The sequence below is a fragment of the Cricetulus griseus genome, chromosome X (assembly GCF_003668045.3).
Source record: "Cricetulus griseus strain 17A/GY chromosome X, alternate assembly CriGri-PICRH-1.0, whole genome shotgun sequence".
NCBI classification, from domain to species: Eukaryota; Metazoa; Chordata; class Mammalia; order Rodentia; family Cricetidae; genus Cricetulus; species Cricetulus griseus.
In genome coordinates, this window is record NC_048604.1 from 99,187,109 (window position 1) to 99,309,004 (window position 121,896).

At 40.2% G+C, this 121,896-nt stretch overlaps 2 protein-coding genes across 2 annotated transcripts; one reads left to right on the forward strand and one right to left on the reverse strand.

Moving 5' to 3' along the window:
* Positions 1 to 20,323: 20,323 nt before the first annotated feature.
* Positions 20,324 to 70,704, forward strand: Ace2 (angiotensin I converting enzyme 2). The gene is made up of 18 exons (XM_027432806.2): positions 20,324 to 20,509; positions 33,011 to 33,169; positions 37,429 to 37,522; positions 38,758 to 38,901; positions 40,130 to 40,242; positions 41,565 to 41,670; positions 44,360 to 44,457; positions 48,388 to 48,557; positions 51,042 to 51,268; positions 53,679 to 53,823; positions 55,530 to 55,628; positions 56,817 to 56,939; positions 57,366 to 57,538; positions 59,048 to 59,106; positions 62,291 to 62,391; positions 64,119 to 64,235; positions 67,266 to 67,460; positions 69,506 to 70,704. The coding sequence occupies exons 1-18, from the start codon at positions 20,324 to 20,326 to the stop codon at positions 69,612 to 69,614; spliced, it is 2,418 nt and encodes an 805-aa protein (XP_027288607.1). The 3' UTR covers positions 69,615 to 70,704.
* Positions 70,705 to 74,669: 3,965 nt separating this feature from the next.
* On the reverse strand, positions 74,670 to 121,447 carry Bmx (BMX non-receptor tyrosine kinase). The gene is made up of 18 exons (XM_035450177.1): positions 121,307 to 121,447; positions 120,346 to 120,450; positions 117,312 to 117,393; positions 113,012 to 113,131; positions 111,504 to 111,568; positions 106,408 to 106,583; positions 102,390 to 102,461; positions 101,429 to 101,482; positions 97,319 to 97,373; positions 95,166 to 95,245; positions 91,473 to 91,600; positions 88,517 to 88,591; positions 87,677 to 87,848; positions 84,798 to 85,014; positions 83,894 to 83,958; positions 81,818 to 81,936; positions 78,151 to 78,308; positions 74,670 to 74,781 (listed from the first exon to the last, which is right to left on the reverse strand). The coding sequence occupies exons 1-18, from the start codon at positions 121,442 to 121,444 to the stop codon at positions 74,707 to 74,709; spliced, it is 1,956 nt and encodes a 651-aa protein (XP_035306068.1). The 5' UTR covers positions 121,445 to 121,447; the 3' UTR covers positions 74,670 to 74,706.
* Positions 121,448 to 121,896: the final 449 nt, after the last annotated feature.

A 121,896-nucleotide genomic window follows, 5' to 3' on the forward strand; every position in this document is an offset into this window, starting at 1 on the left:
TGCTCTTTTAACAACAGCTAAATAAATTTTAAATGAATGAATAGAGGGCCTAGATTCTACTGGCTCAAAAGTGGCAAAAAGTGGCCAATGTCAATACCTTTTCCATCATTTTGAGTGACTGGGTCTTTCATTTAATTCCATCACCCATTTTGTTTGATTGCTGGGTTATCATATGGGAGAATAGCAAGGCTTATGTAAGTACCACAATTGCAGAAGGGAATGATTGGACATGGACAATCTACTAAACTAGTCCATTAAATACTGCATAGGAAACTTTGTTGAGGAATAGAACACAGTTTTGCTAACTGTGGTGGGAGGAGGATTATGAAGGGCCAGGAATCATTGTATTGGCAATTTTTCTGAGTTTTGTTAATTTTTTTGCATCAGGGAAATGAAAATCTCAATGACTCTGAGATTCCATCTTACATCTGTTAGAGTGGCTAAGATAAAAAACACAAGCAACAGTCTTGCTAGAGAGGATGCGGAGTAAGAAGAACATTCTTCCACTGATGATAGTGCTGCAAACTTGTAGAGCCGCTTTAGAAGTCATTGTGGTGGTTTGTCAGAAAACAGGGAATCCATCTATCACAAGACCAAGCTATATGACTCCTTGGCACATACCCAAAGGATGTTCAATCATATCACAAGGACTATGTTCAACTGTGTTCGTATCAGCTTTATTTGTAATGGCCAAAACCTGGAAACAACCTAGATGTTATGGATAAAGGAAATGTGATACATTTACACAATTGAGTATTTTTCAGCTATAAAAAAACAATGACATCATGAAATTTGCAGGTGAATGGATGGAACTAGAAAAAAAATCATCCCGAGTGAGGTAACCCAGACTGATAAAGACCAACATGGTGTATACTCACTCATACGTGGATATTAGCTATAAAATACAGGATAGCTATGCTATAGCCCACAGACCCAGAGAGACTAGGTAACAAGGAGGGATCTGGGGAGAGGGACGACACCCAGATCTCCCTGGAAAGGAGAAATAGAAGAGATTTTGTGAATGGACGGAGATCAGATGAAGATAGAAACATGAGTAATCAGATGGGGGAATAAAGGGGGAGAGTACTGGAATAGACTACTGGAAAGGGGGGCATTTCAGGGTCAGGTAAAAACATGGCACAAGGGAATCTCCCAGGAATCTACAAGGATGACTCCAGATAAGACTCCTAGCAATAGTAGATACCTAGCCTGAACTGGCCATCGCTTGTGACCAGATTGGTGCCTAGCCCAATTGTCATCAGAGAGGCTTCATCTGGCAACTGATGGAAATAGATATAGACCCACAGCCAAACATTAGGCAGAGTATGGGGAATCCTGAAGAAGAGGTAGAGAAAGGACCATAGGAGCCAGAGGGGTCAAGGACACCACAAGAAAATTCATAGAACCAACTAACCTGGGCTCATAGGGGTTCACAGAAATTGAACTGACAACCAGGGAGCCTGCATGGAGACTGAAGTGGGCACTGTGCATGCGTATTATAGTTGTGTAGCTTGGTCCTCTTGTAGGACTCCCAACAGTGGGAGCACTGGCTGTCTCTGACTCTTTTACTGACTCTTGGGACCCTGCTCTTCATACTGGGTTACCTTGCCCAGTCTTAATACATGGGGAGGTGCTTAGTCTTACTGAAACTTGATAGGACATGGTTTGTTGATACTCATAGGAGACCTGTCCTTTCCTGAACAGAAATGGAGGAGGAGTGGGTTGAGGTGAGTGATAACAAAGGGGATGTTGGGGGAGGGCCTAGGGGAAGAGGAGGGAGAGGAAACTGTGGCCAGGATGTAAAACAAACAAACAAATAAATAAATTTATATAACAAGATTTACTCATTGTGGATATGAATACTAACCCATATAATACAACTTTCCTTAAACAGGCACCCATTTTCTTTGCTTAGTGGATTCAAATTGGGCAGTTTCCATGTCACTTTTATACAGCATATAAAAATGTTATTCGCTGGTCTTATTCTATTCACTCAGTTTTACTGTTCTTTTGTTTGTTTGCTTGCTTTGAGACGGGGTCTCACTATGTTGCTGACTGTCCGGGAACTCACTATGTAGACCAGGATGACCTTTATTGGTCTTTTTAAAATTAATAATATTTATTTATTCTTGCTGGGTATGGTGGTGCACACCTTTAATCCCAGCACTTGGAAGCAGAGGCAGGCAGATCTCTGTAAATTTGAGGCCAGCCTGGTCTATGCAGTAAGTTCCAGGCTAGTCAGAGCTGCATAGTGAGACTTTGTTTCAAAAAAAAATATTGTTTGAAAATTCCACACATTTATATGTGTTTTGATTATATCCATCCAATATTACTTTCCTCCAACTAATTTTCCCGCCTCCCAACTTCATGTATTTTTTAAAAATTTGTCACTAATGACCTCCTGAGCCCAATTAATGCTGCCCATAAGGATATGGGTACGTTGATATCTAGTAAGTACTTACCAGTAGACTCATCCCTAAAGATGAGTGGCTCTCCCTCCCTCGGCAACCATCAGACGCTAGTAAACCTCTCTGCTAAGAGTGAAGCTTCAGGACCCCCTCATGTTTTACTGTTGCTACTTATTTCTTTTGCTCAATTAACAAAAGAGCCCCTTGGGTGGATAAGCAAAATATTACTCATTTTGTTAACTAAAGGGAGAAATGGAGGCTAATGGATCTTGCCCCAAATCACACAGCACAAAAACACATTCATAGGTTATGGTGGAGGATTAATAATGATTGATTGTGTGTGGGTTATATATGTAAATGTACATGTGTGTTCAGGTGCTTGTGCCTCTATGCCCACATGTGGAGGCCAGGGGAGGACATAGGGTGTCCTATTCTATTACTCTCCACCTTATTCCCTTCAGACTGGGTCTCCCACTGGACCTGGAGCTCAACACTGTAATGCTAGGCTGCCTGGTCAGTAAGCTCCAAGGATCCTTGTCTCTGCCCTCAGCATTGGGAATACAGGTGCATATGGCTTCACATGGCTTTTTTGTGGGTTCTGGGCATCTGAACTCAGGTCCTCATGCTTATGAAGCAAGCACTTTATCCACTTCTCCGTCTCTCAAGGCCCCCCTCCACTTTTAATTTAAAAATTGCATCCATTAGGGCTGGAGAGATGGCTCAGAAGTTAAAAGTGCTTACTCTTGCAGAGGACCTGGATTTAGTTTCCAGCACCCACACGGTAGCTCACAACTATCTGTAACTCCAGTTCTAGGCAATATACTCAGACATATAATTATACACGGACAATTCAATAAATATTTAAAATTGCATTTATTTATTTGTGTGTGTGTGTGTGTGTGTGTGTGTGTGTGTGTGTGTGTGTGTGTGTATGATGTTGCATAATTATCAGAGGACAATTTTCAGAAGGAGGTTCTCTCTTACCACAGTGAGGGTCTCAGGGATTGAACTGGGGTCATCACGATTGGCAGCAACTGCCTTTATTGCCTTTATCTGCTGAGCCATCTCAACAACTATCATTTTGAGATTTTGAGACAGGATTCCCTATAGTCCAAACTAGCCTTGAACTTGCTATATAGTTGAGGCTAGCCTTGAACTCCTGATTTTCCTGCTTCTGTCTCCCAAGAGTTAACATTGCAAACATAAGTCACCTTGTCCGGTCTCGTTTCTGTTTTGATTACTTTTGTTCTACCTTTATCTTTCTCCATTTAAAAATGCTTCATCATCAGCTTCTCTTCCTGGAATAATTGGAGCATATCATGCCAGGTGTGCACTCTAGACAGGGCAGGAACTGGGAGGGGGTGACTGGAGAATGTTTGGGGTGGTTGCCAGGATGACTGCTGATGTAAGCTGAGTACAGCACAGAGCACAGCAGTGAGTGCCATGGGCAGTGATGCAGAGCAGAAGCAGAATCTTCGACAGTTGGTGTGTATTTCACAACTGGAGAAGCTGAAAGGGTGGGTTGTTGTTTTGCTCGAGAATTTAGATAGCCTTGTGGATAACTGCCTGCTTCGAATTACTGCTCTATGAATTGAGCAGAGTCGTGCCCCCCCCCCTTGGGCTTTTCTTGTCCATGTTGCAGAGCGTGTCTCCTATAACTCTCCTCATCCTGGTACCAAGACCAGTTGAGAGGAAGAAAACCCTAGTGTTTCCTTTTTTTTTTTTTTTTGATTTTTCGAGACAGGGTTTCTCTGTGTAGCTTTGGAGTCTATCCTGGCACTGGCTCTGGAGAACAGGCCAGCCTTGAACTCACAGAGATCTGCCTGCCTCTGCCTCCCGAGTGCTGGGATTAAAGGTGGGCGCCACCAAAGCCTGGCTTAGTGTTTCCTCTTAAAACAGAAAATTAGACCATGTCATACCCCTTTCTCAAACATGCCTCACTTATTTCACCCAGGGAGGAAACCCAAGTTCCTCAAAGTGAGAAGGCCCCACACGTTCTGTTCCCAGCCCTATAAACCGCCCCACCTCTTTATAGCACAAACATGGTCATACATGAGGTAAAGGTAGAAAATCAGTACAACACGTGCCGTCTCCTATCTTTGCTGAATCACTCCTAAGTGTCCTGATAAAGAATTAAGGGGAGCCTACCTTCTGGGAGGGATGTGAGCCAAGGACAGAGGTTTCACTGTTCTCATGTTATAGATAAAATGGAGGAGGGCTTGGTTTTCTCAGGAACTAGTGTACTTATACTAGCAATAGAAGTGGCAGGGAGAAGGCCAGAGCGGGCTCTAGTCAGGGCTTATATTAGAGCATTGTTTATCTGGAACTCTGGCCCTCCATACTCTCTCACTCTAGTCAGGGCTACATTCAAACCCTCGGAGCCAAGGGGCAACCCAATGGAACCTTCGAGAGATGCAGTTTCTACAGCTTCCTTCAGTAATGTGTATCAGTGTTTACAGCTGTCAAGCCAGTCTCCCTTAGGGCTCAGCATGAGTTTGTGCAGTGTTCTCTCAGTCACTTCCTCCTGTTCCTGTCTCAAGAGATGCTTTGGGATCTGGTCAATGTCTTTTGTGTGTTGACGTCAACAAGCTCTGAAGCAAATGTACTCTGCTATTTCCTTCTGTTTTGTTTTTAATCATAGTTATTTTCTCCTTCAAAAATCATATTAATTTTTCTGAGTCTCTTACCACCTCCCACAGAGAGAGGTGGGGGTTGAATTATAAAACATGTTCATTGTTTGACATACACTGATACAGCCTACCCAGCAAGCACTCATTGTCTTTTGGATATTACCACTCTCAGCCCTAGCAGTAGCAGATTTTGGGAGTCAGCTCTTTGTCTTCCTCAGAAAATCTACTTGACTCCTTCAGCTTCTACTGACACCCTGTTAGAGAAGGTCTTGTAACTATACAGATTGGAGTTCATCCATGTCATATTTTATCTATATCATCTGAAAACAATTTTCCAACCACAGAAGCACTATGTTCTGTATGCTTTGCATTCTGTCATCTGCCTCCAGTATTAGTGTTGGTTAACACTAAGGGGGGGCTTGCACACCTGGGAAACAGTTTGATAGTGCATCGAGGAACTGTCTTCGCTGTCTAGCCAGAGCTTTGTCTTACTGTGCATTCTTTACTGATTAAGTCAGATTCAGATAGTATGCAAAGGCTTTAGGGTAACATTGATGAAAAGGTGGAAGAGACCCAGGACAGAGTTGAAAAGTCACAGACATGATCTTGCAAGTTTTGCCTTCTGTGTCTGAAGTTCTCAAGAACACTAACATCAAACTTGGAATGAAGTCTCTATAGAAGCTGTCACTCAGAACAGTGGGTGGAATACGTAAATTACTTGTACTGATTTGTATGAAAGACAGCCTTTTTTATTTCCTTAAGATGAAACCAAGGCTGTGGCTGGAGAGATGACTCAGTGGTTAAGAGCATTTACTGCTCTTGAAGATGTGAGTTCAATTCCCAGAGCCCATCTGGCAGTTCACAACTGCCTGTAACTCCTTCAGTTCCAGGGGATTGGACACCTCTTGGTTTCCATCCAGACCCTCATGCCCATGGTACACATAAATTTACCTATGCACACAAACACACTTTTTTCTTTTTTATGGTTTTGGATTTCTCTGTATAGCCTTGTAGACCAGACTGGCCTTGAACTCACAAGAGATCGGCCTGCCTCTGCCTCCCTAGTGCTGGGATCAAAGGCGTGCGCCACCACCTCCCAGGTACAAACACACTTTTTTTTAAAGCCTTAAAAAAGGAGAACTAAAGAAAAAAGAACTACTCTCATCCGCAATCAAGACACTACTACTACACTACACAAAACAAACTCAGTGGTGCATTTGTAGACTTTTTGTGTTTTTATGTGTTTTCTTTTTGTGTGTCTGTGTGTTTATTATGTATTTTTTAAATAAAATTCTGGCTTGCTTGTTTGTTTTCTAAAGAGAAAGAGAAGAAAGGACATGGAGTTGGGTTGGTGGGATGTGGGAAGGGGATCTGGGAAGAGAGTTGATCAGAGTATATTGTATGAAAAAATTTCAATGAAAATATAAAAGACAGAACCAAATCTAGTTATATACCTACCATACTTCATCATGAATCAAATAGAAATCTTGGTTAATCTCATCAAATATTTTTAGTACCCTGAAAATGCTTCCTTTACTCTCAAAAATTTCATGAAAGGACAAGAAGCTTTGTGGGGAAGAAGTGGTTTCTCTTCTGTACTGTCATTATGTATTCGACACCTAAACTCAGTGTAGCCGTCTTGTGACCATAATAGGAGCTTTTCCGTCTGAGCCAAAGTCCACATGTGGAAGGTGGTACAGCAGAAACATGGAAGATTATTGAGTCTTTGGTAACACAGAACCACTATATTAACTTTTGATTTAATTTATCATGGTATCTTCTTTGTATGAACTGATTGCAATTTTTATAGCACAGTTCAGTCAATTATGACTTTTTCTTTAGTTGTAGTTCAAAAGCATTCTGACTGAATAGATTCATTAAATAGGGCTTGGAGAGCCAGATGAGGGTCATGCCTTAAATCCCAGCACTCGGGAGGCAGAGGCAGACAGATTTCTGTAGGTCAGCCTGGTCTACAGAGTGAGTTCCAGAACAGCCAGGGCTACGTAGCGAGATCCTGTTTCCTCTCTTGAACTCCCCTTTCTTTTCACATCTGTTAAATAATAATTAATGAATTTGTTAGTCATTTGGCACTGCACACCCCTCCACCTCTCTTGAACAGCTTGGCAGTTTGTACACAGATTCTCCCTCACTATCAGAGGTCCTGTGACCCCAGTGGAGCTTTCCAGGATGCTGGGCCTTAACGGCCCAATTCCTTGTTGGTTAGCTTGGAACCTGATTTAATCTTGCCTTATGACCCCTCTTTTTTAATTTTTTAGTGGGGCAGATTATGTATCCCATAATGTCAGGACTACTTCTGTTTTTTTTTTCTTCCCAGCAGCTTTCTCTTTAAAGAAAATGTGGAAATCCCTCACTGCTGATAGAGTTCTTTGTAATGGACGATTGTAATAGAGTCCACAAAAGCCCGTATAAAGGGAAGTCAGATATTTATTGGGGAATCTCTCACGAATGACAAATCAAGGTAAAGAAACTGCCAAGGTCTCCTGCACTTAGGCGCTGGACACTGCCATCCTCTCTGCCACCACCTCCCAAGCAGAGCCAGCTTGCTTCCACATAGCACCTGAGATAAGGCCCCAAAGGGGCCAGTATCTCAAAGAGTATTGGCTGAATGAGTTTCCACAACAGTTTTTCCCTCCCTCACTGTTTCTACCATTTTCTAAGAAGTGAGTTCCTTTCTTTTAAAAACATTTATTTTTATTTGTGTGTGTTTGCTGTCGATATGTGCACTATGTGCATGCAATGCCTGCAGCGGCCAGAAGAGGGTATTTATTGGATCCCATGGAAGTGAAGTTACAGGCATTTGTGAACCACAGTTTAGATGCTAGGAACAGAACCTGGATTTTTTGCAAGGGCAAGCAAGGGCTCTTACGTACTGAGCCAACTCTCCTGCCCCGAGAGAAATATATTTCTTTTTTTTTCAGATTTTTTTATTTGTATTAGAAACAGGATTGTTTTACATGACAATCCCAGTTCCCTTCTCCCTCCCATCCTCCTCTACCACTCCCGCTAAAACACTATCTATCAGATATCCTTTCTGTTCCCTCTGGAGGGTGAGGCCTTCCATAGGGTGTCATCAGAGTCTATCCTATCCTTTGGGATAGGGCCTAGGCCCACCTCCGTGTGTCTTCGCTCAGGGAGTATTCCTCTATATGGAATGGGCTCCCAAAATCCACACCTATGCTAGGGATAAGTACCGAACTACTACAGGTAGATTTCTAAGGTTTCCTCACTGAAACCCATGTTCCTGGGGTCTGGATCAGTCCCATGCTGGTATTCCAGCTATCAGTCTGGGGAGCATGAGTTCCCCGATGTTCAGGTCAGCTGTTTCTGTGGGTTTCACCAGCCTGGTCTGGACCCCTGTGCTCTTCACTTGGTCTTCTCTGCAACTGAATTGCAGTTCAGTTCAGTGATCAATTGTGGGGTGTCGGCTTCTACTTCCACCAGCTGCTGGATGAGGGCTATTGGGTGGCATATAAGTCAGTCATCAATCTCATTATCAGGGGAGGGCATTTAATGTAGCCTCTCCTCCGTTGCTTAGATTGTTAGCTGGTGTCATCTTTGTAGATCTCCAGACATTTCCCAAGTGCCTGATTTCTCTGTAAACCTAAAATCTCTCTCTCTATTATGGTATCTCCATTCTTGTTATCTTCTATTCTTCCCCTGATTCAACTTTCCTGCTCCCTCATGTCCTCTGCATCCCTCCTCTTCTCTTCTCATTCTCCTAGCTCCCTCCCCTTCTTCCCTGGACCATGTATGTCTCTCTTAGGGTCCTCCTTGTTTTCTAACTTCTCTGGAGGTGTGGATTGTAGGCTGGTAATCCTTTACTCTATGTCTAAAATCCGCATATGAGTGAGTACATACCATGTTTGTCTTTTTGTAATTGGGAAGTATATTTCTTTTCGGTACCTATACTGCCTCTAGAGTACTCTAAGTTCTCAAATATCACAGATCATCCAGAAACATCTTATGAAAATAATCCTCAACTTTTAAATTCATAAAGATTAGGGTGGAACTTGAGCCTAAAGGCTTTTTGAACAAAAGAACAGATAGGATTACTGAGTCAGCTCGCAAAAATTATCAAGCTTTCCAGTGACTTGTAACTTATTCTGGCTCCTCTGATAATTTGGAGTGAGAGTTAATGTTGATCTAGAGAAGACCAAAATTAAATAAATAATGATAAATAAAATAAAGCTTTAGATAATAGCACTACTAGTGAAAAGGCTTAGCTAAGAGAATTTCCTAGGAGAATTCTCCTAAGTGTGTTTTAAAATATCTAATTTTCACAGTTGCTTAGTGGCTTCATCTTGGTAACAATTGTAGTGACCTTGTTTGCATTCCAACCGACAATGAAACATTAAGAATCACTGAGATATAAAAATGGCATCTTGTTGCATAATGTCATTATCCAAATTCTAAACCAGTATGGTCTGATTCCTTTCTGGGAAGCATAAAAATTAAAGTTATTAATGTCTATAATATTATTTTATTATTTCCAGAAAATGTAGAGCACTGCCTTGGAAAAAATGTTGTGTGATTTCTAGGTATTAATCCTGTTTCTTAATAAAATATAATTCCTGGTAAGGTTGAAGACAGATTAGCATATCTTACAATAGAAAGCTTTGGGTATTAAATTGAATGCTAAACCTCTTACCCAACTTACTTCCAGTTTTTATTGTACATATTTATAGTGACAACCCATCTCCATTACTTCAAAAGCCAAGAGATATTGGCTTAAAACATAAGATTCTGAGGCATCAGCAGCTTCTTATAACTCCAACTTCATGTATTTATGTGGGCATTGAAGTCCATACCTTTAACTTATCACTTTTATTTATCTATCTACCTATTTTTTTTAACTTAAGACTTTTAGAATAGTCTTCTTTGAAGTTAGGATATTTTGATTGTGAAGAGTCAGAAAGTAACTTATCCACTCCCCATCCCTTTGATTTTGAGGAATGGAGTGATTCTAGGTGATCCTATAATCATTCTTACTTTTCCCCACTTCTCTCTCATTTGCCTGGGATGGGAAAAGCCTGCAGGTGAATAGCCATTAGCATCCTTGGACACAGCACTAGTTTTCCAGCATAGTCTAGGCTGTAGCTTTCTTTTAGACTCTAGAAGAAAATTTTGGAGCTCTGATTAAGTTTCTTTCTCTAGCACTATAGACAAGATGGGCAAGTTTCACTCAGAACCTTACCCTAGTTGTGTTAGATCTTCAGAAGTCGCGTATCCTTGAAGCTTATAATTGTTACAGCCCCATTGATGTTATCTGAGATATTGTGTGTGACAGGGACACAAATGGAGAGAATTCTATACATTGTCAAGTCATTTTCACATACTGTGTCTTCTCAACAACCATTTTCTTCTCTTTTTGAACTAGTACTAAACTATGATTTCATCAAGTATTTTGACTTTATTTGGGAGTTTTCCACCATATTAACCATATATTATACTTTAAATCAACTGCTCAACCACATAAAAAAGCTGTGGTTACATAATTATCCCATGAAGTGCAGAAACGCAACTTCAAAGGAGGAGAAGAATTCTGGGTCATACGTGTCAGAGAATCCTAAATATCTTATGATTCATAGGGTTACCTAGGCTTCTATAATTGATGTCAGCTATTTATTGTGAAGTTAATACACCCATTCCAGTACTGAACTTGTTGTTACCAGGTGTGGCACCTCTCACAGCTGCAGGTCATAACTATCACATCCTTGTTCTTCTCACACAAGGTGACTGTAGGAACAAGTGCATCCACTATGGCTGCTAGAGAAACTTTTCTGTTTAGCCAGTACAGCTATCTCATCTTATAGATTTCTTGTAGAGCCAGAATAGTTGTACATCTTTGTAGGGTGCATTATGCCAATCCAATACATATATGCAGTGTATAATATTCAAATCATGCTGAGAAGCACTTTTTTCTATTCCTGTGGCCAAGTTTGGGTTTACGAGCCATGCTGTCGCTGGGTCCATACTGATCTGGGTGGTTTTTGCCATCAGTTGGGGCCATGGTGACAGCCAAGCCTAGGCTGCTGCTGAGGACCATGTCTGTGACTGTGGTCCTACCACACCTGAGGTTAAGGTTGATGTCCATGTCCCCACGGTGCCACCAAAGGCCACATGAAGCCTGAGGTCTGAGCCACATCCTGTGGCCTTGTTGGTATCCAGGGGCCATGCCACAGCAGGGGCCATACAGATATGGGTGGCCTGTGCTATCACCTGGTGCCAGGGTATCACCTGGGCCCAGGCTGCAGCCTAGGGTCATGTCTGGGTCTGTGGCCCTGTAGTGCCCAGAGACTGAATTGACTTAAGGGCTCCGGTTAGCACTGAGCACCATGAAGAACCCCAGGGTCAGGTCAGCCGCCTGAGTCCAGGTTGATGTTCAAGGACCAGGATGCATCCAGATCTGAGTGACCAGTGCTGCTACTCAATGACATGGCGACATCTGGGCCCGAGCTGCAGCTGAGGGCCATGTCAGGGTCCATGGACCCCACTGCATCCAGGGGCTGTGATGATGTCCAATGCTCCTGTTATCATTGAAGTCCGTGAAGACACCCAATATGGAGGACCAAGTTAGTGTCTCAGGGCCATACTGTCGCTGGGGGCAGTGGTGACATCCAGACACAGCTGCTACTAAGGACGATCTTGGGGTCCATGGTCCTACTGTGGCTGGGGTCTGAGCTCAAGTCTGGGTCCTGCACTGCCACCAATGGTCACATAGAGGTCCAGGGTTGGGGCCACAACCTGAGGCCTTGGTGGTGTCCAGCAGCTACACAGCTGCCAGAACCATTCTTGCCTGAGTGGCCATTCCTTCCACCCAGAGCCAGGATGTTGTCCTGGCCCAAGATGCTGCCAAGGGCCATGTCTGGGTCTGTAATCCAGCCTCAGCTGGGGTCTCTGTTGATGTCTGTGGCCACTGTCACCTCAGGAGGCCTTGAACATTCCAGATGAAATCAGAGGGCTATGCTGTACTGGCCCCACCCTTCACTGCCCTGGGAAAACTGTCCTTACCTCTCTCTGGCCACTACAGCAAGAGGTCCCTGCACTCAGCAGAGATGGCCCCCACCCCTCACCACAGGCATGATGAACCTACCTGAAGGCATGCATGTAGGGGAGCTGACCCCACCCTGGCACCCAGTACTGGAGGTGGGTGACCTTAGTGGCTCCATCTAACCTGCCTGGCCCACAACTGGGCCTTGGGTTGACCACTCTAACATCTAGCCCATCTGGGTCCTGCAGGAGCTCATGAAGGGACTGGTACTGTGGAACAATACCTGCAGGATCTCCATGACTCAGGGTAGCCACAAGGATACCCAAGAGCTCTGGTGAGGATCCAGTAAGGATGGTGTCCCAAAACCAGAGGCCTTGAACCAGACCAGTGACTCATTGCAAAGAACATTTGCAAGTCAAGCTGATGGGACAAAGGGGTATACAATATGACACACCGAAGCCTCCAATGCCATCAGGACAGATGAAGAGGTGATGGAGAGGCAGGAGAGGAAGAGAAGCAGAGATTTTTCTGTTCCCGGTGTGGTTTTGTTCTGTTTTGGTTTATTAGGGTTTTTTTTTGTTTTTTTTTTTGTTTTGTTTTGTTTTTTGCTCTTGCTTGTTTGTTTGCTTACTTTGTTTTGCTTTCTTTCATGGGGGGGTCTGTAAGTGCATGATGAGAAACCCTGAAAGATTCAATAAAGAAGTTAAAAAAGATAAATTAGTAGAATCAACACATGGTGGTGGTGGTAAGTGCTGTGGAGGACAATAAAGGATGGGGGTTGTCTAAATAGTGCTAATGTATGTGTATGTGGTGATTGTGAGCCTCAGTTTTAATAATGTCCTCATGTGATGATGGGACAGATTTAGTAGAATTCTTAGGGGAGCAGATGGGAGGCAGGCTGGGGGAGGTGGGGGGAGCAGGAGGAGAGAAGGGAGGGGGAACTGGGATTGGAATGTAAAAAATAAATTAATAAATAAAAAGTCCTCATGTAGGTTGAGTTCTATTCTTGGACTCATTAAAAAAGAAGACCATAGTATTCAAAAAATTTGAATTATCAGAGTGGTAAATTGCTAAAAATAAAATTGAGTCAGTATAGCTTTTATCAGCATTTCTTCTAGACAAACTTTGAAGTTAGTACAGTTGGCATAATCTAGGTATATTGGTTACTCGTCTCCTAATTGTGACAAAATACCTGATAAGAAGCCATTTAGGGAGGAAGGGTTTATTTTGGTTCACTGTTTTGGGGGATACAATCCATCATGGTGGGAAAGGCAAGGTAGTGGGAACATCGGGGAGCTGGTCACACTGCATTCACGGTCCAGAAGTAGAAAGAGATGAATGATAGCACCTAGGTCACACCCTCCTTTTATTAAGTTTGAGGTACCAGTCCATGGGATGGCATTAATTACAATCATTGTAGGTCTTCCCTCCACAGTCAAACTTTGTGTCTCTTAGGTGATTTCTAGTCAAGTTGACAGCGAGCTTTAGACCACCACACTGCATATTGTTTTATTGGCATTCATCTGATCTATGGTCATGACACCCTGAACTTCACACTGGATTTCATTGGATCTCAGATGCTAATCTGGGTTAGGGCCTGAATGGGAGATGCTTGGTATTAGTGTTGTAGGAGGTTTCATGTTACACTTTGATAAGAGAGACCCTGAATAAATGGAGATGGGGGAGAAAGTATCTGACCTTGACTGAAACCCATTGATGACCTAAACCAGACAAAGCCCTTAAATGAATGAGGAGGAGTACAATGAGGTCTCCAGACACAGTCTATCAAGAAGACAACTACCACTGAACATTTCCAGTTGGAGCAGAACGCATGATTCTTACGCTGGGATAGAAGCCAACAAAAGCGAAGGCTTTTCTAAGATATTTAGAGATGATTAGGAAGCACTGACCAACATGGAAAATTTTGTAGTCACCTTTAAACTTGAGCTGAGAGACAGGATCTGGCTCTAAAACGAGTCTTGTACCATCTTTTGAATGCCCACCAATGCTGAAGCCTTCCTTTGTATTGGGTCTAAGTCATTTAACATTGATTGTCTTTTATGTTAGTTGCCATTCTTGGATATGCATCTTTCATCAACACAGTATCCCTGTGCTCCTGAGACAGTTCTGATGTGGCTGAAAACCATTGAAAACAATTGCTACTCTGGTCATGTTTCTAGAATTCCCATGCATCATCACCATGCTTATTTCACAGATGACTCCTCTAGGGAAGGTTGTTTCAGTAACCCTTTTCTTATCTGTCCACCTTTTTTGTTGTCGTTTTGAGATAGGATTTCTCTGTGTAGCCCTGGCTGTCCTGGAACTTGCTCTGTAGATCAGGCTGGCCTCGAACTCATAGAAATCTGTCTGCCTCTGCCTCTGCCTCCAGAGTGCTGGGACTAAAGGTGGACACCACCATTTCCAGGCTCTTATTTGTGTATCTTATTTCTCTAAATCTGGACTAAGTAACAATTTTCAGCACACTAGGACCACCTAGTCTTAATTGAAAACATGTTTAGTCAACTGTCTGTAGTTGGCAATTATCAGATTTAAATTCCCATCCCTGATCTTCCTGTCAGACTTCAGGTTTGTCTTCTCAGCATCTTCACTTGGGTTTCCAACTGATCTCAGATGCCACTGAACTCTTAATCTTCCCTCCAAACCTGTTTACTAAAATTGACCTTAACCTTGACCCTTTTATTTGTTTAGTCTCTAAAGACTGGTATGATCTTTCAATTTGTGAGACTTTTTAAATATACAAAATACATTCACAATCTAACCATGCCTTATTAATATTGCCACCACCAAGCCCTTATCATATCTTTATTTCTTTTTGTTTTTTTGAGACAGGGTTTCTCTGTGTATCTGATTGTAGACCAGGCTGGCCTCAAACTCACAGAGATCCACCTGCCTCTGCCTCCCGAGTGCTGGGATTAAAGGCGTGCACCACCACTGCCTGGCTACCCTATCTTATCTTACTTGGATTAATGCATTTCTTGCTGATTTCTGCCTTATATAGAGTGTATTCTTGGAATAGCAGCCAAAGTGATTTCTCTCAAACACAAATGAGATCATGTCACATTTCTGTCTTAATTTTGTCATGGGCCCTATTTTGTGTAGGATAAAGCCTCAATTTGGGGGGAAGCTTGAAAATTTAGATACTTAGGATTGCTAAGGTGTTAGATAAAAATTGATATTAGTGCCCCCCCCCCGTTCCAGTACTATCTAATACATTGTAGTCCCAATGTGAAAATACAAAAGTGTTACTGCGGCAAGTAAGACAGAATCACAAATTTCAGGCACTCATAATCAGTGCAACTTCCAGGCAATACACAATGTATTCTTACAAATTAGACCTCTGTTGATAAGGTTTGTCAAGTTGGTTAGTGGAGGCTATCTGAAGGAGTAATGGTCTGCTATGCAACTGAATATGTGAAAAGGGAAGAACAGGCAGAAAGCTTGTTCTTTTTCTATAGAACTTATAAACTTACTGTAGGTGATCAATGTGTAGCCAAAGCCAATTGCACCAAATGTATATCATTCCTGGTCATGTAAACTTTAAATCTCTCTCTGTTTTATATTCCTAATATCTCCCATTTTGTTCCTGTCAGAAGCATTAGTCAATCAGTTTTAAGAGGTGTTATTGGAAACATCCCCTTTTCTTTAAAGTTTCCAGTGTGGAGAAGTAGAAGAGGGTTTTGCTCTAGTTGTGTGACAACCTTCCTGCTTGTGACTCAGTTGGAAGTACATAAAAAGTTGAGTAGTAAGGGAAACCTGGGTCTCAAAGTCTGCGTACTTTGTTCAAGCAAATTGAAGACCCACCCACAGGTAGGAACCTAAACAAAGGAAGCTTCGGGAAGGAACCTCCTGATTATCTAGTTTCCGATTAGGTCTTAGCAAGCAGCAGATCAAAAGCAGGGAGATTTGTGGTGGGCGGGGCTACTAAGAGCTGATACTCCAAGAAGCAATGTGAAATCAGAGTGTGCAGACACAGCAGAATTCTTGAGCAATAAAACCACCTGGAATCATTTAGTGTAGAGCCATGGAGTCCATGGTATGGACTAGCCAGTACATAATATTCATGAAAGAAAAAAAACAACAAAATAATATAACATAAAACAGTATCCAAGAAAAATCAGAATCAGTAAGGAATCTGCCCTAGGAATTGTTCCACTTTAAATAGGTGTAAAGCGTAAAACTGGTGTAGTCAAAACTCCACATTTCCGTTTTGCTTGTGTGGGCCTGCTTGTTCTCAGAAGATGCCAGACTGATGAGGACTTACTTAGTACATGAAGTCAGTAGGTGACCGAAGCTATGACTCAACAGAGAGAAGGCATCTATCTCCTAACAGCCTGGAATCAAATGCTGTCAGTTGTGGGAATTTAGATCAGTCACGAGATCACTAGGAAGTTGTTTCCTTAATCATAACAAGGGTCTCACAATTTCCATGTATAAATGTTCCAGTGAAGAGTTTATGTGCAGGGCCTGGTGCAAAGCACGTGTAACTACAAAGACAGTATCTGGAAAGATCAGGAGGGAACCATTTGTGTTTATGATTTATCTTTCTCCCTTAGGACAGCAGTATTCTTTCTGTGCTGGGGAAGCTTTGTACCTGGGCCTGACCATTAGGCAATCAGAAAACCAGGCTTGTTCTTCACGGCTAGGCACAGTGCGACTTTCTTTCTTTCTCTGACTTGTTTTCTTTCACAAATGAACCCGCTTGTTTCACAGATGGGCTCTTTCCTCCTATTTTAACACAGGCCAGTAAACATTAACAAATCAAGATCCTACAGTCGAAATGGACCCTGAAATCAAGCTCTCAGCCAGTCAACCACTGATGCAAGGAATGTCCCTGAAAGATTGACAGTTTTCTTAGATCTTTCAGTACAGAAGTTGATTAACTATCGCACTGCTCCTTTCATTGTGAGTAGCTTTTATTTCTACTCAAATATAAACTCAAACAATGCAACATCTCCATGAGACCACTAGCTTTGCAGGAAAGAAATTATGTGCAGGGTACTAGTACATTAAAGGCCTAAAGTCATGCAGTGCCACCCCCTCAGTATGTTTGCTGGGGAGCAGCCAGACAGCATTAAAAAAAAAAAAAAACTTTTGTCATATAACTTCCCCACTTGAAGGTTTCCATTGTCCTCGTGCATGCCTCAGGGTAAAAGCCACAGATGGAATTTTCTTTCAGGCCCTCCTGGTGTGAGAGCAAGCTTTCTCCTCAGCTTCATATCTAGTCACACAGGCCTCTGATGTTCTTGAGATCTGCCTACACCCTTTGTGCATGGCTGCTGCCCCTATCTGGAAAAGTCTCCCCGCCAGATGGCCTTCACATATCCTTCACATCCTTTCAGCTCTCTGCCCAGATGACACCTTTTCGAAAACACCCTTTTTTAAACAAAAGATATCTCTTTCTACTTCATCTTTCTGTTTTCTTCCTTTCTCCAAATTTCTGATTAATGCAAGTCATAGTGTTTATCCCAAACTACTCAATTATGCCCTATACCCTAGCATCATATAATATACCTATGGGAATCTTTACTGCCTTATACATTAATGCATGTATATAATATCTAGACTACCACAGAACCCATAGTAGATAGTCAATAAACATTAGCTGAACCAAGATTTCTGTTGGTTATGATATCAACAGACTGCCTAATCCTGTACTATGTGGTTCTTTCAGGAACATTTGGTTTTAGTGATAGCACTTAACCTTTTGCTAAATTCTTTATTGAAATGAAATCTATATTATGTCTTATAAGAAAAATGAATTGTATTCTTTCATTAGAGGAGAAATAAGGGAGGCAGCATCTGACTTTGTCTTAGAAAATTTCTTATGGATCAGATAGACATTTTCCAAGTGCTTATTTGTCACATACTAAAAATTCCATTTTACAATTTTGTCAAGTATCAAGGTCAAATTCTTCTCTATATCTTTAATCAAATACACCTCCAACTCCAATGTTTTCCAAAGTTAGAATCTTTCCTTAAAGATAATATGTTTCTTGAGGCCAAATGTTTTCCTGGGTCACATGCCCTCCATCTCTAGAGGATTCTTTCTAGTCTCAGATTGGGCTCAGAGATAATATTTCTAGGTAACAGAGCACCATTATGTTATCAATGAAGAGTGAACCAAAATCCTAGCAGTTCAGTGAGTACTTGCTGTGGACCATCAGAAGCTAGTTTCTGTAAAGCATCATTACATACAATTGCACCACTGCTAAGTTTCTTGGCTTCTAGCATTTCCTTGCCTCTTAGTCTTCTTGTCCGTCTGCTTTTAGATTGGATTTTATATTGTGCTTTCTACCTTTTAATTTGATTGTGTGAATATTATTTTCTGTCTCAGGAAACTGAATTTCTCCTCTAACTCCAAGTATTTCATTCAGGAGGTCATCTGAATAGACACATTCCTTTCAGCTTTTTCAGAGACTCACATGGTGCTCCCCGTTGTGTTGCCCATTTTTCTTCTTAAGCCTCTGAGAAGCAGTGAGATTTTCAGATTCCTTGTGTATAGAAGAGCCTTACTGCCACTTTTGCACCAACTTTTTCTCTCATGTCATTTTCTTTGAATGTTTTTGTTATTGTTTAAATTTGCCACCTACTTTGTCTTGATTCACATTTGCTAAAGTGGAGTCAAATCCACCATCTTTACTAAAGACACAAGTCCTTCTCCTTTAGCCACATACAGCTCCATTCCTGCTCAGACTGCAGCATACAACTGAGCTCAGCCTGTACTCTAGAGCCAGACAGCCTGGGTTCATGGCCCAGTTCCACACCTTATTAGCCTAGTGAGGTTTAGCTACTTAAGCTCAATTTCACAGTCCATAAAATGGTGGTGTAAATATTTGCCCACAGGTAGGTTGTGATGCTTAAATAAAGTGTTATAACACAAAACACTTGGAGCAATTACTGCTTTTGTTCTTTTTCTACAATTGTCTGCCGAAGTTTGGAATAAAGTGAAGTAGTGGAATTATTTTTCAGGCTTGGTTATTACCATTTAGTATAAACCTGGAAGACTTGTTTTTCTGGGTGGAGAAATGTTTTCTCTGCGTGAAGGTTTCATAATCACAATCAAGCAGGCCTAGGAGCCCTGGCATTTAAAGTGGCTCCTCTCTTTTATCTATGCCATGCTTATACCCTGGGAATGAGGACACGGAGCCAGCTGCTGAACTTGAACAGGATAACCAGTAGATTCTCTTTGACCTTCACTTTGCCATGATCCCATGCCTATTGATGCCCAGGACTTGACATGGATGTGCTTTGGATTTCATAATGCATTCAACATTATTACTTCCTTGTGATCTCAGCTAAGTTTTAAGCAGGTAAGCCAAAGGGAAAGAGGTACTTGATGAAGTCAGCCATGGAACTAGAGTTTAGCATGTCTCCTGAGAAACAGAAAATGACAGCTCAAAACTTTGCCAAAACCACAGTTGGGGTATTAAACCTATATAGTGGAGAATAGTCTTATAATTTTTTAAACTGAAAGAGAGATGATTATTTTTAAATAAAGTTCATAAAGACAAAGGCAAAGTTACTTATTTGGAAAGAAAATTGTGAAACAGTTAAACAAGGAAGTAAATTTTGTGAGCATTCTCTTGTAATTAAAAGAAAGAATGGGGATGGGCAATGGTGGTGCACACCTTTAGTCCTAGCACTCAGGAGGCAGAGGCAGGAGGATCTCTGTGAGTTCGAGACCAGCCTGGTCTACAGAGCAAGTTCCAGGACAGCCAGGACTATACAGAGAAACCCTGTCATGAAAAACAAACAAATAAATAAAAACAAAAAAAAGAAAGGATGGAAAACATATTGATAGAATTGTCAGAAACAGTTACAAGTTCCAATATGTCTCCCATGGTTTCTAATTCTAGCCTCTTTTTTGTTACTGTAAAATTATAGTAACCCACAGTGTATCTTTAACAGCTTTTAAGGAACATATTAACTGAATGTCCAAGTTTTGATTTGGCCATAAAATGTTAGCAGAGCTAAGGTTTTCTAGGATTAATGAATAACATGTCTTTATTTAGTTTACTTAAAAAAAATCATCCTAAAAAATCTGTTTACATATCTGTCCTCTCCAGGATTAACTTCATATTGGTTCAGCAGCTTGTTTACTGTTCTCTTCTGTTTCTTCTTCTGCTTTTTTTTTGTCTTCCCTTCTCAGTGCCCAACCCAAGTTCAAAGGCTGATGAGAGAGAAAATCTCATGAAGAGATTTTACTCTAGGGAAAGTTGCTCAGTGGATGGGATCTTGGCTCACGGGGAAAGATGTCAAGCTCCTCCTGGCTCCTTCTCAGCCTTGTTGCTGTAACTACTGCTCAGTCCATCATCGAGGAACAGGCCAAGACATTTTTAGACAAGTTTAACCAGGAAGCTGAAGACCTGTCTTATCAAAGTGCACTTGCTTCTTGGAATTATAACACCAATATTACTGAAGAGAATGCCCAAAAGATGGTGAGTTTTTGAGTATACCTAGGGGGTACTGATTGTTTATTAAAGATTAGAATTACAGCTTATAAGACTGGATAGGGAAATCATAGAAATCTCTGAAGTGTGAGATTGAATGATTGCCTCTGTAGTTCTGAGCCTACTATTCCACATGACTAAATTCAATTGACCTTAGAGTTCATTTGGAAAATTGTTATGAATGAATTCTCTGACCAGATTCCAGAGACGATTCCAGAGATGAGTGGAAATGTTTGATAAAGTTACCATCACTATTCTCATTATACTTGGCATGCAAATCATTCATGGAAATGTAAGTTACTGAGACATTAATTTTCTTTAGCCTATAATGCCAACAGGACGGTCTGAGGACTACAAATGACATTAACTTAAAAATGCAAGTGGAGGGTTAGTGAAGGCAGCAGCTTAGTAATTAAGGTAACCATGGCTTAGGTGAAACTGGACTCGGGAATTCCTTCTTTCATTGTCACAGAGCTCTGAGGAATTTCCAAAGGTCACAGAAGAAAAGCTATAATTAAACCAGTCTTGAAAACTCTCAGCCTACTCTGGGAAAGCAGCAAATTTTGCTTGACAAGTACAAGGACTTATGTTATTTTTTTCTCACAGATCCTGAAGTGCCTTTTAAGTATATTTAAGTGGTGGAAAATTGAGCAACTATTTAAGAAAATACTTTTGTGCCCCCTCATGATTTCCTCCAAAACTGTATCTTAGAAACCTCATTCCTTTCCAATGATCAGGGTGTTGTGTATTTAAATTACTGCCATTCAAAGAACAGCGGGAATCTGAGGATTAATGTCTCCTTTGAAATCCTAAACTATTTTTCCAAAGTTCAAGAAAATCAAGGAGATTTTTGACAATCTAATGTTGCAAAAATGAGTTGCTTTTATTTGATCTCACATTTTGGTATTACTCATGTTTTCTTTAGTATAACTTTTTTCGCAGTTTTTATTTGATTTTTGTTGGAGGTGACTGAACAGTACTGTAGATTTTCTCAGCTGAATGGTTCATGGTGAGACTAACATCCCGCTTGAAAAGAGGCTACGCTGGAGCGAGACTACTGACATCCAAATCCTGGCCCCACTTTTTAGCTGGGTGAACTTGAGTTAGTTAATTAGACAGTCTGGATCTTAGTTACTTTTTTGTTTTAAGACTTATTTTTATTATATTTAAATCATGCATGTGAGTGCAGGTGCACATGGAGGTCTGAGATGCTGGATACCCTAGGAGCCGAAGTTACAGGCTGTTGTATGCTACCAGGCATCGATGCTGGGTACCAAGCTTACATCTTCTACAAGGGAAGTGCATCCTATTAACCACAGAGCCATCTTCCTGCCCAAATTTTAGTTAATTCACCTGTGAAAAAAATAAATAATGCTCATATATGCTCATCAGATATACAAAAATACCAGAATTATACTTGATGCTTATGGGCTTAGGAGAAAAAGAAGACATTGTTTTTAGGAGAAAAAGAAGACACTGTGTAAGAGGGAGTTTGGGTATTTGAAGAGGTTCATAACAGTTCTTTTGAGGGCCTACATAGCAGAAGTCATATAGATTGAGATGTAATGGAATTTGTTGAAACCATCTTTGAGATTATTATGATGTTCGGGTTTGGCTCAGTGGCACAGTGCAAAAAAAAGGTGATATCATTTTTTTTAATTATACAGTTTGATTAGAGCAAAAAAGTAAAAATGGAAGACTATAAATTATCAGATGTTTTTAAACTGAAAAAAAATTGAGCACCCTTTAAAGGGAAAAGAACATTTAAATGAAAGAAAAATGATAAGGAACTCCGTACCCCCTTTGCCAGGAAGTGGTGAAGGGCTTTGCAAAGCCCTCCAGTGAACTGGTGTGGGTTTACGTGAACAGGGAGGCAATTGTAGGAGAGGGAAATGGCTCTTCTTCCTATTCTCTCCTAGTTTCATTGTAGAGATTCTCTTTATAGGCTAGGCAGTGGACAGGTATCACAGGAGTTCTAAGATGAGGTTGCTGAGATACACTATGCTGTAAGAGCAATGAGTACACACGGAGTGTAACCATAACATAGTAAGTATGAACTTGGGCCAAACAGCCTGTGTTCAGTTCCTCCTTTGAATCTTAGAAGCTGAAGGTCTTGATTAAGTGTCTTATTGAAAATAGAATTTCTCCTCACATACTATATCCTGATTTCAATCCCCCGCCAGACCCTTCCCATTTCCTCTCCTATCTGGATCTCATTAGAAAACAGACTTCTAAAAGATAATAATAAAATGAAATATGATAAGATAGAACAAAAACTAACATGTCAAATTAGGAGAAAACAAACAAATAGAAGGAAAAAAGCCCAAGAAAAGGCACAAGAAACAGATATAACCCCAGAGATGCACTTCTTCACACACCCAGTGATCACGCACAAAAACACTAAACTGGAAGTTATATGTATGCAAAGGACCCGTGTGTGTGTGTGTGTGTGTGTGTGTGTGTGTGTGTGTGTGTGTGTGTGTGTGTGTGTGTAGAGAATATATATATATGTATATATATATATATATATATATATAATGATAAAATTACAAAACGAAAAAGGGAAAGCGCTGACACAACATTATGAGACAAATATCCTCCAAAGACGCCATTGTGTTTGTTTTCTGTTGGCCATCCACCACTGGGCATGCATCCTACCCTTAAGAGAAGTTTGTTTCCCCAGTGAAACTCCCTTGGAGAAAAGTAAACTTTCATTAGCCAGTGGTTATGAATTGGAGACAGCTTCTGGGTTAGGGATGGGAGCGTGTGTCCACTTCTCCTTTCAGCTTTAGGACCCTATCTGCTGCAGACCCGTGCTGGTCTTGTGCATGTTGTCACAGTCTATGTGAGTTCATATGTGCATCGATCCCCACCATACCCTCTGGATCTTACACTTTTTCTATCTCCTCTTCCTTAGAGTTCCCTGAGCTCTGGATAAGGGGCAGGGAGGGGGGTTGCTGGAGACTTCTCTTTTAGGACTAAGTGTTTCAAGGTCTCTATTCGTTCCCATCCAGTTGAGTAAGTGTGTTAACCTCCTTCAGACACATTTGACTCAGCTCTAAACTGAATAAAATTATGATCACAGTATTAATAACATAGTATATACTATAAAGGAATGCTGAATTTAGAAAATATATGAGCAGAGTGTGTGTTTTTGTGTAATTTGATACTGTACCAGGCATTTAGTTTGACCTTCATCAAAAAATATTATTCAGTGGGTTTGTATTTTGAAAAGTCCACTGTGTCACTGGTATGTCAAATGTGCGGGTTTTATTTTTAGATTTTTTGGTGTGTGGTATGAAAATGTAAGCCAGAGCCTTGTGCATGCCAAGTAAGTATTCAGCACTGAGATACATGCTCAGCGCAGGTGGTTTTGAATAAAGATTGCCCTGGAAAGGTCAGATTTGAAAGAAGCTAGAGTCTTCCATTTCTGACGCTCTTCTGAGATTCACAGAACAGCTGCTGGGAAATAGGTTTCTGGGAAAAAGCCATCATGTTCCTTCCTTTGCCTGCTTCTTGGCCTTGTCAGTAGAGAATTCAGGGTCAAGAATTAAGAAATATCAACCTTTGTCTGTGTATTTTCACAGCAAGCCTTTCCTGGGCAAAGGGGAGAATGTGTTCCCATAAATTTACATGCTACAGACTTTACTCTGTTTTATCGTAGATCAACACTTGTTCTTAGAAATGCACTGACATTCAGAGTTAGAAACTGTGAGTTTGCTTTAATGAGACTATCTGATAATCTAGTTTATCTTGTTGGGGGAGTTAATGGAAAATGAACTTCTTGGACAGAGAAAATAAATAGCTCTGGAATTTCCAGAGCTTAACATTTGCTTAGCAGGAACTGAGTCTTAACAGAAAACCAATAAATACTTGAAATTACCACTGATATCGTTGAGGTCGTTAGGTTCTTCTGATCTTAGTAGTGTGATGCATTTATTGCTTTAGGGAGGCTTTGCAAGTTTTGAAAAAAGTTCCCCCATAAAATAAGTATTTATAAAATGCCCAAAGAAGGTTTTTACAAGATCATAATGCATAAGCAAGTATTTGATAACAATAATCCTAACTATAACAAAAACATGTACCACCAGAAGTTGTCATATATTGTGGAATTACATGAATTGGAACTGCTCTGGAAAATACAAGATGGGTGTAAGTTGGCTGGTACAGGGAGCTGATGAACCCTAGCAAATAGTTTTGGATCAGAAAGGACCTAAACAGTCATTTTGGATTGTCAACATTAAATACATTTCCACGACCACAATCATTAGCATTGTTCAGATGGTTCTGAAAGTAAAAGAGAGAACATTTCCCAGGTCTTTAAAAACATAATGCTGGTAATGGGATGTAAAGAAAAAAAGGAAGGGAGGGGGGAGAGAGGGAGGGAGGGACCCTTCCCTTTCCCCCAAGAATAGTCAAAATGAGTTAAGAAGGGGTCAGAGAGGGCTGGGAACTGCAGGAAACCTCACTAAAGGAAAAGTGTGACCTGGAACAGGAAAGGACAGAGTGTTGACAATTGCATTGGCCCAATCTTTTTCTACCTGAAAGGCAATTCAGCTGGAAGCACAGCCGAGATAAATTCAGAGTAAACAGAGAGAAGCACTACTTACACCACAGGTGGTGAAGCTGATAAGACCTGTAAAACTTTAATCTAAAAAATGTGAGACATTGAAAAGTCTAAATAGGTTTGCAAAGCATTTAAACAAACGCGTGGGTTGCAGCCCCACCTTTGGTTAAGGAAGTATGGTCAATTGCATTGATGGACTCAGGTCTTCATCCTTTCCCATAATAATGACTAAGGTCATGCCACTTTGCAGTGCCATCCCACTGCAGGTTCTGTGAGTGTGTCCTTCGTTGTTTGTCTTGATTTGTGTTCAGCAGGGCTGATGACAACAGTAGCTTAATGGGCTTGAACAATGGGACTTGTCCTTCACACCTTTGTCTTTGCCAAAAGAACCTGTTTAGACTAGCCAACTATTAAGTAGTTGCCCAAGCAGAAGCCAACTTCCAGAGTTGCATGCAAATCCAGCCAAGATCAGCAGAGGTGTCTGCCAACTCTGAGTTATTTTAGGCACATAAACAATAAACACTTATGCTATTGAGGCTTTTTGGTTGTTTCTTAGATAGTATTATTATTGCAATAGGTAATTGATAAACAGGAAATTAGATTGTGGGACATTTGTGTGTCCATGCCCTGTCATGGTGACATTACTGAGGGCCACCTGCTCTTTTCATATTGTCTCCTGAAGTAACTTTCAGGAGTCAGGATGTTGGGGTTACCAACCTACAGACCTGGCAAGGTATGACGTTACTTAGATTACACTGTGAGAGATGCCTGAAAAATAAAAGAAGGCCTCAAACTATGATGCCCTAAGAGCTGCCTACCTAGAGTGAGGCAGGAACCAGAAAATAGGGATAAGGAAGAGCTTGGCTCAAAACAGGCTTCTAAAGCTCCCTACTTTTCTCTGCCATTGTGTGTGTGGCTAATTCCATCCATAGTCTGGTCTTCTATGGGACTTTTTAAGATTATGCCATTTCTGATCAAGAAATAAAAGCAAAGATCACCCTATTCCCTAATGGATTTGAATGAAAACTGGTAAGAAAACCATATATAATTCCAACAGGAGTTGTTGGAGAATAACCAAGCTGAGTCTACGAAGTGTCTTAGTTAGGGTTTCTGTTGCTGTGATAAAACACTGACCCAAAGCAACTTGAAGAGGAAAGGATTTACTTCATCATACGTGTCCAGGGAACCAGCAATGGAAGTCAGGGTAGAGGAACTCAGGGCAGGAACTGGAGGCAGGAACCAAAGCAGAAGTCATGGAGGAATTCTGCTTACGGGCTTGTTCCTGGTGACTTGCTAAATTTCTTTCTTAGACACCTCAAGACCACCTACTCAGGGTGGGAAGGCACCACCCACATTGTTCTGGGCCCTTCCATACCAAACATTAATCCAGAAAATGCTCCACACACTTGCCTATAGGCCAGTCTAATGGGGGCATTCATTGGCTCAGTTGATGCTCCTTCTTCCTAAATGACCCTAGCATCTATCAAGTTAACAACAACAACAACAACAAAACTAACCAGGATAATAGTTAATCGAGGGAGCATGACACACATGTTTTATCTACATTCAGGTCACTATCACTCAATATATTTAGCTGAAAACTTCATCACTGTCTGGACAACTGGAAATGATTCCCAGGAAAGATGATTTTTCCATTTGCATCCATGCCTCTGCATTAATAGGTTAGTTTAGAAGTGAATATTAAAAAAAAGTGTTTGTTTGAAAATCAGAGGTTTGCGGGTAGTTAAGAAATTCAGTGAAAACTAATCACAAACTCTTGTAATATGTTGTACAACACATCTTTACTGCGGGAAATATAGACTCAGTATCCAGAAGCTAAAGGATAATTAATTGCTCAGTAAAATGACATTACTTTTTTTGGCATGACGCTTTCTTTGTAGTTTACAGTGGTTTAATTTTTGAAATAAGATTCTTTGTAAATCTTCCACAAAGGCACAGGTGTGGTTGTGCGTGCGTGTGTGTGTGTGTGTGTGTGTGTGTGTGTGTGTGTGTGTGTGTGTGTGTGTGTGGTGTTGCCAGAGGTTAGCCATAGATGTCATTCTCTACATTAATCCACCTTATTCTTGAGACAGGGTCTTTTGTTGATGTTTTGTTTTGTTTTTTTCTTTTGAGACAGGGTTTCTCTGTGTAACAGCTCTGGCTGTCCTGGAACTTGCTCTGTAGACCAGGCTGGCCTTGAACTCACAAAGATTCCTCTGCCTCTGCCTCCTGAGTGCTGGGATTATAGGTGTACACTACCCACCCTAGCCTAGGCCTGGCTTTTTAACATGGGTTCTGGAGAATAAAGTCAGGTCCTGATGTTTGCTTTCTAAGCCATCTCCTCAGCCCTTAAAACTCCCTTTTATTAGCTAGTTCAACTCAATCCTGGCCTTCCTGGGCACAAAGACCCCATGTTTTAGGAAGAAACTGGGGCCTCATAGCAACACTTTCAAAACGGGGATGCTTGGTTTTTAATAACAAGGACAGAAGCTCTGCAGCAGCACAGAATGTCTCTGGATCATTTTAATCCTAGAGAGAGCAAGAGGATTCCAGAATTCAGCAGTAACTATAGCAACTGCTTTCTTACTCCTGTCCAATGTCCCTGAAGAGAGTTTTGAAGATTGCCTAGCAACTCCTTCTTGTTTTTTTTTTTTTAATCAGAATTTATTTGGAGAGAGTAGGAGGACAATGCTTATTCTCTTGGTGATCTCTAGGGTCCTTTGGCTGTAAGTAAACTGGAATTCAGGGCTGAGTAATTTTCCCCAGAAGATAAAAGTAAAAAAAATAAAATAAAATAAGCCAGGCGGTGGTGGTGCACTCAGGAGGCAGAAGCAGGCAGATCTCTATGAGTTCGAAGGCAGGCTGGTCTACAAAGCGAGTTCCAGGACAGCTAGGGCTGCACAGAGAAACTCTGTCTTGAAAAACGAAATGAAGCAAAACAACAACAAACAACCAAAAACAAAACAGTAAGAAAAAGTTTTCAAATGTTCAAAAACTTAAAATGTCAACCATTTCACACAAAATATAGAAAGGTTTTAGAGTTCTAGAATGGTGTGACAGGATTCATATAACTTGTGTTACCTACTCCAGTGATTAAAATACATTTATTTTTCATGTTGCAAATCCCTGGGTATGTTTAAAAGGTAACCAAGGCAGCTTTGTTGTGAGAGTTTGACGTGGCTTTGAGGGTCATAACTGGAAAGCAGCCCAGCATATGGGGCTTGACGGTAGAACTGTTCCTTAGAAATTGTTGGACTGTAAGGTCCCAGAGCTAAGGGTCTCTTCAGCTTTTCATTTTTTGTCTTCAGAGAACTTCCACAGGTGTAGGGTTGGGAGTTTGCCGATGGTCTAGCTCCATCGGTGAGCTCTGGAAAAATAGAAGACAAGACAGCAGTGCTTTATATCTCAAGCAGCTTATCATAAGAAGAAACCTCTTCTCATCCATGTGTCACAATTTTCAGTGGGATAGGTGCATACTTTAGCATATAAATGCTTCATAGGCCTCAAAAATTATGATAGTTCTTCATGAAAAGCAGGGATCAACACTCTTTTTAGCAGTGTATATTCTTGGCCTCTCAGGTCTTATGGTTTCTTCACAAGCACCCAGCCTCACAGTTGTGCAGAGAAAGCAGTCATAGACAGTATGGCAGAAATGGGTGTGTGGCTTACCAATATAACTTTATTGAAGAAAGAACAGGTGATATCTGAGCTTGGCCCAAGGGCTATAATTTATCAGCCCTGATTAAAGGATGAAGCACTGATTTATAATTTTGAAAAGAAATAAATATAGGTCCTAAAGACTTGCCTAGGAAATAAGAAGTTTATATAGTACTAATTCTATATAATTATATTAATAACATGGATAGCTAGATTCTTTTTCTTCACTCCAGAATATGGTGGGTTTTTATTTCACTATCTTTTATTGTTTGTTGTTTGTTTTTGTTTTTTTGAGACAGGGTTTCTCTGTATTGCTTTGGAACCTGTCCTGGCACTTACTTTATTTCACTGTCTTTTAAATTAATTTTTAAATGATAACGTACAAAGTAAGGGAATTTATTGTAGCATTTTTTTCATGAATACTTTATGATCAGTGCCCACTCTCCTATTCTGTTCTTTTGCTCATCTCTGTCTTCCCCGCAGAGGGCCTTTTTCTGCTTTTATGTCTTTTTCTATTTCCTCTTCTCTTCTCACCTCCCTTAACTTGGATTTTTCTCCCCTGCCATGCCATGGTCTCCTTTCTAGTTTTCACACACACACACACACACACACACACACACACACACACACACACACACACACACGGCAGATGGGGCTAGAAAGAGAAAGAGAGAGATCCAGGTTCACACAAAATAAAATATGTGTTATTTGATAAATTTATTGCTTAAATAAAAGTGACACAATTTGGGTAGGGGACACTAGACCCATGCCCTAAGACAAAAGCTCACATGCAGACATTTAAAACCATAAAGAAATCATCAGATTTAATTTACACAGATAGACTAGGTTTTTGAACATTTAAAAGTAGAATTTAGCAGTTTATACTTGTAGTCCTTATAATTGCAAGGAAGTCTCATGGAATAGAAATACAGTATTCATTACAGTTATAGATGGAAGTCAGAGAGTGAATTTCCTCTGGTTGTTCTAAAAATGTGTCTTGTTCCCAAACCCCTATGGGTGTCTATAGAAAACTTGGCTGCTTCAGTTATTTCTTGTCTGCTTTTGTACAGAGGGGACATGGAAAGCTATTTAATTCAAGTCAGCTTGCTCCTTGAAGATGAGGAGCTATGTAAGCTGTTGTCTAAGATTTGCTTCATATATCAGTCAGGTCCTTAACTTGCATGTAGCCAGAAGTCACTGCCTAAGCAATTGAATAAGTGTATATGAACTGGCTTTGAGTCTGCATAACAGCTGGGTTGTCTACTTTATTTAGGTTCAGGAGCCTTAGGGGGAGGACATAGGAAAAACTGTAAAATAAAATGTAAAAGGATAGCTTGGGAAAGAGCATTATTCAGGAGGCAAAATGCAAGTCAAGATAAAGGAATTTTTAAGTCTCATAATGTGTAACACACACACACACACACACACACACACACACACACACACACACACACACACACACACACACGTTCTACAGTTTTGTGGGCCAGGAGTACAGACATGCTTCTTCTCTTTCTAGGTCTCATCAGGATGCACTGAAGGTGTTGCCTAGAGCTTGTGGATCCAATCTCACTGCCAAGCTAGGTGTGTCTAGGGTTGACATTAAGATCTTTGCATACTGCTGAAGTAAGGTTCTCGCTTTATTGCAGGATGTTAGTCAGTGGTCAGACTCAGTTTCTTGCCATGAAGTGCTTTCTGTGGAACAGTTCATTACATGGTATCTTGCTGCATTATAGTCCACAATGGAAAGGGCCTGCTAACAAGATAAAAATGACGCTCTTGCATAATGTAAATAGGCACATCTTACCGCTTTTCTTCTATGTGATTGGCTATAAGTTTATTCTCTTTGAAGAAGATTATCATACTCAGTGTGACCATTGGCAGATAGGCATCCTGGAAGCCATCACAGAGTCTATCTATCATAGGTTCTAGGAGAGAATGCTGGGTTGACTGCCATCTCCACTACCTTGCTAAGTCCCTTGGTTAATAGATAAAGATAGTGACACAATGATTTTCCATCACATGGGATTTTAAAAGAAAAACTCAAAAGTAGGCAAATTGTTTCTCAAAGCATTCTACAGCTATCCAACTTCACCTACTTCAAGATTACATGAGTCTTATCTCCTCTACGAATACTTGAACAAATTTGGACCCATTTGAGTTTTACCTTCTTATTACAGAAACAGATTGATTCATTTGTGGCTCATATGCTATTATAGACTTGTGTTTCATTGAGAAATCATTCTTGATACATATCCTACTCATCTTATACAATTCTAAGCAACTTAACGAGGATTTTTTTTCTCTATGCACAATAAAATAGCATTTATTAAATGCTTAGGATATGTCAGGCATTCTGGGAGCACTTTACTATGTGTTAATTGCTTTAATCCTTACAAGAATCCTTTAGTCACAACCACACCATAAGAATTGCTTTATCATTCAAAGGTATTTCCCACTTTCTCTTCTAATAGGTTCAGTGTGGCTGGATTTATGTTGAGGTCTATGATCCATTTGGATTTAAGTTTTATGCATGGTTATAGACATGGATCTATCTACAGTTTTCTACATGCCAGCATCCATTTATGCCAGCACCATTTGTTGAAGATACTTTCTTTATTCCATTGTATAACTTTAGCTTCTTTGTAAAAAATTGTGTGTTCGTAGGTATGTGGGTTACTATCAGGGTTTTCAACTCGATTCCATTGGTCTACCTATCTATCTTTGTGCTAATACCAAGCTGTTTTCAGGACTATAGCTCTATAATAGAGCTTGAAGTCAGGGATGGTGATGCCCCCAGAAGTTCCTTTTATTGTACAGGGTTGTTTTGGCTATCCTGGGTCTTTTGCTTTTCCATATAAAATTGAGAATTATTCTTTCAATGTTTGTGAAGAATTGTTCTGGGCCTTCACCCAGCAGCTGGTGGAAGTGGAAGCAGATACCCACAGCTAAACACTGAACTGAACTGGAATCCAGTTGCAGAGAAGGAGGAGTGATGAGCAAAGGGATCAAGACCAGGCTGGTGAAATCCACAGAAACAGCTGACCTGAACAAGGGGGAACTCTTGGTTCCCAGACTAATAGCTGGGAAACCAGCATGGAACTGATCTGGACCCCATAAATGTGGGTGTCAGTGAGGAGACCTCAGAAATCTATGGGGCCTCTTGTAGTAGATCAGTACTTATCCCTAGCTTTGGAATAGACTTTGGGAGCCCATTCCACATAGAGGGATACTTCCTGAGCCTAGACACAAGGGGGTGGGCCTAGGCCCTATCCCAAAGGACATGACAGACTCTGAAGACCACCTATGGAAGGCCTCACCCTTCCTGGTGAGCAGAAAGATATGGGATAGGTGGGGTATTAGTTGGGGTAGGGTATTAGGAGGAGGGGCGGCAGAAGGAACTGGGATTGACATGTAAAATAATCTTGTTTCTAATTTAAATAAAAATGGAGAGAAAGAAAAAATACAGAAAAATAATTGCTTAATCATGTGAAAGATTATTTGCCCAAAATCATACAGCTTGCCAGAAGTGTCTGATTCCAGGAGTGGAGGCCACATGCCACCTCTTCCGTGTGTTCCAAAGCAGTATCATGTAGAAAGCAGTTGTTCCTTTTACTCTTTGACAAAAGGAAGTGCATTGAGAGAAGACTGTGTTAGAGAAGTCTAGAGAAGTCCATCCTGTTTATTGTCAAGATGGGGCTGCTGTAGCGAGGCAGGTGGATCCCAGAATCATCACCTGTTTGGTGACTTCTGTTGTTGTCGGAAAATCATCACCTTACCAAATGGCCTTGCTCCAGGAAGCCTTCTTTTGAGATCCCAATGTAAGGCCAAAATTCCTACACTAAACCATGGCACCCAGGAGCTCTCTTTGATCTGGTTCTCATTTCTCATGGTTCCAGTGGTCACAAGGGACCGTATTCCCATTGTGTCTGTCTACTCTGAGATCTGCAAGGTTCTCCTTTTAGACCATTCATCCCTGAATCTTTAGCCAACTTACCCACGTCAGAGCACCAAGGCCATAAGTTCCAGGGCCTCACAGTGTGAATTATCTGTGAGAATTTACTTCCAGTTCTTGGGACAGGACCCTTGGGAAAACTAGGCGCTGGGCCAGAAAGAAAGTGGCCCAAGAGTGGCCTGATTACTTTTAACCTAAACCTTGACCCTCAGCAAAGTAAGGGACTAAGCCACGCAGGAAGTAGTGGATGTTTCACCAGATGGTCTTTGGACTATATCTTCTGTCCAACTTTATTTTATTTATTTTTCAGAATGAGGCTGCTGCCAAATGGTCTGCTTTTTATGAAGAACAGTCTAAGCTTGCCAAAAATTACTCACTACAAGAAGTTCAGAATCTCATCATCAAGCGTCAACTGCAGGCCCTTCAGCAGAGTGGGTCTTCGGCGCTCTCAGCGGACAAGAACAAACAGGTGTGTTTGTGAACATGTTAGTCCTGCTACCAAGAGTTGAAATGTGTGAGAAGTAATACACTCACAACTCACATGGATGAGTTCCTTATCTGAAACAGTAATGCCAGCTCTGTGACTAGGTAGGGTGACTATAACATTTATGATCCAAATTAAAATCTTTTTGAGGGTGAAAGAGGATACTTGGGTTCTGATCAGCACAGAAGTGAGCAGGCAGGTGACATTTTGCACACTGTAGTGTGCACTGACTGAGCCAGTCTAGGACTATACTAGAGGGATGTTCTCTTTCTTTTGCTTGTTCTTATTGCTGAGTGCCTTGGTTAGTTCATATCAACCTCACCCTTGATAAAGTCCCCAATCTTTTGTGTCAAAATGGCTGTAAAAACAGCACATTAAAAAACATCCAATGCTGAGATGATTTCAAGAATTCTTACATTTACCCTGTTAAAATACCATGTCTCATCCCATGCCCACAGTTGGGGGGCCAGCAAACTTGAAAGCAAGCTGTAAAGAGACATAAAATAAATATGTTAGGTTTTGCAGGCCATATTGTCTGTGTCACAACAAGTCAGCTCTGCCATCAGAGCAGGAAGTCAGCCATAGATAATACATAGATGAATGGATGTGGCTGTCTTCCAACAAAGCTTTATGAAAACACACAGCAGACCCCTGATATAGCCTATTGAAATATTTTTATCTAAAACATGCAGCTCTTTCACATCAAAGTTTCCTTTCTCAGTTGCTTGTCCTCTGGAACTATGTATGTCTTAATCTGCATTTATAAAAATAAAAGTTCATGATAAGAACAGAGATAAAGCCATATGGTATTTGTTCCTACAATTGATATTTATTATTCTACATTCCTTGGATTTCATTATTCTACTAAGTTATTAATCTACCTTATCTTGTCTTGTCTGTGCTTCTCTATTTTTTTTAAACAAGGACTCCATGAGAAATCTTGCCCATCTGAATGTAGACAGCCTACTGTAGTCTATCTGGATCTTAGACATTTTTGTTTTTAAAAGAGCCCCAAGTAATTACAAAGTGGATTAAAAACCACTAAAGTGCAAGTAAGAGCTTTAATTGTGTGAGAACAGAGGAGAGTTCAGGATGCATGGAGAGAAAAGAGGAGATGTTGAAATAACAGATAGAGAAAGAGACCATAAGGGATTTTGTGCCAAGGTAGATGTATTGCCATAGACTATGGGATCTTGTGGACATTTTAAGCATGGGCTTTATCTCGTGTTTTTCAACACAAAGAGTTTGTAGCAGACTAACATAATAATCCATGAGGGTGTTGGGAGAAATCTAGCATTTTAATGCTTGGTGTGAAAGAATCAGTCTTTCCTTCTTTTCTCTTTCCTTTCTTCCCTCCTTCTTTTTCATTTCTTTCTCCTTTCTTCCTGTGTTTCCCACCCACCATGGATCAACTCGTGGTTTCATGCTTAGATATAATGGGTCAATTGATTTTTTACAAAAGGCTTATGGAAGTTTATTCTCTCCATTCCTGTATTTATCTTGGAGTGGAAATAAACCTTTTGCTGACTTGCACCTACTGATGCCCTTGAGCATCTCAGCTTTATCCAGTATCTTCACCTCCCTGTACCTACAGGGTAAAGTTTAAATTCTTTATTGTGCCATAGACTGCCTCTTGTGATCTGGATCCCACACAGCTATCCATTCTTGTGGCTTCCATTCCCTTCAAGGAGCACTGTCGCTTGACTCCTAATCATCTCACCACTTGTTAAAAATGACTTGCCTTGCACACATTAGGGTCTGCCTTCTCCTTTCCTTTACCTGACCAATTTCTACTTCTGGAACACACAACTCTAAGGACCCTAACTCTATGAAGCCATTTCTGAATCTCCAGGTTACAAGTCCCCCTTATTCTACCTTCCCCAATTCCTTAGCTAGCACTGCCTCACCACTTTCTGGAGACAGTTCCAGTTCCTGCCACTCCCTTATATTGTGATCCATTTTGAGGCCATCTTATTCCATGACTTGGGGGACACTGAAGGGCAGAGACATGTTTGGTTCAGAATTATTGGAACATTTCCTTTAAATTTTGAATTTTGTGGAGTACAGGTTTTCAAAGTATGACTTGAAGATTCTCTGGATTTCCTCAGTGTATTTTCTCTCTCTGCCTTTTGGTTAGTTTGGATGAAGGTTTGTCTATCTTGTTGATTTTCTTGAAGAACCAACTATTTGTTACATCAATTCTTTGAATTGTTTCCTTTGTTTTGACTTTATTGATTTCTGCCCTCCGTTTGATTATTTCCTGGCGTCTACTCCTCGGGTGAATTTGTTTCCATTTTTTCTAGAGCTTTCAGTTGTGATGCCAAATCTCTGGTGTGACTATTCTCTAGTTTCTTCATGTGAGTTATGAACTTTCCTCTTAGTAGTGCTTTCAAACTGTCCCATAAGTTTGGGTATGTTGTGTCTTCATTTTAATTGAATTCTAGGAAGTCTTTAATTTCTTTATTTCGTCGTTGATCCAGGAGTGGTGCAATTGTGTGTTGTTCAATTTACATGAGTTGGTAGGTTTTCTGCAATTTGTTTTTGAATTTTAACTTTAAAGCGTAGTGGTCTGATAAGACACAGGGGGTTATTCCAATTTTTTTGTACCTGTTTGAGGTATGCTATGTTGCCGAGTATGTGGTTGATTTTAGAGAAGGTTCCATGTGATGCTGAAAAAAAAGGTATATTCTTTTGTGTTTGGATGGAATGTTCTATAGATGTCTGTTAATCCTAATTGGCTCATAACTTCTGTTAGTTCCTTTGTCTCTTTGCTAAGTTTCTGTCTGGTGGTCCTGTCCAGTGGTGAGAGTGGGGTGTTGGGGTCTCCCACTGTAACTGTGTGAGGTCTTATGTGTGATTTGAGTTTTAATATTTTTTTTTTTTACGGATGTTGGTGCCTTTGTTTTGGGGGCATAGATGTTTAGAATTGAGACTTCTTCCTGATGGAATTTTCCTGTGATGAGTATGAAATGACCTTCTTCATCTCTTTTGATTGATTTTAGTTTGAAGTCTAATTTGTTTGATACTAGGATAGCTACCCCAGCTCGTTTCTTGTGTCCATTTGATTGGAATATCTTATCCTAACCCTTTACTCTGAGGTAATGTCTGTCTTTGAATTTGAGGTGTGTTTCTTGTATGCAGCAAAAGGATGGATTCTGTCTTCGTATCCACTCTGTTAGTCTGTGTCCTTTTATAGGCTAGTTAAGACCACTAATATTGAGGGAAATTAAGGACGGTTGAGTGTTCATTCTTGTTTGTTTTTGATTTGTTGTTGGTAGGAGTATTGTATGTGGATTTACCCTGCTTTTTCTTTTGGGTTTTCGTAAAATGGGATTATCTATTGCTATGTTTTTGTGAGTGTAGTTAATTTCCTTAGGTTGGAGTTTTCCTTCCAGTACTTTCTGTAGGGCTGGATTAGTGGTTACATATTGTTTAAATCTGGTTTTGTCACAGGACATAGTGGAGCCTTAGTAAATGCTAAAAGAAACAGAAGCACAATCTCTGTGCATATGTGAGAAATGTGCCTGGGAGTTTTGGGACACATGTTCATTTTAGTTATTCTATATGTATTTATCTCAAGTTCTCAAGATTCTGTGCTAGTTGACAGCACAGACAATTTCATAAGCTGTTTATTCTCTATACTTAGGGGCATGCTTGACAAAGAAGATATGAGTTGCTATATTTTTGAGGCATTTAAAAAACCCATGACCATGTGAGCAAACACAGGGTCACCATGGGTCTGCACCAGGTCCTCTCTCTCTCTCTCTCTCTCTCTCTCTCTATATATATATATATATATATATATATATATATATATATATATATAGCTTTTAGCTTCGTATTTTTAATGGGACTTCTGAGTACGAGAACTAATGGGTCTCTGATTCCTGTGCCTGCTCTTGGGACTCTTTTCCTCTTGTTGGGTTGCCATGTCCAACTTCAATACAATAGTTTCTGCTTCATAATATTCATTTGATTTTGTCTTCTTTCCTTGTTATCTCTTAGAAACCTGTTCTTTTCTAATGAGAGGCAGAAAGGGACTGGATCTAGACCCCTCTAGGACAAGTGGGGAGGAACTGGGAGGAGTAGAGGGACAGGAAACTATAATCATGATAGATTGTATGAGAAAATAATCCATTTTAAGTAAAAGGGAAAAACCCCATGACCAAAAGGATATCTTTATGCTATCATCCATTATAGTGCATTTTCCATGTGTATTACTATTTATTATGTTTAATTTGCAGTTGAACACAATTCTGAACACTATGAGCACAATTTACAGTACTGGAAAAGTTTGCAACCCAAAGAATCCACAAGAATGCTTATTACTTGAACCAGGTAAGCTATTTGTTTTCGGTAGTAGTTATAAAATTTGTATCTTCTTCCAAATTTTAAAAATGAGATAGTTTTTTAATGTGTGATACATATTCATGTATGTGCAGGTATACATATATGCACAAGTGCACATGGTTGTAGAGGTCAGAGGACAGCCTCAAGTGTCATTCCTCAGTAACCATTAACAGTTTTCTTTGAGACAGCATCTCTCACTACATTGGAAGTCACCAAGTGGGTAGTATGGTTTGTCAGCAAATCCAAGGGATTTTCAGGTCTCTGTTTCCTCAGGGATGGAATTACAAGTGTATACTACCACACTTGACTTTTAATGTGAGTTCTGGGAATTGAACTCAGGCCCTCATGCTTGTACAAAAGCACTTTCTGGGCTGAGTCATTTCCCTAGACAGAGATAGATCTTTGACACAATGTTTTTCAGATGGATAATCAAATGTTGATACCATTCTAAAGTGTTTCAGTTCACAGATTTTCCTTTTTTTAAAAGATGTGTACTTATTGCAATTGTGTGCATGTGTGAATGTATGTATTATACATAGTGTACATGTGTGTGTGTGTGCAGATGTGTATGCCCAAGTACTTTTAGAGGGCAGAGGAAGATGTTGGGTGTTCTGCTTTATTACTCTCTGCTTTATTCCCATGAGACAAGCTCTCTCACTGAGCCTGGAGCCAAACTGGCAGCCAGCAAGCCCCAGCAATCCTTCTGCCTCTGTCCCTCGCAGCACTGGGGGTGCAGTTGCATGCCTGGCCATGTCTAGGTTTGTAAGCTTGTTTTTGAGATTGTAGTCCAATTACAACCTTTCTTCTTTCTTTCCTCCCTTTAAACCTTCCACAGACCCTCCCTACTCTCCTTCAACACTCAGCTTCTTTTCCACTGTTCTGGGGATTTGGACTCAGGTTTGTGAGCCATTACTCTTGTTCTCTGAGCTGTATCTACAGCCCTTCAGAGATACACTTTTAACTTTAAAAAATCACATTGTAAATCCTGTTACATTCAAGTAATTTAATTCCGTAATTAAATTACTTTAGTGCTTTTTCCCCTTCTGCAGATGCATTTGGATCTAATAATAAGTACAAAGATACTAACCATGACATTTTGTTTAATGGCCTGGATGTCTGCCAACCTTTTAATTCTTTAAAGTCTCTATATATGTAAATACAAGTTATTTGTGTTATAAATACAAACACTTCACATTTGTGTTTATTTTCCCTTGGGACAACAGGTTTGGATGACATAATGGCTACAAGCACAGACTACAATGAGAGGCTCTGGGCTTGGGAAGGCTGGAGAGCTGAGGTTGGCAAGCAGCTGAGGCCATTATATGAAGAGTATGTGGTCCTGAAAAATGAGATGGCAAGAGCAAACAGTAGGTTCACTGCTTTGTCTAGGTCTTTATGCTTTCCACAGGGAGGGTGTTATAGTACTATTTCTCACTTAGCACTGAGCTTTGCCCTGTAATATTTGGATGCCCCTGAATTAACAATCATTTACTTAAAGATTCAGCTTACCTGTCTTGAGAAGCCACTAGGACATTGAAAAAGGTGCGCTGTAACTCTATCGTTTAAAGAGCTTATGGATGAAATTCAACTATGGGTTCTCAAATGAATTACATAGGACTTGTGAATTATTAATTATTCATGGAGGTCTAAGACCCTCAAGGGTATCTAAGGAGATCTGATTTTCTGGTAAACAGAAACTGTTTTTCAGGCTTGTTTACTTGGTAACATTCCTTCTGTTTACCTGGCTAAAATCCTTCTATTTACGACAATGTCACCAGCACTGCCATTTTGGGGGAAAGGGGAGCTTTAGACCTAACACTTAGGATGAACAAGGTTAAAGATCACTAGTACAATAAGAGGACTACAGTGAAAAATAGCCTACAGTATTCAAGACTTTTCCAAAATGAAAGCATTATAATTGCTCTTGTCAAGGCAAAAAATGGGTAAGTATGTGAGATGTTAGTTTGAGTCCCTATAAGCATTTCGATACATATGTAGCATAGCATCATGTTGTATGACCTAAAAAATACACACTAAGTTTTATTTCTAAAAAAACAGAGGTTATGCAGGTCTTGTGCAGACAACCGCAGCTGCTAAGATTGCATTGAAAAACAATACTGTCATGTCCAGAAATCATGGTTTCACTCCAGTCCTCCCTGACTTCTGGCTCTTAAAATGTATTTCAGCCTACTCTTCTGAGCCTTGGATCTGGGACCAGCTAGAGAAAGGAGTGGGGGATGGATATGATGAAATAGATTGTGTGAAATTTTCAAGGAATTAACAGACTGTATTTAAAAAGCACAGGTTGTCAATCAGCCCAATAGGCTTTGGAATGGTCACAATATCACATGGTTTCTGTACTTATTAAACCAGACAATCTATTTAAACTCCCAGGAAACAATTGCTTAATGGAATTAGCAGGTCTTGTCTTTCATTTGCATGCTTTTGAGTTGACATCTAGGAGGGCAACAAAAATGTGATAATCCTTAGTATCTCTTCTTTTACTCTCCCATCAAGACTAATCTAAGTAAACTGTATTTCCCTCTTTTTATTTCCTTAACTCTCCCCTCTTTTCCTTACCAAAAAAACAAACAGATTATAAAGACTATGGGGATTACTGGCGAGGGGATTATGAAGCAGAGGGAGCAGATGGCTACAACTATAATGGCAACCAGTTGATTGAAGATGTGGAGCGCACCTTCAAAGAGGTAACAAAGGAACTGCAGGGCAATAAACAGGAAGGGTCCACAATTACCAATAGCCAAAGGCTATTGTTTTTAGTCTTCCTTTGTCTTGTTCTGTGTTTTTGAGACAGGGTCTCTTTATATAGCCCTGGCTATCCAGAAACTCACTGCATAGTTCTGGCTGTCCTTGAACTCACTGTGTAGATCAGGTTGGCCTCGAACTCACAGAGATCTACCTGCTTCTGCCTCCCAAATGCTGGGTTTAAAGGCATGTGCCACTGTGCCAAGCAAGGGCTATTATTTTTAATGCAGATTGGCTGTTCCCAGCTTTCACAGAATTCTAGCATATTGGAGTTTGTAAAGATTTATTTTTTGAGACATGGTTTCATGAATCCCAGGGTGGCCTCTAACTTGCAGTGAAGTTAAGCATGACCATGAACTTCTGATCCCTTCTTCTTTCACCTCCTGAGTTGGGATGACAGCTGTATATATCACCATGACAGGTTTCTGCAGGGCTGGGGATTGAACTCAGAGCTTTGGGACATTTTAGGCAAGCACACTACTAATTGAGCTACATCTTCAGCCCTTGAAAAGTATTTTTTTTGAGAAAACTCTGAGCAGCTCCTACAGACAATCAGAACGGCACTGCTTTCCTCTCTTTCATTCGCTGACCAGTGATTACCAATAGGAAGACTGTAATAAGGAAAGGTCTTTCTGATCGATCTCGAACTTCCCGCAGGCAGCCTCATCTTCCTTCCTTCCTTCCTTCCTTCCTTCCTTCCTTCCTTCCTTCTTCCTTCCTTCCTTCCTTCCTTCTTCCTTCCTTCCTTCCTTTATAGCAGAAAGACCATAGATTTTTCTTCTTTCCTCAGAACCCTTGGGGATATTATTTCATCAGTCTTTGACCAAGGAGTTTTCTTTCTTTTCTTTTCTTTTTTTTCTTTTCTTTTTTTCTTTTTTTCTTTTCTTTCCTTTCCTTTTCCTCTCTCTCTCTCTCTCTCTCTCTCTCTCTCTCTCTCTCTCTCTCTCCCTCCCTCCCTCTCTCTCCCTCTCTCTCCTTCTTTCTAGAAAGAGTTCTAGGACAAAAAGAAGTCAGTAGCATCTTGAAAATGACTTTTTTGGCATCAGCTTTCCTTTGGGGCCTTGCAATCCTCCAAGTGCTCATGTTGATTTATTCAGCGGGGCTAGTCAGAGTCAGTATCTGTGAAGAAGGAATGTTCTCAAACTCTCCAGAGTATCTGAGAGGAGAAGTTGTCCTGTGTGAAGAAGCTCTTATTTCTAGAGTTGGGCATTGGAAACTGAAGTTGGGTATTTTTGGTGTTAAACTTTCTTCCTGGAATTTTCAGATTAAACCATTATATGAACAACTTCATGCCTATGTGAGAACGAAGTTGATGGATACCTACCCTTCCTTCATCAGTCCTACTGGATGCCTCCCTGCTCATTTGCTTGGTAAGGAACTACAGGGGTTCTTTGTGCTCTTTGTCCATGACTAAAGCTGTCTTTTGGAAGGAGGCTCAATCTAAAACATTTGAAAATGTTTGTAAATAACGTTACTGTCATCCCACAAAATTTAAAAAGCAGATTTTCAGCAGAAAGTCCATTTAAAATCATTCTCTATCTAATCTATTTTATTTAAGATGTATCTAATCTCTAAAATCTGTTCTCTATTTGAGATGAGCAGAGAAAGAATTGTAGGTGAAAATGATGTTTAGTTAAGTCAGTTGACTAAGCTTGGGATTTCAGTATTATATGGTCTGAGTGAAGCAGCTCACTGGGCTGAAGGTGGCAGGAGAGAAATATTTCTGGGATAAAGATACTGCCTAAGGGAAAGCTTTACAAGTTCATGCTAGACTGTGCCAATAAATCTCAATGAAAATACTCTATTTGGAATCACACAGGAGTAATTAATCAAGGAGAATAGAATGGTCATCCTCTCCTACTCCAGCTTCCAAAGTGAAGTAAAATAGAGAGAATGTGAATAAAAGAACTTTGGGAATCTTTTTTTTTTTTTTTTTGGCTTTTCGAGACAGGGTTTTTCTGTGTAGCTTTGGAGCCTATCCTGGTACTCGCTCTGGAGACCAGGCTGGCCTTGAACTCATAGAGATCCACCTGCCTCTGCCTCCTGCTTGCTGGGATTAAAGGCGTGTGCCACCAACGCCCGACAACTTTGGGAATCTAACTTTAATGCAACATAGAACTCTTCTCTATGATGTCCCTGGCAGGCGTTATTCAGTAATGCTGTGTTTGCTTAAACCTGTTTGGTGTACTGAGCTCTTTCTTCCTACCAAGGTAGGTTCATTCTTCCTTTTAAGCAGATGTTGCTTGGTACCAATTTTATGCACGTTCTGTTTTTATATGGAACCAAACCAGCGCTTCCCTAGTGCCTTCAGTTCATTACTCTTATTTCCACGCATTACATTACTCAAAATACGTCAATTCTTATTTTACAAGACCTTCTAGACATATGTGTACAACTATCATATAAGACACAGTGCTACCTGGCACATAATTCTATCTTCATTACAGTTCAGTGACTTTTATGGATATTATCATGTATGTATTGTTTTCCTTTCTTCAAGTTCAATGTGTTACATAGATATTTACTCACTCCTTAAGATCCCAGTATTCTCGTTCTTTTCCTTTGGTTGTGCTTTATCTGTGACCCTCTTCAACCACCATACTCAGAACTGAACAGCTATTCCAGATGAGGTTTAACTAACACAGAGGTAAAAATAGTACCATTCGTGGTTTTCCTCTATGGCACTGGTTCTCAACCTTCCTAATGCTGCCACCCTCTAATACATGTTGTGGTGACCCCCAACCATAAAATTGCTTTTGTTGCTACTCCATAACTTTAATTTTGCTAATTATGAATTATAATTCATAATTATGCGACCACAAAGGGGTCTAGACACTATCATTTTACTAGCAACTGAAAGTTTTACTTGTTTTAGAAGTCATATCATGCTGCTTCTTGGGCCACTTTTGGTCTTTTACTATGTACTGGACTTCATTTTGTGGTAAATACTTATACATTTAAGTATAGGCCTTCACTCTTATCTCTATTAAATTCAATCTTTTAAAAATAAATCCACCAGGGCTGGCAAGATGGCATGGCAGGTAAAAGTGCTTACTGTGCCAACCTGGTGATCTGTGTTTGATCTGTGGAACCCATGATGAAAGGAGATAATCACCTACTGACAGTTGTCCCTATATGTGCTGTGACACACAAATGCCCATGCTCACACACATCACACACAAGCACATGCATTATTATTATTATTATTATTATTATTATTATTATTATTATTTATTAATGAGTTCACTGGAATACTCTTCGTGTAACTGTGTTGCCCCATATTTTTAGTGCCAGGGTTCTGGTCTCTTGTTATTACATCTCTTTCTGGATCCATCTTCCCTTTGAGGATTTATGACCTTGATTCCAACTTCACACTGTTGGAGATGCTCAGTTAGTTACCTAGTTAAGTGTGTTATTATGGTATTAAAAGTAAAATTTAGTTATCAGTTAATAGAAACTATTGAGTCATGATCCTACATGATATGTTTTGAATCTGTACTAAGCATTACTAATAGTTCCAGAAGAGGTATTTCATTGAGTTCGTGGTGGTTTTTTAAATAAACCTAATGTGTAGTAGCTATGATGTTCCATATGTTTTACTTTGTTCTTCTTTGCTTGAGAAAGGGTCTCACCATGTAGTCCTGACTGGACTGGAACTTGCTGTGCAACCCAGGCTGGCCTTGAACTTGAGATCCTCCTCTCTTAGCTTCCCAAGTCCTGAGCTTACTGGCATGCACCACCTTGTCCAGTTTTAATTGTGCCTTCCAGTAGTAATTCATAATAGGAGAAACTGTGAAGATCCCCTAACAAGCTTTGCCTAACCACATAATCTCTTGTACACATAGTGTTTTACAGGTGATAAAGAAAATGTTGCAAAGTCATTTATTATAAGAGAAAGACCAAAAGCAGAAACAGGAATAGTGAAAAGGGAATGCAGAATCTAGACTGTTTAGAAATACTGAGTGGCTGCCTTACCCAGACAACCTCATATACTATGTAAAATTGGATCTGTATTTCTGTTGCTTTTGTCAAATATTAATGTATTTTTTTTGTAAATAGGTGACATGTGGGGTAGATTTTGGACAAATCTGTACCCTTTGACAGTTCCCTTTGGACAGAAACCAAACATAGATGTTACTGATGCAATGGTGAATCAGGTAGGAAAAAGAAGTCTTAAAACATGAAGTTTCAATTGCATTTCTCAGTTATGCATCTTTCTGTTCTGATCCTGTATGTGAAATCATGTTGATAAAGATCCAAGCTAACTTAAGTTTATTTCCTATGTATTTGCATGAAAAAGTAGTTTAATGTCAATGATCTCAAGCACCTTCAACAACAGGGCCTCTATCTTGTTGAGAGGCAATCAAAATTGAGATTACTTGCTTTTTTTTCTTCTTCAAGCAATAAGGTATGAATTTATCAACCGGTTGGCATCACCTTTTTTCAAAGTCAATTATTGCTGAGTAATCAGTCTGTAATCTGTATGAATAGTGATGAACAGGAACATTTTATTTTGGATATTAAAAGTCATTGTTGTTGAAAGATTATAATCAGGCAAAGCATGGATTATACTGCTGAGCCCCACGCCAGCTGCTGCTCATCTGAACTCTGTTTGGGTGCACAGTTTGTACATTACATGCATTCAGAGTCACACAGCCATCACCAACACCCTCTTCCAGAAACCCTTCCTCTTGCAAAACTGAATCCCTGCCCCCATTAAACACCAGCTCTCGGTGACCCCGGCTGTCACCATTCCAGGCTGTAGAGAACCCATAGGCTGAATTACCTTATTTATGGCTCTCAGGTTTGTTAGCATTCTCCAGTTATCTGACTTCTTTTTGATAACAAATACAGGAGAATTCCAACACCCCCTTTCTTCCATCTTGGTATAATTATTTAAATTGTGTTCTTTTTTATCATTGAAATCATATTAGAATTTTAGATGGGTTTTTAAATTTTAAGTAAGTTCTACATTTCTGATTAGAGTGAATGACCATATTTCCATCTGCCTCTAAAAATGCCCTCAGAGGGTCACACAATAATTAACTATGTACAGTTAAAGTTGGAAGTAATTCAATGATGACCTTCACATATATAACATACTCCTGGGGAAAGTCCACAATGAAATAAAACCCCAAAGTTGTAAGCCCTCAATTCGTGCAGCTGTTCTAGCTCCATTTTGTCACTAAGTCACAGCAGAGGGCCATCATGATATCAACTCTTCTCCTTTCCCAAGGGGACTCATGTGAATTGTATAGTGGTGAGCATAGCTGCCTTCCAAACTGACTACATAGTTGCTACTTTACCAATGTTGCTTTTTCCAACTCTGGAAGCATCAGAAGAGCTACCATGAGAGCTCCATGCTGTAAGAAACAAAAGAGGCTTAGAAGCAGGATTCACCTGACTTCATAAAGATAGAGGCAACTCCTTCCTCAATTCAAAACTTCTAATGCTTCCTATCCACTTCTGTTTTTCTATTCGTTTACTATTCAAGAAATGTTGACTTGCTTAATAGTCTGTGCTGGTTTATTTATTCAGCTTCAGAAAATCATATTCAAAACAATCTTGAAACTTATATGCCATAGTAAGTACCCACCCCTAAGAACCAAAGCAATCTTGAATACAAAGAACAAAGCAAGAGACATTAAGTCTTTGACTTCAAAACATGCTACAAAGCAGAACCATTAAAAAACAGACACACTGACCACTAGAACAGAATAGAAAGCCTAAGAATAGACTCACACATTCATAGCCAACCAATTTTCAACAAAGGTGCTAAGACCATACATTAGAGCAAGGACAGTATATTCAATAATTATTCGTTGCTGTGAAAATTAGATGTCCACATGTAAAAGAACCAAATAGGAACTTTGTTCCTTACTAGTTCTAAAAATCAACTCAAATGGGCAAAAGATCTAGTTGTAAGACCCAAGACCATGAAACAGGGGAAATGATTCCAGACATTGGAATTGGTAGGGAATTTTTGAGTAAGACCCCCCAAAACAAAGGGATCAAAAGCTAAAGTAGACAAATATGAAAGTAAAAAGGTTCTTTACAGCAAAGGAAGCAACAAGAAAAAACAATATATAGAACATAAGAAAATATTTAAAACATGTACACGTGATGAGTGTTAGTGTCTAGAGTGTATAAGGAATACAATAGCAAAACTCCATATAACCTAAGACATAAGCATTGTTCCTCAATAGATATTTCTTGAAAGAAGGTATATAAATGGTTAATCATTCTATTAAAATGCTCAGTGCTATTAATGATCATGAAAACGCAATTCAAAGACAAAATGTAAGATATCTTCACTGCAGTAAAAATGACTATTTAAAAAAGACAACAAACAAACAAACAACAACCCCCCCAAAACAACCCACTGAGTGCTGGTGAGGATGTGAAGTAAAGAGAACACTTCCACACTGACTTGGAATTACAGCCATTAGAGGAAGCTGACAGCTTCTTCCTCAGGAAATTAAAAGTGCAACTGCTATATAATCCAGCAACCTCATTCCTGGGTATATTATCCAAAGGAAATGAAACAAGTATGTTCAAATGCCAACAATACTCCTATGTTTATTGGAATTCTATTCATGATGCTCAAGAAATGGAAACAAAGTCAGTGTCTATATGGGGATGAATAGATAAAGAAAATGTGACACCTGTGCACAGTGGAATGCTTTTCGGCCATAAAAGAATGAATTCCTGTCATTCATGAGAGCACAGATAGAACTGGAGGAGTTACATTAAGTGAAATAAGCCAGACATACAAAGACAAGTATATATGATCTCACTCATACGTGGGAGTACAGAAGTTGGTCTTATGGAAGTTGGAAGTTGAAGGGAGGTCACCAGAGGCTGAAACATGTAAGGAGGGGAAGGATGGGAAGGAAGAGAAGGAGGGGGAGTGGGGGAATGTGGGAAAGGAGGGAAGGGGGAAGAGGGGAAAGGAAAAGGAGAGAAAAGGGGGAAGGAGAAGAAGGAGTGAGACTAAGTTATCAGTTATCAGGAATAATTTAGGTGTCCTATTGCACAGTACAGTGACTGTAGATGATGATGACATACTGTGTAGTTTTGATAAGCCTAAAGAAAGAAACTAAATATTTTCTCCATAAATAAATGGTAAATGAGAAAACATATACATGTATCCTAATCTGAACATTAGACAACATATATGTATATGAAAACACCTAGCATATGTCTTGACTCCAAATGCATTCAATCAATGACTGCTGCCTTGAGTTAATCGTCTTCAGCAAGTGGATCATTATGGTTTTTGCTTATGTTGAATATAAAGAAAAATGATTAGGGATGTAGCTTGGAGTTAGACTGTTTGTCTAACTTATGTAAAGCCCCTAGATCCACAGAACTGGGCAGGGGCAGGGGGAGGTCCACAAAACCAAAAATTCAAGAATAATAACAAAACAAAAGAAAACAAAAAAAGCATTCTACATATAATTCAATTTGTTGTTACTGTTTTTGTGTATTTTCTTCTTCTTCTTAAGATTGATATCCATTAAATGGTTTATTTTATTTTTTCACTTATTATCTCACTCTATTTTATAATATCCATGTGATTTCTTTTGTTTTGTTTTGGTTTGGTTTGTTTCTTTTTTTTTCTGGTTTTTCGGTGACAGGGTTTCTCTGTAGCTTTGGAGGCTGTCCTGGAACTCGCTCTTGTAGACCAGGCTGGCCTTGAACTCACAGAGATCTGCCTGCCTCTGTCTCCTGAGTGCTGGGATTAAAGGCATGCTCCACCACCTCTCGGCTCCATGTGATTTCTTTGTATATAGTTTGAGTGGCTGCACACTTTGCATCCTACAAAAGTCTCATTGCTCACTCATTCTGAAAACTCCTTCCTCTTTGGCTTATACAAAATCATACTCAGTGTAACTCTTTGATTCAAGTTTTGATCATTTCCTAGGTGAATTCCTTAGAGGCAGCACTATGGAGGCAGATGATAAACATTCAAAAGCCCAGCTGTCTGTTGGAAAAGTTATGCCAACCTATATGTATATATGTCCAACAGGAAGAATTTCTATTATAGTACAGGGATTCAATATTGTTCTTTTTTTCTCCCCCAGGGCTGGGATGCGGAAAGGATATTTAAAGAGGCAGAGAAGTTCTTTGTTTCTGTTGGCCTTCCTCATATGACTCAAGGATTCTGGGGAAACTCCATGCTGACTGATCCAGGAGATGACCGGAAAGTGGTCTGCCACCCCACAGCTTGGGACCTGGGGAAGGGAGACTTCAGGTAGTTGGGCTGATGCTTGCAGTGCAGATTGATACTAAATGGGAAACAATGAAGGCAGGGTTCTTCTTTGGGCATATGATTTAAGGATCTGCAAACTAAAGCTGGGAGTCCACATGAGTCCATTTGTTTCAACCAAGAAAAAAAGATCCACAGGTCCTCAATGGTACTTCTAGGGAACGTGCCTTACTTGGAAACTTTCGTGTTCATTAGAGTCTCCTGGTCACAGGGTTGGTGGCATCCCTACTAGGAAAGACTTGGTGTTGAGACATATGACAGATGAATATATGACTCACAAGTTGATCTTCCCCTCTGTCCCTCACTCTTGTGAGACAGAACAAGTGAATACCAAATTGGAATAAAAGGGAGAAAATGGTGCATGTCATAAGAGACACGGGGAATGCTTTATTAGGAATTGGGATAGGGGAATGGGCCACTCCTGGACTAGGAGATAGAGTCAGACTGGGGCTTTGTGGGTGGCTTAGGAATTGAGCTTGAAGTGCAAGAAGAGGTTGGATAAATACCTGGGAGGACAGCAGGTTGAAAGAACAGAGGGATCAGGTGCAGAGAGGCAGGACCCGGCATCAATGCTGAAGTCAGCAAACTTAAACTGGAACAGGAAAATTATGTTCAGGATAGTCTGTGATGTGGCAGCATGAGGAGAGGCTTTGGAATCCAAGGTGTGTCACATAATGATCAGGCAATCTTGAGCAAAGTCACCTTGGGTTTCAGCTTCCTTATCTATAAAGCAGAACACTAATGCCCAGGTTGCAAGTCTGTGTCATGGGTTCATTCCCTGGCTTGAACTGCCTATTTATACAAGGGGAGATCTCTCAGGAAAAGGCAAGTGATGGAACAGGTCAGGATAGCCAAGCAGATAAGGATGCAATCCGTGGCAGAGACTTGGCTCCAGACTGATCTCATGAACCACTCTGACGCCTGATTTGAATCACGATTGACCACACCTTGAGTCCAGGGGCTGGCCTTTATAACTACCCCATGATAGTCAACCATGGGCTGTCGACTGTCCCAAAGTATTAAGAAAACCTCTCCTTGAGGCACCTCCCACTTGGTCAAAGCAGTTTTTGATAGATATCACTCAGGCATCTGAGGGATAGTAGATCCACTTGGAGGATGAGGTCTGGTTCCACAAACACCCATTAGAGTAGAGGCCAGTAGTCTTTTCTGTAAAGACACTAAGCAAAGAGGGCTTTGCATGCCTCAGCTGCAGTTGGCTGTGAGGGCACACACCTTTAAACGTGTAATCCCAACACTTGAGAGCAGAGGCACATATGCAGGTGGATCTCTGTGAGTTCAAGGCTAGCCTGGCCTACAGAGTGAGTTCCAGGACAGCCAGGGCTGTTACACAGAGAAACTCTGTCTTGACCGCCCCTCATTCCCCAAAAGAACCTCCTCCCTGTTTCAATTAGACGACTCTGCATTTGTAGCAGGAAAACAGCCATAGATAATCCATAAACAAATGAATCGGGATATGTGCCAATTAAGCTTTATAAAAACAGGCATCAGACTGTGGTGATCAGTCCAAATCCTCCAGTGAGGTTAAAAAATGATATCATATTCATAAGTTTTCTAGTTCAGAATATAGATAATAAATATATAATAGCTATTACAACAATTGGAAAAAAGAATAGAGAAAATAAGGTAGGAAAGGAAGTTGTGGTCATATTGGGGTGGATATAGGAGATTTGCCTTATTCTAAACAGTGGGGAGTCCCTAAAGAGTATTTATCAGTATCCAAGGGTCACACAAGGAGAATGATAGGAAAATCCATTTGAAAATCTTTTGAAATATAACACCCACTCATATCTGAATAAGCATATGCATGTCAAATGGAGAAAGACCAACACATATTTGCCAAATGTGGTTCTGTTCTCAATGGATCACAGCACAGTTAGACAACACTTACCTGTTGTCTTTAAACATCATTTCTCATTGAATTCTGTGTGGTGATGGTCTTCCAGACTTCTCTGATGTCTCTAGCACTTTCTCTATGCACCCCGAGTCTATGCTTCCTGAAATCTTAGGTACTCGGACATCCTACATCTTTGTCTTTAGTCCTCTTGCTTGCTAACCTGCTCCTGATTCTTGGGCCATCATTTCTACCATCACGATTTACATTTTAATGATAACCAAGTCTAAATGTCTAGCCCTTTCTCTGCCCTGGTTATACATGGTGCTTCTAGAAGACTGTGCACTAGGTCACTTTTATTGATCACTTACACATTGCTCACCTCAGAATTATATAGCAGAGAATTCTGTTTATCATCCTTTCTATTAGTGTATGAGCACAATAATAGAATTTAGCCCTGCCCCTCACTTTATATTGAGTAACTGGGTCATAAGAGGCAAACAGTAAAAATTCAGCAAAGAATAAATCTTCATGTTGCCCAACCCGCACAAAACTCTGTTATAGTGATTAAAGGAAATTAAGTAAGATTCATTTTAATTTTGCTCATTTTTTTTCAGAATCAAGATGTGTACAAAGGTCACAATGGACAACTTCCTGACAGCCCACCACGAGATGGGACACATCCAATATGACATGGCATATGCCACACAACCTTTCCTACTGAGAAATGGAGCCAATGAAGGGTTCCATGAAGCTGTTGGGGAAATCATGTCACTTTCTGCAGCTACACCCAAGCATCTGAAGTCCATTGGTCTTCTGCCATCCAATTTTCATGAAGATAATGGTACATTTTCATTTGGTTTGTTTTGGGGTTAATCTGATATGGGGAGAGGTATCTATTATCACCAATAGGAAAATGCTTGTTTTGATTTATGTCACCTAGGTGAAAAAAAATGTTTATGGGGCTTGATACTGGTAAAACTTTTTTAAGAGTATGCCAACTTGTGGCTTTATATATTTAAACAAGGAATGAATGAACTTGGGACTTGAAGGATGATCTAATAGAAGCTTGGTGGACATTTTGAAGATGCTGAAATAGCCCCAAGAACTTAAATGGTTTGTCCAAGATCACAAATCTAATCAGTGTCTGGCTTTTAAACAGTTGGCTGTCATTTTAGGTTAAAAACAAACAAAGACTCAGGAGAGCCAGATTTTTCGGTAAGGTTGCCATGGCTTTTGCAAAAGAAAAACAGAGTCTAATACTACCCTTACTTCTTTAATGATGTCTCACCCTTCTTTTCACTAGTTTTTAGGTTCTGTAATTTATTTAATTTTATTTTTTCAAATCACATATATGCATATGTATCAGTGCACTTTGCTGCTATCCTCCATCACTTCCTTTCTTATTCCTTTCCCCTCCCTGTGAACCCACACTTTCTAAAAAATTTCCCTCCCAATTTCAGGTCTGCTTGTTTGCAGCCCACTGCACTGAATGAGGGTTTGATTGGTTCTCTTGTATGAAAATCTAGTCAGAGAAGTCAAGGTCATGACTTCCATCCTTGTATGCATAATTCACTTGACCTTGATCCCTGGCTCTTAGTGATCTGACAAAGGCCTGGTAGTAGGCCAGTGCGAGGTCAGCATCATTTCTGAAATAGTCACTGTTAACCCAGATACAGTAGTTTATAGACCAATAATGGTGCTTTTTGATGAAGAAAGCAACATGTAAAAGACAGTTTATGGTAACCATACCTGCTTCCTAATTTAAGAATACGATTAATCCATGCTAATGAGCAATGATTTGTTTTACAGTTTTTTGCATTTGCCTTGAGAATAGGCAAAGATAATTAAATCAGTGTGTTTCTTATGACATCGTTACAATGAAAGCACTAGCTTGAAAAATCCTCCTTTCCTTGGCTCTGGCCTTGATTTGTGAATGATGTTAAACCAGGAGATTCCTTCATCTTTTTCTCCTTTCCTTCAGTTTGACCTTCTTTTCTTTTCTTGGGTGTGTATGTTTTGTTGTTTGGAGATGGGGCCTTACTCTGTAGCCAGGGATGTCCTGGAACTCAAAACAGCCCTTCTTCCTCAGTTTCTTAAGTTCATGGATTCTACGTATGAGTCACTGTGCCTGTCTCTTAATTTATCTAAACAAATTTATTGAGCACCTACCACATGTGAGACATTTTTTCCTAAACATATAGTGATGCATAGAGTAGATAATATCCCCTGCACTTATATTTAAGTGACCTTCTGTGTTGTGCTGGAGGCCAGCCCTACTTTCTCGTTAGGCTAATGAACTTACATAACTTGTAAAGAGCATTTGGTATTCTTGCTAAGAAATAAATCAGTCCATTTAAAGTACCTTGTACTTTTGATTATCCAGTGGAGTATACTCTCTAGAGATGTCCATTTAATTTTTTGGCATAAATTTATTTTAGCTAATATATAAAAATATAACTTGTACATGCTAAGGGAGTAACATGATGTTAAGATACATGTATATATGATGTTTACACTACAACAAATGTATTTGTCTCTATATTTATATCATTAACTGATAGTGAAACTTTTGGGAATCCTTTCTTCTAGCTTCTTTCTCTTTTTTTCTTTTTCATTGCTGGAAATGGAACTGAGGGCCTCACACATGTTAGGCAGGCACTCTATCACTGATAGGCTTCTTTCTCAAATGTACAAGACATTATTGTCATGTATATAACTAACCTGTTGTGCAAAAGAACAATATTTTTTTTAAATTTCCCCGCCCTAGTTTACAAGGTTTCACCACATCTGTTTAATGTTTGCTTATTTACTAAGGGCTCACAGAGAGCATTACAGAGCAGACACTGGACTGGGTACACAGTCTTGAATGAGACATTAACAGTCACTGCCTACATGGAGCATTCAAGAATAAACAGTATGACTGGGGAAATCGATGAAATTGCCCTAATTAACTCTGGTGAGGGGATATTTAAAGAAGTCAATTGACAGTAGTAAAAAAAGTAAGGATTAGTTAACATGTAGATTTTTACTTACTTGTTCTATTCCTGGGCTTTATCCTTTTCTACATCCATCCCTTGAGAAGAAAAAAATATATGCCTTATTAATGTCCACTGCCAATATTTCTCATGTAATCACCCTGGAGTAAGGTTATCTTGAGAAGGAATGATAGCTTGAGATTAGGAAAGTTCTCTTACAAAATTTCTGCTTTCAATTCCCATCTTAATATTTGGCCTTTTCCATTTTCCTTTCAGAAACAGAAATAAACTTCCTTCTCAAGCAAGCACTGACAATTGTTGGGACGCTACCATTTACTTACATGTTAGAGAAGTGGAGGTGGATGGTCTTTAAGGGTGACATCCCCAAAGAAAAGTGGATGGAGAAGTGGTGGGAGATGAAGTAAGTCAATGAATTTGCAATCAACAAAAACAAAATATTTCCTTATGGGCTTACACACACACACACACACACACACACACACACACACACACACACACACACACTGCTATCTCTATTTCAATTGCCTGAGGGAGACTTTCTTCGGTCACCTGAACCCACCAGTGGCAGGAGGGCTAAGAGATTAATGCCATCCCCATCAGTCCTCAACCAATGAGAGATGGGCTGGTTGGTGGATAAATACCTTAGCTCTCCAGCTTTCCTCTGGAATGGCTCTTGTGGTGAGTAGTGTCCACAGAATCCCAGACTTCCTCACCAGGGAATCAGCTCATATTATAGTACTGGTAGCTGTGATAATTCATCCTTTTGGGAGGAATCTTATTTTTCTTTCTCACCCTGTTCTTGTGTTTCCTGAAATCATATCCCAAGATATGGTCTCAAGGGTCTTTTCCCAAGTGGTAAGGGAAGAAATGTGTAATTAGCATAGTGGTGGTGGCTCACACCTTTAATACTAGCACTTGGGATGCAGAGGCAGATGGATCTCTGAGTTCGAGCCCAGCCTAGTTACAGAGCAAGTTCCAGGACAGGCAGACTATACAGATAAAATTTGTCTTGAAAAACCAAAAAAAGAAAGAAAGAAAGAAAGAAAGAAAGAAAGAAAGAAAGAAAGAAAGAAAAGTAATTAATGAGTTTCTAATGTTCGTGTATAATCGAAGCTGTCCATAAAGAACCAAAGTTGCCTACAAAAATTGCAGTAATCAAGGACGAAACTATATTCCTTCTAAATAATTTCTAAAAATAAAGCCTATATGGCTTCTCCACCTTTATTCTAACTGGGCTAACTTTAGGATCCCTGTTAATTTCTTGTAAATAAACATGGAATCAGACTTTCAAAGTAATCCATCAATGTATTGATTGCTCATTTGGTCATTTGCCAATCAGAAACAAAGTTTCTTTGTAGCATTCTGGTGTATTTAGCACCAGAACTATAAAGATAACACAGCCCCATCCTCTCAGAGCTCATGTCTCAGTGGTAAGGAGTTTGCATGTGAAATACCACAACACAGGGAGAGAAATGGCAAAGAATTAAAGGAAACAATACAGATAATACATGAAAGTAGAAGGAAGGTTTGGGGTAATGAAAAGAGAACGTCGAGAAAGGGAGCAGGATATGAAAATATGGGATTGAAGATGATCAAAGTATATTACATACATGTGTGAGATGCCATGAGAATCATTATTTTATATAACTAATGCATACTAGTAAAAGGCAAGAGAACAAAGTAGTACTAAAAGACACAGATGCTAAGGGAGCTTAAGGGTTAGCAGCATTGCTAAGTGTGTGGCAAGCTTCGTAGAAGAGGACACGTTTGAATTAGCTTTGAGGAACAAGATTTCAAATTTACAAAATTCTGACAGGAGCACAGAAAGTGTGATGGCTGAGAGGAATTGGTAGTGTTTTCACTGCATATTTATAGCCATGCAATGGACTTTTGAAACTCAGTGGTTTGTTTTGGTTGAATTAAGTCAATTGAGGAAAACACACAAGAGGTTTTCCTTTCTGGTTTTTACAATTTTTTTTTATTTCAACTGACAACCAGTTCCAATATAAATACTATTGCCAGGTGAAACTGCTGTAGTTGAGCTTGGCGCTCCCTTTTCACGATGGTCTAGCACCAACTAACGTATTCTTCCCTTTTCTTCCTAAGGCGAGAGATCGTTGGTGTGGTGGAGCCCCTGCCTCATGATGAAACATACTGTGACCCTGCAGCTCTGTTCCATGTTTCTAATGATTACTCATTCATCCGGTAAATGGCAGTTTTCTTCTCTCTGCTTATCATCTAGGGTTTAAAGGATAGCTGTGATTAATAACACAAACACAAACAGGGCTCAATGAAGTGATAATTACAATCCTTTTCTATCTACCTCCTATTGCAAACTTAATGTAGATGATCAATTTCAATTCAACTGAATGCAACATGTTTTATTGGGTTGAATGGACTTAGGGGAGACCTTGTCCCAATTGTTAAGGCTTGTCCTATTTTGTTTTGTATTGCTGGGATAAACACTATGACCAAAAGCAACTTGGAGAGGAAAGGGTTGGTTTGGCTTTTTTCCAATCACAATCCATCATTAAGGAGGAAGCCAAGGCAGGAACTGAAGTAGGGTAGGAACCTGGAGGCAGGAACTGAAGCAGAGACTATGGAGAACACTGCTTTCTGGCTTGCTCTTCATGGCTGGATTAGCTTCCTTTCATGTACCTCACAGGGCCACCTGCCTATGGGTGATACCACCTCCAGTGGGCTGGTCCCTTGTACATCAATCATTAATCCAGAAAATACTCCACAGCCTGGCTTAGAGGCCAGCCTGATGGTAACATTTTCTCAGTTGAGGTTCCTTCTTTTTAGGAGACTCCAGCTTATGTCGAGTGGAAAAAAGACTAACCAAGCACAACAGCATCATTTGGTGAAGCAGAGAAATACTTTGAGTTCATCTTATCACTAGTAGAGTTTTTACTATGCATTGAAAAATTATTTTATTATTGCTGTTGTTTATTTTGTCTTTCCTTTGAGACAGAGACTTAGCTACATATCCCAGGCTGGCCTTGAACTTATGGTCCTCCTTTCTGAATGCTGTGAAGCAGAAATGTGTGGGTCTCACCTTATGTATTTGTAAAAATGGGATTTTTACTTCCCTGGCATAAGGACTAGCTTGACATTATTTTATAGGAAAGGGCTGTAAGTCAGTGACAGCAATTCAATTGTGGCTTACCCATGACAGAGTAGCAACGCTGCTTTATCATCAAATATATGCAATGCAAATAGCATGTGGTGCATCTGAAGAGTTTATGTTGTTCTTCTGCTACAGAAAGACTTTTAGGCAATACCTCTGGGATTACTTGGGCCAGGAATGTAAATATCTGCTCAGATCTGTGACTCCACTACAGCAATAAAGCATGAGCCTTCTTTTTGTTTGTTTCTTTGTCACTTGTACAGATATTACACAAGGACCATTTATCAATTCCAGTTTCAAGAAGCCCTTTGTCAAGCAGCTAAACATGATGGCCCACTGCACAAATGTGACATCTCAAATTCCACTGAAGCCGGGCAGAAGTTGCTGTAAGAAATGCCTCAAAATGTTGAACGTCTCTTAGCACCCCATATTATTAATTTCCATGCCTGTGATTTAATTTAAATTATTTGCCTCCTCAAACCTCTCTCCCATAAATGAGAAAAACTGGGACTTCAGAATTTCTTTAACCAACCAACCATGAAATAAATGTTTAATTTGGAATGAGACAGGAACCTAGATCAGGAGATGCCAGGATAGGCCACCGCTTGTGTCTATGTGATAATTACAGGGCTGTCTTTTGAGCAACTGGAAGGAGAGACAGAGCCTTGAATCCATCTGATAATATGCCTTCTCTTTCTAATGCCCAAAGAAAATTAAGGCAATACCAAGAAAAGAAGTATAGAACGTAGATGCAAAGGTATCCCCATTTGGAACCCCTCAAAATGACCCGCACTCTGTCTTTTTTCATGTAGAAATATGCTGCGTCTTGGAAAATCAGAACCCTGGACCTTAGCGTTGGAAAATGTGGTAGGAGCCAGGAATATGGATGTGAGACCACTGCTCAATTACTTTGAGCCATTGTCTGTCTGGCTGAAAGAGCAGAACAAGAATTCTTTTGTGGGGTGGAACACTGACTGGAGTCCATGTGAGTTCACTGGCTGCACATGCATTGTCCATTGTTCCTTGTTTGCTTCTCTTAGTGTCCTTTAGCTACAGCCTTAAGGGGGCTGTGACACAGCTGAATATGCATTCCCTCTTCTTTAAACTGTGTCACAAACCCTGTCAAGTGTTCTTATTACTCTCGTGTTCACAATAAGTGTTATAACACTCTCCTACCGCCCTTGAATGTTGTTCTTTGTCCTAGTTTGCTTTCTATTGCTGTGATAAGCACAGTGACCAAAAGCAACTTGGAGAGGAAAGGGTTGGTTTCATCTGACAGCTTCTAGTTATAGAAACACAAGATAGTATGCTGGGGGCTGGAACTGAAGGACCATAGTGTGCTCTCCATAGCTTACTCAGCTTGATATTCCCAGGGCCTTTGCCCACAGTGTGCTGGGACTTCACACATCAATTATTAGTCACAAAAATGCCCCATAGGCCAATATGATGAAGACATCTTTTTCAATTAAGGTTCATCTTTCCAGATAACTATAGCTATGTCAAGTTGACAAAACAAACAAACAAACCTAACCAGGATACTCTTGTAAGACACTGTCATCTTCATCATGGTTAGTCCCTGTCACTTTCCTATCTCTAAAACTTTGTTTAAATTGGTGTCTTACTATCAGACAGTCGTAGAACCCCTCTCCTGCTTACTCTCCCTTTGGCATTTTTTCATTGTCTCAGGAAAGATTTAATGTGGGTTTTAGTGAAGCAGTTATCAGTGTTTATGTCTGGCCACCTGTGCAGCCAAATAACATACTATGCCGTACTCTTTCTTAAGGGACTAGTTTGTATCAGAGTTTCAACTCATCTCAGTTTTGGCATGCATAATTCACCATCAAACAGAGCATTTATTTATCACCAACTAGTCCAATTTATCTATTCTTTTCATCCTCCATTTTTCTCCCTAGAAACTTCCCCTTGGAGTCTTACATACCCCTATCTTAATATGGACCATAATACCATAATCGTCCTTCAGAATCTTCTCCTACTTCCTCTGGGTTGAAACCTGTTTCCTATGTTCCACATCTTCTTTCCAGGTTTATATCTTGTTTTGTTGAACAAGTTCCAATTGGTTGAAAAAGTGATAATGATGTGAAGAACCATGCCATCTCCAAAGTGCCTTTAACCACAACCTCAGTACCATTTCCCATTTTCTTCCAACCTTTGTTGGATCAGAATCCCAAGCTTTCTCTTGGAGACTCTCCTCTCTCTGTCTCTCTCTCTCTCTCTCTGTCTCTCTCTCTCTCTCTCTCTCTCTCTCTCTCTCTCTCTCTCTCTCTCTCTCCTGTGATCCCTTCTGTGTACACACTGAGCAGTGACTTATGGTCCTCTCAGAAAGCAGATACCAGTTTCTCATTCTGTAAAAGCTGTGTCTGTACCTTAAAAAATCCTATTGCTTTCACCTTAGTGAAATCTTGAAAAGGAAAAAAAATAAATGTGTAGTTAGTCTGTCATCTAAACCAGCTGTCTGAAATATCTCTTTAACCAGATGCTGACCAAAGCATTAAAGTGAGGATAAGCCTGAAATCAGCTCTTGGGGAAAATGCAGTGAGTATTCTGAATGGTGATTCCATTTTTCTTTGGAACATTCTCTTCCCTTGAAATCCCATTCCAGCATGGTCTAAATGAAGAGAGGCCACGTGGTTCTAATAAAACTGTAAACTCTGGTTCTGCCTTCAGCTCCCTCCCTCCGTCCTCCCCTCCTTCCCTCCTTTCTTTCGTTCTTTCCTTTTTCTTTCCTTTCCTCCCTTACCTCTTTCTCTTCCTTCCTTCCCCTCTTTCCCTTCCTCCCCTCCCTTCCTCCTTCCCTCCCTTTTTTGCTTCCTTCCTTCATTATTTCTTTTCCTCTCTCCCTCTCTCCTTCCTTCCTTCCTTCCTTCCTTCCTTCCTTCCTTCCTTCCTTCCTTCTTTTCCATTGTAATCCAACCCAGATGGTGCCTGCTGTTCACTTGTTACCTTGAAGGTGTTAGGAAGATCTGAGCAGAAGCATCTGCTTCTGATCATTAATTATCAAGCACTCACTTTCCCAACTGACTCTTCCCACTGTGCCTTGTATTCAAGGACAAGATCATGGGTATATATTGAGGGCTTGTTTCTTTTCTTAGGTTTTTGATTGGTTTTGTTTTCTTAATCATCTACCTTCTGGTTTTATTAACATTATGGTTGGTTCATGGGCAAAAAATATTCAAATCTGGAAGCTTGATAAAAGTGTAGCATCTCAGGCCCCAGCCCTGGACCTGCTTAATCAGGACCCACAATTTTATAAACCCTCCATTTGGTTTATATACATAGTAATGACTGGGAAACTCTATTCTCAAATTGGCTCAACACTGGAACAGTGTGGGAAGTCTTCAAACTATGAGTGTGTGGGTTACACCTCCAGAGACACTTGTTTAATTGCTCTGGAATGTGACACCAAGATTTGGGCCTTAGGACTTTTCTTTTGTTTGAGACTGTGTCTCAGTGCAGTTATAGCTGGCCTGGAACTCACTGTGTATACAAGGCTGGCCTTGAACTCCCACAAAGCCTCCAGAATGCTGAAATTAAAGGCATGCACTATCACACCCAACCTCATTAAGAGTTTTAAAATCTGGAGCTGGGGTGATGGCTTGTTGGTTAAGAGCACTTAAGGCTTTTGTAGAAGACCCAGATCTGGTTCCCTGCACTCACATGGTGGCTCACAACCATTTGTAACCCCAGTTCCAGGGATTCTTGTGTTCCCTATTTTTATCTCCGCAGGCACCAGGCACAAACATTCATTGTACAGGCAAAACTCTCACACACATAAAATAAATGCATTTTTAAAATGTAAAGAATTTTTGTATCTCCTGGCAGTTCTAAGTATAGCCACATTGAGAACCATTGACTTAGTGATGAACTTTAGGGTAACAAAATATCTTATAGAAACTCTTATTATTTATAGTGTTAGCTATTGCTCTCCCCTGAACACCCATCACAGTTGATCCAGCCCTAGGAAGTACAAGCTTCAAAAAAAAAGATATTTTTATTAGGATATAGTTATTGTACAAAATGAGTTTCATTGTGAGATTTTCATACATTTACATCATTTACTTTGATGGCAAATCACCCCTTCATTTACTATCTCCCCTACCCCCTCCACTCTTTCCCTGCTCTTTCCAAATAGTCTCCTTCTCAGTAATAGCTTTGATTAGGAAGGAGGAGAGGACATGCTGTCTCAGGTAGATGGGATCAAAAGCCTGGGTGTGTCCTGGAAACCTGAAAGCCTTGCAGGTTTAGAAGTCAACCTGGGACAATCAGATAAAATAGTCCAAGGTGCTACAGAAAATTGTTGTGTCATTATGTAGATCCAAAGACTCAGTTTCTACCTCCCCGTTTCCTGAGAACTTAAATATTTTCTAAGGCTTGAAAAACAACTTTGCTAAAATGTTATCGACAAATAAGACACCAAAATATAAATAATAAAATCATTAAGTAATGGTAACATAAGAAAACTATTGTTTTTTTCTCTCTCTCTTTTAGTGAAAATAGATTCTTTTCTCACACAATATATGCTGATTACAGTTTTCTCTCCCTTGGCCTAATAAACTGAAATTACTCCTGGCAGATCAGGAAACTTCTCTGTTCTCTTGTCCGGGCATTTGAGGCCATGTTTCCTTTCCATGCAAATCTGATGGCGTGCCATTGTCAAGCCCATCACTGAGTGAGATGTCTTTTCAGTACCCATGTGCAACAGAGCCAGCATATCTGCCCAGTTGAAATCATTTTATGGTAGACATCCATTGGAGCTGAGGCATCATCTGAAGAATTTACCTTTTATATGTTTAAGCTTTGGAAGTACTGGCCAGAAAATTACTAGGAGCAGCAGTAATATACCATGATTACTATTAGGGTTAAACCCCATCCTTCACAGATCTGAGCAAAACCAAGCTTAAGTGAAAACAATTCTTTTGTGAGCCTTTGTGTTGCTTTTCCCTAAAAGAAAAGGAGAAATTAAATTCCTGTGTCATGTATTGATCTCTACTGCCAGCTACTGGAGAAAAGAGTGAACACAAACACCTCTACCAGGCTTTGCAAACAACACGAGCTGTTTTTTTGTTTGTTTGTTTGTTTTTGGTTTTGGTTTTTTTTTTTTTTAGATCCCAGGTAGGCCCAGGCTGGCCTTGAAGTTGCTATGTAGCCAAGGTTTTCCTTGAAGCCCTGATTATTTTGCCTCTACCGCTCTAATGCTGGGATAATAGTTCGAAGTACCATGGATGGTTCAAAGAGCTGAGAACTTCCTATCAAAACAGTAAAAGTTAGATTTAGTTGCTTACAACATACACGAAAAACCCCCCACAGCTTTGGGCTGTCTCCCATCTATAAACCTATACTCAGGGTTCTTATTTCAATTCATATTGAACCAAATTGAGAGGAGCGGTGAGCATCATGGGTCCTGAAGCAAGGTTGATTTCCTGACCAGCAGCATTGGCACAAGGGGTGGAGATGGGGTGGGGGTGGGGATGAGTTGAGAGCGGGCCTAATAGATATGCAAATTCTTGAGTCTCATCCTTGATGGTCTGATCAGAAAGTCTTCAAGTACAGTCAGTAATCAGTTTTAAGCATCCCACCACCGAATGCTGATATGTGCTCACATTGGAGGGCACAGACTTGATGACCAGAGTCCTTGGAATAGTGATGAGGACTCCCCAGTTTCCCCTCTCCTCTACCACCCCTCCCCCACTGAGTGATGGTCTTTCTTCTGAATTTGCAGTATGAATGGAATGACAACGAAATGTACCTGTTTCGAGCAACTGTTGCGTATGCCATGAGAGTATATTTTGCAAAGAACAAAACCCAAACAGTTCTTTTTGGGTGAGTTGATCTGCTAGGGTCTATAGACAAAAATACCCCAATTCTAGAGTCTGAGGAGAGATGCTTAACTTTTTTGTGTGGTTTTTCGAGACAGGGTTTCTCTGTGTAACAGTCCTGGCTGTCCTGGAACTCAACTTTCTAGACCAGGCTGGCCTTGACCTCACAGAGATCCACCTGCCCCTGTCTCCTGAGTGCTGGGATTAAAGACGTGCATCAGCACTATAAATATATTTGTTAAATTCTTCGACAATTTTGTATATGTATATACTGTGTTTTGTAGTTCTCTCATCTGCCTCCCACTGAATTCTTTCTTCTTCCTCCTACTCTTGTACCTTTTTTTTATTGTTGTTTTGTTTATCTGGGGCTCACTGATCTTAACTAGAGTTGCTTACATAAGCATAGTCCAAGAATTTATTTGGCATCTGGAATTCGGGTCACTTCCTTTTAGGATGCTTGTGGTTTAACTTGTAGATGGCATGAGCATTGTTGTTATTAACCCCCCTTTCTCTCTCCATACACTCTCATCCTACCCTTAGAAGTATAAGAAAGAGGAAAAATAAATTTCTGCCTTCCTTGAGCTTCTATAGGAGAGAGATCTAAAAGATCTAAGGCGGGGGAGAGGGGGCAGGATGAGAAAAGGGGCTAGGGAATGTTCAGCTTTTACGGAGTTGATTAGAGAGGACATCGCTAACCTTAAGAAGCAGGGAGAGAAGCAGAAAAGCCAACAGTGCAGACAATGGGAGAAAGTGTTCAGCCAGAGGAAAAACAGGCATAAAGTCTGAGAGGTAATATCCATTGCCTGTCAAAGGAACAGCAAGAAGGCCATTGTGCATGGGGAAGCATCTACTGGAGGCAAATAGATCATGTTGTCAGGGCAGTGTTTGGGCAGGGTTGGTGGGTAAAAGTGAGCAAAGAAAGTTCATTTGGGCCTCAAGGCTATTCCATTGCCTTTGGCTTTTCTTGTGAGAAGGTCAAGGACTATAGATAACCCCATACTCTGCCTTAGTTTTTTATTAGCACCACTCTGAGAGCATGGCCTTGTCACATTGTGTAGCGATCCCTACTTTTTACCTTAATCCCTTGATGCCACCCAATGCTTTGCTGGGTAGAGCCAGGCTAGAGAATGCTAACACTTTGTATCTGTCTGGGACACTAGGATATCACTGTCTGCCATGCTGCTTTTCACACTCCTATGTCCCCCATGATTCATTCTTGATTCTCTTGATGCTTTCAGTTGGCATTAAAAAGAATTGAGCAGGTGTGGGTTTTGTGTGGTTGTAGGGGGGAAAAGCAGCATCAAAAGTCGGTATTACAACTTTTTGTTTGTTTGTTTGTTTTTCTGAGATAGGGTTTTTCTGTGTAGCTCTGGCTATCTTGAACTCGGCTCTGTAGACCACGCTGGCCTTGAGCTCACAGAGATCCTCCTGCCTCTCTGCCTTCTGAGTGAGTGGTGGGGTTAAAGGAGTGTATTACCATGCCCCACAGCAGTGCAGTGTTTTGAAATTTTTATACAGTTGATTTCTTGTGCTTTGGAAAGTGTAAAGTTTTTTTTTTTTTTTTTTGTCCATACCTTCCCACTGCTTGCCCTGCCCTGTATCTCCTCATCCAGGAGCTTTGCTCCCATCTCCTTCCCACCAGCAGGGGGAGGACTTCCTTTCTTTACTGTGTTCTCTCATTAGGAAAGAAGGAAAAAAACGTTTCTTTTTTTTTTCCTTTTTTTGTCACAGGGTGGAAGATATACGGGTGAGTGACTTGAAACCAAGAGTCTCCTTCAACTTCTTTGTCACTTCACCTCAAAATGTGTCTGACATCATTCCTAGAAATGAAGTTGAAGAGGCTGTCAGGTGATGTTTTACTTTCAAACAAACCATATAAGGGTTAAGGGGTTAGCTGATGCAACAATAGTTTACATTTAGTGCACTCTTTTGTGTGCTGGACGTTATTCTAAGCCATTGACGTGTTTTGCCTCATCTCAAAACTTGGGTGGTTGTTGTTGTTTTTGTGTGTGTGGTGTACGTAATAGGGTTGTGTATGGGTGTGTACTCATGACATGAGACCACGTGTAGAAGCCAGAGGTTAACATTAGGTATCTTTTCTGACCTGGTACCACTTGGTGTTTGAGACAGGTTGTCTCACTAAATATGGTGTTAATCAACTCAGCTAGGCTGGCAAGTAAGCTTCAGGGATCTGCCTGTCTCCCCCACCCCCAACACTGGAGTGGACAGGTACTGGGTACTACCACCCCAGCTCTTTCATATGGGTGCTAAGAATCAAAACGCGGGTCTTCATTCTTGCACAGGCCGAACCATCTCTTTGACTGCACAGACTGGGGTTTTAGTTCTATTATAATCCAATAGCAAGAGACTTGTTTTGATTAGGGACCGCCCCAGGTGCAGGCCCTCAGACAAAGATTGCGGCACAAGCCATTTATTTGGGAGAATACAGTCCCGAGAAGCACCTCTGGAAGCTGTGAACCTGAGACAGAAAAGAGAGGAAAGGTGCCATTTCAAGGTATCAAACAAGTTCCTGTTGTCAGAAACTAGACGTCAGTCCTGCCAGGCAGCTTTGGAAACGGTAGAATGTGCACAGGAATTGTCTCCCCAGAAGGCAGAGGGAACTGGATATTTACTTCTCACTAGTCATTGGCTGAGAAGTGATTCGGGGTGACGTTCATTCCCTAGCCTCTCTAGCCTGACAATGATCTCAGGCAAAGGGAAGTCATTTCTGGCTAAAGGAAGCTTTGGCTAGCATGTTTGCAAAGGGCAGAAGGGAAATGGGCACAGACTGCCACCTTTTGTTTCAGGGACGTTATGAAAGATTTACTTAACTGCCCAAAGCAGGAAATAAGGCAGGCAAACACCAAATTCCTTTCACATTAATTGTCACCCACACTGAGAGGAATTTACTGTGGAGCAGTGATTATACATAAGAAATGACCTGTCCAGTTTGCCTCAGCTGTCTTAAATAAGATAGCAGGAGTGGAAGATGGATGATTTCCTTTGTTATTAAAAATGATAATAAAAACGCTGGGTGTGGGACGCACACCTTCAATCCCTGCACTCGGGAGGCAGAGGCAGGCGGATCTCTGTGATTTCAAGGCCAGCCTGGTCTACAGAACTAACTCCAGGACAGCCAAGGCTCGGTTACAGAGAATCCTTGTCTCAAATAACCAAACCAACCCCTGCCCCCGAAAAGGCTTAATAAACTTCCTGTACCTGGCATCTCACGAGGTGGCGCTCTTGAGCCACACCAGAAATCCTATATAACTTTGAGGCCAGATCTCAGACCTGCTGGATAGGGTGTGCCTAGAAAATTTGGCCTGGTTGTTGTGTGTGACTGAATCATACCCAAGGATTCATTTTCCTCCCCCAAAAGGGCAATTATCTGCCTTAGACAAAATACTGGCTGAAATAGTTGTGAAAATGCCTGCTTTTCCTGGATTCCCAGCTATGAACTACAGGGATCCTCAAACTTTCTTTTCTAGAAATGACTCTTCTAGAATGTCTTGAGAAACTCTTGAGGTTGCCAGGGGTGATGGCTAATTCTATGCTAGCTGCTTGTCCTCTCTGATGGAGTTTGACCTTCTCACCTGAGCTACACCCATAGATAGGAGGCTGTGATGCAAGACATTTTAGTCTACAAACCAGAATGTTTCCCCTTTACACTGTTTTTGTTTTACATACCCTTCTTCTTTCTGACTCCATCAACTTCAGCCACTTATCTCTGTGCTGGAGAGAAGCAGAGGTCTCTTTCCCGTGGTACTCCTTGATGCTGCTTCCAAATGTCAGTACCTTTTGTTTGGAAAACTCCTACAGAAATTTGGGTATAGGACATGATTCATTTATAAAAGATGTACATTCAGTTATGCTTTTCTGTTGTTTGTTGTAAAATAATTTTGGATGCACTCTGAAAGTTGAGAAGTTCTTGCTAAATATTCAAACTTAGCCTTTAAAATGCAGTGCTTACACATGAACAAATACTAACCATTTGTTCATTTCTAAAATTCTTTTGTATAATAAAACTTATTATTACTATTATTATTATTATTATTATTATTATTATTATTATTATTGGCTTTTCAACACAAGATTTCTCTGTGTAGTCCTAGCTGTCCTGGAACTCACTCTGTAGACCAGGCTGGCCTCAAACCCACAGCGATCTGCCTGCTTCTCTTTCTTGAATGCTGGGATTAAAAGCGTGTGTCAGTACCACCTGGCAAAACCTATTAATTTGTATGATAACTTTATTCTTTTAACATTTTAGTGGGTGTGCCTGCAAGTTTGTATGTGTACCACATGTGTGCAGTGCCCATGAAGGCAAAAAGGCATCAGAGTCCTTGGGACTAGAGTTATAGGCCCTTATGAGCTGTCCAATGTAGATGCTAGGAACCAAATCCCAGTTCTCTGGAAGAGAATACAAGTTCTTACACAAGCTCTCCAGCCCCGTCACTTCTAAATTTCCAACTCAAATTTCAAAGGAGGTTATTGACAGACCTAATTCAGGTTGCCAGATACGAAAGATGAGTGACTGTCAAAAGTACATTTTCCCCCATCTACCTTGGCCCTATCTACCTTGATTTCATTGTTATTTTAGGTGTATATTTTGTGTGGTTTTTTTTCTTTAAAACAGTATCTTTCTGTGTTCCCCTGGCTATCCTGGATCTTGCTATGTAGAACTATTTATGCACCCTTCCCCCCTTTGCCTCTAGAGCACCGGCTTTACACGAATGCACCACTACACAAATTCAAGTTGTACATTCTCATGATAAGCCTTATTTAATCCTTTTGGGACACACGATATAAAGAGGAAATAACTAGGCCGAATTTTATTTGGTCTAAACAGCCCCTCTTATTATATTTTGCTTTTGCAAATAGGTTTTCTAGGGGCCGTATCAATGATGTTTTTGGCCTGGATGATAACAGCCTGGAGTTTTTGGGGATTAACCCAACCCTTGCACCACCTTACCAGCCTCCAGTCACCATATGGCTGATTATTTTTGGCGTTGTGATGGGAATTGTAGTGGTTGGCATCGTTATCCTAATCGTCACTGGGATCAGAGCTCGAAAGAAGTAAGTGTCTTTTCCTAGACTTATCTGTCTTTTAGGAAACGGGAATTGGAAACTTTGCAACAAATAGCACAATATATACATGGGCCAATTACTTATTTGGGCAATTCTCTACTTAACTCTTCTGATGTGTCCCTTAGAAACTTGGAGGATGTTGTGAGCACTTCCTCTTCATAGTAAGCTCACATACTAGATGTCTAGCCTGGGGTTGATTGGCATGCAGTACCACATACTCAGTAAGGGATTGCCCTCACTCTATGAGCCTTGCTTCATCCACAGAGGATGGACTGAGGCGGGCTTTGAACTGTGATGCCACCTAAGAATGAGCTGTCAGATATTCTTCAAACTGCTACTCTTTAGTTACTTTCATTCCTCTTTGGGTAGATCAAACCCCTTATCATTTTAGTTCATGGTCAGGCACCCTCTAATTTCTTTCTAGAGCTGCAAGTTGATTGAGGGTTTTAATCACCAGAGACCTGATTGCTAGCTTTTTTTTTTTTTTTTTTTTTTTTTTGGATTAGATTTTTGCCCCTGCCTTGAGAGAGAATTGACCTTTGTTGGGCTTGTTAAATGAGTTGGTATTTTGTATCGCCTGACAAAATTCTATGCATGTTTTGAGTTGTTTAAGCACCCTCAGTTGAATCTTTCCATGGATAAGTCTACTTTATCTAATTTTCTTCAATATAGAGATTTTTCAATTCTACCAAATAACTTCACTTGAAAAACTGAGGCTATGGAGACAGGTAAAATCACCTACCACACAAGTATGGGGAACTGAGTTTGAATCCACATAGCCTATATGAAAGTCAGGTGCAGCAATGCAGTAATCTGTAATCCCACCAGTCTTATAAGGGGAGGGGAGGCAGAGGTGGGAGAATCTTGGAAGTTCGACGGCCAGTTAGCCTGATATGCTCTGTAGAAACAACAAAGAGACCCCATCTCAATCATGATGGGTGTGGAGAATCAACTTTCTGGGGTTGCCTGTCCTCCACATTTGCACTATAGAATACATGAATTGACACTGACACACATGAACATGTATGTATACACGTACACACATGCACACAAAACATTTTCTAGGCAGTGCATTCACATGGGTAAAAATCCCAAAACACAAAGGAGTCACAGAGTTCCTTTGCCATTCTTTGCTTCTGAGATTCATTTCAACCAAAGTTATCACTTTTTAGTATATGTGAAGTATGTACTACATATTTTTTTATTTCCCACCCAGTATATTTTAGAGATATTTCCAGATTGGCTGTGCAAAGCATTTTCTTTTTTCCTGATAATATGGTTTTCCATTTTTAGTAATGGACTCTTCCATGGTTACCAAATGATTGTGTCTATAAAAAAATACAGGCAATTTCCTGTGCATGCTAATGTTGCTGCAAGACAAATCCTTATAGGTGAAAGGCTGACTTAAAAATCTACACGAACTTTTAATTTTAATCAATACATCTGAACTGTCCTCATAGAGGCAGAATTCATGTAAACACATAGCCCTGGTTTATGAGAGTTCCTTTTTCTCCAACTCAGCATCCTTAACACAGGGTGCCATCAAACTTTTTGATTATTCATTCATCCATTTGGTTAGTATAAGTGTCTTTCTAACATCACTTTAAAAAAAATTAGTAACAAGCTTGCTTCACATGTCAATCCCAGCTCCCTCTCCCTCCCCTCTTCCCTTGCCCTCCACCAACCCCCCAAGTCCCCACCCCATACCCCCTCTGCTTCCCAGGGAGGGTGAGGCCCTCTATGGAGGATCTTCAAAGTCTGTCATATCATCCCAGGCAGGGCCTAGGCCTTCTCCCATGTGTCCAGACTGAGAGAGCATCCCTCCATGTGGAATGGGCTCCCAAAGTCCATTTGTGTACCAGGGATAAATACTGGTCTACTACCTGAGGCCCCATAGATTGCCGAGGCCTCCTCACTGACGTTCAGAGAGTCTGGATCAGTCCCATGCTGGCCTCTCAGCCATCAGTCTGGGGTCCCTGAGCTTCCCCTCTAACATCACTTTTTAAAGGTGACTTTGTTTTTTTACTTAACAGGAACAATGAAGCAAAAAGAGAAGAAAATCCTTATGACTCTGTGGACATTGGTAAAGGAGAAAGTAATGCAGGCTTCCAAAGCAATGATGACGTTCAGACTTCATTTTAGAGTCATTTTGCTATATGTAATTGCTAGTGTTATAGTACACAAAATATGAGATTATATACATGGCATTAGATATCAAAACTATGGTCTGTTCAGTAAAAGTTGTCCAAAGAGCATCTGACTTGAGTGGACATCTTCACTGACATTGCTTTCAGTATTTATTTCTGCCTTAGGACTTGACATCTCTTCTGTTTATTAATAGAGATGTTTATATTAGGGTAAAAGAGGGAAACATGTCTTTGACCTCCCAGTTTGTCCAGAGATAATACAAATGGAGACACTGTTGGGTAACTGGAGTTGGAAGATGAAATGATGTATTTTGGGAGCAAGTGTTGGGTTTGGTATGGAATCTGTGATGTGAACTGTTGGAACTGCTGACGTTGAGAATGGTGCACACTGTTCACTGTAAACCAAGTGTGGCCGGTGGTGGGTGTCATGCTCTATGGCTTTGCATTAACTTACTTCAAGTACTGTAGTATTTGTTCACAGTAATACTTGAAATGGATTGTTCTTTCTTTGGTGGTCCAGCTTCAAAAGAGAAAGAAGCCAAACTTCAGGTAGAGAAGTTTTCTTTTCTTTTTCTCTCTCAAACTGCTTCATCAACATCTCCCTAGCAATACACAGCGAGCACAGGGAACTCCATGAGCCCAGAGCATGCAGACAGAGACTTGCTTCCATTATTCTCTATGTGCAGTAAAGGAAAATCCTGGCCGAATGCTCGCCTGTGAAGTGGGTGCCCAGTCTCGAAAATCTTTTGTATTCTCTCACAGGGTCTGAGCAATGATGAGCACAAAGCAGACCTCAATAAATACTTGCTAGATTTGTACACTCCTCTGCCCTTATTGTGCTTATGTGTTTGTTATTTTTGGCTTTCATTCTATGGACAGAGTTGTCATGTTGGACCAAGAAATTATAAAATCAGTTCAAAAGATTTGTGCTCAGATTGTATACATTATCAGGTTAGGAACCAAAAACCTACCATTTTTGAATACGACAATACTATGTACCTGAACATTGATTAAAATTATATTAAGTTAACATGTCTAATGTTAGAGTGACTTTGTACTTAATAAATTTGATGTGATCATGGTAATGCTGGGTCACCAATTCATCAAAATCAGGATGAGTCATTTAAAGCATTTATATTAGGTGGCAAAGACTGAGTGTCTTTGCATAACATCCATGCCCCCTCCAATCAAGCTGTCATATCATCATCTGCCTTAATATCTTTCTTCTGGGGCAACCAAGAATTGCGTTTCCCCTTCATTTACATTCTCATTTCATTGACACCCTTTTATGTTGTGTATGCCCTGTCTTCTCTAATACAAGAAGGTCTTCTGCAAACTATTATCAAACATCCTCTGGAATTGCCACATTTACTTTATGAAGTTCTCAGTCTGTCTTTTAGTGTAACACTGTGCAGAAATAACCTTGATAAGAACCAATTCCATCACCCAACACCTTCCAAAATCTCTCCATTCATGGTAAAGGACCCATCGTAACATGGAAATTAGAAAAACTGCTCTCACCCAAACTAAATTTTTCCCCAGGTCAGTCCTCATTTTGCCCATCAGGTAAATGTTGTGGTCCTTCTCATATTCGGTACCAACCTCTGAGAGGATAGACTTACAAAGGTGGTCCTGTACTGGGACATAAGATAGAAGTTGACAAACTGTCAACCATGAGCCAAATTATTCCCATCCCCTGGAGTTAAAAATGAGTATTATATATTTTAGTTATTGAGAGAAAAGTAGAATAATATTTCATGGCACATGAAGATGATATGAAATTCAAATTTCATTGCCCATAAATGAAGCTTTATTGATACAAAGCCATGCCCATCAATTTTCATATTATATAGGGCTGCTTTTGTGCTACAAAGCTGAACTGAGGAGTTTACTTAGAGGAGCTCTGGCCCACTAAGCTTTTTTGCAGGCAAACATTGCTGACCCATGGGCTATAAGGAAGCAAGGATGTATATGTAAAAGAGCAATTGGAGTTCAGAGATCGAAAGGACATTTGTTTATGGAATCTCATGTATTTCTTTCCTGTGCATTTAATTATTTAATGGGCAGTGGAGTTAATAAAAGAATAATTGGGTCAGAAAGAACAGGTGCCAGTTTGCTCTTGCCTGGTGTTTCTCGATAACTTATTCTCCCTCATTTGAGATCCACTTGTTCCTGTTTAGGTAAAGACAGGCCCTTGGGTTCAGGGATAGTTGCAGAAGAGGGGGGGCGAAAGACTATAAGAGCCAAAGGAACAGGGAGTTTTCTGTGAGATTGCGTGTCTGTCTGTGAGAAAGGTCAGAAGATAAACTCATAAAGTCTCACCCACATGGATGCCTAAACATGACCTGAATGAGGGCACCACCACTGCTAACATGGAGGGGAGAAAGCTCATGAAGCCTCAGCCCTAGAAAAGGAGCTATAGATAACTAAGGAATACTGAGAGCAGAAGCAAGAGTCTTCCCCAGAAAAGACCACACAGAATGAGCAGGTTGTATTTATATATTTAGGAACACACACACACAACAACAACAACAACAACAACAACAACAAAGAAAAATTGCCATGATGCAAGGGAGGCACACGGGCGGGTCTGAAGGGAGGAAAAGGAAGGCAAAATGATTAATTATAATCTCAAAATAGTTTTTAAAAGGTAAGGTCTTAGGTTCAACCTGTCTTCCTTGGACACTCACTCCCAAGTCAGAATTGAACCTGGGAAACTACCATATTGGAGTCTTTCTTTATTAGCTCAAGCACATATAATACAAAATTTCTAGGCCCTTTGACTTGTGTCTTACTTTTGACAACTCAGAAACAGTTCTACAAGGCTACTGGAGCCCACCTAGCAAAGACTGAATCAGAATTCCTCTCCAACTTGCCATTTGGGAATGTTTCTTACCACATAATCTTCTTTTTTTGTCACTTCTCAGAGAGTTTAGACAGACTGCAGGTGGACCAGTATAAAGATAATTGCTGGGCACCAGACATACACGTGGTATGCATTCACATAAAATAAAATAATCTTGCATTAAAAAACGAGCCTGTGGTACAGGTTCCTGCCGGACAAAACCCCAGAGTGCAGGAACGGCTGCCTGGGCAGGTTGAGAAGGAAGGTTCTATCACTTGATCGTTTTTTTATCACTTGCATAGGAAGGAAACTGGTACTCAGAAAATAGTAAATAAAGGAACTGATGTGTAAATGTCCTAGTGGTTATTTTAAAAGTGACATTTCATTATCCATTAATTATGCATTGAAATTTGTATATCTCCATTAAAAATAGAATGTCATTATCCTGCCAATTCCCTGCTGAAATAACAAAACCATTAAGCAAATGCCAAGAAACAAATAAGCAAGAGAGATATTTGAGCTCACTGGCAGGAAAAAAATGGGTGATGCAAGTAAAAGTAAGAATATCAGTGGTTAGGAGCACTGGCTGCTCATCTAGAGGACTGAGATTTGATTCATGGCACTCCTATGGTGGGTTATAATCATCTGTAACTGTGATTCTAAATGATCAAACTCTCTCCTCTGGCCTCCATTGGTACTAGACACATATGGTGCACATACTTACTCAGAAAATAAACATTTAAAACACTGGTTTGTGTTTGTGTTAAGATATAAGATGGAAGTAGAAACTTCAATTATCTTTCAAATGAGCCAAATGCCCCAAAGCCCTCAACTTAAATATATAACATCATTAGAAAATAAGATTGTCTTAATTCTAGTAAGACCACTGTCTCATTGAGTGGTGATGGATAATGGTGGAGGTTAGTGTGAGGAAAGAAGGCATTAAATTCTACCAGAGCATCATTCATAATAAACTGTACTCAGTGTGAAGCATGAAACACATTGTTTAACACTATTATTTTATATCACTATACATGATGACATGAAGTACCATTGTTTTAGTCTGGAGGAGAAATTGTATCATTTAGATGGAGTTATAGACCCTATATCAGTTACCTGCCACATACTGAGGTACCCCAGGGCAGTTCATCATGCATGGAAGCTTGGGAAGAATATCAACTCACAGGCTGCACTCAGACCAGCTTTACTGAAATTTCTAAGGTGGTTCATAGGAATCTGTGTTTTAATCAACTCTCCATTTGACTCTCAAACATGTTTAATGTTGAGATCATTTATATATTGCATTAGTTGCTTTTCTGTTCTGTAATAAAACACTATGACCAAAGCAACTTAGAGAAGAAAAACTTTATTTTGGATTACAGTTCTAGAGGGTTAGAGCTCATAACGGCCGGACAGAGGCAGCTTGAGTATGGTAGGTAGAGAAGGATGCTGAGAGCTCACATCCTTGATGGTTGTTTTTAAATGTGTATAGGTGTTTTGCATGCATGCATGTTTTTGTGCCACATGTGTACCTGGTGCCCGTGAAGGGCAGGAGAGGGCATCAAATACCCTAGAACTGGAGTTACAGATCACTGTGAGCCACCATGTAGGTGCTGGGAGTTGAACCCAGTTCCTCTGGAAGAACAGCCAGTGCTCTTAACCACTGAGCCAGCTCTTCAGCTTTTGAGAGTTCATATCTTGAACTGCAAGCAAGAAGCAGAAAGAGTAAACCACAAGTAAAGCCTGCCCTCATTGACATAATTCCTCCATTAAGGCCACACCTCCTAAACTTCCCCCAAACAATGCCACAAACTGGGAACCAAGTAATCAAATGACCAAGACATTTCTCATACAGAGGAAAATGTACACACCTTTCTCTTCCGGAAAGTATTTAATTATCACACTAGTGCCAATAGAAAAAAGTGAATTCTCAACAAATCATCTTTTCATTTCTGCTCCATCTTTACATACAGTACACATCCTTCATAAATTGCAATCTAAAAATGAATTTCTGCCATAGTACACTAAAAGCAGCACAAACAAAGTTAACAATTTGACCTACATTTTAAAGAAATGTCTTGTTTCCTACCTTGTTGTTTTATAGATAATATAACAGGTAAACAACATATAAGACATTATTAAAAACTAGCTAAATTATATTGTGTCTTTCCACTTCCCTTAAAAAGAATGAGAATGTTGGTCAATGTTTAGATTCATTCCCATCAATATTCCAAGTTTTTCTTCATGGCTTGTCTTGTTCCCGAAGTGGTTCGATGGCAGATAGGAGTTGCTGAAATGTGGGGCGTTTTTCTGGAAGCTAAACAAAAGAAAACCCCAATGTGTTAGATGATGACAGCCATAATTCAAAAGGACAGTATCGAGGCTGGGGGTGTGACTCAGTTGGTAAAGCGCTTGCCTAGAATTCAGGACACCCTGGCTTCAGTTCGCTGTACCACATTAACTAGGTATGGTGGCACACATCTGTAAACCACGAATTTAGGAGGAAGAGGTAGGAAGATCAAACGTTCAAAGTCTTCCTCAGCTATACAGGAAGTTTGAGGCCAGCGTGGGATACATAAGGCCCTGACTCAAAAGCTAAAATGAAAAACAACAATGTAGGGCTGAGGGATGAATCGGTGGGTAACAGCACTTGCCCTGAAAATTCCAATCTTAAAAGCCAGATGTGTGACATGAGTCTACGTGATCCCAACCCTTGTATGGCAAAATGGGAGGTGGAGACAGAAGAATGCCTGGAAAGTCACAGGTCAACTAGCTTGGCATACACACCATCAAACAAGAGATTCTGTATCAAGCAATGTGGAAGGTAAGAACTAACACCAGACACAAACTCACCATGGCTCCACACTCACATATACAAACATATTGCGCACACACATAACACACATACACAACACGTACACACAACACACACACACACACACAGAGAGAGAGAGAGAGAGAGAGAGAGAGAGAGAGAGAGAGAGAGAGAGAGAAACATTATAAAGCATGTATACTTCAGTCCTAATGCGAGTGACATTCTATTTCATTTGAGAGAGGGCCTCACAGAGTAGCCCTATCTGGCCTGGAACTTGCCTTGTAGACTAGGCTGACCTCAAACTCATAGAGATTTACTCTGCCTCTGCCTTATAATTGCTAGGATCCAAGGCATGTGTACCACACTCACTGAGAGTGACTTTTGAAATGTGGAAACACCATAGACCTTTCTATTGAGATTTGGAATAAGGCAAGGGTGCTTTCTATACTCACAATTCTTACTAATCAATGCACCCAGAAAGCAAAAATCAGCCCCAAGAATTAGAAAAGGAAAGATATCTTTATTTGCACAGAACATAATTATATGCTGGAAAATCTCCCTGAACAATGAAGGATTTTGCCAGATGGGCAGGGTAAAAAAATTTACCAATGAAATCAAATAGCCAATGGTAACCAGTCAGGAAATATGATGGAAGGGAAGCCATCATTTATAATAGCAATGATACCAAAATCAAATCTTTAAAAATGACCCCCCAAATAAGGAAAGAGTTAAAAAGATACACATTTAGATTGGAACATATGTTAGGAAAAAGTCTCCTTTGTCCTACAGTAGGACATGTCAGTGTCATGGAGATGTAGAATGTCTCCAGTTAAAATAAAAAGGAAATACAATCTTAAAGATGTGAATGTGTTTCTTTTAAGCTAGATGAATGTATTTCAGAGATTTTTGACTTTGCAAAGTGGCTAGGAAGCTATGAAGAACAATAAGCCTTATGGGTTCTAGCCTCCATAATGCTAAAACATTGCATAATACTTTACTTGTTGCACATCAGCATAAAATTAAAATAGTGTGGTGCTGGCATAGAAAGACAAGACCACAGAAGAGGAAGTCCTAAATAAATCAATATTTTTCTGCATGGAAATGTAGATTAATATTAGTGTGGCCTCTCAATGCTATTAAGGTGGCTCTTTATTTCTTGGTGGTCTTTTAGCAAACAGTGCTTCCAACAACCGTATAAACATTATAAAAACTGTGCATTTGGACTGTAGTTTGTACTAGATGAGAGAAACACAATAAAATAAAAGTGGATATTTCTAGAGCTTTGTTTTTGTACTGCTCAAAAGTTTTCAATGGCTTCACAATGCATATAAACTGGACTCTCTCCTCTTCTTCCTCCCCCTCCTCCTCCCCTTCCTTGTCTTCGGGGTATAGAACCTCGACCAGACTTAATCTTCCAAATTTATTTTCAGTGGTTCCAACAACAGCTCTAGCTGAGAACAGCATGCCTGCTGCCCGCTGCCACTGCCTGCTTCCACGCCTTTGCTCGTGCTGTTCTCATTTGCACACACTTTGGCACCATCTCTACTCACAAACCAAGGGAACTCTGAAGACAATTCCTGATTGTCAGACACCAATGCATTCAGGAAGCTGCTGTCCTTCCTCTGAGCTCCGTGCTCCTTTCTATCTTTTTAATTGGGTACACAATTATAAACTGGTTGGTGTTTTCAGTGTGTGTATGTGTGACAGGATTGTGGATTCAGTGAAGGAAGTAGTGGAACCTCACACTTCACAACACCAACTAGTTGTTTAAAATAAACATCAAAGAAATTTGCGTCGGAATTTCCTCCATTTTAGGCCCACATCTGCTTCATGTTATTTGGTGTTTTGGGAATTGGAGGATGGGGTGGGGAATGAAGAAGGAAGAAGAAGGAGGAGGAGAAGGAGGAGGAGGAGGAGGAGGAGGAGGAGGAGGAGGAGGAGGAGGAGGAGGAGAAACAGCCTTTCATTTGATGCCTGTATGTGTTTAGATGTTTCTACCATGCATTTTTTGAGTTGAGATTTTATAGTTTTGGTAAGAATGAGGCCTCAACCCTACACAAAGAATTGTAGGCAACCAAGGAAAGCTGGGAACAGGAATGGTGGCTTCCCCAGGGAAGAGTTCACCAATTGGTTATCCCTGCTAAATAGTCAGCTCCTAAAACATACATAAAGTAACACTACATGACTGAACAGGTTATATTTAGGACTATATATTATATACATATACATATATGCATTCAATAACAATAAATAAAAGAAGAGGCCATGAATTTGAAGAAGAGCAGGGAGGGGTATATGGGAAGACATGCAGTGGAGGAAAGGCAAGGGAGAAATGTAATTATATTATAATCTCAAAATAAAAGAAGATAACTGGGCAATGGTGGTGTATGCCTTTAATCCCAGCACTATGGGAGGTAGAGGCAGGCAGATTCCTGAATTCGAGGATATCCTGGTCTACAGAGTGAGGTCCAGGATAGCCTAGGGCTACAAAGAGAAACCCTGTCTAGAAAAACCAAAACAAACCAACCACATGTTAAAAAAAAGTGAGGACACTGGCACCAGCCAGCCTGCCTCTATAATAACTGTGTGACTTGAGGTAAGTCACTTAACCTCCCTGGACTCCTATTTCCTCACTTGTCAGTTTCAGTGATGATAGTATTACCTGCTGTATAGGGTATTTTCTGATGAGTTAATATTTATAAAGTTCTTACAACAGTGGTGTAAGTTCTTCAGCAAATTATTAACCCCTGCCATTTTTTTACATTACAAAGAAACATGATCCAGGACCATTCTCAACTTCTCTGTAGCATGTACTTTCCCTCATCCCCAGTGAATCTCCCCAATTCCAGCCTGCTTAGGGGGTATACTTGCCTCATGCCAGCAGCTGTACATGATCTGGTAGATGGTGTCTGATGCCAGCTGGGGCCGGTAGAGTCTGTGGCCCTGGGAGACCTTCACAACCACTTCAGAGTTATCATACAGGTCATAGGGCTGCTTCCCCAGACTAAACACCTCCCACATCAGGATCCCTGTAATGCATCCGGGGGCAGCCCCAGCAGACAGAAGAGAAAGAGAGCCAGTGTCAGAAGGCCCAGGGCTTGTGGAAGGAACTTCACATCACAGGACCAGAAGGCCATGAACTAGAGCAAGGGATTTCTGCAAAACAAGTCTTAATGAAAGAAGGAGGGCATGGAAGGTGGGCTTTGGTTATCACTTCTACAGTCTAGGTGTTCCTGTATTTCTTCAGACACCGCCCCCCCCCATGGCTTTGTTAGAAAACCAGAGAATGGCAAAAGTAGTGGGAGCTGATTGGGGCTAAGGTTCATGGGATGCTTTGGAAAGGCACTTGGGATCTCATGCAGCCCTCACACTGACAACAAACTGGGTGGAAAGCCACTACCCAAAACTTATGAGTGATGAGGTCCTTGCCTTTTCTTTCTTTCTGCTTTTGCAGTTGTGCACAAGTTCATTGCATACCTGAGCTATCTTTTGGTACAAATATAAAGATAAAACAATGGATGCTTATTCCACAGTCTGTTGTTGCTATTGGTCTATCATCACATCTTTTATGAGTCAGATACCATTTGGGAATCTGATAAAAGCCACAGGCTATTATTGGCTTGGGAACATGAACTCATGGCCCATCTGTCCATTTTCAGAATGCTCATAGCTCTCCAGCTCATTGAAGACATTACTGACTTCAGGATAAGACACCAAGTTGGAGTGTTTATGATGATCAAGAGAGTGACATTTGGGATCATTCAGATGTGGCCTTTGGAAGCTGAGTTTTCCCACTTGCTAGCCAGGTCAATTCGTTAATGATTCTTGGCCTCAGCTCTCCCACCAAACAGTATCTTCTGGAGTTGCCATGGGGATTAAGTAGGATAAGACACAGAGTGCTTTTAAAAGAGTGCCAGCGTATTGAAAATGCCACCTGAATGGTGCCATTCTCTCCAAGGACAAAGATGCTACAGCAGTGGTTCTCAACCTCTTTAACGCTTCGATCCTTTAATACAGTTCCGTATGCTGTGGTGACCCCAACCATAAAATTATTTTCTTTGTTACTTCATAACTGTAATTTTGCTACTGTTATGAATCATGATGTAAACATCTGATATGCAGAATATCTGACATGTGATCCCGGTGAAAGGGTCATTCAACCCCAAGGGGTCACAACCCACAGGTTGAGAACCACTGCTTTAAACACTCAGCCACGTTCAAAACTCTGGACAACCCACATATACAGAAAGAAGGCAATTGTTGCCAAACCCCAAATTTTCACTTGTAGGCTACAAATTTTATGTAAAATATAATAAAGCAGTCTTCCACATTGTGGTGTCTCTTCCTTTAAACCGGCCTACAAAAGAGCTAGACTGCTTCACAACTCTCTTTTGGGGAGGCTGCTCACTATCCCAAGGCTGACAGCACTGCATAAAATAACTGGGGAAATGATGGGCTTCTTTGAGAGGGGCTTTCAGAGGCCCTGATTCATTTTGAATATCCATAGCAAAAGTAAATTATTTAAGAATAGATTTACTGTCTGTCAACAGTCAGGAAACAACTGTAAATAGATTGTTTTATGAGGTGGATAATCAGATTGGGTAATGCTGTCTTTGGTTCAAAACAAGCTGTCACTATTGAATGATGGTACAGATTTGAAGAATAATATTCAGCAGGCCTATCAGTTGATGCATAGATATGAAACTGGTTTGGACAACAAGGGCCGAACTTAACATAAAAGCACTATCTGTGTGACTTTGCCTTTTTGTGTGCCCATCTGATCATCTTTATACTTTTCAAAAGGGACTGTTTATTTTTAATATTTATTTGGGATAGAAAAATAAACCGTTAACTAAAATTTCCTTCTCCCAAGTTGTCTAGCATGTGTTAAATGGTAAATCAAATTGCACAAGCATGAAATGGTTCTTGGTCATATGTAATATATTTTGTCACTTGGTGATAATTTGATTTACATAACCTGGCCCTATCAGACAGTTGTTGAAAACAGCCATGATTCTATCAACATATTTTTTAAAACCCCAAACTCTGACAATTAATAGAATCACAGCTTAAGAATTTTTTTCACCTCTGCTGAATTTGACTTCTCTTCTTTTGGTTTTGGATTGTTTGTCTGTTTTTGCCATGCTAGGGGTCAAACACAGGGGCTTTGCTTCTGAGTCAAACTGCCAACTCAACTAGCCAATTTTTGTTGTTCTGAGACAGGTCTTGTTAAGTTTCTCATTCTGGCCTAGAACTGATCCTTCTGCCTCAGCACCTGAGGTCCAAGACTGCAGGTGTGTCTTGTCATGTAGCTTGAGACAGTAAATTTTAATCTAAAGTGTTTAATAGTGTTTATCAAACTTTTATAAAAATATGCAATGGTAAGTATCTTAGACTGGGAGTCAAATGGTATCTGTGCCATTTGCTACTCCATTGTAGCACAAAATCAGCCACAGACAACATGGAAATGAATAGGCATGCCTGTGGCTAATAAAACTTTATTTACAGAAACAGGGCACCTAGTTTATTCCAGGACTGTTGTTTCCCAAATCCTGATCTAAAATGCTAATTTTAGCAAGGGGAGAGATGACTTGAAACAAGGTGTTTGCTGTGGTTTGGAGGCTTGACTCCCAGCTTCATGCCTTTGGGAGGTGTGGAAAATTTGAGAGGCCTTACAGTCATGCAGAGAGTGCCCTGAAGGGGAGAGTGAGACCGCAACATCTCCTCTTGTCTTTCCTCTTCTCCTTGGTCACAAGGGGAGCAGCTTTGCTCCTGCCACATCCTGTGCTCTCTCCCTGTCCACCTCACCACAGACACCAAGTAGTGGGTCAGATTGCAAACTGGAACCTTCACCACTGTGAGCCAAAATAAATGATTTCTTTTTCTAAGTTGGTTCTGCCAGGTATTACTTACAGTAATGCAAAGAGAACTTATACAAAGCCAAGGAAAGCACACAGTCAAGTCTGTTGTTTACATTAGAGATGCCCAAAAGGCTCTGCCCATTCTGAAGGGACCCTTTAGAACCCATAGTTATACTCATGCCCATAAACAGTGATTTATATTTAAGCCCTCCAACTTTTGAGGGTTCAGATAAACTGAGATTTAAATTTTAGCCATGTCTTCATGAAACTCTTTGAGGCTAGAAGAAGTGGTGCACACCTGTAACCCTAGATTTTGAGAGGCCAAGGAAGTAGGAGGTTCATGAGTTTGAGACCAGCCTGGGTTACATAGCAAAACCATGGTTAAAAACACAACAAAACAAAAACTGTTGGAAAATTTCATCGGAAAAGCCCCTAAATCCTTTGATTCTTCGAGTAGATGTTAACATGATGTAAACTATGAAAGTGCCTAAGACTTCCTAACCCTGAACCCATGGAAGGAAATTGGCTTCTTCAACCACCTGCTTGTCTCATACTGTGTGTGTAATTTTGTAAAGATTCAGGGCTCTTTTTCAAATGGATGTTGCTGTTCTTGCGGTTTCCGGTTGTGGAAGCTGACTTATGTAATGGGGCCCGGTGCTGTGTAGTTACTTCCTTACCAAATGCCCATACGTCTGACTTGCTGCTGTATTTGAAGTAGTGAAACACCTCTGGGGCCGACCACTTGACTGGAAACTTGGTTCCTACTGAACTGACATACTGGTCATCAAGAACATATCTGTAGGGAAAACATCACCACAGACAATTAAAACAAACAAGAAGACCCCTATTGGTCATTGTTGCCTCCATGGCCCACCATCAGTCAGGCTGATGAAGGACATACAGTGTCCACAGTCAGCTGAATACTTCAGTTTTCTAGTCAATTTGTTTTAAATTTTCCCTGTCTCTGTCTCTTCCTGAGACAAGGTCTCATGAATTCCTGATCTTCTGCCTCTACCTCCCAAATGCTAGGATTGTAGATGTATGCCACTTATCTGGTTCTTTGATTTCTTTTCATTGCGACGTATTCGCTTTTAGTGAATGTAAGCAATTAGGAAATGTAACTTTGAACATAGCAGAACTTGGGTGCGAAATGTTTGGTAACTATCAAAACCAAAAAAACAAAAACAAAAACAAAAACAAAAAAGCAAAGATGTGAAAATACAATCATTCAGAATTCTACCCCAATGATGCCTTGTAATTCTATCACTTCAGATACATTTTCCTTGTACTTTCTGACTGTATCTTTTCTCTATTTGTAATTTGAATATAACTGGGTTCTATTGTTTTGAGATTAGCTTTTCTTTATTTCTTAAGCATCAAGTTGAGAGGATTTCTCCTCCAGCATCATGTTTGGCAACTGAACAGCATCCACTCTAATGAAGTAATACATTTATTGAATTGTATCAACTCTCCTTCATTTTCTATCACAAATAATGATGGAACTATTTGATGGAAAAATCAAAAACAATAAAAATAGAAATTAAAACATGTCCACTAAACCTATGCTTTATTGTGATTATAAAATGGAAATAACCTCAGTGTACTCATATTGAAGAATATGTAAATTATATTTTACATAGAAATACTATGTAAAAAGACATAGAATATTATGCAATCATTAAAAATGATATAGTTCTATACTTCACCAGATAAAAATATGCTCACAGGCCAGGAGATAGTGGCACATACCTTTAATCGCAGCACTCAGGAGGCAGAGGCAGGTAGATCTCTAAGTTCAAGGCCAGCCTGGTCTACAGAGTGAGTTCCAGGATAGCCAGGGATACAAAGAGAAACCCTATCTTGAAAACCCAGAAAAAATCTGTTCACAGTATATGGTTATGTGCAAAAGCATGTATATTTGATATAATTCTATTTTGAGGGGAGCAACCAGTAAATGAACATGTTCATGGGTCTGATTGACTATACTCAAAAATAAGGCCTGGGTTGGAGACATGGCTCAGCTATTAAGAGCATGTACTACTTTTCCAGAGGATTTGAGTTTGATTCCCAGCATCCATATCAGGTAGCTCACACTCCCACATAACTTCAACTCCAAGAGGTTCCCACTCCTCTGGCCTCTGTGGGTACCTGCATTCATGCTTATTGGTTTTATGTAACTGATATTAGGGAATACTATATATCTGCCAACAGAATTACCAAAAAATAAAATGTTTGTGTGTGTGTGTGTGTGTGTGTGTGTGTGTGTGTGTGTGTTCATGCAGTTGTCCAACAAGGCCAGACGAGGGTGTTGGATCTCCTGGAGCTGGAGTTACAAATAGTTGGCAGCCATGTGACCTGGATTCTGGGAACCAAACTCCAGTCCTCTGGAAAAGCAGCAAGTGTCCTTAACTCCTGAGCCATCTCTCCACTCTCCAATATATTCTTTGAAATAGTCTCTCACTGAATCTGGAGCGTGCTGATTGGCTAGACTGGCTGGCCCTTCTATCTCTGCCCGTAGTTGCTGGGGTTATGTGCACACTACAGGGCCTGGATTTGATGTGGGCTCTGGTCATCCAAGACCAAACTCATGCTTGTACAGTAAGCACTCTACCAGTTGAGTTAGCTACCCGACTTGAATTCAGAGTCTTGACTACAACTGATGGGAATGCCGTACACCACTATGTGTTAGAGGTCATTGGTGCTAGAATTGGTAACATCAGAAAGAAAAGCTGTTTGGGACATTACTGGCTTACCTTGTCATTCCAAAGTCTGAGACTTTTACAGAGAGATCACTGTCCACCAAACAGTTCCGAGCAGCCTTGGGAGGGAAAGCAAAATCTTCAAGTAGTAAAAGCAACCAAGAATCTCCTGATATCAGACCCAGACATTTTCTTCTCCTTGGCTTCATTTTCAGCAAAATCTAACACAACCTATCACAACCCCAATTGTTCTGAAATGATTTTTGAAATCCCTTGCAATTTTCAATTTTTCTAAATGAAAACATGCTTGCATAAGTCTGTTTACCCAACCATCTGAACTTACTGGAGATATGCTTGAACACAGAATCTCAGCTCAGCTAGGAGAGAGCCAAAATGCCTTCCACTAGATTCTGTGCATTCACATAGGCTTGGGAGTCGTGCATGCTACACCCAGGACTTATGGGATGCATTGGCCTGGTGTGTGCAGTACGCTTGCTATTCAGCACAAGCAAATCTCTGAAGTTGAAGTCAGAGCAAACAGTACTTGGAACTCCCACCACAACCCAAACACGCACTTTCATTTCCATCTAACTTTTCTTTGTATTTTTATTCTATCAATTGACTGCTCTTTTCAGAGTAAAGGTCAACTTCAGTTTAATGGTTTTGAGGAACACAAAATTGGTCCAAGACTTTCCATCTGCTCTGCACACCACAACACAGGTAGCTATGGAGATCCTTGTGACTCATTTTACTCTGACCTTTCCGAGTTTCAAATGTTTTACTCTAAGATTGTGATCTTTGGATTACAAAACGAATACACACTCACACCAGTCACAAGTGTGCAAAGTAAAAGTGAAGTCACCCCCTTTGTCAGCCCTCTCAGTGGCCCTATCCCTGGAGGAGGGAACTGTGGGCTTTGTCCTCTCATTCATCATTGACCTTTCATGGCTTGCCTTACCAAATCCCGATGTATGAACTGGTGACTCTCCAAGAAGGCCATGCCTTCACAGACATCATAGCACATTTCTAAGAGCTGGGAGGTTTCTAGTCCTTTCCCATTACTCTTCAGGTAATTAAGCAAGCAACCGTTGGTTATATACTCAGTTACTATGTAGATGGGGTATTTCTTCGAACACACTCCATAGAATTTAACCAGCTTGGGATGGCTGAGTTTCCTGAAAAAGAATAGATTTGAAAAGTTCATTTTTGAGATGGCCTGCACAAGGGTAAACAGATTCTCATGCCTTCCATCTGAACAGAGAAAGAGACTTGGGAGCTTTGGATCTTGTTTTGGGACTAGGATAATCTTTGAAGGCACAAAAGGAAACAGTGCTCTTGCCTCAGGTCTGATACCAGCAAGTCAGTCTGGTAGCCACTCAGCAGTGCTCTCAGTCTGGACATGCTGCATTCGCCCTTTCTCCTGAGAATTAGGATAGTGTCATGTGTAGGAGAAGTATTATAATTTGAAGGGTGTACATAACATAAAAATGGCTGCTGTTTGGGGAAGTGAGACTCCACAAAATCTCTCTTTTTTATATCTTCTTTTGCTTTCACTTCCTTTTTTGATTTTTAGAAATGTGTGTGTGTGTGTGTGTGTGTGTGTGTGTGTGTGTGTGTGTGAGTGTGTGAGAGAGAGAGACAGAGAGAGAGAGAGAGAGAGAGAGAGAGAGAGAGAGAGAGACAGAGAGAGAGAGACAGAGAGAGAGAGAGAGAGAGAGAGACAGAGAGAGAGAGAGAGAGAGCAAATGCATGTGTGGAGGCCAAAGGCCAACCTCAGATGTCATCTTCTGAAAGGCCACCAATCTCCTTTGAGACGGGGTCATTCACTGTCCTGAAGCTTTCCAAGCAGGCTAGGCTGACTGGCCAGTAAGCTCCAGGGGGGCTTCCCCGGAGCTTGGATCAGTTTTACAGTGACAAAAAATGCACTTTAATGTTTTATCAGGAGATACCACCTGTACCATATACCCAATAATTTTTTTTCAAAAGAATTTTATGTTCTATGAAAGGCAGACACCAAGGGGCTTTCCTTTAGTTTTGTTTAACAGTTTCATTACCAAGGACAGAATCAGCCACATAATTTGCAGGTTCCAGGAAAAAAATGAGAATAAGGAAAAATAATTGTTTACAATTTAATTTGAGCTACAAATGATAGCTCACATCTTTATTTCCCTGTACTTAGCGCTATGAGTCCAGACCTTGCTGTGATTTTAAGGCTAAGTTGGGCTATCCAGTAACTTTCAGTCCACCCTGGGCTACAAAGTGAAACTGTGTTTCAAAAACACAAACCAAACAAAAAGTATTGTTTTGCAACAGTGAAAGCAGAGCATTAAAGCAAGTACTGGAGGACCTTGCTAATACTAGGTGATGTAGCCATGAAGACAGTCCTGGTCAAAGGCTTGCATTCATGCAGCGTCTCCACTTCTGAACAATTCTTCAGTTATGGCGAAGTGAGTGTTGTAACTTTCCTGGGACCCGGATTTATTTGCCTATAAAGATGTCTCAGTAAGCTGTTGAATAGTTCTTTCACTAGATGTGGGTATGTAAGCCAAATGTACCCTTTCTTCCCCAAATGGCTTTTGGTTATGGCCTTTGCCACAACAGACATTGGTTGGGATCTGCAAAGTTCAACTATTTTGTGTGTGATGGAGGAGAGAGGCCAACCTTGGCTGTCAATTCTTGTTTTTGAGACAGGGTCTTTCATTGCAACCTTAGATTCCTCCATTAGACAAGGCTGTGTGGAGACTGAACTCATCCCCAGTTCGGGGATCACAAGCATGTATCACTGCGCACAGCTGTTTTACTTAGGCTCAAAGGAATAAACTCATGTTGCAAGGCCAGCACTTTATTGAGTGAACCATCTGACCAAGACCTTGATGTAACACTTTTTGATCTTCCCTGGTTAGTTTTCTAAAAGAGTGACCAGCCATGCTGTTTTACTTGGTTAGAAGTGTTTCTAAGAACAGCTGACCTGAGCAAGTGGGAGCTCATGGACCCCAGCCAGACAGCTGGGGAACCAGCATAGGAACAAACCGAGGCTCCTGAGCTTGGGTGACAGTTAGGAAGGCTGGGCAGTCTATGGGGCCTCTTGTGGTGGAACCAGCATTTATCCCTAGTGCAGGAATGGACTTTGGGAATCCATTCCCCTATGAAGGGATACTCTCTCAGCCTGAATACATGGGGGGGACCTAGGCCCTGCCCCAAATGATGTGACAGACTTTGATGGTTCCCTCCCAATGGAAGGCCTCACTCTCCCTGGGGAGTGATGGGGAGTGGATGGGGAGTAGAGGGGGCAATGGGAGGGAGAGGGAACTGGGATTGATATGTAAAATAAGATTGTTTCTAATTTAAATTTAAAAAGTTAAAAAAAGAAGTGTTTCTAAGGATGAAGGACTTGCTCACTCTAGGACTCCCGGAGACCATACTTGAGTCTGTTTCTTCAAGGGTGAACCACATAGTTGTTTGTGCAGATGTAAAGGGAATTTAGATATACTGAGTGCTGTGGCTACATGCAACTACAAGGACCCTTTGTAGCACAGGACAATGTTGTGAGCAGGAGAAAGATCCAGGGTAGAGAATTCAAAGGCACAGAGGCTAGAGGCTGATTTCTCAATATAGTCAGAAATATTCTGATTTGAAACATGGCCATTCAAGGTGTTATGCAGGCCTACTTGTCAAATTAGGGGCATAGCATTGATTTTATTTAACTGCTTGTTGGGCCAAATTATAACACTTAAATATTTATGTTTACAACATAGACCAGGCTTTGTAAATGTTTGGGACAGGTACTGCCAATCTCCTATGGAGATTCACCATTGCCACTCCTGAGGAGAGACTTACATCATGGTTTGAGCCTCCTGAAAGAATTCATCTTCTGACATGGCACCCTCCTTGATCATCTTTACAGCCACATCATACTGCCCCTTCCACTTGCCCAGCTGGACCACTCCAAACTGGCCACTTCCCAGCTCCTTCAACAAGGCAATATCTTCTCGTTTCAGCTCCCAAATTCCTAATGAAGGAGGCAGACACTTTAGAAGTCATGTGTCATCAAGTCCCAAAGCAATTTCTTCTGCAATGAGTTTTTTGTATCCACAAAACAAAAAACAACAGGACAGCATTTGGAGTTAATAACTTAAAAAATCCTCAGTGAACTGATATCATTACCAAATCACAGGAAAATGGTATTCTCAAAGCAGCTTCAGTTCTTGACAACAATAGTCAAAATGAAATATTTTTGTCAACTGGGGGTGTCTTGGAGAGTCAATGTCATTGTGCTTAATGCTCTTAGGTTGGTAAACCATTGTTAGATTTTGTTCATATAAACCACATTAAACTGTGATCAAAATGGATGTTATTACCCCAAAAATACTGGGCTGAGAACTAGCTCCAAAAAGGAGCAGTTAAAAAGAAAGTACAGGTAAGAGAAGCTGGAGGCTAATGGCAGTATCTAGTAAGAACAAACACTTGACAGTGTTGGGGAAACATCTGGGGAGATTACAGAGTTAGGTGTGAATAGAATAAATCAATGGAATAAATTAGACTAAATTTCTCCCTGGTGCAGTATGAGCAGGAACTTGCTTCCTGTCATCCATCATGTGTCAGTTAGGTTTGAATCACATGTGTTTGAAACCCAAATGATGAGAAATGGAGTTTAAGAGCTGAAGGGTGTGTCCATACCACTTCCCAGAGCCACAGACACCGGGACCTTGTTGGCCTTGGTTGACACTGGGTGGCGGAGCCGTGTGATCATGCCTGCAATGAAATCAACAGTATAATGTCACATCATCATCATAGCACGTTACACAGAATTACTTCACACTCTCCTAGTAAGCTGAAAATGTGGGGCTTAGGGTGTTGTGATGCAGAAAGAGAATCAATGCTGAGTATTTTCATCTAGTCCTTGTATTCAGTGCTTTTGCACTTGATGTAAAAACAAAATCTAATAGAGCCAGTTACTTTCTGTGAAATTCCATAGGGATTAGTTGTTAGATGGAATATTTTACATACAGATTTTTCTCATTCATATTTAACTGTCTTTCTTCAGTTCTACATTTACATGTGCATATAAATAGCACAGAAATCTCACAAAAATCTCAAATAATAAACATATATTTACATATAAAACAATCAAAATGAAATCTATTTCTAAATTTCTGAATGCTCAAGCCATTTTCATCAACATATAGCTACGGGGAAGTTGAGTTAAAAGCATTATGCTTACTGTGTTTTGAAAAAACCCACTCAAAAGAATAAATTATTATTGATTTAAGCATAGGATGGTTTCCTGATCTGAACTATAACACATGTGTTTTCCCTTCCTTCTTATTTAGGTACTTGTTTTCTTTTTAGGAGTGTTCACCAAATGTTTTCAATACTATCATTTTAATCAGCAGAAATAAATGCCAGCATGCATAGCATAAGTTTTTGTTTTGCAAAAGCATATAGAAATATATGTATGTTTGTATATAGATATGACTTCTCAGTAAGATAAATTATGATTATTTTAAAGTACTTGGCATTCTATGGTTTCTATTAGAAATGTAATGTCTTTGTGACAAAATGTTTTAATTAAAAATAAATATATTAGAAATTAACACCTTATTTTGAAATATGTATATGTACAGTTACTGCTGTAATAACCATTGTGTAACCATAAAATACAGTAACAAACTGAAGATTTAATGAAATGATATGTAGAAAACACAATGCTAAATCAACATTTTAATATCTTTTTTATATCCTGTGTATCCTCTAAGGTTCAATCATTCATTTAGAGATAGCTGTTTGTAGAATAACTTGGCCACAAGTTGCTGTTGGTTAAGATAAACAATTGAAGAAATTTGAGAAAAAGAAAAATACAAACAAGAACTAAAAGGAATTGTGATAAAGTGGTAGCAGTGCTTAGATGCCAAGCCCATGGTTGATTTTCACTCACTGTTCGAAATTCACCAAGTCACTGCCAGACATGGGAGATGCCTCTGTTAGTAAAGCACTTGCCTTACAAGCATAAGGACCTGAGTTCAGATCCCTAGTATCCATGTAAAAATCTGGCACCATGGTACACATCTCTAATTCTAGCACTGAGAAGGCAAAGGCAGACATATGCCTGGAGATTGGTGGCCAGCCAGTCTAGCTAATCAGTGAGCTCCAGATTCAGTGAGAGATCCTACCTCAAAAAATTAGGTGGAGAGTAACTGAGGAAGGTACACAATATTGACCTGTCTTAGTCAGCGTTCTATTACTGTGAAGATACACCATGACTAAGGTAGCTCTTATAAAAGAAAACATTGAATTGGTGGCTTGCTTGCCATTTCAGAGTTTTAGTCTATTGTTATTATGGTGAGGAGCATGATGACATGCAGGCAGACAGGCTGCACCTACTCCAAAAAGGCCACACCTCCTACTCCTTCTAATTCTTTCAAATAGTGCCATTCCCTGTGAGGAAGCATTCAAATATATGAGCCTGTGGGGGCCATTCTTATTCAAACTACCACATACTTCATACTTTTACATTCATATGCACATATGTATATACACACACATGTATGCACACACATACATGTATACAACATATACTATAATTGCCCCTCACAGAGGTACTATTACAAAAAATAGAGATACTCATTACTTAGGCAAAATTTTAAGAGAAAAACAGTATCTTGTGTTGTTGAATATGAAAAATGTTACTAGTAGGATTGTGCCCTTCTGCAAACCATTTGACAATTTCATAGTCTTTGTCTTAGAAACTACCAATAGAATCATTCGAGTGAATGTACAGAGCTATGTGTGCAGTGTTACACAATAAAATATCCATTAAAGTGTAAAAATATCACACATTATCCACTGCTAATCACCAGAGAGCTACTGCAAAATTTAATAGAATCCTACATAGCTGTGAAAGAGACCAAGGTAAGCCATGAATATTTGCATGGAAAGTCCTCAGGGTTAGTAAGGAAAACAAATTGAACAGTATGTGGATAATGATCTTATCTTTAGAGAGTATAATTTTATGAATACGTAATTCTTATATAACAAATATGAATATCCTTATAAAACATCATTGACACTACTCTGTACTGAGAGGTTACCCATCCAATGATGCACATTTCTCTAATATTTTATAATCAGCTTGCTTTTATGGGCAAGGAAAAACCTAGAAATAAAGTTTCATTAGAACAATTTTCCTTTTGGAGCTGGAGAGATGCTTCAGTGGTTAAGAGCATTGTACTGCTCTTTCAGAGGACCTGAGTTTGATTCCCAACATCCACATCAGGGTGTTTCGCAACCATCAGTAACTGCAGCTCTAGGGGATCTGATGCCCTCTTCTGGCCTCGGTGGTCACTGTATTCATATGCATAATACACACATAATTAAAAATAGATAAAGGTAAACAAGGAAATTTTCTTTTAAGTCACTCAACTTATTTAACTTTATTTCTTTTGTTATTTTATGGAGTGTACTGAGTTATATTTGAGGAGGTATGTGCTACAAATCATAACAGACAGAGACTGATAGCATTTCTCTCTCATTTCTTGGTATCCCATTAATCAAGAATATTAAGAGGATCAGTGGTATCCAAGAAAATTGACATTTATATGTGAGGGCCCATAAAGAAAAACCTTAAATACGTTACCTGCTGAATTGTGTTGGTGATAGTGAATGAGCTTTGGAATGGAATCAAAGCAGTAGTTTTCGGCCAGGTACAATTTATTTTCAGCATTAGTATGCACGTGGTAATGTTTGACAGTTCCTTTTTTATCACTAGTAAGGAAGAAAGACAATGTTAGAGTGCTTTAAACAATAAATTTGATGAAATAATCAGTGAATAATTATTTTGAATCTATTTGCAAATGTTGGAGTAAGAAGATGGGCAATTACTCAGACTTGACATCTGGTGTTTCTCTACAAGCATCCATGACAATCGGTAATGATGAAAGAAGGATCTTATCTGAATTCAGCATGTCCGTTCTGCATACACAAAACTCATGCTCAATAAAATTTCAATTTTAGGTGCTAGGAACATGATTCAGCCAATAAAGGTACCTGCAGCCAACCAGGACAACTGAGTTCAATTCTACATGGTAGAAAGAGAGAACTGACTTTCACGAATTTTCCTCTAACTTCCACACATGAGCATCCACCAGGACAGTATAATAATCATACTTATTATCACATAAATTGTTATTATTATTATTATTATTGGAAAACAATTTATTGTACTGTTCCTTCCTTAGCAAGTATAAAAGTAGAATCTACAGAATCTGTTCTTGATGGCTAAGAGCCTTGATGTTCATTAGGATCATGTGAGAAGATAAATTCTCTTTTAAGATAATGGGAAGAAAACTGTGTGGACAAAGGTGATTAGGTTATGTGTATATTCACCCTAGAGTTCGTTGGGAGTGGGCATGCAGGAAGAAAAACACAGGGATATACTTAAATTCCTCACCTCTTTCCCAGCAGCAACAATACTATTGTTGTCATCAGTTTATCAGCTGTTTGCTATGTGCCAGGCCATGCTATGATCCAATAACTACATCACACATAGTTTCCACATAAAACATGTTCTTTTCCTCCAGTTCAAGAATACTGGGATGAGTTCATGTATAACAATGAAGGCCAATCAGGAATAATATGCCTGTCTTGGGTTTTAGAGTCCAGTTCTAACACTCACTTGCTACCTCCTCTAGTATTTATAAAGATAAGCTGAGATTCTGGTGTGTGTGTGTGTGTGTGTGTGTGTGTGTGTGTGTGTTGCGAATGGCTGATCTGCTTTCGGTGTCCGTATAAGCCAATGGCATTTCATAAAAGAGTTTTGCTTTCCCAGTCCAAATGCATATACCTACAAAAACTACTGTACCTAAGGTAAGGATCAGGGAACACTGTGGAAGAGGGCATTTGAAAGATTGTAAGAGCCAGAAGATCAGGGAGTTTGCTGTGAGATTGTGTCTACTAGGAAAGCCGGGAGCTACACCCATAAAGTCTCACAAACATGACTTCCAAACATGAGCTGAACAAGAATGACACCAGTGAACATGTCAAACTGGATGGGAAAAAGGCCATGAACCCTCAATCCTATACAAAGAACTCCAGGCAACTGAGGAGAGCTAGGAGCAGGAGAGGAGGTCTTCAGGGAAGAGCACAATGATTGGTTTTCCAGTGACAAATTGTCCTCCCTGGAAACACACATGCAAGTAGCATCATATGGACTCAACTTGTTCTATTTTTGAATATATAAGTATATACATGAAATAACAATTGATGAAAAAGAGGTTATGAATTTGAAGGAGATCAGGGACCAAGGGAGAAATGTTATTAAATTATTACCTCAATTTTTTTAAAAAAGGCTATTGCTTTCATTTAATTCCTTATCTATTTTACAATTTTCTACTGGATCAACTTCAAAAATGAATGTGGGATGATGAAGCTCAAAAAGGAAGACATCTGACATTGCATTTGGCTCTATCCAGAGGGCCACAGCTGTTTTGACACTCAGTGAACAGACTGTTCTCTAGCCAGTGCCCATGTAAAATCTAGTATATGTGCACGTGCTTATTAGATACATGGATTCCGGGATTGGCAAATGCTGTATGGCCATTCAAGTTATACCCTATTATTTCAAGTTGGAAGTAGGCACTCTGTAAAACAAATATCAAAATAAAATACCTTCATCATTTAATTATTACTAATACATATGCATGCCCTGTGGGATGGGACACACATCTCCACAAGTCATTCAATCCAGCTATTAAGAAATATTTCTTTCAAATGGTCCAAATCAATTAAGCATTGGTCTGACCCCCCAGCTCCCAAGCACTGAGGGTTTCACGGGCATATTATAAATAAATATGGCTTGCTAATTTGCTTGTTGGCAGCCTAACTTTGGGTTAGTCACTTATTCAGTTTCACAGACTGGTCTTTAAGCTCCCTTTGAAACCCAGTCTCCTCACCTGTAAAGGGGAGAAATAAGAACAGTATTCCTATTTACTCTGGAGGGACTTTACAAGGAATAAAAGAGGTACTAGCCCCCAGGAAAGTGATTTATAAAACTCTGGAAGGTGTATGCCTGTAATCCCAGCCCTGAGGAGACAAAGGTGGGAGAGTTAAGAGTTGGAGGCTACATAGTGAGTCTCTGTCTCAAGAAAACCATCTTCTGGAGGGGCTTCTGATGATGATGACTTTGACAGATGACTCTCAAAACCCTTACACACCTAAGTGTCAGGCATGCAAGAGTAGGACGACTACTCTTTCAGCAACACCATGAACAGTGACTGTTCCTTAGTTAGGTGTCACTATGTGTTAGACAGTAGCCTAATCTAATACGTGTATTAAATTATTTCCTAGAACATAAAAAATCATTCTTAAAAAAGGTAAACCCATATTTTTATTAGCACTGTTAAAACATTACATAAAAGACATTAAAAAGACATTCAAGTAGCTAGTAATTATAATGCCAGCCTTTGCACAGCAATCCAAATTCATTAAACTACAGATACTAAGCTATACAAAATTGTACCCCTTTAATGAAGGCTTTTAGTTTACATTTGGCCAATTCAAAGTCATGGTTAGGTTGGTGATTTTAAACACTGTGGCTTCCTGTTTGATGGACACACAATCTTTCGACAAGGACTACAGATGTGAATGTGGGAAGTAATTTTAATCATGTGTAATTGGTCACAGGCCTAATTTTCAGTAACCATTGCTGTTTTATTTAACAACATCTTGTTGCTTTGAATGCATTAAAGATCATTATTATGAATCCCTTTCAAATGAGGAAGTTCAGGTCCAGAGCAGTTAAGAAATTTGCTCAATATAGTAAAGGCCTGAACTGGGAAGAGCTGTTGACTTTGAGCTAGAACTCTTTCCTGCCAAGGGCAGCAGACAGGCAGAAGCTACTCATAACACAGCTCCCTTGGTTCAACGGCCTAGGAAAGGCTCACTGAGAACCGGGCACTGGGACAAGCTTCTCAGCTCAGCAGGCAGGTTTATCTTTTATTTAGAAGTGCTATTGCTATTTTCTATTGTTCTTTCTGCTCAAGCCTAACTCCAAGAGGCTCATGCTGCTGTTTCAGCAAACGTTTATGGGGGGGGGTGTTGTGTTCACAGCACTCTGCCATCATCTGGAGTGGGCAGGAGAGGGTCACTCAGAGCACACACTTTTGAAAGTAGAGGGTAAGAAGGCAATGGCTAATGGTTAGATTCAACACAAATACCTTGATCTCAAACTCCAGAGTTCAAGAGTGGTGTCACATCTCAAACTATGACTAAGTGGTCATTGTTGTCAAACAGTCATAAGAGGATAAAAGACATGAATCTACATTGTACTTACTTCACAGCCTTACTAAATAAGGACACCGTGTACATGCCTATCTGGCTGGAATTTCTAACCATAAATGCTCCTTCTTTTCCCTGAAAATGAGAAATGATTTTCATTACTTTGAAAATGATTTTTATGTAGGCAGTAAGTAAAAAATAATTTTAGATCCATTTTAAATGCCACCAAAGGGACAGGTTACCCAACAGTTGCACAGAAGGATTGTCCTTCAGTTTAGCTTTCTTTCTTTTTCACTCAATTCTCTTCCCCTATTCCTCCTCCCTTCACATCCCTTCTTTCCTTCTTCCATTTTTCTTTTTTGGTACTGGGGCTGGAACCCAGGGCCCTACCTTTGCTAAGCAAGTGTTCTACCATTGAGTTTTATCCTCAGCCAAGTCTGTATCTTTATAGACCCATCCTAGGCGAATTATCTCTTCTCTAGATAATTGGCAACTCTCTAATATTTTTGTTTTATTTTCTACTTATGGAAGCTTAATGTTTCCCTGTTTGAGAAATAAAATTTAGGCGTGTGCGCCCACATGCATGCATACACCACTATAATCAAATTCTGGAAATGTCTGAGAAAATTAGCAATGAACAATAAATTCTTTACTAAAGTTATACCCTTTATTTGTCTTTTGAAAGGGTTTATTCCAATTTTAACCAATACCAGGTTCCTAAAAAACATGATAAATTATAAACATAATAACTTGCCATGTAACCTATCACATTCTATCCAGCACATCTCAAAATGTAATTTGTGTATTTAGTGTTTTATTAGACTGAATTGTACCAAAATATCAATTTCATAGATCAAAAGAATTTACTACAGGCAAGTTCATACCAATTAGCAATAAAATCAAATAAATTAATTCCATATAACATCTGCTGTGCTGTGGTTTTGGTACTAATGTACAGTGAAAAACAGCTGAGGAAAATAATTACATTGATAATTCACATTAAGTCATTTTTCTTGGGCTTAGGGTATATAGCTCAGTAGTAGAGAGCATGTGTGTTGTTTTGAATGAGAATGACCCCCATAGGCTCATATTTGAATTATTAGTCCCCAGTTGGTGGAACTGTTTGGGAAGGATTAGGAGATATGGCCTTTTTGGAGGAGGTATGTTACTGGAGGTGGGGGATTTGGGTTTCAAAAGTCCACACCATTCCAGTTGGCTCTCTGTCTCCTGGTTGCTTCCTTAACATGTAAGCTCTCGGCTACTGCTCCAGCATCATGCTTGCCTGCTGCCATGTTCTCCACCAAGATGGTCATGGATTAACCCTCTGAAACAGTAAGCAAAATCCCAATAAACTCTTTTTCATATTGGTTGCCTTGGACATGGTGTCCCTTTACAGCAACAGAAAGTAACTAAGACAGCATGCCTAGTATGTGCTAGCATTTGGGTTCCATCTCCAGTCCTGAAAAATGGAATCATCTTTCCTATTGGTGATTCTATGATGTCTCCTCACACCTTGACTTTGGGATGGGTCATGTGACTTGCTGTAGCCAATGGGACACTAGTCAATGCTGTTAAAGCAGAGAGTCCCTTCTTGGAAGGTTTTCTATTCTGTGAGAATGGCCCAGACCAGACACTTGAGAGGCTATATAAGGAAGGACTGTGGCACCCAAGTTGAGAGTCTCAGCTACCCACCTTCAACCATCCATCAGCAAAACATGGAACTGGATCAGCTGCTACACAGAATTGTGAGAAATCCAAAATCTTGTTTCAAGCCACTGAGTTTTGCAGTGGTTTATTTTTAAAGAAAAGGTTATTGAGTACATGACAAAGGGACAGCAAGCCACTCAGTAACTGGAGTGTCACCTATAGCTTGAGGTGGTTTAATTTATAGCAATAGATAAGGCAAAAGGAGACCCTAGTAACTCAAAGGATGGACAGGCAATGTCATGGAGAGTTGAAACATTAGCTATAATGTTTCTCAGAGAATACATTCACCACTGGGCCCAGCCAGAAACAGCAGAGACAGGTAGGTATTCTTGGGCTGAAGATGTAGCCTAGTAGTAGGAATGCACATTTAACAAACTAACACACACACACACACACACACACACACACACACCACACACACACACACACCACACACACGAGAGAGAGAGAGAGAGAGAGAGAGAGAGAGAGAGAGAGAGAGAGAGAGAGAGAGAGAGTTACCTTTTGTCTCAGTAACTGCTCAGATTGTGACCTGGAGATATTCCCAGCAAACCAGCTGCAAAAGAATTCTGGATTTGAGAATTGATAACTTTTCACTTACATAATCCACCTCTCAACTTTTTAGTCTGCAAATTGAGGAATTGGCTTATATCATGAATTTTCAAACCTAATTATTTGACAGCATTACCTGAGGATATTTTCAAAACCCAGCTTCTTAGTCTCCATCACCCAATCTACTTCTGGGATGAGGCCTGTATAATATCAAGCTGTGAACAGGCTGCTAGAGTCCTTTTAGGTGACTTCTAAGTTAGCCTACATTTCACCATTTTGAATGAGGACCAGAGATTAGACCAATAACGATCCAATGAGAAAGTCAGGGTAGCTTAGCATAAACACTCTTGTCTTTCCACCCCATCACATTTTATTTTAATAACCCGATAGAAGCACATTTTATATCAACTATTTTCAAAGTAAATGCTTTAATTTTTTCTTCAGAGCAGGAAGAGATAAACATCTAAGATGATATCCAGACAGGATGCAAAGTAATGTGGGAAAGCCAATTAGAATTCCTTTTCTTAAAAAAAATAACCTTTGCTCTTTTAACTAACGAGCCAAGAACATCATGTCTTGCTTTGTATGTGAAGCTCAATAAAAAATTGGGTCTCATGTGAGGTTAGCTTATGTCTTGCTTTGTATGTGAAGCTCAATAAAAAATTGGGTCTTATGTGAGGTTAGCTATGTCTGTGGCCTTCTGGCTTGGGCTAAAATGTCACATATGGGAATAAGTAGGGTATGGGGTACAATGGGGCATGGGTTTGGGGTATCAGGAGGAACTGACTGAAGATAACACCTGTAGAAGAAACAAGTACAGAAGAGTGAAGGCTGGTGGGAGAAAAGCAATATGGAAGATGTCTTCCCAATGAGTGAGAACTGGTATTTTGTATGGTATCTGTACTTATGGAGGGAGGGATAACAGCAGCTGCACAGTTCAATAAAGTGGAAAGATTCTTAGACCAGACAGTTTGGAGATCTGAGTTCTAGAAAGAACTAGATCATGTGTAGTTGACTATTAACAAGTCTCTTAGCCTTTTTGACCATAGACTTTTCCATCTGTAAAATTAAGATGGAGGTTATCCTGATTTCCTGTGAGAAACATGATGGCCAAGAGCAAGGTGGGGAGGAAATGGTTTATTTCAGCTTTGGTCCATCATTGAGGGAAACCAATGCAGGAACTCAGGCAGAAGCTTGGAGCAAAAACCAGTGGAGGAGCACTGCTTACTGGCTAGCTTCTGTTGGCTTGCTCAGCTAACTTTCTTATATGACTTAGGCCTACTTGCCTAAGTACAGTCCACAATGGACTGGCCCTCCATCCCAATTAGCAATTAAGAAAATGCCAGCCAAAGGACAATTTCTCAGACAGGCTATCTCTCCCCAAGTGTGTCAAGTTGACAATCAAGATTAGCTACCACATGGCTGATCTTGAGCGGCATTTTTTTTGCCTCTACATGCTGTATAATCAACACTTGAGGTGTTAGTGATATTTTTCTTTTTAACTCACATTTCAATGTTGTAACAGCCAATCAAAAGGCCATGTAGAAAACATTATGTAAGACACAGCTTCTTAAAACATGGATTGGGACCCCCATGTAGGATTGAATAACTGAATTAGGGGGTCACAAAAATGGTGATAGCAAAAGGTTCCTGAAAGCATAGCAACCAAATATTAACTTAAAATTAAACATGCAATGAATCAGGTATTTCTGGCAGTGCTCAACTGTGTTGCATCACACAACTTCACTGCATCATTGTTCTGAACATACAATATGCAAACTTTGCAATGGGAATCTCACCACACACAATGCCAATAAGTGCTGTCTGAAACAGCATGGCCCAGAGTCAAGGCCACTGTGTTTTATGAATCACAGTATTTGTACTACACATACAATGCTTTCTGTTCTCATGGAAACATAATGGTTTAATTACTGAAAACAAAGATTAAATCTTTTCCTACCATTATTTCTCAACATATAAGTATCAAATCGGTATATCTTTTAGAATATATATATATATATATATATATATATATATATATATATATATATTATGAATGCTTGGCATGTATCCCTGGGAGCCAGAAGAGGGCACCAGACCTCATTGTAGAGATTTGTCAGCCACTGTGTGGTTTTTGGGAATTGAACCCAGATCCTCTGGAAGAGCAGCCAGTGTTCTTAACCTCTGAGCTATTTCTCCAGTCCTGGTTGGGCGAAATGCTGCATACACTAGCAAGCAGTTCTGTCTTCAAATTCCTGCCCTGATTTCTTGCAATGACAGAATGTTACCTGTAGGCATAAGCCAACTAAATCCCTTCCTCCCTAAAGTTGCTTTTGGTCAATGTTTCATCACAACAACAGAAAGCAAACTAGGAAACACATCTTCCTAAACCTTCCCATGAATAGGTATATATCATTATTTTTCTGAACCCTGGCTCTGCTTATTTTTTTAAATTTCATATTCCATATCAAAAGAGCAGGGGCCAAGCTCTAGTCATAACGTGATTTTCCATCTAAATCCCAGCGCTTCCATCTTTATTTGAACGAAGTAGAATTGCTCAAAACATTATGACTGCAAGACAAATGATCCAGTGACAGTAAAGAAGTAGGGGGTGTCAAGTAAGATGTGGGGTTTTATAGCTCTGTAAGTCTTGAGTTCCTTTTTAGAGATCTTTGTTTTTTTGTAGAAGATGGGATTTTTATGGTAATTTCCACAATGTGCAAATCTCTCACATTATTTTAATCTAGTAGAGACATGTTGTAGAGCTTCAATTTACATAAGTGTGAAAGCTTAAGCCTTGACAATTTAAATATTTGCTCTCCTCTTGGAGATGGGAATTGAAGCAGAAATCACAGAGAAACGCTGCTTACTGGCTTGCTTTCCATGGCTTTCTGCTTTCTTACAGCATTCAGAACCACTTGTCCACGGGTGACACTGTCCACAGTGGGCTGGAATGGACCTTCCTACTTATCAATCATCAATTAAGAAAATTCCCCACAGACATGCCGACAGGCCACTCTGATGGTGGCAATTCTTCAATTGACATTCTCTCTTCCAGTGGACTCTTAGTTTCCATCAAGTTGATAGCTAAAATTAACTATTAACAGAAGACTAGAATGTGGAAAATAGTATCACAGAAGAATGGAGGATATACTACATCTTCCCTAATGTGACAGATATGCTTAGAACTAGGGTAGATTATAGGTTAAAGGAGAAGAGGAAACATATAGGTTCATTGTAAAACCTCCCACTGACATGTAACTAATAAATCACTAACAGCACTCACTCAAAAGAGAACATAAGTATGCAGAATCCTAGTGTTCAGATGAATTCTAAACTTTCTCAAGTTCTTTGACTACTGAGTGTCTGCAAAGTACAATATTCTATATTATTCTCATCTTTCTTTAACACAAATCTTTAAGTCTAGGAGACAATAATGTCAAAATTTATAGAATGACAGTAAACCCTGAGTTTTGGAAAGAACCTTAATGTCCCTTAGGTTGACCCAAGGACACAATTAGGGTGACCACTCATTCTTATTCTCTCAGAACAGATCAATTTATGCCATATGTCTATTGGATATGTCTCTCTGTCAGGGATCTCAACTTGGATGCCAAATAACAAGGCCATTGCTATAAACATAAATGGTGCTATGTTGAGTAGTTCCATGCACTTCTGTGTGCCATTAGTGCATCATATCAAATGTCTTAGTAAGAGCTTTCAAACATTACCATGATTAGAGGGCTCCAACAAATAAATAATGAGCAGAAACATTATGTTCTTCATTTATGAAACAAAAACAATGAGCATGTGATAAATCCAATGAATATATGCAGCCAATTTAGATGGTCCAGACTGGGGAAAATATCTTCATTGATAATTGATAACCAAGTTCATTGCCACTTTCCATTTAGGAAAATGGCTCAGAGACTCGCATGAATTTACACATGTGAGTATAGCCTGCTAAGAAAGTCTGAGCAATATGTTTTAATGCCTTCAAGGAATCAAATAAATACATCTAATTCTACTTTTATAAGAAATAAGACTTTCAACACTCACTCGTAATCATCCAGATTTTCCTCTTCTTCAGATGAACTTGACTCAGGAAATCCCCTTAAGAAGAGTCCAGAAACAACATGAATGCCAAATAAACAAGTCAACCGAGAAACAATCGAAGTGCCTAGTACAGCAATAGCAAAACTCTTACTTATTATTTTATTCACATATACAAAATTAAGTTTCTGCTAAATTTCCTCTTTGCACCTGGAATATCAGCAAACTGAAAAGGCGAATAAATCACTCACAAGCTGAGTTTATGCCTAGTGCAAGAGACTGGCTGTTTAACAAAAAGCTTCTAGGAACTCAGTCAGGTTGTTTAGATTCTTTCAGAAGAGCAACCTTATGAAACACATGAAGATTCCTTCAAAAATGGCTACAGTATAAAGTTTAAAAAGTGCTGCTATGCCTGGAGAGATGGCTCAATGGTTAAGAGCACTTCCTGCTCTTGCAGAAGGCTTTGGTTCAGTTTTCAGCACCCACATAGCTCACAATCATCTATAACTCCAATTCTAAGGCATCTTATGCTCTCTTCTGATTTTTGTGGACACTACATCTAAATGGTGCCCTTGTATGCAGCCCAAACACTCTTACACATAAAGTAAATAAAAAGTAAAATGGAATAATATTTTTTAAATGTTGGTGATATGCATTAAGCTATTATTAGGGAAGACTTATTTATTCTGCATTGCTTTTTCTCTTATTAGAGATGCCTGAGCCAGTGTATCATAATACCAGAGTACCTAATGAGTGATGGGTAGAAATAATCAATGTGAGGAAAACTTTAACCAACAAACCCTCAATGAGACCCACCCATGTGTTCAGAGGCAAACTACATGGTCATTTTTTTGGATTATATTTTCCTTGCATGTAAAGTCTTATTGCAAACTTATTTCAAATTGGTTAGTATTCCTGCAAACACGAGTAAATTTTGAGTATAAAGTAGCATCTAGACTGGATTTACCATGACATCTTTGAGGTGTTGTGATATACAATATTTCTTTCCACTTGGTTATTGCTGGCAACATCTTCCTCACTGCAAATAAAGATATATGGTTAATATGTATGGTGAACATGAAAGTTCCTGGTAAGCAGCCATATCTTCTACTGACCCTTCTGCACGGCTCATTACCAGATTAGAACATGAGTAATTGTGGAGAAGTTGGAATGTTGCAGATCCAGAACCTAATTTTGATTTATCTATCTCAGGTTCTCTTTAGCTCTCTTAAAGTGTTAGTAATTCTTTGTCCACCTCTGTGTATGACCTAACATCCTTGTGACTGCCAGTCAAACCTTTTGCAATGTATTTGCTTAACAGACCACTGAAAATGAAATAAAAGGAGGAGGACATGACTACTCCTAAAATATGGAGAAAATTTTTATTGTAGACAGAAGGGAGAAAGCAGGCAGAGGGGAAAGTCCAGGCTGAACATGGTGGCAGACTAAACTGGAATATAAGAGGAGCGAGGGAGAGGGAGAGCAAGAGATAAGCAGCCAACCAAGAGTGGGGTACCCCAAATGACCGTGGGCTGCATTATATAGGAAAGAGAAGCTGAGGGAAGGGAGGCAGAAGCTTCCCCCTGGGGGGGAGAGATTCAGGGTTGAGGGCCAGGGTAAGAAGTGTTGGGAGGAGCCACAGGTACTGAGTGATGCTGGGAGAGCTAGCCAGCAGCGGCTGTCTGCTTTGATATGTTAATAGGCACCCAGTTAGCCATTTGTCCTGGGTTTCTTTGAGACCCAAGGACCACTAGCTTCCATAAACCCCAAAGCTAAACTGTCAGAGTTAAATGCTGGAGGCTTTTTATGTTTTCACTCCTCTAAATAAGTTGGTTTGACACATACACACCTGCACTGGATGTGCTTGGTCACATGTGGGCAGGAATTATGTGGGCAGGAAATACATCAGAATGTATGCTTGCTCCTGATTGGATGTAGGTGGAAGTTGGGAGGTGGGGAAGGGAGTAGGCAGGAAATATATCAGGATATATGCTTTTCCCTGATTGGACCTGACGGGAAATACAGTGGCCTGGTGGATTTGCCTTTTTAAGCCCCTACAAGGCATGATTCATGGCCATTTTCTGGGAACTCAGAGAGTTCATCAACCTGACCAATATTTAATTAAAGCTTGCTACAAATTTGGCTTTAAACTGTGGTTATTGTAATTTTTAAAAAGCGGCTCGAGAGAGAAAGACACCATATGCAACAGAATTCAAGCGGAGGGTTTTTCTTTCTTTCTTTCTTTCTTTCTTTCTTTCTTTCTTTCTTTCTTTCTTTTTTTTTGTTAAGGGAAAAGTATTGTAAAAAGGAAAAGTGGAGGGGGGAGACCAGCCTCTGGGGACAGGAGCAGCAGGAGAAAGGAAAGAGGGGCAGAGAGAGAGAGGGAGGGAGAGAGAGAGAGAGAGAGAGAGAGAGAGAGAGAGAGAGAGAGAGAGGGATGGGAGGTGGGCAGGGCCCTTTTAAAAGGGAACATAGTGAATAGGCACAGGTGGTGGTCTTAGTGACAGCAGCTGAGGGCACCTACTATCAGAACTACAGTTGCTCAGCCTTTGCTATAGTCCCTGCTCTATGATGTTTCCACCTGTGTATTTGAAAAATGTGTTGCTTTATGACTTTCTTTGTTCTGTTTCTAAAAATTATTATGATCCAGGTGTAATGGTGCATGCTTTTAATCCCAGCTTGTGGGAAGCAGAGGCAGGCTGATCTCCATGAGTTCAAAACCAGCCTGGTCTGCAGAATGAGTTCCAGGGCAACCAGGACTGTTTCCCTGTCTTGAAAAAACAAAACAAAACAATACACCCCCCCCAAAAAAAAATCCTCATGAAAGTGTATGTCATTAGAACATGGAATTTGAAGTGACCTCAATTTGTGCTCCTGGGCCATGGACACTCATATATGGCTCCAAAATAATCTCTTTTCTCTTTTGAGGTGACAGTTGTGATTTCTTTTTTTATTGGCAGTGCATTTATAAATGTGTGATTGTTGAATGTTAAGTGGCAGACTGTTTTGTTTCAGATAGATCTTAACTATTTGACTTCATTTGACATTATGCTCCTTTCAGAGAGGCAATATTCTTGAACAAATGAGAACTGCTAATAACGATCTTCATGTCCCCACACAGCAGGAAAGCCGAGTCAGGAGACAACCTGGCTAGCTTTGCTCTGCTTTTCTTGGGCGTACACAAACATTCTGTCCTTTACGTATTTTTTAGTATGTTACTTTCCTCTCTGTTGGTGTGATTACAGCTAAAAATCTTGAACTTTTGACTCATCTGGACACAGATGGAGCAGCAAGATTTGCATAGTCCTTTGCCACCCATCATTTTATCTCTTTTGCTCTGGGTGTTAAAAGCACGAGGAAGTGGCTACCTCCTCCTAAAGTCCAAGGGTTGCTTTGTCTGGAATTTAGAACCCATTTCCTGTTTGCCTTCACAACCCAGCCTTTTTTTCTAAACTACAATTCACAGGGACAAGCTGCTTTGGCAAGGAAACACTGCCCTGGCTTTGTTTCAAGAAATGCCTAGAGAATTCTAAATGCCCTCAAATTCTAAAATGCCTCCTCCCCACTTGCTCAACCAGCTTTGCCCCTGAGAGCCTTTTGCCTTCCTCCTCCCATAAGAAACGCTCATTGAAAAAAGCAAAGCAATTTATTTAGCCCTGTTTTTTGCTTTCAATCGTGTGTGTGTGTGTGTGTGTGTGTGTGTGTGTGTGTGTGTGTGTGCGTGTGTACAGCTTGCAACAACTTGAAGGAGCCATTTCTCTACTTCTACCATGTGAGATCTGGGATTGAACTTGGAGCACCATAGGTGACCTGATTGAACAGATGATACTGAGCCATCTCAACAGCCCAGACCTATAAGAGCACTGGGCAGCAGACAAACAAATGCAACCCTTTCCTCAACAATCAGGTATAGACACCACACTTGGGAACTAGTTGTGTCCTAGAGTAAAAAGGACGGTGATTTATTATATTTAAAGACATTTAAATCCAATGGAAAAATACTTACATTCTTTCAGGCTCCACATGACCCTGTGGCTGCATCATTGGTACAGTGAGGCATTTGCTTTAAGTAAAAATAATGAGGTTGAGAAGAGTCAAGGAATAAGAGCAAAAGAGGAGTAAACAATGAGTCAGAGAAATGCTCTACATTTACTCTGTGTAGAGACAGACATCAGCAGCACACTGCAGGGAAGCTGACGACTCTGTGAGAATGATAGGCAGTGGTCCCTGTGGTTGGGGCTGAGGTCCGATGCAGCAAAGAAGGAAGGAATAACACTTGACCCTTCCTACATGATCCCGTTACTGTTCAGTTAAACATTTATTGAGCAGCAAACATGGTACGTTATGTATTCACGTTATGTATCACCTTCAATGTGCTTTCAATTCTAAGTTTGGATAGCATCATTGGTTTGAAAACTTGAAGGGACTAAGTAAATCCACCTGAAACGCACTCTTTTATAGAAAAGACACGTTTTACAGATTCTGTGTTTAGGATTGTACAGTTATTTGGGGAAATTGGGAGCAAGGAGGAGAAGGACTAAAGTGCTGAAGCTATCACAAGGAACATTAGGTAAGATAATTGAAATATATACTCTCAGGTCCAGAGTGGCCACTTGCTTCCCCACTCTTTTTTTTTTAAAGATTTTATTTATTTATTTATTATATGAGTTCTCCATCTGCATGCATAAAGAAGGCAGAAGAAGGCAATAGATCCCATTATAGATGGTCTCGAGCCACCATGTGGTTGCTTGGTTGTTGGGAATTGAAGTCAGGACCTCTGGAAGAGCAGCCCGTGCTTTTAAGCCCCAGATCATCTCTCTATCCCTCAGCTTCCCCACTCTTCTAGTTCAAGTACTGGATATTTTTGAAGAAGACCACCCTAGTAAAGCTAAGGCCTGTGCTACCAGCTTTGAGACTGCGGTTCTGGGCTATGGGGCAATGTCTATTCTATACTCTGGGCAGCCAGCCTAAGTGCTTAGCTTTACCTTTTCAGTTTTCTTACTTGCCACCAGTCAGGGCAGTCTTCCCTTGGAATATAGCGCATGTTGATGGTTGGCTGGGAATCATAACTTTTCTTTGAGTGGCTGTCATATTGGGATGGAGTGGTATTTGAGGATGATGCATCCATTTTGAGAACAGGAACTGCCCGAGGAATCTTCAGCTTTGGAGGACAAGAGATTTTATTATATCACAAAAGAGGCACAGATCCATAAACAGAATATATCAGTTCCGAAAAAAAGAGGAAGGATGGAAGAAAGGAAAGAAAAGAGGAATGGAGACAATGTTAAGCATTGGCAAGGATGCAGAACAACTGTTAACTCACACCTTTGTTAGTTGGAAACTCATTTGCAGAATGTTGTAAGGCTGAGTGTCTAATATCCTATAGCCCAGCAATTATATGCTATATACCCATCGGTGAAACTAAAGATGTGCAAAATAATGGTCACAGCAGAATTGTTGTAATTTGATAAAATTGGAAACTACCAAAATACTCATCAAGATGATACAATAGAAAATATATTGCTGCTGTAGTAGGCTGAGAAACGGCTTCCCCAGATGTTCATGTCCTAACTCACAGAGACTGTGAATATTTTCTATGGTGAAAGGGACTCTGCTGACTGTGACTGAGTTAAGGTCTCTGAGATGGGGAGATTATTCTGGAAGATAGAGATGAGCCTGATCTAATCAGAGGTGTCAGGTTTTAGCTAGAACATGCTAGCAGGGCCATGTGAGTAGAGAAGCTGCTGCCCCTTTGGTGCCGAGGATGAAGAAAGGCATCTGAAACCACTGAAAATGGTGGCCTTCAGAAGCTAGGCGAGGCAAGGAAACATCCCCACCCCGTCCCAAAGCCTTCAGAAGAAACAACTGACCAGACCTAGTCAGGCTTTTGAACTTCGGAACTATGAGGCAACAACTCAATAAATCACATTGCTTTAAGCCACTTAATTTGTGGTAATCTGTTGAAGCAACAATAAGAAAATAGTTCAGTAGTATAATCATATGATAGAATTCTATAAGCAATAATAATAAAATATAACCACTTATAGTGTGTCTTATAACCACACACACACACACACACACACACACACACACACACACACACACACGGTGGGGGAGGGGGAAAGGGAGAAGAGGGAGAGGTGAAGGGAGAGAAGGGTGTTCCTATTCCTTTCACGACACACTCTTTCTGTGATCTTTGGTTAATTTTAACAGCTTATACTCAAAAACAGCCTTAGACTCTGTGAACATTAAAGAAGAGTGTGTAGAGAGATTGTAAAAACCAGAGAGGTTGTGGAGGACTCCTGCCAAACACTGTCCCCTGGGCACGACATTGCTGTTGCACTCATAAACTCAGAGCAACTGGGGTCACCTGCAGAAGACCCACTCAAGACAAGACAGCCACCATTCCAGCATGGAGGAGGGCTCACAGGGTCTTACCCCTAGAAGAGGAGCTATTGGCAATTGACGGCTACTGGAAGACAGAGGGTCAGTTTTCTTCATGGATGTGCCCTGGTAAGTGGACCACACTCCAGAGGATGACCCCATACTCATGAGTAAGTGGGCAGCACAAATTGAACTTTGTGTGTTAATAAAAAAATAAGAAGGGGACATGAAGTTGTGGAGAGGATGTGCCATTGGGATTCTGGGAAGGAGTAGGGGGTAGATATAATCAAAATATGTTGCACATGTGTATGAAATTCTTAAAGAACGATTCAAATATTTTTATAAAAAGACTTGGAACCCTTGGGCCATTGAGCGGTCTGCTGATTTTCCACACATTTCCCAAAAAAATCCCTTGCAAGAGATAAGATTTGTTGGTTTCTAGCTCCTAATCTGCCCTCTGTGCTTAGAGTTGCTTGAAATAAACTTCAGTGTGAATTATGCTTTTTAAGTGTAGAATTTAGTGACTTAGTAAATGTATCCAGTTCTATGGCCATCATTACAATCTATCCTTGACATATTTTCATCACTCCTATAAAATCTCTCCTGTCCTTTTGCAGTCAATTTCCATTTCTGTGCTGATCACAGGCAATATTACCTGGACATCTGTCTTTGTAACTTTGTCCATTCTAGACATTGTTGTTAAGATCATAATTTTTTGCTTGCTTTGAATGCTAGAGTTGAACCCAGGGCTTGGTGCATCTAGACAAGTGTTCTACTACTGAGCTACCATTCCAGCCCAAGATTTGTGAGTTTCAAACAGCAGGCCTGCAGCAAGCACAAACAGCAATGTTTCTAATTCAAAATAAAAGCTCAAACAGCCCTACCTATTTCCTAGGACTACTATAACACATTGTCACATGTTTGGTGGACTACGATTATGGAAATTCTCCTTTTGCAGTTCTAGAGGTAAAAAGTCCCAATTCAAAGTTCCACCCTGGCTGTATTCTCTCCAAAGGTTCTAGGAAAGGCATGCCTTTGCTGCCTTTGCTTTTGGTGGGTAACAAATGTTCCTTGGATTATGGTGTTACTTTTTTCTATGTACACTTTTTTTTTAATTTTAAAAAAAGTTGAGAGTTACGGTAGGACATGGGTACTAAAAAAGCAAAGCCTTGCCCTTAATGTAACATAAATGCAAAACAAACAAACAAAAAAACATTGGGAATTCTAATGGGGAGTCAGCCTGGCTAGTCCCTGCTTCCTAAGGCCATCACAGCTGACTACACATGAGGCATCGCATCAGGATTATGGTATTATAACTCCAATGTCTTCACACTGCCATCTCTTCTATGTATATATCTCCCTGTGTCCCCGATTTCACAAAAGCACCAGTCTTCAGCCATATGACCCATTCTTGCCCTGCATGTTCTCATCCTGACCTTTATAAATTATGTCTGCAAATATCTTGTTTGCAAATAATGTCTCATTTTGAAATTCTGTATGGACGTGAGATCGGGGAATACTACTGAATTATTCTTAAAAATGAGCTATTTTTGTCAGTTGTGTTGGTTCAGGAAGATGGTATAGGTTTTTCTCAGAAGGAGAAATGATCAGAACTTAAAACACTCCATAGGTCTGAGAGGCCCATTTAAGATGATGTCTTAGGGAACCCGGAGGCCACTTGAAACATCTTCTGACATGTGAAGGGGCTGCCACCTGACTGGGAACCTAAAAGTAAAAGGTCATGACTATCAACAGGCAAGTTGCATATATTTTAATGATGAAGAGCTGTCAAAGTTTTGTTTGTTTTCCTATTGAAAGGCCCCACCCCTGGGAAAAAGTTGCCTAGAAATAATCTTGAAGGGACTCTGTCTAAAATAGGTGGAGTAACCCAATGTAAGCCTTAGGGATTGGCAAATGCAAGGGCTGACTATCAAGACATTTTTCCTGTCATAAAGTTCCATTTCTATCTGCTCCCCTCAGCAGAAAATTGACATTTGAGAAACTCATGCAGCTGCCAGCACTACCAAATCTTAATAGGACCATGTATAGTTATACTCTTATTACTTGGCTCAACCCTGAAAGGATCAGAAGGCCCAGTGGTTCCATGATCCTGCTCCAAAGAAGGCTGCCAGTTAATAAAGACCAGAGTGAGGTAAAGGGAAGAGGTTGTAATGTAGAATAGGGTAGCTACAACAACAGATAGAGACATATTCTGGAGGCTGGTTATTTTTTTTTTTTTTGAGTCAGGGTCTCACTATGTAGCTCTGTCTACCCTGGAACTCGCTGGTCTTGAACTCACTTGCGTCTGCCTCCCGAGTACTAGGATTAAAGGCTGAGCCACTACGCCCAGTTCTCTTTGGAGGCTGTCCTAATGACCAGTAATTGGGGAGACTTTTATCATATGACAGTGACTGGAAAACTATGGAATCTGTCAAAGAATTTGTCTGGAGGTAGGCAAGTTGCATTAAATAGTTGGAGAGAATAACAGAGGGAATGAATTATGTTACTTAATTCTGTGTTCCATAGACTCTCATTCCATCACCAGAATATTTTTACAAGGTAGTTTTGTCCATGTTTGTCAGAAAAGAAATATCGTCTGTTATGAGTGATGCTGCCATAAAGATTTGTCTCACATGAATGCAATTTGTTGGCTATTTATAGGATTGCTGGTTACGGTAAGTCAGTAGTTAATAAATAATAAAATATTACAATGGTTCTATGTTTGAATACATTATTTAATACTAACTATGGATTAAGTGGTAGCTCATAGCTTTTTCTCTCTCTGCTGGTAAGTTTGTATGAATTAGACATTTTTTAGTCTTGAATATGACAACTGTTAGTTTGTTTACTATATTCTGTTTGGAAAACACTTTTCAGACTATTGACTTAGCACAAAGATAATTGCACACTTGTTGGAACATGGTCCATGAATGCAACTGTGTGAGATTTCTGAGAGCTTGTGAGATAACTCCAAGGAAACGAAGCAGGAGTCGTGTAACCTGTTTCCTACAACATGGGTTGTTCTTGGAATGTGTTTCGTGCCCCTCCCAGGTGTACTAAATAGGAGTGGGTTTATTTCAGATTGCTCAATATTTTACTTTTCTTATTCAAAGAAGTTTCCAAGCCTGGGTCGTCCTTGTGACTGCATACAACTTAATCTCTCATTACCTTTGCTCATTTGACCTTGTTTAACTGTCAGAATCCCCTCAGAGTCTAAATTGTCTGATGATGAATAAGTTGAGTATTGCGTGAGACATTAGTCTGCCTCATTTTATAAGGCCCCCACTTCACCCCACCAACTAGAGTGGCAGCACACACCCATATATGCTGTTCATTTATTGTTGCGCTATTCACAATAGCTGGCAAGTGGAACAAGCATAGGTTTCCATCAACAGATGAATAGATAAAAATGTGATCCATATACACAATGGAATTGTATTTAGCTGTAAAGAAAAACGGAATCATGACATTTGGAGGAGAAATAGATGGGAACTGGAGATCACTATATTAAGTCAAACAAGCCAGACCCAGGAAGACAAGAGGGTAGTGGAATACGTGGGGCATCCATGCAGAATGTGACAGGGAACCAGTAGGAGAGAAGAGCGAGGATGAGTGAGAACAAAATAGAATGGCACACATGTACAAAGATTCCAGAATGTTTATGTTAGCTTAAAAAATAATTGAAAAATGGACTTACTACTCTCTCTGGGAAAGTGGGGGCTCTGTGTTTCTCCTCATTAATTGCAATGTGCAGATCAGCATCTAAAAAGTAAGAGCACACAGAAAAAAGGAAAACACCCAACATTGGGAATCAAAACAATGAACCAGTCCACATGAACAATACACCAGAGCCACTGAACTCAGACTCAACTTTTGAAGACGTTCCGGAGCTTTCTCGTGTAATGCTCAACTCAAATAGCATTCCTTCAACACCACCAACTGATACATTACATTGTCTGAACTGAAATTCAAGTTCTCTAAATCCTATAAGCAATTTATACTTCATTTCCACAAGTTATTAAGAAATCAACACACCCATACAGAATGGCCAATAACTTTAAATAAATATTGTAATGATAGACATCATCATTTTGGCATATGTGATAATTAAAACTATTACTTAAATTGTATCTTTTGCTATATATTTGAGAAGCAGAGTTGCTTCATATTTTTGTTTTATAAGAAGAAAGAACTGAGCTCCCCCTCTCTTCCTCTCCTTCTCCCTCCCTCTCTCTCTCTCTCTCTCTCTTCTCTGTCTCTGTCTCTCTCTCTCTCTCTCTCTCTCTCTCTCTCTCTCTCTGTCTCTTTCTCTCTCGCGCACGAGCGCATGCGTGCGCTTGATATGGGGTCTCAGGATGAGGCCTAATCTTAAACTTGCTATGTAGCTCAGGCCAGTCTCAAACTATAATCTTCTTGCCTCAGCCTCTTGAGTATCAGGATTACAGCTATATGCTACCATGCCTGCCTTTGATTAAAAACAAAATAATACACAAAAAGCTTTCCTTTCTTTTATTTTTATTTTGTATACGGATGTTTTGCTTGGATGTATCTGTGTACTACATGCAAGCAGTGCAGAAGAAGGCACCAGACCTGCTGGGACTGGAGTTACAGACAGACGTGAAGCATCACGTGGGTGCCGGGAATCAAACCCAGGTCCTCTTTGGAAGAGCAGCTGCTGCGCTTAACCGGCCCCTCATTTTCTTACCAAGTGGGAAAACTAGCTATTTGATCCATGGTGATATGCTTGCCACATTTTACTTCTAAGGAGCTTGCTTTAAACTAGAAGAGTTATGAGAGGTATTAATGGGTCATTACTTGGTCCATGTTGTTAAGTTTTTGTTGAACTGTTTTCATAAAGTATATTTTGATCATATTCTTTTCTCTTCCCCAACCCCTCCTAGATTCTCCCCACTTCCCTACCCATCCACATTCATGTTCTCTTTCTCTCTGTCTGTTTGTTCTGTTTTCAATTTTAAAAACATTTTTCATTATATGACAAAGGCATGGATTAATATTGAGGGAGTATGGTTCAATTTACACTAAAATTGTACTTCATTTTCAGCATAGCATCCACAAAGCTATATTACTATGATGTCAATCAATATGGTATGTTTTATTTCTGGAAAACTGGTCTAGCACTGGGCAGGTTTGACCTAGTGGAGCCCCACCCACCCGAGGTCCAGTGCAATAGGGAGTCTCACATACATGCTTCCCAGAGAGTGCATCCCGGGGCTGCTTTGCAGCTCTGCTGGCAGCACAGGAACTTCCCGTCCACAAAGAAGCCACTGTGGTACTTGATCAGCAGGTAGGGGTTGCCCCGTATCTCTGAAGGGCAGGTAGGTAGGACACAAGACATAAGCAGACATTGGCCCAAGAGAAGCAATGCAGTAAGTAAACACCATAATCTCAGTATAATGACAATCTCATTTCCCAGCAACCGAGGTAAGACCCAGTGTTTACCATAGCAGTTGGCTTTCATTCAGAAGTTAACAAACCCAAAGAATAAACAGAAAGCACGGCATGATCCACAGTCTAACCCTAGCACAATAATGTGTCATTCTGTTATGGAAAAGTTAGGGAAAATGCATACACTGGCCAGCTTGCCATTAAGATTTTATAATAGGTCTGTGAAGGTCCTGAATGGGTTGTAGCACCTGATGTTCTTTGGTGGCAGAAGTAGGCTGAGTGTAGACTAGAGATTAGGAAAAAGAAGAGTTTCTGACAGATGAATGATGTCACCCATAAGTATTTCCCCATACAGTTTCTGTTACCAAGGATATTTATTCTCTTACCTATACTTATTCTCTAACTATAAAGCAAAATCTGAAATTCAGAAAACTGAATATGTATTCATATTTTATTTTCTCAATTGTTCCAATAATGTTCTTCAAATGACTTATTCTTTCTGGTCAAAGTTCTTATCCAATATTATGTATGAAATTTAGTTGTTTAGTTGTCTTTGACCTGTAGTCATTTCTCATCTTTTGCTTGTCTTTCATGATTTTGACATCCTTACTCTAAGGAATAAATAATTTGAAGTAGGTGGGAAGCCATGTTTTTTTGAGACAAGGTCTTGTGTATAGACATCTAGTTTTGCCTCACCGTGTAGCCAAAGCTGACATTGAACTCTTGACTCTCCTGCCTCCGCTTCCCAAATGCTGGGACTACAGGACTCACCCACCACATCTAGCTAGGGGCTACTTTTCTAGGATGTGTGTGTTGTTGTAGAATATTATTTTAAGATGTGTTACATTTGTTTATCCTGTGGAACATTTGTCTTAATGATGCAAAGATGTGTTGTGTTCTTTTATGTTGCATTTGTTTAACTCTGTGAATCTGTGTTACTTTGCCTGTCTAAAATACCTGATTGGTCTAATAAAGATCTGAATAGCCAATAGCAAGGCAGCAGAAAGGAGAGGCAGGCCTGGAAGGCAGAAAGAATAAATAGGAGAAATCTGGGAGCAAGAACAAGGAGGGGGCAAGGGGCCAGCTATCCAGCCACACAGCCAGCCATGGAGTAAGAGTGAAAGCAAGATATACAGAAGAGAAAGATAAAAGCCCAGAGGTGAAAGGTAAATAGGTCAATTTAAGAAAAGCTGTCTAGAAAAAAAAGAGAAAAGCTGTCTAGAAACAAGCTAAGCTAAGGCTGGGCATTCATAAGTAACAATAAGACTCCATGTGATTTACTTAGGAGCTGAGTGGTGGACTCCCCCCAAAAGCCAAAGAGTTAAAAGAAAAAAAAAAACACCAACTACAGTGTGACAGTATTAGCAAAGAGGAGTTAAGGGTGCAGCTTAGTAGTGGAGCTCCTGCCTAGCATGCACCAAGTCCTGGACTCCAGCTCCAGTACTGGAAAAATGAAACATGAGAATAAGGCAATGTCAATCAAAACCAATAAATTTCTAATCTTGGAATATAGTACTATATCTACAAGAAATTAACATCTTTTGCAATGCAGCTGAAAGATGTCTAAGGATTTATCAGAGAAGAGCTCAAGAAGTATCTTTAGGTGGGGAGGGCTGGTTCACTGTTCCACTTCAATTCTTCCTTCTTGATTTTATGTTCATCTAGGAAATTCCTAACTCTGAACCCAGAGAGTCCTAGTCCTCCTTTATTAACTTCAATTAAGGAATAATAATTAATATTGGGCTTGGTCACTAAGGGGATAGGATGCTATACATAAATCTTTGGTCTCATATAGTTCAGTGAAAAGTGGGTTTTAATAATGACATTCATTTAGTACGACTCACTTCATTTTAGCTGAAAATGCCAGCACCAAGGAAAAACTATACTAGTGAGCATTAAAGGTAAATCATTAAAGAATGAATTAAGATTATAAAATGTTGATTTCTGAGTTTAGTTCCAAATATTCCCCAGGCATATTGCATACTTTCTTGCTGTCTAAATGTTTCCTTTTTATTGTGTCAAGATTCCCAATGTTTCCAACTAAAAGGATTTAGTTTCCTGGGTAACTAATCCTCTGACCAAGTCCCCAAGTCCACATTGCAGCAATCCCAATACTTAATGATGACATTAAAAAGTGTATGTGACATTATGTATTTTTCACCACATGCATTGCTCAGTCTACATACTACTACTACCCCTAAGGGTCGGCTGTTCTTGCTATCATGACTCTTACAGAGTTAAATAGACTGATATAATTTAAATTGCTGAGAGTTTGTAAGGGGAAATATTTAAATGAGAACCTTTGTCTCCCCATGGTAAGTTAGTTTTTGCTAACTTGATGACACTCTCACCCACCTTGTCTATCCTCCAGCAAGAGACTGGAAAAAAATAACAGATACCATTTTTCAATGTCTGTTGTACATAGAGATAGATATGAACCCTACTTCTGAGAAATATAGCATGAACAAAAGTTTTCAGCAGGGGCCTTCCAAGACAGTTTAGAACCTTCCTGTAAGAATGGTAAAACAGAAAGCTAGAGGGAACCTGTGTCCCTGACATCCTTGAATGGCTGCCCAGTCCCAAGACTGCCTGCCTCCCACTCCTGTGGGAGAGAAAGCACAAATAGATTTGTTCAAGTGATCGTTTGATGTCTTTTCTCCTCTAGCACAAAGCACTGCTAACAGGCACACACTTTCTGCTGTGCATACAGCATCACTAGGGATGGAGACACTACAGTCTCATGAGGGACCAAGAGACATGTTGTTGCTTGTCTCTTCGTTCTCCTTTTCCATCTATAAACCATCACATGTGTTACACCAAGGCCTAGGCAATAGGGATAGTTCCAGAAAGGCCCACAAATGGAGACACAGGGTCTAAAAAAGTGCTAAAATATAGAGAGTATCTATATGACAAATGAGCCCTACGGGTTTCCCCCAAAGATGGTTTGCTGGGAAGCAAAACCTTAGGGCTCCGCCTGGAAGCTCCATTATGGTTATCCACATGCCTTATGTGTAAGAGGATATTTTAATATGTTTCAGAGTCACTCATACATGTAATTGGTATAGGAGAAAAGAAATATGCTCCTCGATTTATAGGTCAGGAAAGGGCCAGATGTGTTATATAAGATAGATGAAAAGGCAATCAGGTTTGCCTGTCTCTGGCAGAGGTTGTCTGTCTCATTTCATTGAGATGATTGTAGGTAATGAGGGATGCTTCTCTCTTTAATGACTACTTGGCTGCTCCTCAAAATAGATTGCTAAGTCCTTTCACATGAAGGGAAAATGAAGATAACTACATGTGGGAAAGGATGTATTTGCATTGATGTGGAGTGGGTGTGTGCAATCTGAGGTGTACTGAGCTACTGCCATAATCTAAATCATAAACATAAAACCAAAATCTTCCTCAGTCTAGGATGTTAAAACCCGAAGCTGCACCAGTAGAGTCACTGATTTGAGTTAAACGCTATCCTTACAATATGACCCTTTTGAAAACAAAAAGATTGCAGAGGGAAATATCATGGTGTTAAATTAATAACAACAATTCTCTCCCTTGTTACCATAGCAGCTGAAAAATCACAAATAAGATATTCATCAAATCCTCAGTTTGGGGCAAAAATACAGTTACTTAGCTTGCAATGTTGTGATTTTAAAAGTTGGGTTCAGGTAATTAAATTTTGAGACTCCCATTAATAAGGTTTGTGGCATGCATCTGTTTTCTTTTAAACTTGTGTGAAAAATGAAGACTAATAATACCCCTGTCCATAGTTGTCAAGGGGATTATGCAACAAGATGCAACATGTGCTTGATAGAGTATCTGGCAAGTGGTAAGTGCTCAGTGCTATTAGCACTGTCTGTGAGTATTGGAAATATATTCCCAACAGGACTTGAGGTGCAGCAGGAAGCGCAGCTGGTCTGGCTTCCCCCATCCCCCCCACCTCCCGCCAGGGAGGACACAATAGCTAGCTCTGTGCTAGTTGTGAAAGTAAAGGTGATCCCCAGGCTTCCTGTCTGTAACACTGAGAACACAAAAGCAAGCATAAATACAGCCCATTGCCTGAGCTCAATAGGAAAACAATTCAAGCCTTCAAGCTTTCTGTTACCTTTTTGCAGTGCTTTCAGCCACTGACTTCGGCTCTCTTCGTTTGATGCGTAGACATAGAGAAGCCCATCTTTATACACAATCTGGAAAGGAAAAAGATAGCAATGAATTTTGATACAAGTGTTTCATGGTTCAATCTGGTGTATCCGTAAATTTTTATGTTATCGGAAATAAACCTCTTTTTCATATAACATATACTAGCTTTGGAATTATGTGAAAACAACTACAGGTTTTTAAGTCTTCCATATCTCAATGTTTTGTGTCAGACACATGAGCACTTGGGAAAAATCACAGCAATGAAGCATGGAGCAGTGGTGGACATTAAAGTCTCATTTGGGGTGCCCTAGACCAGGGACTATTATAATATGGTAAATTACATATTTCATAGGAGTTCTGTGGTTCATCTTTCGAACCTATAGGCAATTCCTCTCATAATTAGAAAACCTTTATCTTCTGTATCCTTAAGAAATATTTCCAGGGATGGAATATGAAAAGCACCCCGATAAGCTTCTCTGCCAATGCAGCAATCCAAATCAGACCAAATCAAACCAAATTAGAAAAAAACCCAATTTAATGGATACAGTGATCCTGGGTGATTTTCCGATGCCCATCTCCATAGAGGAGACTGGAAAGAGAGACTGAAAAGCCACATGTCTGTTTTCTGGTGGGGGGCAGTTTAAATATCCTATGGTAGTGGTCTTGAGCATCTCTGAGGGAGGAATTGTGTTTGGCGGGCTTTCTGAGATGAGGCAGGATTTGGAGGGAGAGATGAGGGAGGGGACTTGGGTGGAACTTCCACCGGAACACCCCAGACTCTTTGGGTATCTGGATGCCAGGGGCTTGGGTGGAGCTTCCACCAGAACAGGACAGCCTTCCTTTTGCTATGCCATGTTAGGTAGTTTTCCCACATTCTGGTCAGTTTACAGTTTGTGTTTATATTCAGGAAAACTGTGTCTCCTTGTTATGTCATTCTGTCATATCATGTAGCATCTCAGACACTCCACACTATGTGTTTTCTTATCCCTTAGGACAATGCTTGTTTATGGGGCTGGAGGGATAGCTCATGGGGTAAGAAAATCAGGGTGTGTTCCCATGCAAACCTGTAAGCCCACTGCTCTGGAGGTCACACAGAGGACAATTATTGGGGCCCCAGGATCAATAGGAGATCCTGGAATAAGGTGGAGAGTGATAGAGCAGGACACCGGGTGTCCTCTTGCCTCTACACTGAGGACACCCCATGTCCCCTCTTGCAACCACAAACATATGTATATATCTGCCCCAATTTGAAAATTACAATGCCCTCTCTAGATCAGGCTTATTTTACAACTGGAAAACAACACATACCACTCATGATAGGTCTTCTAGAAACTGGGCTCATACTACTTCAATATTTTTACTTTTATTTATATATGATACATATGAATATGCTTTTTTCTAGCAAATGAGCAATTATACTCAGAGATAAGTTGTGATATATCTTTTTTTTTTGGTTTTCCAGACAGGGTTTCTCTGTGCAGCTTTGGAGCCTATCCTGGCCCTCACTCTGGAGACCAGGCTGGCCTCGAACTCACAGAGATCCGCCTGCCTCTGCCTCCTGAGTGCTGGGATTAAAGGGTTCTTTTTTTGGTTTTTCAAAGTTTGTGATATATCTTTATGGTTATACAAATGCAAGTAGTGGGCTAGGAATTCCGTAGGACCGGAAAACTTTTGTGGTTTTAGGTAACCTCTATGGTCTGCTATGTTTGGGGTCACCTCCATGGGCACCCTCTCCCTTGGTTTTCCCCAACTGGCTGATAGTTTTGTGATGGGCCTAATTCAGCTTAAGTCCCTTCCCAAAGACATTTTTGTAGCATGGAAATGGGCCATCGAGATGGCTCAGAAGTAAGGATACTTGCCACCAAACCTGATGACCTGATTTTGATTTTGATCCCCCTAACCCACGTGGTGGAAGGAGAGAATTGAGTCCAACAAGTTGTCTTCTTACTCCATATTCATGCTGCTGCATGTGGGAGTATGTACACACACACACACACAGACACACAGACACACACACACACAGACACACACACACACACACACACACACACACTTACCCCCACAGTAAATAAATAAATGTTAAAAAAAAAGAATTCTGGGGGCTGTTGAAATAGCTAAGTGATTAAGCACACTGACTACTCTTCCAGAGGACCTGGGTTCGATCCCCAGCACCCACATGGGAGCTAACAATTGTCTCTAGCTCTAGTTCCAAGGGAACCCAACATGCTCTACATGCTGGCAAAATTCTCATACACATAAAATAAAAATAAAGATCTCAAAAACAAAGAAAGGAAGGAAGGAAGGAAGGAAGGAAGGAAGGAAGAAAAAAGAATGAGTGAATGAATGATTGAATGAATGAATGAATGAATGAATGAGTGAATCTTTGGTGTAAATTACCAGTGCAGTACCACCTGTTTCTCTGCGGCAGTCTCTTTCATTCCTTTATTTCCCCCTACAGTGCCTCTGCACTTGCTGTTTAGTTCTGCTGCCTCCTCCGACTTTGCTAGTTGAGATCTATTCATGGTCACCTCCAGCAGAACATTTTCCTGACATCTTGTAGTGAGGAGCAAAGCACAAGGAGTGTACTGTATCACCCTCCATCTTAACACTCACTCTCACCTCCATCTTCACACTCACTCTCACCGTATTATGATGGTGGAGACAAGTCAGGGTGGGGTTGGTACTTAATCCTGCATGGATTCCTACTTGTTGTTACCCAAGAGAGAGAGACACCACAGAGGTTCATAAAAGAGATGGGTAGAGCTGAAACAGGTCAGACCGCAGTGGCTTACATTCATCTTGCTTCACCTCCCTCTGAGGGAAGCAGGTTGGCAAGGAGGGTTCTGACAAACTGCCAACACCCACTTGGGAATATTCCAGACATTATCATTGTCTCAAGGGAGCATTTTGCAATATTGTTATTTTCCTGTGCACAGTGAGCTAATACTAGAAAATATTAAAGAAACCGTCCTCCTCTTTTTTTTTTTTTTTTTTTTTACCTGAAAGGGGTACTGTCTCTCCACAGGTGTCTGCTCCTCTAGGTTGACTTTTTCCACACATCTGATTTTCTTAATTTCTATGGATCCTTTTCTGCTTCCTCGTTTCTGAATTCAAAAGCAAACCAGAAACCATATCACGTTGGTGTGTCATGGTAGCAGCTAAAAGTGTACAACCAAGTTAATGTCTAGAGAGAAACTAAGGGATGTGGAAGCCAATGGAGACGCATGTCCTGTTGCTCCATGGCTGTCACAATCATGTTTCTAAATTATGAACACATGAACACTTGCTTCTCCAAAAGCAAGTATGTGAGTGACAGTTAGCAATCTTATTTGAGAATTGTGTAATTTTGTTTTCAAACCACCTGCCAAGTAGTTAATAGAGAAATCAAGATTTAATGGCATGAAGCAGCTTCACTTTGTTTCAGTTTTGTGATGGCATTTTGGTTTTTCTCCCATGATCAAGTTCTCAATGGCACCTAGCTGTTGCTATTCCCACTGCTGTTTTAAGGCAGAATTTCTCTTCTTCCACACTAACATTTGAGGATGAATAACTCTTTGCTGTGAAGTAGGACCTGTGCGCTGCAGGATATTTTAGCGGCATCCCCAGTCTCTAGCCATTTTATGCCAGGAGTGCTTACCCTCCCACTCCCAGAACTAGTTGTGACAGCTGAGGTATCTCTAGTCATCGTCCAGTGTCTCCCAGGAAACAAACACTCCTTCAGCTGAGAACTACTGTTTAAGGTTCATATTATGTTTTGTCTTAATAAAAACAAATGAGTATTTTCAAAAGTCCCTTTCTTGCTTCATCATACTTTGGTTAAAGAGAGGCAGTGTAGCACGTTGACACAAGCTGATATTCACTCTTAGCTGAGAAAGCTGGCATTCTTTCACTATAATCAAGTACTATGTGGAGACTTGGGGAAAATGATAACTAGAACAAAACAAGGAAGGGAAGCCTTACCATTTTGTCATACTCGTAGTAGGAAAGGCTTGTTTTAGTTAAAACAAAAAGTCGCTCCTTGTAATTATTGGGTGACATTTTCTTCTTTTGCTGTGACCTTTTGAGAAGCAGTTCTTCTAGAATGGATTTGGTATCCATATTGTCGTCCTAAAGAAAGAATTAAAATGATTGCAGTATCTAGCTAGGTTCAGGGAGAATAAAGAAACCAACTTCTGAAAATGAGACTGATTTAGGATTATAGATTAGACCATATACCCCTAGTAGTTTTCTGTGGCTTTTGTTCTGAGTTTGGCAGTATGTGGCTTTTCTATAGCATTTTATGCCTTCCCTAACACATGTCTCACTCTGTATCCTCAAGTCACCATCTTTGCATCCTCCTCCTGACTACCTCATCAAAATGGTCCCTACTGTCTAAACATTCTATACACATCTATTGAATGGAATAGGAGATAGTAAGCTCATTTAAGCTGCATTTCAGGAAGCCCACCATGTATTAAGTAACAAACCAACTGAAATTTCCCTCCATGCCTGTGGCCAGTGGTTTCTCCATATTATCCAAATCATCACAAAACACTGCTATCATTGTAAAG

Bases quoted from the DNA above. Each gene is read 5' to 3' on its own strand.
- Ace2 (XM_027432806.2), top strand. From the start codon at position 20,324: ATGTCAAGCTCCTCCTGGCTCCTTCTCAGCCTTGTTGCTGTAACTACT. The intron at 51,269-53,678 runs GTACATTTTCAT...TTTTCCTTTCAG, and splicing joins CAATTTTCATGAAGATAATG to AAACAGAAATAAACTTCCTT. The intron at 67,461-69,505 runs GTAAGTGTCTTT...TTTACTTAACAG, and splicing joins GGGATCAGAGCTCGAAAGAA to GAACAATGAAGCAAAAAGAG.
- Bmx (XM_035450177.1), bottom strand. From the start codon at position 121,444: ATGGATACCAAATCCATTCTAGAAGAACTGCTTCTCAAAAGGTCACAG. The intron at 97,374-101,428 runs GTGAGTGTTGAA...ATTCTTTTGCAG, and splicing joins GAAAATCTGGATGATTACGA to CTGGTTTGCTGGGAATATCT. The intron at 81,937-83,893 runs GTAAGCCAGTAA...TTTTCCCTACAG, and splicing joins TCAGACTTTGGAATGACAAG to ATATGTTCTTGATGACCAGT.